The 125,381-nt window shown below is 33.9% G+C and overlaps 9 protein-coding genes and 2 long non-coding RNA genes across 14 annotated transcripts; 4 read left to right on the forward strand and 7 right to left on the reverse strand.

Moving 5' to 3' along the window:
- Positions 1-8,901: 8,901 nt before the first annotated feature.
- LOC145947487 (uncharacterized) lies at positions 8,902-11,690 on the reverse strand. The gene is made up of 5 exons (XM_083057268.1): positions 10,428-11,690; positions 10,011-10,197; positions 9,765-9,929; positions 9,534-9,683; positions 8,902-9,281 (listed from the first exon to the last, which is right to left on the reverse strand). Exons 1-5 carry the CDS (start codon positions 10,722-10,724, stop codon positions 9,061-9,063), a joined length of 1,020 nt encoding a protein of 339 aa, XP_082913394.1. The 5' UTR covers positions 10,725-11,690; the 3' UTR covers positions 8,902-9,060.
- Positions 11,691-20,706: 9,016 nt separating this feature from the next.
- LOC145947495 (uncharacterized) lies at positions 20,707-22,497 on the forward strand. The gene is made up of 3 exons (XM_083057276.1): positions 20,707-20,935; positions 21,350-21,756; positions 21,993-22,497. The coding sequence occupies exons 1-3, from the start codon at positions 20,879-20,881 to the stop codon at positions 22,162-22,164; spliced, it is 636 nt and encodes a 211-aa protein (XP_082913402.1). The 5' UTR covers positions 20,707-20,878; the 3' UTR covers positions 22,165-22,497.
- Positions 22,498-32,128: 9,631 nt separating this feature from the next.
- Positions 32,129-35,393, reverse strand: LOC145947486 (uncharacterized). The gene is made up of 2 exons (XM_083057267.1): positions 33,187-35,393; positions 32,129-32,283 (listed from the first exon to the last, which is right to left on the reverse strand). The coding sequence occupies exon 1, from the start codon at positions 35,172-35,174 to the stop codon at positions 34,743-34,745; it is 432 nt and encodes a 143-aa protein (XP_082913393.1). The 5' UTR covers positions 35,175-35,393; the 3' UTR covers positions 32,129-32,283; positions 33,187-34,742.
- A 444-nt stretch (positions 35,394-35,837) lies between these two features.
- Positions 35,838-105,986, reverse strand: LOC145947489 (uncharacterized). 3 transcript variants are annotated; one of them, XM_083057271.1, is made up of 5 exons: positions 105,816-105,986; positions 104,313-104,515; positions 100,867-101,112; positions 86,340-86,382; positions 35,838-36,508 (listed from the first exon to the last, which is right to left on the reverse strand). In XM_083057271.1, exon 5 carries the CDS (start codon positions 36,504-36,506, stop codon positions 35,859-35,861), a length of 648 nt encoding a protein of 215 aa, XP_082913397.1. In that variant the 5' UTR covers positions 36,507-36,508; positions 86,340-86,382; positions 100,867-101,112; positions 104,313-104,515; positions 105,816-105,986; the 3' UTR covers positions 35,838-35,858. The 3 variants fall into 3 exon arrangements, with proteins under 3 accessions (XP_082913397.1, XP_082913398.1, XP_082913399.1); XM_083057272.1 differs by lacking the exon at positions 35,838-36,508 and adding an exon at positions 78,217-78,465 and having other exon boundaries at positions 105,816-105,984; XM_083057273.1 differs by lacking the exon at positions 35,838-36,508 and adding an exon at positions 83,828-84,314 and having other exon boundaries at positions 105,816-105,983.
- On the reverse strand, positions 36,529-38,717 carry LOC145947488 (uncharacterized). Its single transcript, XM_083057270.1, has one exon. The coding sequence runs from the start codon at positions 38,633-38,635 to the stop codon at positions 36,650-36,652; it is 1,986 nt and encodes a 661-aa protein (XP_082913396.1). The 5' UTR covers positions 38,636-38,717; the 3' UTR covers positions 36,529-36,649.
- LOC145947493 (uncharacterized) lies at positions 43,915-45,264 on the reverse strand. The gene has a single exon (XM_083057275.1). It carries the CDS (start codon positions 45,190-45,192, stop codon positions 43,915-43,917), a length of 1,278 nt encoding a protein of 425 aa, XP_082913401.1. The 5' UTR covers positions 45,193-45,264.
- LOC145947494 (uncharacterized) lies at positions 62,391-62,702 on the forward strand. Its single transcript, XR_014427178.1, has 3 exons — positions 62,391-62,410; positions 62,483-62,526; positions 62,666-62,702. It is a non-coding gene; the product is annotated as an uncharacterized LOC145947494 (long non-coding RNA).
- LOC145947485 (uncharacterized) lies at positions 67,823-69,397 on the reverse strand. The gene has a single exon (XM_083057266.1). The coding sequence runs from the start codon at positions 69,395-69,397 to the stop codon at positions 67,823-67,825; it is 1,575 nt and encodes a 524-aa protein (XP_082913392.1).
- Positions 69,550-80,061, forward strand: LOC145947490 (uncharacterized). 2 transcript variants are annotated; one of them, XR_014427177.1, is made up of 4 exons: positions 69,550-69,596; positions 79,419-79,514; positions 79,606-79,683; positions 79,979-80,061. It is a non-coding gene; the product is annotated as an uncharacterized LOC145947490 (long non-coding RNA). The 2 variants fall into 2 exon arrangements; XR_014427176.1 differs by having other exon boundaries at positions 79,606-80,056.
- On the forward strand, positions 75,474-76,532 carry LOC145947496 (uncharacterized). The gene is made up of 4 exons (XM_083057278.1): positions 75,474-75,651; positions 75,723-75,952; positions 76,039-76,207; positions 76,303-76,532. The coding sequence occupies exons 1-4, from the start codon at positions 75,531-75,533 to the stop codon at positions 76,530-76,532; spliced, it is 750 nt and encodes a 249-aa protein (XP_082913404.1). The 5' UTR covers positions 75,474-75,530.
- A 12,428-nt stretch (positions 105,987-118,414) lies between the features above and the next one.
- Positions 118,415-123,084, reverse strand: LOC145947492 (uncharacterized). The gene is made up of 7 exons (XM_083057274.1): positions 122,866-123,084; positions 122,612-122,791; positions 122,392-122,520; positions 121,658-121,861; positions 120,924-121,159; positions 120,305-120,464; positions 118,415-119,937 (listed from the first exon to the last, which is right to left on the reverse strand). Exons 1-7 carry the CDS (start codon positions 123,065-123,067, stop codon positions 119,795-119,797), a joined length of 1,254 nt encoding a protein of 417 aa, XP_082913400.1. The 5' UTR covers positions 123,068-123,084; the 3' UTR covers positions 118,415-119,794.
- Positions 123,085-125,381: the final 2,297 nt, after the last annotated feature.

The raw sequence follows: 125,381 nt of genomic DNA on the forward strand, positions 1-125,381 counted from the left end.
ACGCCGTGCAATTCAGGAAAGTGGACCTTCTATTTATCAGTTTTGTAGGTTCTTACTCTGTCACTTGTCATTGCAAAACTGATCATTCCACGTAATCGGAACTAAAATTTTCTTAAACTACAGACTTCAAGCTTCATTTTCATTTTTTAAACACCTTGATATAATAATTATTAGCTGAGTTATAAGTTCTTAAACTTTCATTATTTTTTATTACTTTCCAAGTGTGCCGCTTTTTTTTTGGCCGAGTTTATACATGTATATATAACTCATGATTGACATGCAAAAGTCATTGTCATATAAGCGTGTAAACGAAAGACTTATTGTTCATAGTTAATTTCCCTATTTTTGCAATTTACAATGAGTTATATTAGAATCCCACCCTTTGCTTCATAAGGAAAGTCCCTTAAGGGTTTCTGGGCAAAAATCAAAATCATCTCGATATATTAGCACATAAATCGAAAAGTTAAGCACAGAGAACCCAAAAAAAATTTGTTTTGAATTCCATATTTTCAAAAAGAATTCTTTTTCCATCCCATTTCTGTTCTAAAAGCATTCTTAAGAATTCCAAAAGAATTCACTTTTATGTCACCAATTCTGAGCCCTTTTTCGAATACAAAAGGAAATCTTTTTATATTCTATAAGAATTCTATTTTATATTTTATAAAAATTTGAAATAGTATTTTAACAGAGCTCCATAAGAGGTCGCTTTATTTTCTTTCTGGATTTAAAAACTGTTCTTGGATAGATTGTAAAGGATTCTTTTGCGATGCTTCGAATAAAATATATTTTACGTTAAAAATATGTTTTATGGAAAAATGTATTTTATACGATAAATCTTTTTTTAATTCACGCTATATAGAAATATACTGCAACAAAAAATGACAATACGGAGAAATCTAGTAAAATATTTGTATTATAGTAACAAACTGATTTATCGTATAAAATACATTTTTCCATAAAATATATTTTTAATGCAAAATATATTTTAATTTATATTTCTTAATTTTAAAGAATAAATCATACTTTGATTTTTATTACAAATTAAATATTACTTTTATTAAAAGTATTATATGTTTGTACATTTTTGTACGTTTTTTATATTCTTTGTTTTCAAACCTAAATCACATTGTTTCCATTAATCGTTTTAATATCACAGATTGATTTACAATATAAAATAATGAGTATATACTTCTATCAAAACGACGTACACAAATTAGAATAATACATTAACAACAAAAAGTTCAAATACATTGAAAAGAACAATACATATATGGCAATGTTCAAAATATTATAAAACTAAACGTTAAATAAGAGTTAAGACACACACAAAATAATCTTGAAAATATTCTGTGATAAACTTTGAATCAAAAACAAAATGTATGAATCACTATATTATATTTTAATAAACTATGAAAAAAAAATAGTTTTTATACCGTTATTGAAAAAGTAAAAAAAATCAATTTTTACTTTTTAATCGGTCATTAGCGTGCTCCAGCCACTTCTTTATTATTATTTCAATATCGTTTTTAGGAACGCTTTTTATTTTCGAAATAGTTTTTGTAAGAGAAAATTTTCTAATTAGTCATATAGATATGACAAAAAAATTCAATATTAATATTTGATTACTGATTCAATAAAAAATGATGATTTGAAAAGAATGGATATTTTTTCAATTAATCGCTTATCACTGTGTAAAAGCTGATTGTGAGAATATGCAGACAAATTTGCATAGCGCATAAAAATACGCATAAAGAAATAGACCAATCCATTTCTTTATGTATATATATTATACTTATGTTATGTTATGCATATATGACAATTTATTTGGATATACCTTAAATATTACCTATAAAATATTAAACCGACAATAAGTTGGGAAATTAGTATCTCTCGAAATTTCCGCGTATTCTTTTGATCAGATCAGGAATACTTCAAGGCTACCTAATTTATATAAAATAGCGTAATGTGGTTCTTGCACATTTGCCTGGATCAGATCCTCCAATCATTTTCATTTCATGAATCTGTAAAAAACAGGCAAATACGATTATTATTATTATTATTATACTTTGAATATTGTATACATACAGGAAATGACAAATGACTTCCTTACGTATAATTTTTGTAGTTCCAAGGATGTGTAACGGTCGCTTTTCGCGAGCTCGGAATAACTCGGTCGGGATCAGGGCTCGTAAAAAGGGTGAGACAACGAACGTAACGGTTATTGGTAACAATAGTAATTTATTAATTTAGGTGTCGGTATGTACAAGTGTGCGTGTGTGTGCGTGTGTGGGTGTGTAACGCCGGTCGTTAAAGCCCGTGTATTATGCGGGTCTTTAAATCGCTTCGATTGTGTTTACGTCGCCCGCGAGACGCGGGGTCGGCGCGGCGAGCGGGGCGCTCGGTGTTGTCGCGGCGCGAGTCGGCGCGAGTAGAAAAACGCGTCAGCTGAGAGCGGCCGCTCTCTTCGATATATCGAAGAGAGCGCAATCGACCGGCGCGCGTATTTAGTCGGATTTCGCGGACCGTGATTTCGGCGTGGACGCGACGAATCGGCGTGTCACGGCCGTCCGTATGGGTGTCGGGGGGAGGAACGTACTGACGGTCGAGAACCCTCGACGGAGGCGGCGGAGCTCCACCCGCTGACGTCAGCGCGCTGTTTGCGGGGTGCGGTCGGAAACCCCGGACTCCCGAGAATAGCTCGGGGGAGACAGAGTACCCTCTACCTCGAAGTCGGGGAACGGTGGAGGCGGAAGCCGGTAGTTCGGAGCACGGAGATTATCTCCGCAGAGGCAGCGTACGCGTCTACCTCGGGCTCTTTTTTCCGGGCGGAAGGATTCTCCGATACGACGGAGTCGGAACGGTATCTGAGAGAGCTCTTATCGTGAGCTCTCTTTTTATATGGATCGAGTAACGGGATCGGAGGCTGGATCGAAGGAGGGGGAGTAGGGGTGGTACGACTCGGTTTATTTCGGCGCGCGTCGGGCGTTTTCGTGGAACCGTATTTAACGGTTGAATTAATTGTGGCGCTCAGCGCCTGCTGCCCTGCCCGGCCGGTGTTCGCCGGGCGCAGCCTTCCGACGGGTGGACGGTCGGGAACGATGCGGGGGGGCATCGTTACATCACCCCCCTCCTAGAAGTGCCTGAATTTTGAGGCACTACTTAGCGGATTCGGCGGTGGTAGCGAAGTTCGCCGCGTCGCGAGAACCGCAATATCCAATAGCCGTGTTCGGCTGACCGGAACTTGTAGCGGCGGGATACGTATACCGCGAAATGCGGTACTTCCACCACCATTCCAGGCGCGACCTGGTACGGAATCGGCGGCGGGGTTACGGGTCCGGTCGGCATTTGTAGCGTCGGCCGTGGCGTTACGGTCCTCTCCGGAGGGGCCGGCTGGCGGGCTGGTCGTTTCGGCAGCGGTGGTGGTTGCTGCAGCAGCATGTCCCGCTTTCGCTGGTTGGCTCTGTCGGAACGCTGCACAATCGTGCCCACGCGGGGCGGCCGGGAGGGTGCTGGTCTAGCAGGGGCGCTCGGCGGCGTGTCGGGGCCCTCGTCATCGGTCGAGTCGCCCAGGAGCTCGTTGATGGCTTGGAGAATATCTTTTTCCATGGTCGTTCTCGAAGGTTTCGAACCAAAGTGAGCTCATTATTTTCCGGAGTCGTCCTCATCCTGATTGTCGGGGTCGTCGGTGTTATTGTTTATTCTTTCCCCGTTTCCGTTAGCGGTGTTAGGTGTGTTATTGTGGCCTGGCTTTAAATCCTGGATGTGTACATGGCGGTACCATTTGCCGTGGACGCTTTTCAGGTCGACGATTACGGGTGAGACGATGCGTTGTACCGTGAGCGGGCCAACATATTTGGGCGCTAATTTGGCATTGAAGGCGTCGGCCTTTCGTGACAGCGGATGCTGTTTCTTCCAGACGATGTCGCCGAGTTTCGGTCGCCACGGTCGTCGTCGCAAATTGTAATATTTTTCCTGGCGTTGGAACGCCCTGGCTAAGTGCACTTGCACAAGTTGATAGGCGTCGCGGAGATGCTGAGCGACTATATCCGGCTCGTCGATGGCGGTCGGTCGTCGTTCGGTCGTTTCCGGACGTCGCAGTTCCCGGCCGTGATTTAAGTAGGCGGGCGTGTATCCCGTGGCGTCGTGGTACGCCGTGTTGTAGGCGAACTGCAATTCGGGGATCCGGGCATCCCAGTCTCGATGGTCTCGTCCGACATATTCCCCGACCATGGTTTTGATTACGCGGTTCGTTCGTTCCACCGGGTTGCAGTGAGGCGCGCGGACGGGTGAGGTGCGATGTTTGATCCCCAGGGCCGTTAGGCGAGCGGTGAGCTGACCGGAGATGAGCTGGGTGCCGTTGTCGGAGATAATGCGATCGGGTTGCCCGTGGCGCAGGATAATGCGGGTGGTCAGCGCGTCGGTGACGGCGGCGGCGGTCGCCTTGCGTAACGGCACGAGCTCGGTCCATTTCGTGAAGCGATCCTGCATCACAAAAAGCCAGGTGTGTCCGGCTCGTGATCTTGGTAGTGGGCCGACTAGGTCGATCGTGACTTGCTCCCACGGCTGCCGGACGTCTACGGCGTGCATATACCCGGCGGGTTTTTGTTGCAAGGCTTTGTGCGCCATGCAGGTTTCGCACTGTCGCACGAAGGTCGCGGCTTCTCGTAGCATCCCCGGCCAGTAATATTCCTCCGCGACACGAGCGACCGTCTTAGCTACCCCCAGGTGTCCCGCGGTGGGTGCGGTGTGTAGCTGCTGCAGCACGGCGCGCCGTCGGTTCTTCGGCACGCATTGCTTCCACTGTACCTCGGTGGGCTCGTCCTTGAAGTTCAGCGTGTGGAGAATGTGGCGGTAAAGGACTCCGTTGTCGATGCGGTAATCGGGGAGCGCGGAGGCCTGTCGCGTCACGGTGTCGTAAAGGCGGCGGTACCAGGGACATCGGATCGGGTGCGCGGCGCAGACCTCGGGGCATCTGGAGAGCGCATCGGCCACGCGATTGAGCTTTCCGCGACGGTATTTAACGTCGAACTCGTATTGCTGGAGTTCGAAAACCCAGCGTCCGAGGCGGCCGGTCGGGGAGTCCACGCGTTGGAGCCACTTGAGTGACTGGTGGTCGGTCACGACGGTAAAGGCGTAGCCCTCCAGATACCCTTTCATCCGCTGGATGCCCCACACGATGGCCAGGCATTCCAACTCCGTAGCGCTGTAATTTCTCTCCGCGCCGTTGAGGGTGCGGCTCGCGTACGCGATGACCCGTTCGCCTTCCTCGGAAAACTGCGTAAGGACCGCTCCGAGGCCGTGGTTACTGGCGTCGGTTTGCAGGTAGAAGCGGCGTGTGAAGTCGGGGCACGCGAGGATGGGGGCGGCGATTAGGCGATTTTTCAGCGCGAGAAACGCGGCGTCTTCTTCGTCCCCCCATTTCCATCGGGCGTTTTTCCGCGTTAATCGGGTGAGAGGCGCGGCGGTCGTGGAGAAATCCGGCACGAAACGGCGGTACCACGAGGCGACGCCCAGGAATTGCCGGATTTGCCGAATGTTCTGCGGTGCGGGCCAGTTCGCGACGGCGCTGACCTTTTCGGGGTCGGTTCGAATCCCGTGTCCATCGACTACGTGGCCGAGATATTTCAACTGGTCGACGCAGAATTTGCACTTCTCGGGGTTCAGCCGTAATCGCGCGTCGCGCAACCGGCGGAAAACCTCGGTGAGCAGCTCGAGATGTTCGTCGAAGGTGCGGCTGATGATGATAATGTCATCCAAGTACACGAATACGTGGGGCTCGAGTTCCGGTCCCAGAACCGTATCGAGCAGGCGTTGGAACGTAGCCGGCGCGGAATGCAAGCCGAACGGCATCACCCGGAACTGCATTAACCCCCTCCCGGGAATAGTGAACGCGGTAATCGGACGGCTCTCCGGCGCGAGCGGTACCTGCCAGTAGCCATTTTTGAGATCGAGCGTGGTGAGGTAACGGGCTCCTCGTAACTTGTCGAGGGTCGCGGTGATCTGCGGCAGGGGATACGCGTCCTTATCCGTGACGTCATTCACGCGTCGAAAGTCGATGCAAAACCGGTGTTTGCCATCCTTTTTCCGGACGACCACAATGGGTGAGCTCCACGCGCTTTTGGAGGGTTCGATAATCCCGGCCTCCTCCATCTTGGCCACTTCGGCGTCGATAACGGCCTGCATCGCGGGGTTACGAGGGCGGTATCGTTGCTTGATCGGCGTCGGATTTTTTAACCGGATGTGGTGCCGCGCGAGGGTCGTTGGCCCGCGGACGTCTTCAAATAACGCGAGTTCGTGCTGTAGTAAGGTCGTGAGGCGGCGGTCCTCGGCCGGCGTGCGGCTCGCGAGTCCGGTGGTCAAGCTGCACTGCGGGGTGTGCTGACACGGGTCGGCGCGCGGCGGGGTGATGGTGATCCCGAGCTTTCCCCATAGATCGATGCCGATCAGTAACTCGCTGTCGAGAGTCGGTAGGATGGCGAATTCGTGTCGGTAGGTGCGGCCTCGGACTTGCATCGGCAGTGTCACGTAGCCGGGTATTTCCGCGTATGTGCCATCGGCCAGTTGCACTTGCCCGGCGTTTGTGCCCTCTACGTAGCCCCAGGTCCGAACGGCTTCGGCCGTGGCGGTGTTGATGAACGAAATCTCGGCCCCCGAATCTAGCAGGGCCTTGAAGGGCCTCCCGTGTATGCGGACGGTTAGGTGGGGTCGCGGCGAGAAAGTTACGTCGCGATGCTGGTGTCGGGGCGAGTGCCGGTCCGCTCGGCCTCGGCCCCGTTGGCGTTTCCCGTTCGTGGTGGGTGGCACTGCGAGGTGAGTACCCCATCGCGTCCGCATTGCGAACAAAATTTCTTCGCGGGGCGCTTGCAATTAAACCGGGTGTGTCCGCGCTGCTTGCAGCGCCAACAACTTTCCTCGCGATTATATACGGCTGCTACGGAGGGCCGTTCGCTCGTCGGTTTCTCGCTCTTCCGCATCTGACTCCGTTCCTGCTCGATGTCTTCGTATTCCGCGGCGCGGTTATGTAGTTCCGACAGGTTCGCCACGTCGTCAATCCGCACGTAGAACTTGTACTCGGGATGCATATTCTCATAAATGCGTTCGAGCTGCTCGTCGCGAGAGAAACCGCCCGCGCGACGCATCAGCGTCATCATCACCGTGGCGTACGCAGCGAATTTTTCCCCCGATTTTTGCCGGCGTTCCAGAATTTCGCGGCGGAGCGTGGCTTTGTATCGTCGCGGTAAGAAGTGTGCGTTAAAATCGCGTTCGAAATCGTGCCATTCGAACCAGTTGTCGCGCGTATTGCGGTACCACAGCAGGACATCGCCGCGTAAGAGTTCGGGTAACGCTCTAAGTAGCTGTTGGCCGGTGTACCCGTAACCGGCGTTTAGTTCGCGGACGCGCTCAAGGAAGGCCACGGGGTCGCGTCCGTCGAAAGGGCATCCCCACTTCCGAATCTGGTTGATGACCTTCGCGTCATCGGACGGCAGGGGCCCCCTGCGGTCCCCCCCAGGCGGCGGTGTCGGGGGCCGCACATGGATGGCCGGCGGCGGGGTGAGGAGTTCAGCCCCGTCGTCTTCCGCAGTCGCGTATTCGGCAAAGTTTTCGTCGATGTGACGGCTCATGCGCCTACGGAGGTCATCGAGGGTGCCGGTTGCGTCGAGGCCGGCCGCGGTGACGATCGAAACTAATTGTTCCTTCGGTACTCGGTAAATCCACGCTTTCGGCATCGTGGCGTGACCGTGGGTTCGGTGTTCGTGACCGGGAGTAAGAAACAAAAAAAATTTTCGGACGAAACAACAACAAAAAAAAACAGCGCGAGCGCAATACAACCGCAAGGTTCGTGTCTCACAACGGACGGAACGGTCCCTGTTCGGGCGCCAAATGTAACGGTCGCTTTTCGCGAGCTCGGAATAACTCGGTCGGGATCAGGGCTCGTAAAAAGGGTGAGACAACGAACGTAACGGTTATTGGTAACAATAGTAATTTATTAATTTAGGTGTCGGTATGTACAAGTGTGCGTGTGTGTGCGTGTGTGGGTGTGTAACGCCGGTCGTTAAAGCCCGTGTATTATGCGGGTCTTTAAATCGCTTCGATTGTGTTTACGTCGCCCGCGAGACGCGGGGTCGGCGCGGCGAGCGGGGCGCTCGGTGTTGTCGCGGCGCGAGTCGGCGCGAGTAGAAAAACGCGTCAGCTGAGAGCGGCCGCTCTCTTCGATATATCGAAGAGAGCGCAATCGACCGGCGCGCGTATTTAGTCGGATTTCGCGGACCGTGATTTCGGCGTGGACGCGACGAATCGGCGTGTCACGGCCGTCCGTATGGGTGTCGGGGGGAGGAACGTACTGACGGTCGAGAACCCTCGACGGAGGCGGCGAAGCTCCACCCGCTGACGTCAGCGCGCTGTTTGCGGGGTGCGGTCGGAAACCCCGGACTCCCGAGAATAGCTCGGGGGAGACAGAGTACCCTCTACCTCGAAGTCGGGGAACGGTGGAGGCGGAAGCCGGTAGTTCGGAGCACGGAGATTATCTCCGCAGAGGCAGCGTACGCGTCTACCTCGGGCTCTTTTTTCCGGGCGGAAGGATTCTCCGATACGACGGAGTCGGAACGGTATCTGAGAGAGCTCTTATCGTGAGCTCTCTTTTTATATGGATCGAGTAACGGGATCGGAGGCTGGATCGAAGGAGGGGGAGTAGGGGTGGTACGACTCGGTTTATTTCGGCGCGCGTCGGGCGTTTTCGTGGAACCGTATTTAACGGTTGAATTAATTGTGGCGCTCAGCGCCTGCTGCCCTGCCCGGCCGGTGTTCGCCGGGCGCAGCCTTCCGACGGGTGGACGGTCGGGAACGATGCGGGGGGGCATCGTTACAGATGTAACAAAATTTTCTTGAAACTGACTTCGTCAAACTCTTGGACAGTCCTTAAAGGAAAGTTTGGCAAAAGATTTTCTCCTTCATCTAGTTGCATGTCTGTATGACGATCCTTACGCGCGCGCGCGCGCGCGCGTGTGTGTGTGTGTGTGTGTGTGTGTGTGTGTGTTTGTAGTCATGCGAGTATAGTATATCTCATAGAACACAATAGCATGCAATAGCAAAAAATCTCGTTATATTGTTATATATAAATAGAGCAATTTTCCATTTGCCCAATAGCATAAAGTTAAAAATTAATAACTTACAACGCGCGCGTGTACGATTGCGTTCTTGCACTTGGTGATTTTGTGCTAGGCGATCTTCCGCATTTTTGGCAAGAACAGGATTCGCGTTTGTTTCCAATTCAGCATTCGCAGCTGCAAGAACATTTCAATTTTCTAGATAAAAACTTGATATTTTATATGAACTTAAAACTACTTTTCCAAAATTTCATTATTTTCAAATACTTCTGTTGATACAAATGAGCTTCCACAGTCTAGAAATATATTAATTCATATAGTATTCATATTCATATTTATGCGAAAATCACGTGCAATTAAAAATAAATATAAATATATATATATATATATATATATATATGTATATATATGTATTGAACATATAATTACCTGACATATTTGTTTCATTTCTGTCTTGTGAATGTAACGATGGTGTATTTATCAACAAAGTTTGATGTTTATCCAAATTTTGTTGCTGATAATGAGATAGTGGTAGCCAAAATGAAGTTGTAGCACATTTTTCTTTACATCTTTCGGTTTCTGCAAAATACAAAATATTTCGTTAAATATATTTGATTTCCTGTATTTGAAAATAATTGTATCATACATTAACGACATTACCTTGCTCTTCTTCTGACGTGTCGTCCAAATATGCTGGCTTTTTCCTATGTCGTTTTTTTTCTGCTTGATTTAGAAAGAGAGCTTTTTCGCACATATTATCAGTATCATCATTTGTAGATGCGTTAATACAATGCTCTTCTATTTGATTAGCTATATGAATAGTCTCTGCAAAATAATTAATTTTTTATTAATGATTTGTATAGTTAGTTAATATTTTATAAATATTTAATATTGATAAAGACGAACCAAAAGGTCCTAAACGTTTAGGGCATTTGTACGTAAGCCAGTCAGATTCTGGTTGTAGATTATGCATTTTGTGCTTATTAAATTTAACGTTTTTTGGAGGCCAAAAAGTTTCATTTGATTCTACATTCATCCAATTTTCTGGTACGAGATTACAAAAGTCGTCAAAAAATACCACGTAATACCGCATCTGCAAATTTGTGAATCAATATCACCTCATAAATTATTTTGTAAAAGAGGCATAGCGTAAGTGATATTTTCGTATGTCACTAGAAATCCTTTGCGGCTTATGCATTGTGCAGGCCACATATGTACAGGTGACAGATTTTCGACTTTGTATATATTCAAGTTATTTGAAGAACACGGATAATTTAAAATATCGTTTTTCTGTAGAAATTGACGACTAAGAATAACAATCACATTTTCTATTAATCCAATATACTTGATCATCACGATAGTTGCATCAGTCAGGAAGCAACAGTTGTCCGGCCTCTTATTCGATAACTCAAAATTGCGGAATTGTAGAATTTTGTGCTCGCTGTGGCAACCCAAAGGAAGTTCTGTCACAATTGGATACTTGAGTAGAGGATACTTAACAATTTTTGGATTCTTCTTCTTTTGCAGATGCTGATCGCGATTGTGCCCTTCGCTCAATCGTTGATGAATTTGTTGCAAGGAATTTGCATGTTTTCGTAGCATTCGCTTTAATATTTGCATATGATTTTCAAAATCAAAAGCACTATATGAGTCTAATGGACCTTAATACATCTTTACATCTTCATTTAAATGAATAAGATAGTGAAAATCACTTGTAACATACTACTCTCCATACAATTTTTTAAATTCTTGTACGAAATAAATGAGCAATTCTTTAGTATAAGCGTTGTTTCTGTTACAGTCTCGAGAGTCGCACAATATTCGTATAGCACAATTTAAACTAATAAAGTGAATTAAATATTCTTCAGGAAGAAAATGTTGTAAGATAATCGGTCCAAGGTACAATAGGAAAAATTGAAATTCAGTGCCTTTCCAATGACATAACTCCTGCAAGTCTCGAGGTTTTCTATTAAAATCTGTTGGCACCCATTGTGCGACGACAACTATTGAATCTAATAATTTTTGTACAGCTTGAGAACTAAACTTTGGACGTCGACAATTATCTAACCAGCTCATTAACAGGGATTTCATGACACCCAACAATACCATGTGTAAAAAGTCCAACGGAAATTGTTTTACCATATCGATTGGTAACGATTCAAACGGCGAAACTGCAATATGGTGTTCTTTATTCATTCTACTTCTGAAAGTATCGTCTGTTCGTAGTGGTGCTGATTCGGTAAGAAAAACCATTCGATCTCTAAATTCTCCTTCTACAATACATTTGTCGCAACTGAAGTATCCATTAAACTGCTTGGTACATTTAACGTAAGATCGTGCAGGACTGTCGCAAATTATGCATCATAAATTAACCTGGAATCTTTTTCCATCTATGACAACTCCTTCATTTTGTATTCATTTATAAACGGTGTCAGGTAGTTGTGAACTGAAGATGGTATTTTATTACCATGATAAATTCCAATAACGAATGGCGTATTCAAAGAGCTGTGAACAAATTTTCCTAATATAGGACATAAACATGTTTTAGAAGATTTCGCTATGGGTAAACCATCGATATTTATATCAAACATCAATTCCGTTTTATCGATATAAGTCGAATCACATAGCTGGTTTTCGATGGTTGTTTTTAATCCATAATGAAGATATTCTTCAGGCGGACGAGGACTAATTTTTAAATTAGAAGTTCGAAGTGTTCGTAATAGAAATCGAGAGTCTTCAGTAGGGATGGGCGATGTTCAAAATAAAATCGATTTTAATAACATCAATTTAAAAAAAAAACCGATTCTGAAAATCGATTTTCTATATAAAACTATCGACGATTAATCGAATAAAAAAATTATTGGTGAGTATTATTGAATTTTTATGTTTTTTATATTTTATTTTATATTTTTATATTTTATTATTGAATGTTTTATTATTGAATTTTTTTTTCATATATACACTTGTTTTTTATTATTTAAGACTCCTAATACTCGATTGCCAAGTCCGTATTTGTACGACAGCGCCACATTTGGCAAAACTATAAACTATAAAGCGTGAAAATGACATAAATTATTCTTGCGACTTACAGCGTCATTTATCATTTTAGTGCAGTGTTTATATTTTTAAAATAATTGTTATAGTGTTAAAATATACCGAAGACTCTCATTTTGTTATAATTTAATATGTAAAAGCAAATATTTATTTCATTTCGATGCCTGTCAAACAGCGGGTTTTCGTCCTTGATTAGGCTCAATTCAATTCGACATATACAATGTTATTTATTGCTTACCCAAGCAAAAGGAGAGTTTTCGGTATATTTTACAAGTCGGTTCTATCGGTTACAAACCCTATTTTATTGAAAAACGTTTCTATTTTAGCGTAAGTCGCAAGAATTTTCATGGTATATTTTCTCGCTTCTGATGTCATCAATTCAAGATGGCTGCAGTCAGTATGCATAGGAGCCTTACCCAGCGAGAAATGATTGGTCGAATCGACGTCAATTCGACATCAAATCGATCAAATCGACATTGATTCGACGTCGAATCGATTCGACCACCATTTCTCACTGGGTTAATACATTCCAGTTGTGCCCAAAGTTCTTCTACCTGAAAAATTATTGTTATTATTAAGCCATTAATATATATACCTATATATACAGGGTGTCCCAGACTACCCGTATACCCTTTTTAAAATGAAAATAAATGGCTTTTATCAAAAATCGCGAACATTCTTTAAGTAAATCGGATATGCTCTATCGAATGGTGATATTTTTAACTTTTGATTCCGACCGGAAATACGCCATCCGAACCGGAAGTTGAATTTTTTGAGGGGAATATGCTACTTTTTATTACAGATTCGAATTGTACGTGAAAAAATAAGAAACTTTTGTATCAAACGTTTTTTCTGAAAGTGCCTCTGTCAATCTTAAAATTGACCTTGAAAGTAACTGTGATGAAATTATGAACTTCAAATGTTCCTGTGGCGTAACAATTTTAAGGTTGACAGAGGCACTTTCAGAAAAAACGTTTGATACAAAAGTTTCTTATTTTTTCACGTACAATTCGAATCTGTAATAAAAAGTACCATGTTCCCCTCAAAAAATTCAACTCTGGGTTTTTCTGCTTGGCACAGTGTAGAGAGGTGCCACTGATTTCATGAGCAATTTGAAGCCCTCGTTTTGCACTGTAGATAATGGCATTTTATTGACCGCGATCATGTACAAAATGGCATTTGTAATTTTGTCAGAAGTCTTACCTTCTGTTAAAATAAAACCACAAGTGTTTTGCCAAATAATCAAAAATTAAATTAAAAGATTTTTTTTACGGCATACATACCTAAGAACGATTTTGTATGCTCAAATACTTCATTGATTCTAGTCAACTTTCCCTGTAATCAAAAGTATTTGTTATTTTTGTTGTACTTTTGTTAAATTTATGAATCAGTCATTTTATGATTTGCTATAATGTTGTTTATTTACTTGTTATTATACACTTTTTTATTTTTTACTTGATATTTATATACTTTTTTATTATTTATATATTTATATTTATTTTTATTCTATTTTTTACTTGTTATTTATATATTTTTTTACCTGTGGTTTGAATTTTACTCGTTTCGGCTGTGGAGGATCATCAATGGAATCATTACTAGATCCGGAAGTTACGTTAGCTTTTCGCTTTAGTCTATCAGCTTGGGGGCAAAACAATGCGTGGCTTGCACTAAGGTGCTGAAACAAATTCGTTGTGTTCGCGCCATGTTTGTATACTTTATTGCAAATGTTACAGCGGGCTGTAACATTACTTTCGCTTTCAAAATATTGCCACGCTGCACTCGATTGTTTTGACCTTTTAAATATCAAATAATAGTCAAAACAATCTTTTAAAACGACCCCTAAAAAACTAAAAATTTGCAAGGAATACTAAAAACAACTTATTCAGATTTACTCTTTGTTACGCCCGAACTTTCTGGTGAGGCTTCAGTCGGCGTGATCTCCTCTTGGGCTACCACTTGAGGATCTCCAGCATCATCCTCTGTATTTTTGATCAATGTACTAAAAAAACAGATATTATAAATTCAATAAAGTACACAAGACCATAGATCGTGAACAATTTTTACACTCACTAATCCACATCATCAATGGATCGAAACAGTGTCGATTTCTTCGTCGTCATTAACGATCTTCCCACTTTCGCACAGATTGCGAACGTATTCGAATGCCTTATCGTTATCTAAAATTAAAAGTACGCATATAGGATATATGATAAGAATACAATAATAATTTAACATCGATCCGAAGATATGTATTTGCTTAAATAAATACGAAATATGTATACAATTAAAGAAATGTACTTTTCAATGAAATATATATGTAATATTGTAAATAATCTTCGTACATGAAAATAATTCTGTTTGTTGATTCTAAAATATATTGTGTGCGTCCTGGATTCTATGATATAAAAGTGTATTTGTGTAAGTGTAAAACATTATCGTCATGTTATTATCATTGGAAAACAAACAAAATTATAGATGTTGGAGGTTATGTGATACACTTAATCGAAAAAATATAAATTTTATAGTTAGTACTTACCGTTTCTGATATTCATCGCTGACTCGCATTAAACTATAAAACACGAAACACACAATTTTCGATTTTTATGAGACAAAATCGAAATATTGGCTGGGTTCCATAAAGAAAGCGCATATGTCATATGTGCGCATTATCTATAGTACACGTTACGGTTAGGTATACTCTAGATATATGCCCTTTACGGAACCCAGCCATCATATCCTTCCCTTTCCAACACGATATCCGGTGCGGTGCGCGGCCTACAACAGCCAATCAGAAACTATAATATCTTATCTTTTTGCGTCACTGGGTGCGTCACAGCCATTTCCCTGAAAAATGGAACGGCTGTGATTGGCCAGTCTAATTACAACTACGGATGTTATTAAACCAAATTTATAGACTACCGGATGGACCCAAACGGAGCACCACCTCATGATGCAGAATGAGGGGAGAAGGATACCGACCACATGCACTACCGCAGCGGAAGACGGAAGTACGGTCCGGCCAGCCTACCACGTCTTCCTTTAGAGGAAAATGTCCGCGACGGCATACCGGCGAGGGCACCCTCGAACAAATTACCAGCCTGTACCATTTCCGGCGAATCGAATACATCGGCTAGGGGAAAGCTAGGGAGATCCTAGAGACCGACCATCGATCCTATCATCGATGGAATGCGCGAGAGATCGGCGCGACACGCGAGATACCGAGGAGAGCGAGCCCCGACTCTTCACTGTTCGGCGAGCTATACCAGTGAGAGGGTGATCCCAGAGCCTACCCTGTAACCCCGACGAACGAGTTACCTCAGCGAGGGACATCAATACTTATTGTAAGCCGCCTCTCGGATAGCCGTAAGAGAAATAACTCGAACTGGGCTGCGTTCGTAAACGTTACCCGCAGGGTACAAATGTCTCTGAACTCGTTCAGAAAGTCAAAATACACATCAATGGTGGAAAAGCTACCTTTACCCACATGTGTTCAGAAAGTTCTTGAGGAATTACCCAGGGTGCTCCTTATGTACCCTGCTCGCGACTGAGGTAGAGTTTACCCGTCATGCGCAGAAACGCACTTTTCACATTTTACCACGGACTTTCCGTGCATTTTACACAATAATTCCGTACCTGAAATAAGTGAAACTATAATAGTGTACCAAATATGTCTAATATATCACAATCTCACGCTTCCTATAAAGTTATAGAAGGTGCTGATAGAAATCCAATTTTCAACGCAGAAATGTCGCAAGTTTTATTACGTGACAAAAAAAGTAAGTTACAAAATGTATGTTTAGAGATTCGATACATTTATATCGCCTTTTGTTGTCTCAATAGACACGACAAAGGGCGAATTATGCTTAATAAATGCTTAATATCTAGTTCCTTTGTAAAAATTGCTTTGTAGAAATTTTAAGTTCATTGTTAAAACGTCTACAAATAACATAACCTCTTTTAATTATATTTTACAGCAGGCAAAATTGATTATATCCCTTTAACGGAATATATTATTGAAACTTTGCTCAAACCGTATGGAATAGAAATTATGTTACGCGAAAAAGATGATACAGATAATTCATCTCGCTGTTCGACATCTACTAACTTAGAAGAAATTGAGAACATAATATCGATACCCTTAGAAGAGAGTAATGAAAGAGTTCTGGATAAAGGAATGAAAAACTTATGGACAGATAAAAGTAGAGCAATGCTGCTACATTTGTACAAAAAGTATCAAAATGATTTTAATTCCAATTACATTAAAAAGGATGATATCTGGACTAAAATTGCCTATGATATGAAATACGAAGGCTATAATTTTGTTGCGGCACAATGTAAAGAAAAAATGAAATACATGAAGAAAAAGTATTTAAAAAAAATAGATAATATGGGTCCTAAAAGTACTGGTGCAGCACCAGTAAAATGTGATAACTTTGAGGAACTCGATGAATTGTTTGGAAATAAACCCAATGTTATTCCTGTTGCAATAGCAAGTTCATCGAATGACAATATTAAGTTTGAAGGTATGATAAATATTACTATTTTATAAATGTATTTGGTTAAGAATTTGTTTACATTTATTATGAGTTACATTATTATTTTACAGTTACACAGAAAGATCTCAATGATGCGGAAGATAATGAAAAAAAAACAACGAAAGAGAGCGAGTACAATAACCCTCAATGATCTACAAGTTATACTTGAAGATAAAGAAAATGCAAAGAAGGCCAGGCACGAAGAAAAACAAGAACTTCTTCGACAAAGTATAAGTTCTTATGAACGCATGATGGAAAAATTACTGCATAAGCTATAAAGCTATGATAAGATTATTCAATATTGTTCCGTCCGGCTGCAATATATTTTATATAATGATAAGTATATCAGTATTAATTTAGATTATAAGAAGATTCGCATCCAAGAAAAATGAGATTGAATAGTTAATAATTTAAAAATTGTTTGATTTAATAAATTCAATATATTATTATTTTTCTTGAATGCGGAAAAAATTGTGATTTTTAATTTCTTTAAATCTGTGCCAAAGACGCGGTTACTGTATTAACTCTAAAAAAAATCGCCTAAAAATATCTAAATGAACAAGTATATTTAAAGTTGATATTATTATATAGTATATTATATTAAAAGTATAATATTTTTTTATTTTAACTGTATTAGGGCGATCCTATTTTTGAATATGTCATATTATAGAATATAGTTATAAAATATATATTATAGAATATATGTTATATTATAGAATATAGCACTGAGAACATATCACATTAGTCGACGATTATAATTTAATGCTCTGCATATTGCATCGCGACGTTCATTTCGAAGTCGTTTTTCATTTTCATTTTCATATAGAATTTGTCCCTGTGGATTTTCCACTATTTCCTCCATACCTTCTTGTACATATTCGCGTATCAAATCATCGCTAAAATCTAGACATATATTATGCAAAACACAGCATGCAAGTATCGTTTTGGGTATTAAATCGATTCTGCTCATGTCCAAATATTTTAAGCGTCTAAATCGACCAAATAAAAGAGCAAATGCTCTTTCAATTGTTTGTCTTGTCTGTGAAACTCGTGTATTAAAAATTTCCTGCTGTCTTGTTAAATTTCTTCGATTCATATATGGAGTAATACACCACTTTAAAGTAGGATAAGCTTTATCGGCTAAAATAAATTCATCATTTGGAAAATACTGTTCTGGATTTTGACGTATCGAATTATAAATGTCAGAATTTCTAAAAATCCTAGCATCGTGTACTGAACTAGCGTATCCTGAATAACTATCTAAGAATTTTAAATTAGCATCGCAAATTGCTTGCAGCGTTATGGCGTACTGCATTTTGCGATTTCGGTATGTTTCTGGATCCTTTGATGGCGCTTTAATTGGTACATATGGCCCATCGAGAGCACCTATGATACCATCAATTCCAGCCATAGCTTTAAATTTTTCTTTTACCAATGGAAGTTCCTGTTCTGTTGGCCAATGAATCACTTGAGGTGCCAAATCATTTAAAGCTGTCGTAATTCGAACAAAGCAGGAAAATAATGTAGATTTGCTTAAATCAAATCTTTCTCCAATTGATCTGTTGTTACATAAAAGAACATCAATTTTAAATTAAATTTTAACTTAATAAATATATATTTAATGATAGTTTAAATAAATATACGATTGATTTTGGTGTCTGAATTTTTTAGAGTAAAATTTTCTCTTCATCATAGTGTTACTTGCTTTTAGAGTACAGAAAGAGCAAACATTTACTTCTATTAAAAATCGGCGTTACATATATATATATGTAAAAATAAAAATGTCAGCATACCTATAAGAATCTGGCGTCGCTAATAGCCATATTGTTGCTAATAACTGTTTTTCAACTGGGACCATTGGTCTCCCAGTTCCAGTAGTATTAGTATTTTCTATTTGAGGACCAACAATAATGAGTAAACTTTGAAAAGTTTCACGCGTTATTCTAAAATTTGACTGAAATTGTTTGTTAGTGAAATGATGAATGGTTTCTTCCACATATCCTTGAATGCGTTTAGTCTTGTTTTTCTTTTTCTTTGAGCAAATAAGTGTCAATAAAATTTCAGTTTCACTATCAGATGACGATAAATCGGAATCAAATTCGTAATTGGACAAAAGTTTTTTTCCTATTGATATTGCCGTGCCAATAATTGCTTTTTCTCTGTCACTACTCATGCTTTCTTTCGTGTATAATACAGTTTGCTAAAAAAAACATTAAAATATTTTATTTCATATTTTTAAAAATATTCATTTATTTAAAATATGCAATATTTATAGTGAATAGTTCGAACATTGAATAATGAATGGTAAATATATAGTAATATTAGAAGTCGATAAGATTATTAATACTAATTGTTAATTTGTATAATTTTTTCATTTATTTCTAAATATTATATATCACTTCTTTAACGCAAATTAATTTTAATCTTGGTTTAACTTACTTTTTATCTTTTTCTAATTCTAAAAGTTAAAAAAAAATAAAAAGTAAATTAAACTGAGAAAGTTTAAAGTTCATCTACATTAAAATTCTACAAATAAACATAGTGATGAAGATAATTATTCAAAATAATATGATGATAATTACATTTGACAAATTTATATTACGCGATCGTTTTACGTCAAGATCGTTCATAAACTTTAGGTAGTCCTTGGAGATCGATGTGTCCCTACACATTCACCTGACTTGTCCCCGTAAAGTTAACCTATACCTCATAGGGTAAGGTTTACGAACGCACCCCTGGTTGGTGTCGTGCCGGGGGTGCCTTTCGGGTGTTTCGTTTACCGTGATTACCGACATTTCCCGTGTTACCGTGTCGTACTATTCGAGCGGGCCCGTGCTCTCTCTGAGTACCATTGCCACGGGGCCAGCCGATTTCGAGTTTCGCGAGACAAGCCCTCTCCGGGAGTTGCCGCCGACAGTCAAACTTATCGCCGACGAGAATAATCAAATCTCGCCCGTCACGTGTATTCCGCGGTATCGAGCGTTTCTTTGTTAAACTCAGATTTTATACGTTTTCTCTTTGTGTAACGTTTTTTGCCGCGAATCTATTGTGATTACGTTACGGAATTTGCGTGCAGCCGTTCTCCGCGAGTGTGATAATTCTTTCAAAGTTCGACTCGGCGGGAGAGTCGCGCAAGAGGATCACGAAATTGCCGTCTCATTCTCGCTTACTGTTTTTGGTATCGCATCACATCCCTTTCCATTTATTCTGAGTCTTTACTCCCGCCGCGGCTGTTTTATTAATTAGTATACTTTTAAATTATAGATCATTATAATATTCTCATGTAACTAGCTCGAAAGTCCTTGTCTGAAATATATATCTATTTGTCAATGTGCCTCTGTGTATGTTCTTTTGCCAAGCACCTCTCTCTAGACTCTACCATAGACCCCGAGTATTGAAGACCCGCGACCGTCTGTCAAACTCTACGAGTCACTAGCCGACCTAAAGTCCCGTTCATACCGTTACCGCGGCGCAGAACCTGCGCCTGGCGCCCACAAACTATTCGAGTACCGTTGTTACCGTTATCCGCGAGATTAATTATCTTTATACCAATTGCACGATTCCCCCTCTCCGGATCGGCGTTACGGGTAGGGAAAGACGTCGCAAATTTTGGCTGAAAAAAGAAAATTTATGTTAGCCGATACGCCTTATAGACTACCGGATGGACCCAAACGGACCCCCTCATGCTGCAGAATGAGGGGGGAAGGATACCGACCACATGCACTACCGCAGCAGAAGACGGAAGTACGGTCCGGCCAGCCTACCACGTCTTCCTTTAGAGGAAAATGTCCGCGACGGCATACCGGCGAGGGCACCCTCGAAGAAATTACCAGCCTGTACCATTCCCGGCGAATCGAATATATCGGCTAGGGGAAAGCTAGGGAGATCCTAGAGACCCACCATCGATCCTATCATCGATGGAATGCGCGAGAGATCGGCGCGACACGCGAGATACCGAGGAGAGCGAGCCCCGACTCTTCACTGTTCGGCGAGCTATACCAGTGAGAGGGTGATCCCAGAGCCTACCCTGTAACCCCGACGAACGAGTTACCTCAGCGAGGGACATCAATACTTATTGTAAGCCGCCTCTCGGATAGCCGTAAGAGTAATAACTCGAATTAGGGGTGCGTTCGTAAACCTTACCCTATGAGGTATAGGTTAACTTTACGGGGACTAGTCAGATGAATGTGTAGGGACACATCGATCTCCAAGGACTACCTAAAGTTTATGAACGATCTTGAGGTAAAACGATCGCGTAATATAAATTTGTCAAATGTAATTATCATCATATTATTTTGAATAATTATCTTCATCACTATGTTTATTTGTAGAATTCTAATGTAGATGAACTTTAAACATTCTCAGTTTAATTTACTTTTTATTTTTTTTAACTTTTAGAATTAGAAAAAGATAAAAAGTAAATTAAACCAAGATTAAAATTAATTTGCGTTAAAGAAGTGATATATAATATTTAGAAATAAATGAAAAAATCATACAAATTAACAATTAGTATTAATAATCTTATCGACTTCTAATATTACTATATATTTACCATTCATTATTCAATGTTCGAACTATTCACTATAAATATTGCATATTTTAAATAAATGAATATTTTTAAAAATATGAAATAAAATATTTTAATGTTTTTTTTAGCAAACTGTATTATACACGAAAGAAAGCATGAGTAGTGACAGAGACAAAGCAATTATTGGCACGGCAATATCAATAGGAAAAAAACTTTTGTCCAATTACGAATTTGATTCCGATTTATCGTCATCTGATAGTGAAACTGAAATTTTATTGACACTTATTTGCTCAAAGAAAAAGAAAAACAAGGCTAAACGCATTCAAGGATATGTGGAAGAAACCATTCATCATTTCACTAACAAACAATTTCAGTCAAATTTTAGAATAACGCGTGAAACTTTTCAAAGTTTACTCATTATTGTTGGTCCTCAAATAGAAAATACTAATACTACTGGAACTGGGAGACCAATGGTCCCAGTTGAAAAACAGTTATTAGCAACAATATGGCTATTAGCGACGCCAGATTCTTATAGGTATGCTGACATTTTTATTTTTACATATATATATATATGTAACGCCGATTTTTAATAGAAGTAAATGTTTGCTCTTTCTGTACTCTAAAAGCAAGTAACACTATGATGAAGAGAAAATTTTACTCTAAAAAATTCAGATACCAAAATCAATCGTATATTTATTTAAACTATCATTAAATATATATTTATTAAGTTAAAATTTAATTTAAAATTGATGTTCTTTTATGTAACAACAGATCAATTGGAGAAAGATTTGATTTAAGCAAATCTACATTATTTTCCTGCTTTGTTCGAATTACGACAGCTTTAAATGATTTGGCACCTCAAGTGATTCATTGGCCAACAGAACAGGAACTTCCATTGGTAAAAGAAAAATTTAAACTATGGCTGGAATTGATGGTATCATAGGTGCTCTCGATGGGCCATATGTACCAATTAAAGCGCCATCAAAGGATCCAGAAACATACCGAAATCGCAAAATGCAGTACGCCATAACGCTGCAAGCAATTTGCGATGCTAATTTAAAATTCTTAGATAGTTATTCAGGATACGCTAGTTCAGTACACGATGCTAGGATTTTTAGAAATTCTGACATTTATAATTCGATACGTCAAAATCCAGAAAAGTATTTTCCAAATGATGAATTTATTTTAGCCGATAAAGCTTATCCTACTTTAAAGTGGTGTATTACTCCATATATGAATCGAGGAAATTTAACAAGACAGCAGGAAATTTTTAATACACGAGTTTCACAGACAAGACAAACAATTGAAAGAGCATTTGCTCTTTTATTTGGTCGATTTAGACGCTTAAAATATTTGGACATGAGCAGAATCGATTTAATACCCAAAACGATACTTGCATGCTGTGTTTTGCATAATATATGTCTAGATTTTAGCGATGATTTGATACGCGAATATGTACAAGAAGGTATGGAGGAAATAGTGGAAAATCCACAGGGACAAATTCTATATGAAAATGAAAATGAAAAACGACTTCGAAATGAACGTCGCGATGCAATATGCAGAGCATTAAATCATAATCGTCGACTAATGTGATATGTTCTCAGTGCTATATTCTATAATATAACATATATTCTATAATATATATTTTATAACTATATTCTATAATATAACATATTCAAAAATAGGATCGCCCTAATACAGTTAAAATAAAAAAATATTATACTTTTAATATAATATACTATATAATAATATCAACTTTAAATATACTTGTTCATTTAGATATTTTTAGGCGATTTTTTTTAGAGTTAATACAGTAACCGCGTCTTTGGCACAGATTTAAAGAAATTAAAAATCACAATTTTTTCCGCATTCAAGAAAAATAATAATATATTGAATTTATTAAATCAAACAATTTTTAAATTATTAACTATTCAATCTCATTTTTCTTGGATGCGAATCTTCTTATAATCTAAATTAATACTGATATACTTATCATTATATAAAATATATTGCAGCCGGACGGAACAATATTGAATAATCTTATCACAGCTTTATAGCTTATGCAGTAATTTTTCCATCATGCGTTCATAAGAACTTATACTTTGTCGAAGAAGTTCTTGTTTTTCTTCGTGCCTGGCCTTCTTTGCATTTTCTTTATCTTCAAGTATAACTTGTAGATCATTGAGGGTTATTGTACTCGCTCTCTTTCGTTGTTTTTTTTTCATTATCTTCCGCATCATTGAGATCTTTCTGTATAACTGTAAAATAATAATGTAACTCATAATAAATGTAAACAAATTCTTAACCAAATACATTTATAAAATAGTAATATTTATCATACCTTCAAACTTAATATTGTCATTCGATGAACTTGCTATTGCAACAGGAATAACATTGGGTTTATTTCCAAACAATTCATCGAGTTCCTCAAAGTTATCACATTTTACTGGTGCTGCACCAGTACTTTTAGGACACATATTATCTATTTTTTTTAAATACTTTTTCTTCATGTATTTCATTTTTTCTTTACATTGTGCCGCAACAAAATTATAGCCTTCGTATTTCATATCATAGGCAATTTTAGTCCAGATATCATCCTTTTTAATGCAATTGGAATTAAAATCATTTTGATACTTTTTGTACAAATGTAGCAGCATTGCTCTACTTTTATCTGTCCATAAGTTTTTCATTCCTTTATCCAGAACTCTTTCATTACTCTCTTCTAAGGGTATCGATATTATGTTCTCAATTTCTTCTAAGTTAGTAGATGTCGAACAGCGAGATGAATTATCTGTATCATCTTTTTCGCGTAACATAATTTCTATTCCATACGGTTTGAGCAAAGTTTCAATAATATATTCCGTTAAAGGGATATAATCAATTTTGCCTGCTGTAAAATATAATTAAAAGAGGTTATGTTATTTGTAGACGTTTTAACAATGAACTTAAAATTTCTACAAAGCAATTTTTACAAAGGAACTAGATATTAAGCATAATTCGCCCTTTGTCGTGTCTATTGAGACAACAAAAGGCGATATAAATGTATCGAATCTCTAAACATACATTTTGTAACTTACTTTTTTTGTCACGTAATAAAACTTGCGACATTTCTGCGTTGAAAATTGGATTTCTATCAGCACCTTCTATAACTTTATAGGAAGCGTGAGATTGTGATATATTAGACATATTTGGTACACTATTATAGTTTCACTTATTTCAGGTACGGAATTATTGTGTAAAATGCACGGAAAGTCCGTGGTAAAATGTGAAAAGTGCGTTTCTGCGCATGAAGGGTAAACTCTACCTCAGTCGCGAGCAGGGTACATAAGGAGTACCCTGGGTAATTCCTCAAGAACTTTCTGAACACATGTGGGTAAAGGTAGCTTTTCCACCATTGATGTGTATTTTGACTTTCTGAACGAGTTCAGAGACATTTGTACCCTGCGGGTAACGTTTACGAACGCAGCCCTCTGGTTGGTGTCGTGCCGGGGGTGCCTTTCGGGTGTTTCGTTTACCGTGATTACCGACATTTCCCGTGTTACCGTGTCGTACCATTCGAGCGGGCCCGTGCTCTCTCTGAGTACCGTTGCCACGGGGCCAGCCGACTTCGAGTTTCGCGAGACAAGCCCTCTCCGGGAGTTGCCGCCGACAGTCAAACTTATCGCCGACGAGAATAATCAAATCTCGCCCGTCACGTGTATTCCGCGGTATCGAGCGATTCTTTGTTAAACTCAGATTTTATACGTTTTCTCTTTGTGTAACGTTTCTTGCCGCGAATCTATTGTGATTACGTTACGGAATTTGCGTGCAGCCGTTCTCCCCGAGTGTGATAATTCTTTCAAAGTTCGACTCGGCGGGAGAGTCGCGCAAGAGGATCACGAAATTGCCGTCTTATTCTCGCTTATCGTTTTTGGTATCGCATCACATTCCTTTGCATGTTTACGCGACCTTCGGAGATACCGTCAACGCAGGTGACCGAATTCGAATTCCCGACACACGTATCCAGCCGATTGTTGTTTCCGTTAGGGTAATGTTACCGCGAGAATAATAATAACCTTGTAACCTCGATTAAATTATCGATACTCCGAAGGTACCGAAGACAAGGTATCGATACCGTAAATTTGATTTTATTCTGAGTCTTTACTCCCGCTGCGGCTGTTTTATTAATTAGTATACTTTTAAATTATAGATCATTATAATATTCTCATGTAACTAGCTCGAAAGTCCTTGTCTGAAATATATATCTGTTTGTCAATGTGCCTCTGTGTATGTTCTTTTGCCAAGCACCTCTCTCTAGACTCTACCATAGACCCCGAGTATTGAAGACCCGCGACCGTCTGTCAAACTCTACGAGTCACTAGCCGACCTAAAGTCCCGTTCATATCGTTACCGCGGCGCAGAACCTGCGCCTGGCGCCCACAAACCATTCGAGTACCGTTATCCGCGAGATTAATTATCTTTATACCAATTGCACGATTCCCCCTCTCCGGATCGGCGTTACGGATAGGGAAAGACGTCGCAAATTTTGGATAGTCAGCATATTTTACAACATATAGGGTGCTTTCCAGCTATGTACACAGGCGACACTGTGTAACACAGTGTACGACTCGGTGCTTTCCAACTGCGACACAAGTCGACACTAGCGTACACAGCTAAAATGCTGTGTACGACTGTGTCGTCGCTCCATAGCTACCAACATTTTTACATTTGTTATCATTATTTTATTTTCTATGAATTGGTATCCGTAGGTGATCTCTGTATATATACTTAGCAGACAGATTTAAGATATTTCTTATTTTTATTTATTATGCAATCGTTAAAAAATTGTTTGGGCAAGTTTAGGAATATAGTCTCATATAGTTTAAGAAATAATTATTAATTATTTTATTTATAATTAATTTAAATTAATTGAGCGTATAGTTAGCAAATATAATTTTAAAAATTTTAATATTGCAATTGTTGAAAATTTATTTGGGCAAGTTTAGGAATATATACTACGTTTACGCGAGTGTTACTTCTGTAGTAACTTACTCAAAAATTATCGTAACTTGTACATTTGAGTAAGTTACTATAGAAGTAACACTCGCGTAAACGTAGTAATAGTCTCATAGTTTAAGAAATTATTTTATTTATAATTTTAAGAAAATTAATTAAGCGTATAGTTAGCAGACATAATTAACAAACTTTTAATATTGCAATCATTAAAAACTTATTTAGGCAAGTTTAGGAATATAGTCTTATAGTTTAAAAAATAATTATTTTATTTATAATTAATAAAAATTAATTAAGCATAGTTAGAAGGCATAATTAAAAAAAATTAATATTGTAATCGTTGAAAAATTGTTTAAGCAAATTTAAAAATATAGTCTCATGTTATATAATTTAAGAAATAATTATTTTATTTTATAATTAAAATTAATAGACCATATAGTTAGAAGATATTAGTTAAAAATTCTTAAATTGAATGGTTGCTTACGCGCGTTTTTTTTCTTTTAATCGCTCTTTGCACGTAACTAATTATGTAATTTGAATAATTATAGAAAAAAACTTAATTTTATTAATTTTTTATCTATCTATATATATAAGTTCCGTCCGTCTGTCTGTCTGACCGCGAACTACTTCCACATTTATGGACCGATTTTCTCGAAATTGGTACCAAAGTGTTGCAAATTTTTCGGGGATTGCTACTAATGTGGTTTTTTTAGTTTCTACCCACCCACGCACACCCACCCACGCATTCACGCATTTATTGACCGATTTTCACGAAATTGGTACCAAAATTTCGCAAATTTTTCGTAGATGACGACGATGTGTTTTTTTTAGTTTTATACCCCCACCCACGGACCCACCCACGCACCCACCCACGTATATTCACATATTCATTGACAGATTTTCACGAAATTGGTACCATAATTTTGCAAATTTTTCGAGGATCGTTAATTTGTGGTTTTTAAAGTTTTTTTTAAGTTTACACCCACCCACGCACACCCACCTACGCATTCACGCATTTATTGACCGATTTTCACGGAATTGGTACCAAAATTTCGCAAATTTTTCGGGGATGGCTACTATGTTGTTTTTTTTAACTTTTGCCCACCCACTCACTCATCCACGCACCCACGTATTCACATATTCATTGACAGATTTTTATATAATCTATATATAAAGTACCTTTGTGGTTTTTTTAAGTTTTATATCCCCACTCATCCACCCACGCAGCAATTCATCAATTCATATATTTGTTGACCGATTTTCTCGAAATTGGTGTATTAACATGTTCATTGACAGATTTTTATATAAGCTATATATATATATAAGTACCTTTGTGGTTTTTTTTTAAGTTTTATATCCCCACTCATCCATCCACGCAGCAATCCATCAATTTATATATTTGTTGACCGATTTTATCAAAATTGATATTAAATTTTTTTAAAATTTTTGGGGCTGACTACTGTTTTTTTTAAATTTTTATACTACGATCAACCCACCCACGCATCTACCCACGCATTCAAAAATATATTTACTGATTTTATAGAAATGCTATTCTTTTCCTCTTTTCATTGCATTAGATTGAAAAGCTTTAGATGCTCCTATTATTTCATTCACTAAACTGCCGTCAGGTGTATGACAGTGTGCTGCTTCGTAGATCTTCGATGCAGTTATTCTTCCATATCGTAGTTCAAACCATAACAGATCATCACTTTGATTTTGCGTTAAATTTTGTATTTCTTTACACATAGCTTCTGTCATACTGTTTTGTGCAAACACCAAAAATTCATCTGCTATGCTTTTATTTATTTCTAAAAAAGAAAGCATAAGTTGGTGCATAGACAAATGTCTAATATGACTATTTTGCAAATAAAACCAATGTCGACTAATTTGACAGTCTATTTGTTTCTCTTTAGCTATATCAACTACTGTTGTAAAAAATTTTAACTGCTTTTCTTCATCTTCTTTTATTCAAGCTTCAGAAATTTTATCTTTTTTTTTTCTTAACAATAAATCTGCTGTTGTAATGTATTGTCTCGGTGTTACAACTTTTGCTAAAGCTGACTTTTTCCAGTAGCATGTTATTTCAGTGGGTGAAGGTTCTTCTGAACGTCTATGTGTTCACATTAAAAATGCTATAGCATGCTTACAACCACCTGTTAATTAATAAATAATTATGTAAATTTATAATATAATAAAATTTATCGAACATTACAGCTTTGAATAAATGATTTTGATATTTTATAACACTTGAAAATATTAAAAATATAACAGTTGCATAAATAAACTCATCATTTTTACCTAGTGATGCAGCGCAGTCATCACATTCAACAGTGTTTATAACTTTATTTGTTCATTAATAATCATTGTGACTCGATATGGTCTATCTCGAACTTTGTGCTCAGAACAAATTTTAGCTTTTAAAATACAAATATCCTTATCCCTACGGAGAGAAACATAACCTATTGCAGAGTCTCCGTAGTTCTGTCTGGAGGAACTAGAAAAATAATAATAAATACAAATTTAGTTTGTAACGGCCGCTTTCGCGAGCGCGGATTAACGCAGCCGGGATCAGGGCTCGTGAAAGGGTTAAAGTCCAGAACGCCGTATTGAACACAGAAGAAATAAAGATTTATTGAATAACGCCTACCCGGAGTTACATGTGTATTGATGTATGTGATTATGCATATAAAGGTGTGTATGTGTGTGTGTGCGTCAATGCTGTTGATCGGCCGATTTCGCGTTATTTCAGTTACTAATAATAGATGCGGTTTCTTTTCGTCGCTATTTATGGAACGTACGTGACTTTAGGCGTCAGCTGTTGCCGAGGTTGTATGTGTCGGTGTGTACATGCGTTCGGTGTGCGTGTAACGGCGCGACAGTGTTGACGTCGGAAAGCGTGGCGCGCGGGCGGCGCGGTGCGGGCGGTCCGCGCGTCGAAAAGCGTGAGCGCGAGAACGGTCGCTCTCTTCGATATATCTCGAAGAGAGAACGGGCGACGCGTTCGGTTTATTTCCCGCGGAATTACGCGTCGTATCGCAGGTAATTACCCACGACGGTCTTCTAATCACGGGACGGCGTGTCACGGCCGTCCGTTACAAATAATTGGGAGTAGTGAGGACCACACTCGGCCACCGAGAAATCTCGGTGAAGGCGGCGGAGCTCCACCCGTTGTAGCCGGTGCGAGTGAGGGAGAGACGGAGTCCGGTTTCCGAGATAGGCTCGGAAGAGGCGGAGCACGCTTCCACCTCGAGAACCGGAAGTGCGGTCGGTATCGAAGGAAGCTCTTGGGATTTTCGGATCGGTTCAGGAGCTGGTATCGGAGTGTCTCCTCCGTTTTAGGTCTACCCTTTATATGGATAGATCCGGGCTTAGATTTTTGGTAGGAGTGGGAGAAGGATGATTTCGGAGGTTTTCGGCGCACGTCGGCAGTTTCCGGATTTTAATCCGTTTCGACGCCGAGAGTCGTTTTAACGGTTACGTGTGAGATTAAAAATGGGGCGCTTCGCGCCTGCTGCTTTGCCCGACCGGTGGTCGCCGGGCGCAGCCTTCCGACGGGTGGTCAGTCGGGAACGATGGGGGCGGCATCGTTACAAGTTTACTATTTATAAGCAAAATCAATATTTATAAAAAAAATTACAGTTACTAACATATACTTACAGATTTGCTTTTGCATTTCGAACCTCAGGATCATTGAATCTATCATCGTTTTTTATATAATTTAAAACCATGAAAATATCAATTTTTGGGATATTTCCAGAATCGGCTTTCACAAAACCGGGCTCCAGCTTCAAACTCATCACTTCTTATAAATATTGTCGTTGTAGAAACTGATATTTTCGAGCTAAAAACGCGTTTGCTACTTAATCGCTATATGTAACAAAATATGTTATGATCGTGACGTCATGCGGTAGTTAACCAATAGGGTGCCACGTTAGAGTGTTTGAAAAAAGTATGAAATTGTACGATTTTTAATAAATTATTACATAAATTTCAACAAACCAAAAATTAAATTATTAACATTTATAAATCATCTATTAACTGAAGATTGTATAAAAAAAATTTGAGGCTACTTTATTTTTTTTTTTTACTCAATTGAAGAAGAGAGAAAGAGAAATTTGATCAACGCGTTTTATTTTTGTACACAGAAGTTATAACAGATATGAATCATATAAATATATTGTTACAATTCGTGGCTGATGACGAGCTAAATATGAATATGAATATCAATATGAATATGAATATTGTACGAAATATTATCGATAATGTTATTCAACCCTTGCCTGAGAATAATCTACATGCTAGACAACGTCAAGCTGCAAAGACGCGAAATGCGGAATATTTTGAACTAACAATCCCGATGTACACGGACGATCAATTCGGTGAACATTTTCGAATGTCTCGAATAACTTTTGAGGTAAGTATCATTTCTTCCTTAATTTTATATATGTATATATATATATGTATATATATAAAATTAAGGGATATAATTGTATATAAAATACAAGTATATATGTATAAAATTATATATACTATGATATATATATATATCATGTGTGTATTATAACATTAACATTTTTATAAAATTTTATTTATAAAAATATTAATGTTAGATAAAGTAATATGAAAAATAATTGTATTTCTCTTTTTCCTGTTTAATATAATGTCCAACGTTAAAGGTAATGAAAACAGACGTATAAAGAAGTGTTACGTCCAGACTCAAGGAAGGAAGAGTCGAAAGGAAGGACGTAACTAAATTTATCTTTTCGAACGACGGCAGACTATCCGTCTGTTCGACCCGAACGAACGTCTGGGCCCAAATAGGTCAACGACCGCAAGGGTCGCTCTTACTCTATTTAAAGGGCCGTTCGCTCGGTGGTCCCTTTTTGGCAAGAGAATTTAATCTCTTTTACGCAGGATGGGACCTTGTGCGATCCTGGTTTACGGGAATAAGTGGGAACGGGTTATTAATAAATGAAAATCATTTATTTTGAAATTTATAAATTTATTCCTAATATAAAGACGAAAGAATTTATATACATAATAATATTATTGACGGACTTAGTTGCTAATGAAGAGTGAATGTATGTGTATGTGTCGCGGGTGATACATTAGTACGGAGGTCTTCAATCGGGGCAGAAAGGGGTAAGAGTTATTGTTTAAATTTTAGGGTCCCGATTGGTGGTTACAATAATTTAAATGGTAATAGGTATATAAAATTAGTGTCCATGTGTGTGCGTGTAAGAGAGACTTCTAGGTTATATGAGTTCGGTAATTATGGCGGTGGAGGGGGGATAGGTTCGTAGGAGAAGGTGTGCAGGGACGGCTAAAGGATATCTTCGCCCGGGAACATACCAGGGGATGATGTTATTCCTATCGGTGGTCTCTAGAAATTCGCGTAAGGCCTCGTGGTCTACGGGGCCTGGACCAATCGTGAAAGCTTCCTCAGGGACTTCTCGTATCCCTGGGAGCTGGTTTATCAGCCAAGCTCTGAATTGCTCGTATGAGAGCTTGGCAGGCGATTCTGATTCCTCGGAATCGTCGTCGCTGATATCTACTACCTCAAACCCTTCCGGATGTTCCCTATTTACAGAGGACGTTGGGGATGAGGGAGGAGAATCTTCAAGGGTGATTGTTGAGGGAGCCGGAGACGGAGATCTAGGTGGCTCAGGGCGTTCGGGAGAAGCAGGGGGAAGAAAGGGAGAAGGGCTCCGCGGAGAATCGGCGTCCTCAGAGGAAACAGAGGAGTGAGGGGAAGGGGCCCGCTGAGGTATAGCGGGTTCGGGAGAAAGAGGAGAAGGAGTTCGCGGGGAATCGAAAAATTCTGCAGAAGCAGAGGTAGCGGGAGACGGCGTCAGCGGGGTTTCTATATGTTCGGGTGAGGAAATAGGAGAGACCGTAGGGTGATATGTATTAGTTGTCTCTGTATGGATCGGTGTGTTAATTTTTTCTAGGGAGCCGAAGGTTTCGCCCGCAGCCAGACTCCGTGCCAACGCTTTCTTTAACCGCCTATTACGCCGGTTTCGCGCCAATTTAACAGCGGTTCGCGAGGGTCGTCTCCTTGGATTTTCCACTACGAGAGCGAATAATAAAGTAACCGGGCAAGAAGAGTTTTTACTGAAAAATAACTCTGGGAGTTCTTGTAAGAGAAAAAAAAATATATATATATATATATATTTATTTTTATATAATTTTGATATTTTAATTATTTAATAATTTAGTTAGTTATTGTATTACTTATTTGTTCATTCAAGAGAGAGAGAGAGAGAGAGAGAGATAGAGAGTGAGAGAGAGTAAATCACGGATTGCTCCGCTATCGCGGGAAATCCGGAGTGATTTCAAAAGATAAAGGGATGATAGAATTCACGGATTGCTCCGCTATTGCGGGAAATCCAGAGTGATTTCGAGAGAAAGAGGAGATGGAAGAAATCACGGATTGCTCCGCTATCGCGGGAAATCCGGAGTGATTTCAAAAGGTAAGGGGATGATAGAAATCACGGATTGCTCCGCTATCGCGGGAAATCCACAGTGATTTCGAGAGAGAGGGAGAAGATGGAAGAAATCACGGATTGCTCCGCTATCGCGGGAAATCCGGAGTGATTTCAAAAGGTAAGGGGATGATAGAAATCACGGATTGCTCCGCTATCGCGGGAAATCCAGAGTGATTTCGAGAGAAAGAGGAGATGGAAGAAATCACGGATTGCTCCGCTATCGCGGGAAATCCGGAGTGATTTCAAAAGGTAAGGGGATGATAGAAATCACGGATTGCTCCGCTATCGCGGGAAATCCACAGTGATTTCGAGAGAGAGAGAGAGATAAGGATGGGGGAAGAAAGGACAGTTTTTCGAAGTTAGAATTTAACAAGGATAATAAATTAATAAATTAAAAAGGAAAACAATTATAATTTAATTGAAGTCCCAGAATTATTTTAAGTATTATTAGTAAGGGTGGAGATGTAGCGTGCTTGATAACTTACTACTTATGGAGTGCGCAGGTAGGTGTTAATTATTCCAGGTGTGAATCTGGCTACGGACTCCTCCGTGAGGATGGTGTTCCACTCGCAGTTGTTCACTCGCGAAAATCGTCGTACTCGGTGAGCACTGGGCACACGATGATTTCACAAATGTCACTGCGAATGCTCACGAGTTCGAGATTCACTCGAAGGATGGTGATACAACTTTTCGTGATTGATCCGCGAGCGTAGGTTTGAGAAAAGATTGATATTCTCTGAGAGATGTCACGGGTATATATACCTTCTTGCTCCTCCTTCCCGTTAGTTTGTTAATATTTCCTGACGAATAGGGAATTTTTCAATAACGCCCTTTCAGTCCCGGAGGCGTCTCTTGACTTTAAAAGTTTATCGGGATTGGTCAGGGCTTTTGTTTAGGGCCCTAGGTTTTGACCAATGGAGAATTTGTTGAGGTTTATATTTTTATTATCCTCTCGAGATTTCGATATCGGCGGCGGTGTTTGTTGTTAGTTTTTCCTATATCGCGATATTTGTCGTTTGTTAGTGCCGCTTTTATCGGCGGGTTCTCGCTTTATTGCCCTCGCGTGTGGCTTAGAGCTTGTTTGCTGAGAGGCGATGCGTGTGGCATCTTTTTAATCTTTATATTTTTCGCCGCTTTCTCGCGAGAATACCCGCAGGTGTGCTATCTTATTTTGCACACTTTCGTTTTCATTATTTGTTTTCCCCTAATTTTACTAGGGAAGGATTTGCTTTCGGCGCGTTCTCGCCGTCTTTATGTTTTGCCGATATGTGATTTTAACTTATTATTCGCGAGGGTGTCGGCAAGAATCCGCTTTCGGCATCTTTCCGCCTGGTCTCTTTTATTTACCGATTTTGTAATATTTATCGGTCGCTCACGATATCTGCAGCTGTCCGTTTCGCTGGGCATGTTTTCGTTTTATTATATACGTGCCGCTTAGATTATTATTATCTTTTTTCTTCCTTTTTTATTTACCTAACAACAAACTTCGCCTTGGTCGTGGGAAAGAAAAGAATCGTGAAGTCCGCCGGACGTAACACCCCCCGCCTTAGACAAATGTTGGGGGTGTAAAAACACAACATTTGCAAAAAGAATCTGTGAGGAATAATTCGATTCTTTTCTTGCCACGACTTGCCGATTTGGTAGAAAGACTCACATTTAATTCTGTTTTTATTAAATGTGTTTCTTTGAGTTCCTAATTACTATTTAAATATTTTGTAGAAAAGGAGGAAAGAAAAGGCGACCACCATAACCCCTTCCTTTGTTCTTTCGTCCTTTCCTCGCTTTTTATACAATTTACTTATAGCTTATTTTTAATTGTACTTATTTATTTAAATTTAGTACCGCTAATACATGTAACGCTGGTGTGGAGCCCTTTTTCTATCGTATGAAAATTCTAATGAAAATAGAGGGATATATATATATAAAAATATATATATGTTATATATAAAGAAAAGAAAAGAATTAGGCACGTTTTTATCTGCCTGATTTTCGTCAGTAGTAAATGTCAGTTCTCTGGTGTCAAGTAGCAGGTCCCTTCCTTTTATTGCTCTTCTACCCCTCTGGGGATCACAGCTTGACCCCAGCCTTCGGCCAAGTATGTCTGGTCAACGTATAGATATTCTTCTATGCAGTCCCTGCAGTTTATCGCCGGTTTGATTGTTACTATTACTTTATTGCATTTAGTGCAATTTGTTTGGTCGCCAGCTGATATTTCGTGGACCAAATTATGCGGTGGTATTGTTGCATATTCTTGGTTTTCCTCGGCTGATATTTTATCATAGCATTCTTGACAAATTTTGCTGCAGTCAGTCGTATCTTGATAGATTTCACCCTCCATTAATGTAACACACCGGAGTTCTGTTAGATTTCGGTATGTTTCGGGGTGGTCTCCTGGTTTAACACCGTCGATTGGGCCTTGGCGTACTTCTTCCGGCATCTCGGGTGTCCATTGAAGATGGTGATATACTGGCATTGTTATACTGCAACCGATGATCAGGCAGTATGTTTTGACGATAATGATGTAATTAAGATAGAAAATGGTTCCACTTGTTTACAAAGTATTATTATTATGAGGTTAAGTATAAGGTATAAATTTGCGCATGTAATTAAAGAAGAAACACATATATTCATGATAAGTATACAAAAAAACTGAAATCTAAGAACGCAAATGTTGAAATATTACCAATAACGATTCAATATATATATATATGGTCTAATAGTAATTAATACAAAAAAAATAATATGATATGATAATGTGTAGCATCAATAATGACGCTATAATTATAATATGCAAAAGAAGTACATAATATAAAGAGGAAAGGTAGGGTGATATAGTGACTAATGATAATAGTAATTAATATTTGGGATATATGGGAGTACTTAAACGCTTGCGTAATTCTAACTAATACATAATTCAAAATTCAAACGAAGTAGTAGTAAGGTAAAGAAAATTTAGGGTCTATAGGAATACTTATTGTTAAACACTAGAGTAATTCTGAATTAATACACAATTCAGATTTCAAATGAATAGTGGAGTAATAAAAATTTAGAATATATAGAATTATTTAAATGCTACAATAACTCTAAGTTAATACATAATTCTGATTATATATATATATTTTTTTTTTTTTTTTTTTTTTTTTTTTTTTTTTTTTTTTTAGACTGAGGGTTCCACGTCGGCGGTGATTTTTGTGCAAAGTTCGGCGTGGCCAATCCGAATTAGCGCGTCCCTAAAGTTATATGCTCTATCGAACATTTTGGTGGTCTCCATATGGAGTTTCACCAGGGCCGCACCCTTTCTTAGAGGATGGACTATATTTATCCATCCATCTTGTCCCTCTAAAAGGAGTCGACACAGGTCTCGTGTCATTATTGGCCACGTTTGCCTACCATTAGGGGCTGCGGTGTGGGCTAATCCACATATTATGGCTTGCCAGGATACCCCCTTAAAACGGTCTTCTAGGTGATACACTTCGCTCATACGGCGCCACACTGTTCTTCCCCAGTCGCCGAGCATTATTTTGACCATCCAAGTGTTTTTATTTATGCTTTGTATAAACCCTCGCTTCCATCCTTTCTTGTCTTTAACCACGACCTCTAAGTCCTCCTTCATATGGTGAGGGTATACGAGCAATGAATTGGCTCTCCTATCCATCCGGAATTGGATTTCTTCTTCCATTTCCAGGAGTTCCCTTGCGCTATTTTTTAGTTGTACCCAAAACAGCAAGGGTGATTCCGCTCTTACCACGGTCACCTTCAGGCGACCGCGAGTCAAGAATTCAGTGTCGATGTAAGAGGTTTCCATTTCTGTATATAAAAAAAAAATTTTACTGTTTTTGGTGCATGGGGAGATCCAAAAAGGGGGTTTATTGTGTTGGCGGTATGCCTTGCTTGATATGTGAAGAAAACCGGGGGGGGGTTATTGTAATTGGCGGTATGCCTTGCTCGTTAAAATTTCGCTTCTTTAAGCTCCAAGGTATATGTAGTATCTTCCCGTGGGGGAAGGAGGGGGTAGGTAGCTGTTGGAGTTGTGTTGTTTTCTGTGTGGATGGTTTCAGGTGTCTCGTTATTTTGGGTATAGGGAACCGGCACGCTGGCTTTCGATTTTTTCGATTGCCTTGTTTTCAAATGTATTAGTAGATGTGTTAGGGAGTCCCATAGGGCTCCTAGCAGGTACAAGGACCACCCGTACACTGTGTGTAAGGCGTAGCCGTGTACTATTGTGTCTAGCGTCAGTTTTATGACTCTGATGCTCAGGTATATTCCGATTAGTCCAGCGCTGAGATTCCCGAAAAATAGAAATTTATTCCAGAATTTGTTCCATGTAGATATTGCTATTTTTTCTATGGTGTTTGTATCAAGTAAATTGGAGATTGATCCCCCTTCCAGGGATATGGTTTTTCCCATCACCCCTCTCGCTAGGGAGTTGAGGACGGCAGGTCGTTCGGCTGGAAACATTATATGATCTCGTAGGTCCTTTAAATCTGTTTCCGTGTATATACCGCTGGTGGCGAGCGATCCTGGGCTGATGTATTTCCATACAGGCTTAGTCAATGGTTTTATAGTGACCGGCGGTATGGTATCCACTGGTCTTGGCATAAATTTGTACCAAGAATCTCCTAGCTGATACATGGCGGGTGCTAATGTGTTGCAAGTGGTTTGCGTTCCTTGTTGCAATAATATGTGCGTTTGTGGAGTTAAATAATACGTTTGATTTTCCCGAAGCACGGGTAGTTGGTTGTAGCATCGGTTTGTTTGAGCGAGCTTGACTTCGACGGGTACGCATTTTACGATGTGAATAACCTCTCCAGCTAGTAGAGCCATATAGCCGGGCCCTTTCATTAGATGATATGCAAAAATATCTGGAGATTGTGTGGCTATGGCCAAAGCGTTTTGTAGCATTCGTTGCTCTAAATTACATTGTTGTAATAAAATGTCATGGTAAAGTTGATTAATTTGCGTGCGAATATGTTTTTCCACGTAAACAAACTTAGAATTCATGTACGTGAAGATATCGAGATTTGAAACGCGCGATTGTTTTTTGAAAACGACGGTTCCTCGTACAGTTTCGAAAATCATTAATTTAGGATGTTCGGTACGTATTATCGAATATCCGCAGACATCTTGTTTGCCTTTACTGGTTAGAGCGAATATTGTGTCTTGTGTGGTGAGAGAATATACTGTTTGGCCTTGCTCGTCGTCAATTATTTTGTAGGCGTACCCCTCGAATAATATTCCATAGTTATTAAATTTACAGGGACCTGCAGGTACGGTATTCCAATACGTGTCTCCTCCTTCGATGTCTATGCAATGTGTAGAGCCGAGTTGGCAAGTAATGCCGGATCTGAGTTGTACTTTATTAGTGTTGATGCGTACGTCGGCAGTGTAATCCTGTAATGTGATTTTTACAGTTCCGACTACAATGACATCCGACCATGTTCCGTAAGGATCTGAGTATGCTCCTCCGTGGCATTCGCCGTAGTTGTCTACTTGACCAGCTAACGTAATCGGTCTGGTTATTGTGCTATTGGATTTAAGTCCTGAGATAAGAGTGCGTCCTACTTGATAACTTCCGTAACTATGCATTCGCCTGCAAGCCTCGCGAGTTATTTCTTCTATATATGAATATTTTCCGTTATGTACATCCATTGTGTGAGAAAACATTCCGCATTTCTTGACTAATCGGTCGATTTCAACTTTGCACTGTATTACGTGCACTGCTTCGAATTCATTAATTTGTAACAGCTGTACGTAAACTTGATCCGGTTTAATTTCTTTACGAGGGATATCGCATTCTTCGATGTTTAACAATGATAGCGTGGTTAGGTTTGCGGAGGAAGATCCACAGTCATATCCTATTAGCCCATGTGTTGGATGCAGGTATACTGCTAGTATTATTAATATTGCGATTATTCGTCTGAATTTGCGATCCATCTGAAATATTAATTATTTTTGTAGGTGTGTGTATCTTTTTCCTCTTATAACCTTTATGTATTTCTACTTTATTTTTATTAATATTATATTTTGTATTTTTAATATATATATATATATTTAAAAAAAAAAAAACATTTATTTTTGTGGAAAATTAATCCTTTTTGTTGATTATTTAGTGGTTTTAATGTAGGAAATTCGCAATCGATTAGGATGCACGATTCGGCTATTTTTCTTTATTCTAATTTTTACATTATTTTTATTTAATATTTCCAGTACTTCATGAGGTCCTGTATAGTGATCCCCGAATTTTCCGGGTTTTGGCCCCTTTAAGAGAAATACATGGTCTCCTGGTTTAAAGGTTTGAGGGTTAATCTTTCTATCGTAATATTTCTTCGATCTGTGTTTTGCTTCGATAACGTTTTCACGAGCATTTCCTTGAATTGTATGAAGTTGTGTAACGAGGTTTACTAGATAATCGTTGTAATTCGCTAATTGGTCGCTTGGAGGTAAAAGCTCGTTCGAAGGAATTCTGGCTATTTTTCCGAAGACTAATTCGTACGGTGTATGTCTGGTTGCTTCGTGTACATTAGTATTATAATTGAACATTGCAAGGCTTATCCATCTATCCCACTGTTTTTGTTCGTTTGCGTATTGTTTTAAATATTCTCCTAATGCGTGATGCGATCTTTCCAAAGATCCGTTAGATTGTGGGTGGAAGGCAGTAGTACGAAATTTACGAATTTTAAATAATTTTGCGATTTTCCTCATTAAATCACTGATAAAATTTCTTCCTTGATCCGTTAATATTGCCTTTGGCGCTCCGAATATGCAGATGAAACGATCTACGAAAGCTTCTGCGATAATTTCGGAGGTTTGGTTTTGTAATGGTATACCCATACAGTATTTGGTCAGCTGATCTTGTAAGGTCAAAATGTATTCGCTGTTTCTTTCTGTCTTGGGTAAAGGTCCGACAATATCCATGGCTACCTTGTCGAAAGAAGAGCCTGGTGTGTCTGTGATTATCATAGGCTGTTTTGTTTTGACGCGTACTAATTTTCTCAGTTGGCACTGCAAACATTGTTGTATGTATCTTTGAACGTCTAGTTTTAAGTTTTCCCAATAGTAATTGTGTTTTATTCTATTGTATGTCTTAGTGACGCCGCGATGTCCTCCGGTCGGCGAACAGTGCATCTCACCAATTATAACGGATCGTAGATCTTTCGGTGGATATTTAATTTGTCCGTTGCAAATGATTATTTTGGTAGTGGAATTAATGAATCTTAATTGCAGTTGCGATTTGATATTATTCCATGGAACGTTGTTGATAATTTCTGTTTTTGCAATGCTGAGTGTTCCTAAATTTAAATTTTCAGTCAAATTTCGTAAGTCGTGTATGACCGCGATAATTTGGTTGAGAGTCGCTGTGGGGCCTTCTCGTTCCGTCTCACTGATGGGTAAGACTATATGGTAGTAGGTTTTGTATTTTATTGCTTTCGCTTTACCTAACTCCAGGGGTCCTATATTCGGGAGTTCGTTTCTTTCGAAGAGTTTTTCAGATCCTGAGTCTAAAGGTTTTCCGTAAATGTCGACAAAATACGCGACATTGTCTTTTCGCAGAAATAATAGTTCGCGAGAATCTATTACGTTGCTTTTAATTATTTTATTCTCAATGATAGTAGGTTTCATTTTTGTTTTTCTTGATTTTAAATTTTTATTGATAATTTCTTCTTCGTCGTCATCGCTTTCTTCCCTTTCTTTTCCATCTGTTTCTTTGTTATCCTGATCTTTGTCTGGCGGATCGTTTCCTTCTTCTATCTTTTCAGTATTGTTTTTGTTGTTATTATGATTTTCATTATTTTTCTTAATATTTCGTTTTGTCGCCTGACTTCTTGTTTGCGTTCTGTTTTGTTTTGGAGGATCATGTATTAGCGCTTTTTCGATAGTTTGTGACGCTGGAGGTTCGTTTAGTTCTTCGGGGGTAAAAGGTATAGGATCGGCATTATTATCAGGGGGTTCTTCTTCGAGTATCGGTCCTTCAATTTCTTCGGTATCTGACAGATATAGTTGAAAATCGTCGTCTTCTTCTTCTTCGTCATCGGTTTCTTCCAGCATTCTGGAAATTATTTCTGCATCTTCTGGATTATTTGGATTTAATGTTTTTCGTTCTTTTATTATTTTGCAATCAATTTCTTCAAGATCTACTGGGTTTCTTGATAATGCGTCCGCATTTACGTTAGTTTTTCCTGCCTTATAAACAACGTCGTAATCGTATTCCGCTAATTTTAATCTCCAGCGAAGTATTCTCATATTTGCGTCTTGCGCGTTTTTAAACCACATTAAAGGTTTATGATCTGTAACTAGGATGAATTTTCTTCCATATAAGTATGGTCTGAAGTGTTTAACGCAATATATTATGGCTAGTGCTTCCTTTTCGTAAGTGTCGTATTTCGTTTCGTCGTCCGTGAGTGTTCTGGAAGCGTATGCGATAGGTCTGTCCTTGTTTATTTCTCCTTGTGAGAGTATTCCTCCTACGGCTAAACCTGACGCATCCGTAGTTAAAATAAATGGTCGAGAGAAATCAGGGTATTGTAGTACTGGCTCTTCACATAATTTTTGTTTCAATATCTCGAAGGATTCTTCTTGAATTGATGTCCATTCGAAACGAGTGTCGTTTTTTAATAGATTTGTTAATGGTTTTGCTAGTTTAGAGAAATTTGGAATAAAGCGCCGGTAATATCCGGCAAGTCCCAAAAATTGCTTAATATTTCTTGGGGTTTTCGGTCGGGGAAATTTATGTACTGCCTCTAATTTTTTCGGATCTGGTTTTACTCCATCTCTGCCAATTACGTGTCCCAAATAAGTTACTTCGGTTTTTAAAAATTCACATTTATCAGGTTGTAGTTTTAAATTAGCTTCGCTAAGTCGTTCTATTAATGCGTTATATTTTCGTTCGTGTTCTTCTAAGGAAGTAGCATAAATAACAATGTCGTCCATATAAACAAATAATTCTTCGCCCTGTAATCCTGTTAATACTAAATCCATTAGGCGCTGAAATGTTGCAGGAGCGTTTTTTAATCCAAAAGGCATTCGATCGAATTCGTAGTGACCGAAGGGAGTAGTGAATGCAGTTTTGTGACTGTCAGCAGGATCCATTTTTATCTGATGAAACCCAGATGCTAAGTCGCATACAGAGAAATATTGCGCGCCCCCTAATTGATCTAATATATCTATGATGTTAGGTAATGGATATGCGTCCCCGATGGTCTTGTCGTTTAAAGCCCGAAAGTCGAGGACCATTCTCCAGCGCTTGTTTCCTTTGGAGTCCTCTTTCTTCGGCACGATCCATATGGGCGTATTGTATGGCGATTGTGAGGGTTTTACGATGCCTCCTTCTAACAGTTCCTCTACCTGCTTGTTTATTTCTTCCTTATGTAGTTGCGGGAATCTGTATTGACGAGTGTTAATTGGTCGATCATCTGTGGTTGGTATTTGATGTTGGAGTACATGAGTTGCAGTTAAATTTTCTCCGGGAATATGAAATTGGTTTTGACTGTTTGTTATTAATTTCTTTACACTTTCTTGTTCCTTTTCATTTAGATGTTCCAATCGTAATAATTCGGTAATTTGTATAAAGCGGTCTTTCTCCTTTTTCTCGGAAACCACCAGGCAATTATGCAAATCGTTGCTTGCATCGTTAATTTGTTGTTGTTTTCTTTTATGTTTAGATTTTCGTTTTCGCATAAATTTATCTATAATTTCTTGCGATTTATTTAATAAAGACGTCGAAACTTTCGAAGACGGTTTGGTTCTGTTTTTCATGCGTTTAGAGTTTTTAATGTTTAATTTTTCAATATTTAAATATTTTTGTGCCTTTTCAAGAAGGTCTTTTATAGTGACATGAGATGACTTTAATTTGTCATTGTGGTCTTCTGTGAATAATCCAACTTTCGGAAATTTGATATCTAGAATTGATAAGGAATTTTTCTCTCTTAAATTAGAACAAGATTGTGTCAAATCGCGTAGTGAGGTTTGGTAACTTCCCTCCTCGCAATTGACGGAGCTAGAATTTTCTGTCGAGGTTTGGAAATTTCCCTCCGAAATTCTAGAAATATCCCCTCCAGGAGAGGTTTGGTAACTTCCCTCTCCAAGGGATTTTGAATCATTTAAATTTTTGAGAGAGATTTGATAATTTTTCCCTTTACTAGAATTATTCAATTTTTCAAGAGAGGTTTGGTAACTTCCCTCTCCGTTAATTGTTGGATTATATGAAATTTCAGGAGAGGTTTGGTAACTTCCCTCTCCAAGAATTTTCGAATTATTAAAATTTTCAGGAGAGGTTTGGTAACTTCCCTCTCCAAGGATTTTCGAATTATTAAAATTTTCAGGAGAGGTTTGGTAACTTCCCTCTCCAAGGATTTTTGAATTATTAAAATTTTCAGGAGAATTTTTATTCCCCTTGTCAACATTAATTTTGTTTGTCCTTCGAGTTATTTCCGTAAATTTTCCTTCATCCTCGAAAATTTCTTCTTCGTCTTCGATATCAATATAAGTTTCGTTGGTGTTCATTGGTTCTTCGTTTATAGATGAAACTTCATCGTAATTGTTGACCGTCGGACAGTCGGATTTATGGTCGTCAAATAATTGATCCAACGGCTTTAAACGCAAAGTGGGTACGCGGACTTCCACTTCTTCGTCTAAAGTACTTATAACATTGAGATATGCTTTTCCGGAGATGTTCTCTACAATAGTGTCTCCTAAGTAAATTCCATGTTCTATTTTTAATTTTGGTATATATCCCACCTTTATTTCGGGGTTTTCTATTCTTACATAAAATAATGATTCGGATCTCGGAGACACTATTATAGATTCCGGTGAGAAAAACGGTATGTTAACTTCGGATACGGTCAGATATCCTTGAGCGTAATCTATTTTCGATGATGTTTGTTTAAAGAAATCATTTCCCAATATTCCGGATTGTGGAATCGGAAAGTCGCGAGATACTAAATGGAAAGATATCGGAATTCCAAGGAGATTTAAAGCGACTTCTCCGAGCGTATATACGGGATGATTATTTATACCATTTAATTTTAATATATTTGTATAGTTAATTTTTAGAGTTTTAGGTATAAAATTTTCCTTGATTATATTTGGTCCGGATCCCGTGTCTAATAGAAAGGTTATTTGCGATGGTATTTCGTTAATTTGGACCTGAACAGTAGGCACGCGACTATGTTTATCGAGGTTTACTGTTACGGGTCGTATGTCGATGGTTTGACGGCCTACTTGACTTCTTGAGATGTCGACGGGTGTGAAGTCTGTCCGGTCCCCCGTTGTGCACCCGACCCCGAGGGACCTGTGTAGTTTCCCTGATTATTTTCTTTTCGACGATTATTACTTGCGTTGCGTAACTGACAATTTTCAAGGAGATGGCCTTGTTCTTTACAATATCTGCAGAATGTATCGTTCTTCGTTGTCAGTTGTTGATTTATTTTAACACGACAATCCTTAGCGGAGTGTCCGAATTTATCGCAAAGTTGGCATGAAACTTTCGGTCTACTTTCCAAACTTCTTTCCTCGTTCTGTTTTTTCCAACAATTACTAGCCGAATGGCCAGGCCTTTCACACCATTGACAAGTAACCGTCGATTTATTAATTTGTTGTTGGGAAGTAGTTTGTCGGCATGATTTGGCGTCGTGGCCGGTTTTTGAACATAATTGACATATAGTAATTTTTTCTTGAATTACGTTTACTGACTGACGAGCGCGAGGATCGCGTTGGCGACATTTATCCGCACTGTGGCCGCGTTTTTTGCATATTTGGCAAATTAAAATCTCCGTTCCGTTATTCGTTTGAAAATCGTGCCCTTGTAAGGAAAATTGAACGAGCTTCCTACAACTACTTGCGGCATGTCCCTCTTTGAAACAGATCTGACAGATTTCCCGCACTTGATTAGTGTACGGTGATTGGCCTGTTTTAACGCCTTGGCCTTGGCGCAAACCTGTCATCTCTCGAAGCTCTCTTTCTATCCTTAGGGCGTCGGCGACAGTTTCTTGTACGTCTAAATCTCTAGTGATTCTTTGCTCTATTTCAGGCTTTAGCCCTCTAATAAAACACTTACACATGTCTTTTTCTACCGTTGTTTTTATATTTTGATTGGGTAAAATGTGACCGGAACTTCGATATGCTTCCAATATTTGTTTTCCAAGTAATTTAACTCTATTTGCGTAAGTGACGACATCCTCTTCATTCCTTTGATAAATACATCCTAGTTCTCCTTGTAACTGATATACATTTTTAGTGGGTCCATAAATTTTCTTTAAATAAGTAGTTAATTGCAATACAGTATCAAAATCTTCATCCCGAATTGTTCGACGCGCTTCTCCCACTATTCTAGTTCTTATAATTTTAGTAAATTGAGCCTCTGCTTCCTTAGGAAGCATGGCTTTCGCTTCCTCGCAACCCTCGATAAAATAATTTAGCGGAATGTTACTACCGTCAAAAAAGGGGACGGCGTCTACCGCGTATTTTAAGGTAGCAAAGGGGTTAGGTTGCGCCATGTTAAAAGAAAGTAAATTTTCGGGATCGCTTTCGATATCAAATTTTTCGATTTGATCTTTTATTGTTTCAGTAGTTATATCGGCGGAATCGTCGGAATCTGGCTCGGGCGATTCGGCTACTAAAGTATTTTCAGTTAAATCGAATTCTGAGGAAGGATCTTTTAACGAAAAATTTATTTGGCGAGATGTCGAAGTTGAAGGTACTAAAGGTGTGGATGTGTGAATTAATTCGGAATCAGATGGTTTAGATTTAGATTTGCGTGTTCTATGTGGTGTTGTTAATGCAGTTTTATATAGTTCTTCTATTTGATCTTTATCAGTTTGACCTCTTGTTCCTTTACTCATTACCGCTACCAGGAATCGCACATTTCTATCCCGGACGAGCCCCCAAATTTTATTTATGTTACGTCCAGACTCAAGGAAGGAAGAGTCGAAAGGAAGGACGTAACTAAATTTATCTTTTCGAACGACGGCAGACTATCCGTCTGTTCGACCCGAACGAACGTCTGGGCCCAAATAGGTCAACGACCGCAAGGGTCGCTCTTACTCTATTTAAAGGGCCGTTCGCTCGGTGGTCCCTTTTTGGCAAGAGAATTTAATCTCTTTTACGCAGGATGGGACCTTGTGCGATCCTGGTTTACGGGAATAAGTGGGAACGGGTTATTAATAAATGAAAATCATTTATTTTGAAATTTATAAATTTATTCCTAATATAAAGACGAAAGAATTTATATACATAATAATATTATTGACGGACTTAGTTGCTAATGAAGAGTGAATGTATGTGTATGTGTCGCGGGTGATACATTAGTACGGAGGTCTTCAATCGGGGCAGAAAGGGGTAAGAGTTATTGTTTAAATTTTAGGGTCCCGATTGGTGGTTACAATAATTTAAATGGTAATAGGTATATAAAATTAGTGTCCATGTGTGTGCGTGTAAGAGAGACTTCTAGGTTATATGAGTTCGGTAATTATGGCGGTGGAGGGGGGATAGGTTCGTAGGAGAAGGTGTGCAGGGACGGCTAAAGGATATCTTCGCCCGGGAACATACCAGGGGATGATGTTATTCCTATCGGTGGTCTCTAGAAATTCGCGTAAGGCCTCGTGGTCTACGGGGCCTGGACCAATCGTGAAAGCTTCCTCAGGGACTTCTCGTATCCCTGGGAGCTGGTTTATCAGCCAAGCTCTGAATTGCTCGTATGAGAGCTTGGCAGGCGATTCTGATTCCTCGGAATCGTCGTCGCTGATATCTACTACCTCAAACCCTTCCGGATGTTCCCTATTTACAGAGGACGTTGGGGATGAGGGAGGAGAATCTTCAAGGGTGATTGTTGAGGGAGCCGGAGACGGAGATCTAGGTGGCTCAGGGCGTTCGGGAGAAGCAGGGGGAAGAAAGGGAGAAGGGCTCCGCGGAGAATCGGCGTCCTCAGAGGAAACAGAGGAGTGAGGGGAAGGGGCCCGCTGAGGTATAGCGGGTTCGGGAGAAAGAGGAGAAGGAGTTCGCGGGGAATCGAAAAATTCTGCAGAAGCAGAGGTAGCGGGAGACGGCGTCAGCGGGGTTTCTATATGTTCGGGTGAGGAAATAGGAGAGACCGTAGGGTGATATGTATTAGTTGTCTCTGTATGGATCGGTGTGTTAATTTTTTCTAGGGAGCCGAAGGTTTCGCCCGCAGCCAGACTCCGTGCCAACGCTTTCTTTAACCGCCTATTACGCCGGTTTCGCGCCAATTTAACAGCGGTTCGCGAGGGTCGTCTCCTTGGATTTTCCACTACGAGAGCGAATAATAAAGTAACCGGGCAAGAAGAGTTTTTACTGAAAAATAACTCTGGGAGTTCTTGTAAGAGAAAAAAAAATATATATATATATATATATTTATTTTTATATAATTTTGATATTTTAATTATTTAATAATTTAGTTAGTTATTGTATTACTTATTTGTTCATTCAAGAGAGAGAGAGAGAGAGAGAGAGATAGAGAGTGAGAGAGAGTAAATCACGGATTGCTCCGCTATCGCGGGAAATCCGGAGTGATTTCAAAAGATAAAGGGATGATAGAATTCACGGATTGCTCCGCTATTGCGGGAAATCCAGAGTGATTTCGAGAGAAAGAGGAGATGGAAGAAATCACGGATTGCTCCGCTATCGCGGGAAATCCGGAGTGATTTCAAAAGGTAAGGGGATGATAGAAATCACGGATTGCTCCGCTATCGCGGGAAATCCACAGTGATTTCGAGAGAGAGGGAGAAGATGGAAGAAATCACGGATTGCTCCGCTATCGCGGGAAATCCGGAGTGATTTCAAAAGGTAAGGGGATGATAGAAATCACGGATTGCTCCGCTATCGCGGGAAATCCAGAGTGATTTCGAGAGAAAGAGGAGATGGAAGAAATCACGGATTGCTCCGCTATCGCGGGAAATCCGGAGTGATTTCAAAAGGTAAGGGGATGATAGAAATCACGGATTGCTCCGCTATCGCGGGAAATCCACAGTGATTTCGAGAGAGAGAGAGAGATAAGGATGGGGGAAGAAAGGACAGTTTTTCGAAGTTAGAATTTAACAAGGATAATAAATTAATAAATTAAAAAGGAAAACAATTATAATTTAATTGAAGTCCCAGAATTATTTTAAGTATTATTAGTAAGGGTGGAGATGTAGCGTGCTTGATAACTTACTACTTATGGAGTGCGCAGGTAGGTGTTAATTATTCCAGGTGTGAATCTGGCTACGGACTCCTCCGTGAGGATGGTGTTCCACTCGCAGTTGTTCACTCGCGAAAATCGTCGTACTCGGTGAGCACTGGGCACACGATGATTTCACAAATGTCACTGCGAATGCTCACGAGTTCGAGATTCACTCGAAGGATGGTGATACAACTTTTCGTGATTGATCCGCGAGCGTAGGTTTGAGAAAAGATTGATATTCTCTGAGAGATGTCACGGGTATATATACCTTCTTGCTCCTCCTTCCCGTTAGTTTGTTAATATTTCCTGACGAATAGGGAATTTTTCAATAACGCCCTTTCAGTCCCGGAGGCGTCTCTTGACTTTAAAAGTTTATCGGGATTGGTCAGGGCTTTTGTTTAGGGCCCTAGGTTTTGACCAATGGAGAATTTGTTGAGGTTTATATTTTTATTATCCTCTCGAGATTTCGATATCGGCGGCGGTGTTTGTTGTTAGTTTTTCCTATATCGCGATATTTGTCGTTTGTTAGTGCCGCTTTTATCGGCGGGTTCTCGCTTTATTGCCCTCGCGTGTGGCTTAGAGCTTGTTTGCTGAGAGGCGATGCGTGTGGCATCTTTTTAATCTTTATATTTTTCGCCGCTTTCTCGCGAGAATACCCGCAGGTGTGCTATCTTATTTTGCACACTTTCGTTTTCATTATTTGTTTTCCCCTAATTTTACTAGGGAAGGATTTGCTTTCGGCGCGTTCTCGCCGTCTTTATGTTTTGCCGATATGTGATTTTAACTTATTATTCGCGAGGGTGTCGGCAAGAATCCGCTTTCGGCATCTTTCCGCCTGGTCTCTTTTATTTACCGATTTTGTAATATTTATCGGTCGCTCACGATATCTGCAGCTGTCCGTTTCGCTGGGCATGTTTTCGTTTTATTATATACGTGCCGCTTAGATTATTATTATCTTTTTTCTTCCTTTTTTATTTACCTAACAACAAACTTCGCCTTGGTCGTGGGAAAGAAAAGAATCGTGAAGTCCGCCGGACGTAACAGAAGCATAACAGTAAAATAAAAGAATCGAAAGTGACTTCAAAAGGAAGACATATAATAAAACCCAAGAAATTGATTACAACTTCATCTGATGAAAAATTGAAAACTAAAAAAAGGATTTTAAAACGCAAATCTATAAATATGCATGATGAGTTGAACGATCTTCAGTCATGTGCATCACAACCAAATATCTTAAGAGATATCACTTCATCAAACAAAGTGCATACATCAAAACGTATTACATCAAAAACACCCCACGCAAGTAACGTTTTACCTCGTAGTATTAGCATGGATGATACTAATCTGTTACACAATAATCATTATTCAAAACAATCGATTAAATATGATGCCACTCATGCATTGACAAGAAATCTAACTGAAGTAGATTCAAATACATCATTTAACGATCACAATTCACAGCGATCAATCGAATATGATAAAACTGATTCATCATCAAAAAATTATAGTGGATCAGATTCAAATATGTCATGTAATGATCAGAATTTAAAGCAATCAGTTGAATATGATAAAACTGAATGATAGAAGCATTTCACATCCTTATTCGAGTTACAAAACCCATGAGAAAAATTTTGATGAGAATACAGAATCGGAATCTGGTAAATTTTTAAAACATATGTTTAATAAAAATTACTATAATTTTTTAAATATTGTAAATTAATTGGCTTTTAAATTATATGTATTATACTTACAGAAAAAAATCTCATAAAAGTATTCTACATCTTTTATTTAAAATGAAAAGATATAAGATTACATTTTTTACATTCTTTATTATTCTATATTTTTATACAATGTAAAAAGCATTATATTTTATTATAAAACAATTTTTTAAACTAATTTTATATTGTTTGCACTTTCAATACAAAAATTGCTAAAAAATATTTAAAATTTCTTTTGTCAGTTATAAAATTAGTAAAAAAAATAATGAAATAATCAGAACACCATTAGTAAAATTTAAATAAAAATAAATCAATTTGAAATAATATAATAATTTCAAGTACAACAATAATTAAAAGAAAAAATCGATTTAAAAAATTTTTTATATACACACTTTTTATTATACTAATAATATATATTTATGATAAAAGTTTTTTATGTATCATGTATTTTTTTCAGATGTAAATGAAAACAACAATTCTTTATCCTTATCAAATACTAATTTAGATTCGCAACCATTGGATTACGGTGATTATTTCTCAGAAAATGAAGAAATTTTGCGAGCTTAATAATTAATTGCTATTAATAATATGTATATAATTTATATTTAAAACTAAAATTTAATATTTTAAAATATATTAATTAAAATTGATATTTTTTTAAATATTACAGACAAACAAACGGAAATATCTCCAAAATCATCAAGTGCAGAAAGAAAAAAATTATTTCCTACAATAAAACATAGTATGTAATAATATCTTAATTTTAATTTTAGATTTTTGTTATGTCTTTAACATATTTTTTTAGTTGATTATAATCCTGGATACAATTTAAAAATAAGGAAAAAAAGTGAAGAAAACTCTCTTAAACGTAAAATGAAAAGAAATCTTGTTTGTATGTCATTTCCATATGTTTCCTAAATGATCTGATATTTTTATTATTTTTATAAAACAACTAATACTTTTCTTTTCTTGAAATAGTAAGAAATAATTCTGAATTAGAACTGGAAAAAGTTAAAAAACGGCAAAAAATTGAAACTGTTATTAAAGAAAATATAACTTCAAGCAAAGGTATATGTATATATGTATACAGTAACAAATTTTGTGAATTTATCTTTCTAATCTAATAATTAATAATTCTAATCTTTTTATAGAAAAAACTTCTACAGTGGATTACTTAAAATCGAAGATATGTACTTTGAATCGGAAATTAGATAACATTTTAGCCTTATTAAACGATGATCAAAACTTGACAGCGCCAAATATGTCATTTGATTTATTGCCAGATTTTCCATTGGATGATATAGACAATTTTAAGCGTTTTTGTAATGAATTACAAAATAATGATGAACTCCGAAAACAATTTATAAATTATTTTACGAAATAAATTAATATTAAAAATAATGTATTTTATATTCCTACAGCAAAAAAAAATTCGAACTATTGGTGGGCAAAATGCAGAAAAACATTTAATCAATAGTTTAGTAATAACTCTCACAAATAAACTTGCCAAAGGATTAACTTGGGATGGTCAACGTCAAACCGAAGGGATAAAGAACACAATATTTTCTGATATTATTATTGGTAATTTTTAAATTATTTTTTATATTATTTTAATTAAATATATATATTAAATATATTAAATTTTTTAAATTTAAATACATAATTTTTATAATTTTAAACTTTTTTCAGGAACAATTTTAAATATACATAATTCCTCGACATATAGTGAATTAAGTAGTAAATTTTCGGCATGGTTAAGAAGAGCTGGAGACAGATTTCGTTATCACTTAAAACTGGGACACGAAACATGATTATTTCACATTTTATGTTTAATATCCTAATATTTTAATCTTTCCCATCTTAATATCCTAATTTTTAATCTTATATTATCCTTACTATTATCTTATATGGACGCAGTTATGCTATACGAAACCAATCATAAATTTTTTCGATTTCAAGATTTTTATTACAAATTGTGCCTGAATGTATCAGGCACAATTTGCAATAGAAATCTCGAAATAAAAAAAATTGGTAGTTGGTTCCATATTTCATAACTGCGTCCATATAATCCTAATATTTAATCTTTTATTGTATTACTCATCTATTATGCCATACCTTATATTTTATTTTATTAAGCTATTTTATTTTGCAATAATAAAAATGTATATCAAAATATAAAAGATAATTTTAAAAAATTAAAAATTTGTTATATAATAAAGAATAATAATGTTATGTAATAGAAAATATAATAAACATGTTTCTTTTTAAATTGTTTTATATAAAAAAATTCATCTTCCAATTTTTAATTAAAATAATTTTTTTTATAAAATAAAGTTAACGAAAACATATCCAAGATATAGTTTTAAAAGACGACTATACCCAGATAGCACATGATATTCTCCGTATATTCTGAATTCATACGGAATCTCCCATACATATACGTAACATTATGAGAATATACTGATGATATCGTAAGCAGTATATTGTTACGTCCTCGGGACGGCTTTTGCGATATCTCGCAAAAAAGGGTTCACTCGCACTCACTCACTCACGCGCCCGAAATAAATAGACTCGCGTAATAAAACAAGGAACTTTAATATCACGACCTAATACAAAAAGACGATGAAATATAATAACGAATGCATATAATATGCGGAAAATGTGCTAAGGTCTCGGAAGCGTCCGCACGATGCGACGGCTAGACCAGATCTCAATATGGCGCCGGAAAACATCCGCACGCCGGTTGTTAATAAACAACCCTCTAGCGATGATGCTCGGGGGATGAAATGAAGGCGCTCAGGGGATGAAAACCAGGGACGTAACACTGCCCCCTTCTCCAAGATTGTCGTCCCGACAATCAGAGAGGGCTATCCAACGCTGTCGTAAAACTCCGATGTCGACTCCAGGATCCTGACGTTCCTTGTTCCATCCTGGGCTCCTGCCGCAGGTTCTCGAACCATCCGCCATTTCGGATCCAATCGCACATCCACGTCGATTCCAGGGCACCGACGAGCTTTCCTGCTCTACCCTGGACTCCTGTCACAGGTTACCGAGCGACTCCTGGTCCCAATCGACCGACAGCCAAATGTCGACTCCAGGGTTCCGGCGAACCATCCTGCTCTACCCTGGGCTGCTGCCTCAGGTTACCGAGCGATTCGCCGTTGGAATCCAATCGACCGATGTTCTTTCCGTCGCGTCCTGATCTCCCTGTGAACTCCAGAAAACTTCAGACAAGGGGGGGGGTATCATCCGTGGACCCATCGTTCCTCAAGGACTCCCCAAGTCCCTGCCTCGGCATTTGCCCTACGTCCCACGGGAAAAAAACCACGGATCAAAAAAACCGTGGGCGAAGCAGTCTTCTTAGAGTGAAACGAAGACGAAAACTTCCAAGCTTAATTATACTCTTGGAACAAGTATGTATAAAAGTTTAAGATGGTGAAACTCCATCATAATTAAATATAATAATTTTTCAAAATTTTTATAAATCGAAGCATTAAATGTAAAAATAATAATCCGAACGGGTAAAGTAAAGATATAACACGAAGATGGAATTACTATTAATAACAGAAATATACCACGTATATTACATTCTATTATATGCGATGCACCAGCGAAAGCATTTGTGTTGCAAATAAAAGAACATAATGGTTATTCCAGTTGTACAAAGTGCATAATTGAAAGCAGTTACATTAACGGTAAAATGTGTTTTCCTGAAACAAATGCACAATTACGAACAAATAAAGATTTCCGTTTAAGGAAGGACGAAAATTATCATATTGGGCATTCAGCTATTTTAAAGCTACCAGATTTTGATCTTGTGAACAATATACCTTTGGAATATATGCATCTTGTATGTTTAGGAGTCATGCGCAAATTATTATATATGTGGTTATTCGGAAAACTTGAAGTTCGTTTACAACACAGAAAAGTTGAGACAATATCATTGCAGCTGGAAAATGTATTAAAATATATATACCATGCGAATTTGTGCATAAATCAAGATCACTTGCCTTTGTCAAACTTGTGACGTGACGTTTTTACGCCCGTTACAGGGCCGGCACGGCCCGGCCGAGGAAGGGTCGAGAGAGGGCGAATTTTGGTCGGCGAGCGACGAACTTTTCTTCGTCGACTCGCCTTTAGTTATTTAAGTACCTTAGATTTACCGAGTTGAAGTGAGTGGTCGGAGAAGACCCAAATGTACCGAAGGGAGCAGCCATCGTGGGATGGCGAATCTGCAACGAGAATGGACGACCTGGGTGGAAGCGGTGCGTTCGGGGACGCCGGATAACGCACGGTCAAGTAAGGTCTTTATTGTAAAATAAATGAAATAGATAAGCAAGGGCCCGTTACTGCCGAATACGTTTTACAGCCTCGGATAGCGGAAGGAACTAAGCGGAGGAGCACATAAAAGGGTACCGATATCTCGAGACAGGGATGACTACTCCAATGGGGCCGCCGGCATCGTCCCGAAGAAATCGGAACCGTCAGAGACTGATCACCTCTCGGCGAGTCCCTCAGCAAGTCGACAAACATTAGAGAAGGAGAGAAGCAGTTATTCGGGACGTACAGCGAGCAGCCATATTATCCGCACCAACATTCCGAAACGTACCGAGAGCGGTTTCGAAATTACCGGGGCAATGAGGCCCGCAAGGATCGACTAGCGTCGAAATAGGATCAAGGATCGATTATCAGCTCGGTGCGCGCAGCGCCGCAGGAGCCGGCTACCGGCGTACCGCGGGCCCAGAGTCAGACACTATTCGACGGCGGCGTGCGAACCACGTGAGACACCGACGGACCGCAGTAAATTGTAAGACCACCACTTCGAAATCTCGGTAAGAGCGAACTCGGCGGGGACTCGCGTTTTAATAAAACGGATAAGATTGTTATCGATGTTGTAACGACGCCCCCGCGTCGTTCCCGACCGTCCATCCGTCGGAAGGCTGCGCCCGGCGAACACCGGCCGGGCAGGGCAGCAGGCGCTGAGCGCCACATTTAATTATTCAACCGTTAAACACGGTTCCCCGAAAACGCCCGACGCGCGCCGAAATAAGCCGAGGATTATCACTCCCACTCCCTCTCCTTCGATCCAGCCTCCGATCCCGTTACTCGATCCATATAAAAAGAGAGCTCGCGATAAGAGCTCTCTCAGATACCGTTCCGACTCCGTCGTATCGGAGAATCCTTCCGCCCGGAAAAAGAGCCCGAGGTAGACGCGTACGCTGCCTCTGCGGAGATAATCTCCGTGCTCCGAACTTCCGGCTTCCGCCTCCACCGTCCCCCGACTTCGAGGTAGAGGGTACTCTGTCTCCCCCGAGCTATTCTCGGGAGTCCGGGGTTCCGACCGCACCCCGCAAACAGCGCGCTGACGTCAGCGGGTGGAGCTCCGCCGCCTTCGTCGAGGGTTCTCGACCGTCAGTGCGTTCCTCCCCCCGCCACCCATACGGACGGCCGTGACACGCCGATTCGTCGCGTCCACGCCGAAATCACGGTACGCGAAATCCGGCCGACAAAGCGGCCGACTCATACGCGCGCCGTTCGATTGCGCTCTCTTCGATATATCGAAGAGAGCGGCCGCTCTCAGCTGACGCGTTTTTCTACTCGCGCCGACTCGCGCCGCGACAACACCGAGCGCCCCGCTCGCCGCACCGACCCCGCGTCTCGCGGGCGACGTAAACACTCCGAAGCGATTTAAAGACCCGCATAATACACGGGCTTTAACGACCGGCGTTACACACCCACACACGCACACACACGCACACTTGTACATACAGACACCTAAATTAATAAATTATATTTGTTACTAATAACCGTTACGTTCGTTGTCTCACCCTTTTTACGAGCCCTGATCCCGACCGAGTTATTCCGAGCTCGCGAAAAGCGACCGTTACAATGTTACTGTTTATTATTTTCGTTACCGAGCACTCGGGAGTGTCCAAAACGCGAGGCCCGTACCGAGATTCGCCATTAACGTAAGAACTGCGCAGCCTCTCTCTCCGTGGAGAGCCGTACCGAGTCGACAGTCCAGAATTTTGTATATAAATGTTAGTCTAATTAGTTATCGAGTTTCGTCCTTCTGATTGTCTCGTGTCGAGTATTTGAGTATTGTAATTTGGAGATGTTCTCCCTTCGCCTCCTCGATTGAAATGTAATACGGGATATGTTCCCCTCGGTAGCGATAAATATCGAACCACGATTGTTTTGTAAGACTTCGAGTGTCGAGGATCTACCGAGTCACGAGGCCGTAAATTAGTGATATGAAACATCCATCCATTTTCTTATATGAAATATAGTTATCTAAAATTTTAAGTATTTCGATTTGCTGATTTAATGACTCTCCTTCTCTCCGAAGCTCCGAATACGATTCCCCGCATTAAGAACCCCGCCCCTCTGCCAATTAGGAAACTGAGTTATCGAGCTTAAGCCGTCACTATTGTAGAACTAATTATCGTGTTATTTTGAGTGGTGAAAAGAGATTCTTTTTTATATGTTTATGGCTAAAATTTTCTCTTTTTCTTATTATATACACTATATATATAAAACAAAATAAATGAATAAGTACAGTATATGTTTTAAGTACAGTATGTGTATATACAGTATATGTCAGTTGGTTTACTCAAAATAGTGTGTATACAATAAGATGAAAAGAAAGAGAAAATTATAATAAAGAAGAGTGAGTGAGACAGAGAGCACTACCGTGATTGGTTACATACCTCGTTCGCGCATGTGCAGTTTATTTTCGTTCACGCAGAAATTGCCAGAGTTGCGCTATTGTATATACTGTGTCTCCGATGAGCTTTTTCGTCCACTGGCATACTTGTACATACGCTTAAGAATACGTATCCATACATTTATACACGCGTCTGCGTACATCCGCACGCATTTATATATGTGTCCACGCATACGCACGCACGCATTCGCACATATTTATACATGCGTGCACATACACCGACATACATACGTACCTACGCTTATACATATACAAGTACTGTGCAGTTTACATCTGTACATACATTACAATTTTAAATAAATACTTTGATTTACACACATTCACACCGTCGTTTCATATCTTATCCTTTCATGAACTCTGATGCTGAGCTATCTTGCGCTCGCGAAAGCGACCGTTACAAACTTCTAACGCTTCGAAAAGTGGTGTTCTCTTTTTTTAATCTGTGCTCTTTATCTTAAAACTGAATTATTTCAGAAACGCAACGCAAAAACATATTAGTCCTTAAAGCTGTATCTAGAATGTTTTTCGCAATTTCAAGTTCTTCTGTGCTCTTTTAGCGGTTATTCTTCATGTTCACAAAGCATCTCATTTATCCGCCCGCGGCGTTCGATCTCGAAGTATTGCGTGATTGTGCAAATCGCTAACCTGCATCTGTAATTATTGCAATTATCAATGACAGTTGAAAATTAGTGTGAGACAAAGACTGTTCGTGATCTTTATCAAATCTTCGTCGCACGATGTTAACATTCGGGTCGACTGTTTGAGAAACATTTTCGGTCGCATCACTCGAACCGTTGAAAATACAAAGAGCTTTGGAATGATAAGCTTAACCGCTTTATTCTGAATTTCGAATTCAATCTCTCGATAACAATTAGGAACAGTTTTAAGATCATCACGAGAAACTCATTGATGCTCTCACGGAAATGCTCTCGCGTTCACGCTGTTGTCGTAAGTAATTCTGAATGTTTCTTCTATAGTATTGTTAATTACATCGCATTATGTTCGGAATTTGCGTCAAAATCATTCAATTAGCGACATGATTTCGCTACTCAGGACCTCTGCTTCAATTGTCTTCATCACATGTTTTGATCACATCGACTCAGCGCATGTCGTACTATGAAAGAATGTTAAAAATGCAAAGGTCAGCATCACACATTGCTCCATCGAAAAGCTGCATCCACCTCCATTGCTACGACCACAAGTCTGGAGACTGTCTCGATTGCTTCGATATCCAGTGCGCGGATCGGGAGCTGCTTAATTTAAATGTCCGCAGGTTTTACTCGCAACGGCTTGTGTGGCGACGATTATCAAGAGTACGGTGACAACGTTCGTGCGCTGTTAAATCAAGGATTAAAAGACTCAGGTCAGAAGTTATTTGCAGTTGCTCCATCCTCAACGTATCTTCAATGTCGATCATCAACGTCAGCGCTCACAACGTCAGCTCTACTCGAGGCGTCGTTCCTCTGCAACTACGCCCACGTATCGATCGAATTTATTGTTTCTGCATTCGTCCTCCTAAGATCACTGGCCGTATTCCATCCATCCAATAGCAATTATATACTGGACTTATCTTGCCTGCCGTTAGCCGATCCGAATTTCACGATTCCTAATTCAATCGACAGAAGCGGACGTTTACGGATTTCTGTTAGTCGAATCCATCAAGCGAAGACCGTCAAAGGTGTCCATCGCTTAATGTCGACAACAAATGTCACTCTGGATAGTTTCTGGACCCATTCACACTAACACTTCAAAGTTTCAGCAAACTGTGCTCATCTTCCGCTTCAAAAGACGTAAATCTCAACGAAGAGCTTGAGTGGTTTTAGCTTTAGGAAGAAGTTGAGTGATTCGTCAGTTACTCAATCCAGAAAAACAAGATCATTTTCTAGCCATGCATTCTCGCGACAAGACCGGACGATACATCGTTCGTTTATTATTTTGGTCGGCTCACAAGCGTCAGGAGGACTCTCGTTCTTCAGCTGGTCGCCTACTTGAGCGAGTTCGCCAACAAATTTACCGCGATAAGTCCTTCGGTCGACTTTACACTGAATTCATGACAGAATACGCCGCTTTGGATCACATGATGTCAGTAGCTGCTTTTCACAGACATGGCGAGGTCTCAGTCTTTCTTCCACATCACGTCACAGTCCTCCGAGAATCTAGCGTCACAACTAAGCTGCAAGTCTGCGTGTTCAATGGTTCATCGCGTGCAACCAGTAGATTCTTTCCAATGGCTATCTTTATGCTAGGCCCTACAGCACGACTACTACAGCAAGACTTGAACACCGTCATTTTTACGTTGGCGAACGCATTTGTCTTCGCAATTGACATCGAAAAGATGTATTGACAGATTCTGATACACTCTGAAGACCGAAAGTAGCATTCAATTGGACACATTGTTTATTGGTCAATTAAACATACGACTTTCTGATTGGTTAATCCTGCTAATGACTCTAGGCATCGATCGATATGAGTGATAGCGTGTAATCGCATTATGTGCAAATAAACTTCTAAAAGAAATTTAATCCTTCCTTCACCTCACACTTCAAAGGTAAATGAATAGCGGTGAAATCAACGAAATTTCATCTTTGTATGCATTCTTGACGACATCGTGATTACTTATGAGAAGTTCAGCACACTCCTCACACAAGTGAAAGCGATCTTAAATTCGTGTCCGCTCTGCGCTCTTTCCGACGATTCTGTCGATGTCAATGCACTTACACCCGCTCATTTCTTCGTCAACAAGTCTTTGATTGTTATTCCAGAACTTTCGCTAACCGACGTTTCAACATTGTCACGCTGGCAACTTCTCCGTTGCTCGATTGCTTCTGGAATCGCTGGTCCATCGAATTACTTATAACGCCAGCAGATCAGAAATAAATGGCAATAACCCACTCTGTCCACTTACATCAGATTTTTTGCGCTAATACTCAACGAACGATTTCATTCGATGCAATTCACAAAAACATATATAAAATTATCATTGTCATTCATTCATTCATTCATTCATTTCGCTGGTTGTTCTATCATTTTTGATTTATCATTTATATTATTATTTCGCGTTCTACAAATTTAATTAGTTTTCAGCGACGTTAAGGGGATCCCTCAGCGAACGGCGAACTCCGCCGAAATAGTAGCGTCCTCATTTTAAAATTAAAAATATCGATATTTACGACTGACTCTTAGAGTAATTACTGACATTTTAAATTTCATATTATCAATCATCGCAGATCAAATATGTATTAGAAATGTATGTATATATTGCACACATTAAGTCACTTTTTGCTACATCCAATACTATTATAGGTTTGAACGCAAATATGTACTGCTGTTTTTTGCTCTACTATACCTACAACACACGCTCACATACGCATGAATCGTAATACAAACTATATTGTTATATTAGATTTCTAATCTAGATTTAGAAAATAACAGTGTTTTCTCGTGTACTTCAATCTCAGGAAACTTGTTTCTACGTTCATACAAAGTGTACACTTTTTATATGAAGCAGCTTTTATATAATATTATGATGAGTTGACAGCTCATCTGCAATTTGAGACGCCATATTAAGATAAAAATAGATAAGGAAAACTGTAATTTTGTAATTATTTCTCATTTTTCATATGAAACCGGAGTTTCTTGAGATCATTAATGTATATATTGCAATCATGGAGGAGCATTTTTAATTCTGTCAAATTAATGCGACTAGAAATACGAAAATAGTAATTTTGTCGATAATACAAACAGTTGAGGGATTCCCTTAATTACGTCCCTAAAATGGCGGTGATCAATATATTTTAATTATTTGCATAATTGCTGAGTGAAATCGCTGTCATTTTGATGTGCTTTATTTGTTTCGATCTATAAAACAATCTATAAATAAAGTTCTCATCAACTCAGTGCAACGTCGCGGTACATCGATCGCTAGTGTTGAGTGCTTTTTTATGCTTTTATTAACATATTCGCTCGTCTCATCACGTGTACCTCGCACCTTCGACCAGCGCTCGGCTCAGCTAATCGAAGCGTTTATCGTTGATCGTCTATTCTAACGGATTCGACATTATCATCTTTAAACATCTTTTTTAAAAGTCAGTCAGTTTTGGACTATTTATATGATCACATCGTTCTTTAATTTTCAAGCCAAGTTTTATCATAAATTAAGACTTATCCAAGTATAACAAATAAAGTATAAAACTTTTGTAACAAAAAGTGAAATTTTTTTCATTAATTAATTCTTCGAAAAGTAAAGTTTTTTTTATTATCTGTGTCCTTTATCTCAAAACTGAATATTTTAGAAAGCACAAAAGGATTAACATTAACATATAAATAAAGTTAGGTTATAAAAGCTAAAAATTTAGTTAAAGTTTATATTAAACCAAATTCTATAATTTTCTTCAAAACCAAATATTATTGCGATTACAAATAAAATTGTAATTAAATGTATACTTTTCAAAATATATTATTAAAATTGCAATATATCAATCAAACATTACACACTTACTAATTCTAATTACTTAACATAACTAACATGCATATATGAATATTTAAAATGGCAACGAAATGTCCAAGTTATTCCATTTGGTAACCTGGCTATATAGGGAACATTTTCCGTGATCAACTTTTTTCTTTCTACACTATCGAGATAACTCTCCTTACTCTTACTTTATTAGTACTTATATCTTTTTTCTCTTCTGTCATCTTTTACTAAACTATCCGATAATTTCCTTTTATTATTTATTGAATTATTAATCATCAATAATTTATATAGATTTGTAACTTTAAGGGGATATATCAATGCAAAATTTTCAAAAATTCGAATTTTTAGTTATTACTTATTATTTCGAAAGATACACATTTCAAAAATATTCTTTCAAAAATATCAGAAAAAAATCTGTAAAATTGGCTAAGCTTATCCTTTCCCATAAAGTTGTGTCTATAGCACTTGACGTGATGTTGACTGCGCTAAACAGTGGAATTATCCATAGCAACGAAAACTTAATGTAATCTTTCTGACACTTTCTTTTAATTCATTTTTAATATATATTTCGATTGGTAAACCTGTTTGTATTATATTGAGATCGTATACAAAGAGATGCGCGAAATATATTTACGTTTCGCCTCATGTTAATTATTCGAGTTTTTTTATTTCTGTTTTTTTGTGTTGTATTATTATGAATCAAAGAAATAAAAGGCATGTAGTCGGAAAAGAGGGTTGATAGGAAACAATGCAGGCCAAATCTGGTTAATCGATATCAAATAGAGAAAGAAAATCTAAATCTAAATATTAGCATTTCTTTTCATAAAAGCAGAACAGCATCGGCAATTATATAAAATTAGACCAAACAATTAGCTATAGAATTTTTAATTTCTAAACAGTTTTCGTAGCAATAAGTCAATTCGTCAAGTGTAAGGTGAAATTTTATGAAACTAATCGACGAGAAGTTGGATTTAAAATTGTGCTAAAATGCAACTCGTGCGAGCTAAAAAAAATTTCCTCGTGCCCAGCAATCAAAAATGCATATGAAATTCGTCGATTTATATTTACAATGGAATTATTGGGAATATCATTAGCTGAAGCAGAAAAGTTTTCTGCATGCATGGGCTTGTTGCGCCCGATTTTTTAATTATTTTGCGAATTATTTGCGATTATAATAAAGCAAATTTGCCAAGCTACAGAATGTATTAAAAATGTATTATTAATAAAAGCTGGCGAAGAAAAAAAAATAATTACCAAAAAATGTGGAAAAAATAATCAAATATTCCGTTTCCGACGATGGCTCTTGGCGTAAACGTGTTTTTAGCTCTTTACATGGTGTAGTAAGTATTATCGGCTACTACTCCAAAAAAATCCTCGATATTTATGTTAAATTAGCATACTGCAAGACATGTACACTGTGGAAAAAAAAGTTGTTACAGAAGAATATGAAATTTGGAAGGAGGATCACGCTGATAAATGCGACTCAAATCATAGCGGCACCGCAGGTGAAATGGAATCTGATGCCATCGTCGAAATGTTTAAGAGAGCTGAAAACTTACACAAAGCGAAATATGTAAATTACATAAGCGATGGTGATTCAACAACTTATAACAAAATTGTACAGTTTATTTCGCATAATGTTAACAAAAAAAGAATGTGTAAATCACATACAAAAACACATGGGTTCTAGATTGCGTAGCTGCAAAGAAAGAAAAAAGGGCCTCGGCGGAAAAGGTAAATCAACTGGTAAACGAATTGAAGAATTGACTACATATTATGGCCTTGCAATACGTCGCAATAGTAACTCTATACAAGATATGAAAAAGGCTATTTGGGTTTTTTCATAAGCTTCTTTTTTCAACATTCCATATAGATGTCTCAACACTCTCAGAACGATTTGGTCGTTTACTTAAGGGAACAAATACAAAATTGACATAGGTATACGGGATTTAATAAATTAAATCGGTTCATCAAAGTATACAAAGACACGTTACATAGATACTTCCATAAAAATGTCGTGTACAAAATATCGTGTACCGATTGTGACGCATCCTCTGTTGAACAAACTAAAGATTTTAAAAGATTTTTAAAAACCAAATTAAGTGAGCACCGAAATCATAAACACAAATACACATACGATACAGCAATGAGTGATTACTGATCACAGATTGCTTAATCAAGATTTTGTTAACCGGGATATTGTTGAGATATTGGATGAGGAACTCAATTTATAGAAAAGACTATTGTCAGAAATGTTTTATATTAAACGACAAAAAAACAGTATTAATTTATATATATTAATTTATATATATATATATATATACAATATATATATATATATATTCCGTTTCACTATTGTATATATATATATACAATAGTGAAACGGAATGTCTAGACCATATTTATGTCCCTATTATGAAAAGTTTACCAAAAATATAATAATGTTCGGTCACAAGGTTCCCCCCCCCCCCAATGTTTATTTAATGACAAACATCTAACTTGTTATATAATGTCAAAGTTATATTTTGAATTACTTGCGATGGATATTTTGACAAGTGCGGATCGGTCGCGTGCTCCCTCGTATGCCTTTGCGCTCTCTCGATGAGTACCTCTTGAGAATTAAGTTCACTCTTTTGTCTATCTCAGTTTTAGTTTTTTAACATTTGTTTTTATAGTGATTTGTGGTGCACATACGACACACATCCATTCTCTATACGGCTGTAACCGATCAGAGGCGCCTCGCAGAGAGAATGGTGTTTGGTGTTTCGTGGGATACCGCGTATTTCGGTCACACGATTGGCACTTGCTAATTATTGTATGTATCTGTTTCATGTAGTCACTGAGAATGACCCGAAGAGGGGTCGAAACGTTTGGTTTTTGAATTAATAAAATCTTTCTTGTGTTTAAGACAAATGTTTATTGTTCACGCTTTGACCCGTATCCGCTCTCTATAGCCGGTTTTTATTTTTATATTTTAACGTTATTAGAGTTTGTTTACTAATTTTTCTTTCATAAAATTTCTACCGAAAAAATTCTTCAGCATCAAAATTGTGCGAAGACTCTTGATGCTCGTGACAGCAAGCAAAAGCAAAAGGGATATTGTCTGAATACAAGCAGTATTTTTAATCAAAATAATAACGAGAGTTTCAACGCTATTATCATTTGGAAGTTTGCGCCGAAGACATCGTTTAACGGCTCTTTTACAATAAAAACTGCTGCTAACATTGCCACAATATTATTTAATGATGGACATACAAGATACAAGTCTGATGAATCTTCTGGAGATATTAGGCGTGAGGATAGGTGAAACTTTCCCCATGTTCCGATATTACTGCCAGTACTGAAAATATATAATATACGTAACGTAAACTATAGATTTTCAGTACGGGCAGTAATATCGGAGCATGCCCTTTGTATCAATATTGTATAATGGACACGAAACGTACCATTATGGCCGAGCGTCACGCGTGAGAAAACACGCACGAGGAGCGTTTGCAAGCTAAAAGAAGTAAAAACAACAATGCCTACGAAAACTCGAATGCTGAAAAGCTGCTATATGGTTCAGGAATAGCTGATTAGAAATAAGTTAATTAATTTTTTATTTTTGAATGAATGTGTGACTACTGAAACTTTAAACGCATTTTTCTCAAAAAGGACTTTTTTAACCGCATTCACAATAGATCTAAAAAATTCTGCATCCGATTACTATAATTAAGGTCGCAATAATATAAATTTATTCACAAAATCCATCTCTTTTACCCGATGTAGGATTTTTTTTATTACTCCCTTTTAATTTTTTTATCAATGAAAGGGCTTTATTTTTTCGTCTATTTTTTTCAAAGGTTTGCCATTTTGTCATTTTTTCATAATTTTATTTTTTTTCTACGTCAGGTAATAGTCGTTGGTATATAGTTCATAAATATTTTGGATTTTTATTTCAGATGAACTGTATGGCTGAAATGTTGTCAACGCGACCACCAACTTTTTTTTGGAACGCTGACTTTCGAGCTCTGGACAGTGAATATATGGGCTCTAAATTAATTAGAAAAGATTATTTCTATTTTTTTAATACATTTAATAAAATATTCAGAAAGTCACAGAAAGATTCATTGTACAGTTTCTTTGAAAAAAATTTCTAAAAACACCTTTACTTTTTGAGTGGTTAACCTGGTGTCCCCCTTAATAGTGAGAAAATATTTTTTATTTCTTATTTGTTGTAATTAATAACCATCGATAATTTCTTTTTATTATTTATTGAATCATTAATCAATAATGTATATAGATTTATATAGACTATATAGATTTGTAACTTTAATATAGTGAGAAAATATTATTTCTCATTTGCTTGTATTACTTTAAAGGCGCTCTATCACACAATTATGTTATTATCATAGCATCATTATAATGCATTACTATAGCAAAGTTTTCTTCCTTTATTACGATTACGTGTTTACCTTATCTATAATAGCCGTTTGAATATAAATTGTATCCAGGAAACCATGCCTGAAAGCCTGTCCAAGCAAAACAAGATCGCATTGTCAATATTTCTTTTATAAAATAAAATCTACAGAATATTTAATAATTATGCGCGAGGAATAGAGTGCAATTTAAAGATTGGAAACTCATAAAATCTCGTCAGCGTGAGTTAATGACTCAATTCTTCAAATTCCAAATGTGTAATTATGAAGCCAACATCTGATCAGGAATGGAATTACGTGCACAATCGAATTCGATCAGTCGACTTCTAATGCGTTTCTGCTCTACAGTTTTCTTAGTTCATGCTTATTTATCATTGGATTTTTGACAAAAAAACTGTAGAGCAGAAACGCATTAGAAGTCGACTGATCGAATTCGATTGTGCACGTAATTCCACTCCTAAACCTACAGAGCCGAAAACATTAAATATTAATAAGGCTGCTGTAACAGGAACTATTAAGGCCTGTGTCCACGATACTAGAAATCGGTCCGAGTTCTCGATTCAAGTTCTCGAATAGAAATAGTTGTACTTTGACGACTCTAGATGGCTTATAGTCGAATATGTAAAAAAATAAAGAAAAAATTATTAAAAGTTATAAAAATTACATTTCTATTATCCAATGTCACGTTCACCAACATTTATTAGCTATTTATAAAGTAATAATGTTGACAACAAGAAATTAAATTGATATAAACTTAGCAACTAGTATGGAAAAATGGGACGCGACGCATTTTTTCATCCGAGCTTTCTATTCGAGTTTTGCATCCAAGTTCGGTGTGTCCACGATCCGAGTTTTAGTAACTTTTTCTCGGTCCGAGAACTCGGACCGAATTCTCGGATCGTGGACACAGGATTTTACAGTTGGAATTGGTTTTATCCTTCTGGAGGAGAGCTATGTGCAGCCATGAATATTCCATGCATGTCCGATAAAACTTATATTAAATATCGAAAAAATTTAATCAATGGTTTTAAGAAAACAACCGTGGAAAATATAAAAATGACTAGCAAAGTTGAAAAGCAACTCGATCTCGAAAGAAAAGAAACAATAAACTGTATTCGGTATATAACTGTTATAGCGGACAATAATTGGATGAAGACATCAACGCCTACGATTCTCTTTTCGGCGTTGATGTTACAATTGGTTACTGCACAAAAAAGATTCCTTCGTCGGTGTCCGCAATAAATTTTGCACGATATGTAATGTAGTGTAGTGAAACAAAACTAAATCGAATCAAGAAACCATAAATGCTACAAAAATTTCGATCGTAACACAAGCTCCACAACATGGAGAGCGATACTATTATAAAAGGCTTTAAAAGTAACCTGGAAATGCATGGAATGATTTATAGAACTGCTATTAATGGTAATAGCAGCGTATATCAGACCATCGATGATAATAGAGACCATACCGCGAACAAATGGTGACCGTGCAAATATTGAATATATCAATTACTTGTTTCGCAATCTATGCAAAAAGTTAAGACCCAGTAAGCAAAATATTAGCAGTATGTCGGCAGATTGGCAGCAAATTCAATCAGAGTATTGCGGCAGATTGACATCAACTGCGTCCGCATTGAGCTTGTGTTTTGTCAGCAGATTCTGCTGACCGAAGCTCCGCCCACCGCCGCTCTTTGTTCGCTGACGCAACGGTCCATGACAAAAAGATTCCGCGAAATATTAATTATATGCTTTCGCGAGTAACTAAAATAATAAAGATAACATAAATTATTTATTCTTAAATTAATATTGCAAATATTGTAAATATAATTAAATGCTAACATAAAATAAATACGCCTGTTGCGTGTCCTACGTCATCCCGGACGTCACAGTATAACTAAAATTATCGCAAATAACATAAAATAATAAAATACGCCGGTCGCGTGTCCTACGTCTTCCCGGACGTTACAGAATAAACTAATATTATCGCGAATAACATAAAATAACAAAATACGCCGGTTGCGTGTCCTATGTCTTCCCGGACGTTACAGAATAAACTAATATTATCGCGAATAACTTAAGATAATAAAATACGCCGGTCGCGTGTCCTACGTCTTCCCGGTCGTTATGGCATAAACTAAAATATCGCCCGCTGTGCGGAATGATAATTGTTGAGCGCGTTATAATTAAATAACATGTACTCGTCAAGAGTAAACTCTTGTAAATAATATCTTTTTCGCGAAACGCGAGTCCTGCGTTTGCACGGTTAGCTAAAATAAAGTTATATTTTACTCGGTGCTCGGAAACTATCGGTTTTGCACCCGCTACTACTAGAGAACTGAATATCGTTTGGGATAAAGTCCCCTTAAATATAATAATATCGTGAATCGCGATTCCTACGGTCATTATATATGTAAAAACAAAATTAAATATTGCTCCTTGAGCCAGAACTAAAAGAAATACTTGTGGTTTCTCTGAAAGTGCACTAGGGTATAGCTTCTCAATATATAAGAAGTGTGGCGTATCTACACTTTCCGCTAGATTTGTTATTTTCCGCCTCGTTCGCGCTCTGGAATCTATTTGGATCGCGGAATAATCAATTACAGCCCATTATTACTAATTTCGCCGGTACCTTCCGCTACTCGTTTTCCATGTTGGTGCTTGTATATTCGGTTTGCTGCTTGTATATTCGGAGTCCCCGTGTGCTCCGCCGAAGATTGGGCTGAAATCCCCGGTTTCAAGGTTATGCGTCGCTCCGATGCCTAGGATGGAACCGTGTGCAGACGAGCGTTGAAGGCGGAAACGCTGTGCAAGGGCTTCGGTAACCAGTGATATCTCAGAACCGGAATCGACTATCGCGCGCACCTGATGCATGGTTCCTTGACGGTCCAAGACATTGACGCGTGCGGTTGCTAGGAGCACTGTAGCTTCCTTCGTGTTGTGGTTTTGCACGTGGAGAGACGAGACGGTAGCGGACGATTTGGTTTCAGGCGCGTACGCGTCATGCGTCGACGAGTGGTGCCGCGCGTTGCATGCGGCACAGGACTTCTTCGATTGGCAATCTGCGAGCTGATGTTTACCTAGGCAGTTGGGGCACAGATGATTGGATTCCACGAACGTCTTCTTTTCCGTCGGCTTCTTCCTTTGAAAGTCACTGCAGAACAGGATGTAGTGATCTCCTTGACAGAGAGGGCATCGACCTCCCTTCTTGATCGTCTTCTGCGTTACATGCGACCTTGCTGATTTCGTGGAAGCATTCGAGTTGCTTCCGGATGCCTCGCTCGACTCGCCCTTTGTAGGATGCAACGCTTCCAGTGTGCGCATTCGACACTCGAGAAATGTCTTAAGTGTCTCGTACGACGGAGGGTCGGATGTTTCGCCTATCGCAGTTTTCCAGTCCCGCCGCGAGCGCGAGTCGAGCATTTCGACTATGAGGTGCACGAGTAGATCCGTGCAATCCGTGATTGGGCGGTCGATGCTGCCTAGCGTTCCGACAGTATTCAACATCCCATGAAAAATACGTTTCAAGTCTCCAACTGATTCATTCTTCATTTTAGGTATTGCAAGGAAGGACGACAGACAGGACCTCACCAGAAGCCGTTTGTTTTCGTAGTGGTTGACCAACATGGACCACGCCCGGTCGAAATTTGCATCAGTCGTGAGTATGTTCCGGATCATCTTCTCGGCTACCCCTTTCACACTGGATCTCAGGTAAAATAGCTGCTCCACGCTGGACACAGCTGGGTCGGTTACCACGAGCGATCGGAAAAGGTCGCGAAACGCCGGCCACTCCTCATACTTGCCGGAGAATGTTGGAAGCTGAATGCGAGGGAGCGTCCGCCGCGGAGGAGGAGGTGGATCTGGTGTCTCCGGCGGCGCCATTGCACTCTTGAGTGAGCTCAAACAGTCAATGAGCGTGCCTCTTTGGACCGTAAATGCTTCTTCTACCAATCCGTAGTAGTCTGCTTTAATATAATCGCGCTTCGATACCAAATTCCAGTGAGTACTGCACAATTCCTCATGATTCTGTTCGAATTTGTTCCAATGCGCTTCCAAGGTTTGTAAGCGTGATTCGATCACTCCTACGGTGATTTTGGCAGTGCCTGACTTCTTCAAATATTCGTAGGCTCGGGCAATGCGACCATGGAGATCCTGTTGACTCCTCAACAAAGCGTCGGCATCCATACTCATGGTGGACCGGCGACGCGGCGGTGCAACCAACGGCGAAGCAACCGAACTGCAAGATGCACGCTCACGAGCACGTGAATGCACTGACTCCTATGAGAGCCCGTCGCGGAAGAGAACCGCTGGAGAATGGACACAACAAAAAAGATCCGGCTCGAAGGACCAGCAATGTTACATGAAGGGCAAGGTTGTTTGGACACCGCAAGTAAAGTATTGCACAATCTTGACACTACACGATATATTTCAGACAAAAAAGAAAGTACAAATATATATAATAAAAAAAGGACACAATTCATATTATTAATAACTCGCAAATGCACCCGCGGTAGTTCGAAGGAAGCACCTTCGATTGAATATGAATATAATACGGCGCGACGACTTTCGATAGCGAATACCAAAAGCAATCTGGCGCTGCTCTTTGCGCGCTCGTTGCTTTTATACGCGCGATTTTTCTAGACGTTTCTAGATAGGATTTAGCGCGATACGGTGAACGACGAGGTGACTTTTGGCATGTATTGTTGTTAAGATGCTAGATGTTTTGTTCGGTTTAATGACTCGAGTTGACAATTTTACTGTCGACAATTATTTACGACAGCCTTCCCAAGTAGAAATTCATCCAGTTTCTAGCCAATAACTGGCCAGGAATTCTGGTTACTAGCTAGTTTTTGGCCAGTCAAACTGGCCAGAAACTGACAGGTTTGGGCGACGCTTGGTTCGCCAATAACTAGACAGTAAAACAAATCAGTTTCTAACCAGTTTCTGATAATTTTTTGGCTAGTTTTTTATCAATTTCTAACCAGTTTCTGATAATTTTTTGGCTAGTTTTTTATCAGTTTCTGTCCAGTTTTCTCAGCAATCTTTGACTATTTTATAAGCAATTTTTTATCAGTTTGTGATCAATTTTTAACTAATTATAACTAGTTATTTTATCGTTTTCTAGATAGTTTCTGACTAATTCTAAGTAATAATTTATATTAAAATTTTATAATTTTTAATCTTTATTTTATTTTTTTTTTCATAAATATGATATTTAATGTATAACATATTATATTGTATGTAGTTATATCTCACATAGCAATTAAATGTTCAATTTAATCTATTAATTAAATTAATAAAATAAATTGTAAAAATAATTAAATTTATATAATTTATAAAATTTAAGATATAATTTATATGAGAATTAAATTCTGCTTTATGCTTTAAATAGAAAGTAAATGGATAATTTTTCATGTATATCCTATTGATTCTAATAAGTTTAATATTCTCATGTTAAACTTGTCAGATATCAAAAATTAAACTGAGAAAAATATACTTTTGATCTTTTATCCACGACTTGCAGACTTTATATCTATTTTTAACAGAAATTTGATTGCGAGAAAATACATCACATAGCGGTAGGTGAAGGAACTATTAAATAACTGCAAAATGCAGATTATTATAATGAAGAAAATAATCAAATTATAAATTATATTATTAATTATTATATTATTATTAAATTATAAATTAAATTAACTATAATTAACTATTATTTAACTATAATTAACTATTATTTTATATGTATATGTAATACAATATTAAATTCATCATTTGATTGCAATTAATATTCTTCGGCATGTAATAATGCTGAAGCATAAAATTCCTCGATTTCTTTGTCATTTTTGTTATTAATTATTGAAATTACAACAATTTTCTTATAAATGTCATACATACTACAAGAAATTAATGTGGAAGACACTTTTGGTGCTAATTTCCATTCATGTAAATTATTTGATATTAGTGGATATGTATACATAGGTCTTGTTTTCTGCCAAATATATCCTTTAATTTCGTAAGCATCGTCATCATTTTGTACTAAATCATTACATATAATGTCCGTTATTTGTATTATTAAATCATTTTTTAATAATACAATATTATTAGGTTTTTTTGTGCTTAATTTAAATCCTTTATAATTTACTTTAAGTATTATTGGCTTATTATTCAAACTATTTTTCTGTTTCAAAATTGAGATTTGATTAAAATTTGGATATGGTTTTGGGATATTATCAATTTCATAAAGACGTCGACATACTTGTGATAAAGGATGATTACCTGTTCGGATCATTTTTCTAATTTTACCTAACATATTTTCGTAAGGAAAAGCTGATATTTTATCTAATGTGCAATTAAAAAATTCTACATCATCAACAACATGAATTAAATTATGTACATTAATGCTAAGAGAAGTATTACCATAAAGAAGTGACATTATGTCAAAAAAATTATCTAAATATTTTCGAGCTTCATTAATAAATATATTAATAAAATGTGAACTGCATAATATTCTAAAAGCAGCATGTAATAAGCAATAGTGTTTATATATTTGAATATTCAGAATTTTCTTGAATAATACGGGACCAATATATAATAAAATAAATCTTAATTCTGAAGCTTTTAATTGAGCGACTGGTTTACGAGGCTTGCGTTGGAATTCACACGGTGTCCATTGTTTTATACAAACAATTCTTTTATCTAACACGCGACGATAAGATGGTTTCAATTTTGTGTCTGTATTACCAAAATACCAAATATCTAAATATAATTTTTTCATTATTCCTAAACAAGCCAAATGCATATATTCAAGTGGAAATAAATTTATCATGTTTATTGGTGGTTCAATGTTTAATAATGGTGACTGTCCTGTATGATGACATGATTGATGTTGATTACGAAATGATATGTTTGTTCTTTTCTCGCAATATTTATCGCGTGGATATACTATCTTTTTCTTTTTTTTTCCGGAAACACTAATACCATATATTTCACATCGTTCACAAGCACCATATCCACCATGCCCTATAGTTGATTTCAAAAATTTTCGTGCTGGTGTATCACAGATAAAACTGTGAATTTTTAAGTTAAATTTTTTTCCATTAATTATTAATTCTTTTGACAACAATACATTAATTTCTTGTATAAATTCTTTAAAAAATGCATTATTATTTGCAGGCTTGCTATTTCCATTATAAATTGCAACGCAGAACGGACTATACATATTAGATTCACAAATTACTTTGCATAAAATAGGCCAAAATTGTTTTGAACTAGAATTAAACAATGTCATTCCATCAATATTAAATTGTAAAAAGATATCTGACGAAGAATGAAAATCAGAAAGAAAATATTTAGAAAGCCATTTTTCTATCCCAAAATAAACAAATTCTCCGGCTGTTCCATCTATTCCGTTCATTAGTTGTATATTGTAAGAAGCCTGATTAGTATTTAAAAATGTCTTTGCACATTTGGGCAAATTAGGGTAACTATTACGACGTAAAATATTTAACAGTTCTTCTAAATTATTTTGATTTATATTACATTTTATAGCCCACTCACGTATATCGTTAATATCTTTTACTTTATAAAAATCTTCTTTTATTTTCTCCGCTTCATGGTATTTATCCGTAGGTGTCCGTGGTATTTGTTGTACGTGCATGTCATTATTGTTCGAATCAGAAATATCTAATATATACACTTCATTAAGTTCTTCATTTGCATTCGTATTTATATTGTCTTGTAAAATTTCTTCAGATTGGGAGATGATGTTACAATTCTTACTTTGTATTAATTGATTTTTACTTTCTTCTCTTTTTTTTATATCTATTGTATCATATTGTTTTTCACTATATTTTAAACGTTTATTCTGTACTAGAGAGAGAAAAGAAATATCATAATAAATTATAATGTACAAAAATATTTTAATTATAGTTTAGCATAACTTGTAAATAAAAAATTTATATTAATAATTATAATAATTAATTACAATTAAAATTAATAAATTAATTTTTTAATTAATTTAAATTAATTTAAGTAATTTAATTAATTAACTTTTTTAATATTAACTTTATATGTATACATATATATTATTAATATTATTATTAATTTATATTATTTTTAATTTATACAAATTAAAAATTAAATGTTAGAATATGCTTACATGTACTGTATAAGGTATGCATATCTTTTCTGACAGCTGCTTTTACACATTTATATTTTCTTTTTCGTTCTCTTGCTGCTAATAAATGCTTATCCATTTTTGAACGGTTTTTTTTTTTCGTTTAATTTGATTATTTTTTTCTTAAATTATTTAATAATTTCTTCTTTAATTATTTTTTTAGATATATATTCCTCGACGTATTCAAATTTTTGTTGATTAAGATACTAATCGATTTTTTAATCTGAAAATAAATAATATGCAACAAATATAATAATATGCAATAATAATAATAATATAATATGCAATGAATTATACTTACAAAGAAGTCTCGATAATTCTGTTTTTCTTCCAATATTTTTGAAAATTTAAAGAATTCTTCTGTGGTCTCAAAAGGTAATTTAATGTCCTTACGAATTGTATTTCTACTTGGAATATTTATATTATTTGTTAATATTTCATCCAATTTGTCATTTATATCTTTATATCTTTATATTCTATAGATACCTTCTTTTTATAAATATCCTTTGGAGTTTGCCTTTTTTCAAATGGTTTTATTCTTTTCCTACTTGTAGAAATTTCGTTGAAATTTTCATCATTCGATTCTACATTGTAAAATATTTACTTTATTATTCAATAAGCAATATAAAAATAACTAAGAGTTATAGTAGATCATTGATTTAATGCCAGAATAATATTATAAACATATATAACTTTATATATGTATACTAACCACTTTTCGATGAATTTACAGTTATACAGTTATTTCATTAACTTGTCCTAGGCAATCACTATCACAATCTGTTGTAAAAGCATAATTTTTTAAATGATCAAGTCGTTGCAGAACTTCTTCATACGAATCTGTTTTGTCCTTTAATTGTAATAATACATATGTTAACCATTTGCTGTCTGAATCTCCTTTTGCTTCTATAATGTCATGAAATTGTTGATATCTTTTGATTCTATATGGTATATGGTGATGGTAAGAAAGGAATTTTTAATGTTTCTTCTTATTCCTTATCGTAAAATATCCAATTGCTTGGAACACAATCAATCAATTTCTTCTTTTATCACTTGAATCACTAAATTCAATTAATGTATAATGTGAACATATATACAAAAACAAAAAAGACATCATAAAAAAAAAAGATAGTGTTAGCGGTCTCCGATGTAGCGGGATCCCCGGGAGATCACCCTATATGTATTATGTTGTTATTTTCGTGTCAGGTCATTGTCGTTTTCGTGTATATGCTTATCTGTCCGTTGCCTCGATTTTATTGTATACTTCTGACGAAGCGTCCCATGCCGTGATTGGCTTGATTTGAAAGGATAAGCGTTTTAGTCGAGTGTTTATAAACGGCGGTTCGAATAAAATATATATATATATATCTCCTATCGACATCATTAACCTCTCAGTCATTAACTTCTGTCAGTGAATATTACAAGGACGAAATATTTGAAATGAAAAGCTATACATTAATTGAATTTAGTGATTCAAGTGATAAAAGAAAGAAATCGATTGATTGTGTTCCAAGCAATTGGATATTTTACGATGAGGAAGAAGGAACATTAAAAACACCTTTTTTACCACCACCATATACAACTAAAAGATGTCAACAATTTCATGATATTGTTAAAACAAAAGGAGATCCAGACAGCAAATGGTTAACATGTACCATTACAATTAAAGGACAAGCAGATTCGTATGAAGAAGCTTTGCAACGATTAGATTATTTAAAAAATGACAATTATGCTTTCACAACAGATTGTGATAGTGATTGTCTAGGACGAGTTAATAAAATAACTGAACAAATTATATCTAAAAATAAAAAACAGAAACAAGAAATAGAAAACATTTTGAAGAATGCGTCATCATCTATCACCAGAGATATAGAATCAATAACAAATTCATCGGAAAGTGGTTAGTATATATAAAGTTATGTATGGTTATAAAATATTATTCTGGCATCAAATCAATAACATCTAATATGACTTTGAATTATTTGTATACTTTCTATTGAATAATAAAGTATAATAATTTACAATCTAGAATCAAATGATGAAAATTTCAAAAATAGAAAAAGAATTAAACCATTTGGAAAAAGGCAAACTGCAAAGGATATTTGTAAAAAGAATAAGGTATCTATTAAATCAATAGAAAATGTTTCCATGCCTATAATAATAAAAAAAAGCCCTTCTAATACGGATCCATCAACTACAAACAGCAATGCTGTTGATAATAATACAAAATTACAAGAAAATTTTACAACAACAGAGGAGAAAGTGGAATGTAAATATAATGAATAATAAGTAACAGGTTTTTACATATTTTTTTTTATTTTTAATGTTTTTTGATTGCAGATATGACATTGATTTTAAAAAAATTAAATAACTTAGAATATTGCATAAAAGCATTGCAAAAATCTAATAAAGATATAAATGACAAATTGGATGAAATATTAACAAATAATATTAATACTCCAAGTAGAAATGCAATTCGTAAGGACATTAAATTACCTTTTGAAACCATAGAAGAATTCTTTAAATTTTCAAAATTATTGGAAGAAAAAGAGGATTATCGAGATTTCTTTGTAAGTATAATTCATTGCGCATATTATATTATTATTATTATTATTATTACATATTATTATATTTGTTGCATATTATTTATTTTCAGGCTAAATCGATTAGTATCTTAATTAACAATAATTTGAATACATCGAGGAATATTGTAATCATATTACGAAAATATTTTACAAAGAATGTGATAACACAATTTACGGCTGTGAAGAAGATGAAAGACAAACATATTTTTATTAAGACATATTTCTGCAAAGAACTATTTGGTAAATAAATAACATTAATAATTGAAAACTTTTATAGATTAATATATATAATTCGTGAATATCGCATTCTCAATTTCATTTAATTTTATTTGTAGATATATTTGTTAACTACGCCGACTTTCATGTAACAGAAAGCTCTTTCCACAAAGCTCTTGGAAATGTTATTTCAAATGCTAAAGACTGGGATTTAAATAGAAAAATTATGAAATTAAACGAAGAGAGATTAGACGAAGAGAGATTAGACGAAGAAAAAGACAATGAAAATAAAGAAAGAAATGATGATACAACGGAACATAATGAAGAATTAATAATCACTTTAAAGTGATTAAATTATAAATTATATTATTATTAATTATATTAGTTATATTAATTATATTAAAATATAAATTAAATTAACTATAATTAACTATATTATTTTTACTATTAAATTAACTTTTACTATTAAATTTACTATTAAATTATAATGAAGAAAATAATTAAATTATAAATTATATTATTAATTATTATTATATATTATTATTATTAAATTATAAATTAAATTAACATTAAATTAATTAAATTAAATTGATTGCGTTATAATATAAAATAATAATTATTATTTATTATAATTGTTTCTAATATTATTGTTCCCTTAATATTTGAGACAAATAAATGCAATTATATATATGTATACAATTTTCAAAAATATGTATAACTTATTTACTCGGGGCAAACCTCTCTTTAGTACTTTTATGTCTTAAAAACCTATATGAGACGGAAGATTAATATTGAAAAAAAATCTAAACATCTATTACTTAAACTTATATTTTCTGCTTTTATCATTATAAATCTTTCTTATCAAAATTTATTATCATATTTTTTTCTTGTTTCTGATCAGGAAATGGCCAAGAAACACTGGCCAGTGTTTTCCAATTTTTTTCTGGACAGAAACTGCCCAACATTTACTTACTATTTTTATTTGCCAGTTTCTGGTCAGAAACTGATCAAGAAACACAGGTCATTATTTTTCGAGTTTTTACTGGACAGAAACTGCCTAATATTTATCTATCATTTTTCATATCTAATTTCTGATTAAAAACTAGCCAAAAAATTATGCCCAGTTTTTTCAGAGTTTTTGTTGGGCAGAAACTATCCAAAATTTACCAATCATTTTTCATGTTTAGTTTCTAACCAAGAACTAGCCAAGAAACTATGCTCAGTATTTTCAGAGTTTTTGTTGGGCAGAAACTATCCAAAATTTACCAATCATTTTTCATGTTTAGTTTCTAACCAAGAACTAGCCAAGAAACTATGCTCAGTATTTTCAGAGTTTTTTCTAAACAGAAATTGCCCAATATTTACCCATCATTTTTCAAGCCTAGTTTATGGTCAGTAATTGGCCATGAAACAATAGTCAGTATTTATTTGGTCAGTTTTTGAACAGTTACTGTCTAACTAATCCTAGCCAGTAAAAACTGACTGGTTTCTGGAAAGTGAAAAGTTTTTCCCGAAAATTTTTCTACTCGGGTTGAAGGTGACTGTCGAATCTAAACATGTGCGCAGGGCAATGCCGAATATTTTCATGTAACGATAATTGATTTTGTAATAATGCGCTCTCTTAGTTTCAAACATACAATCTGACAGCAATTTGCGAGCAGGACCTGCAGTTTCTTGCAATTTGAACATAAATATATTAATAAAATTGAATATTTTTTAATAAATATAACAGATGCATAAGATGTTATCAATTAATTATAATTTTCTTTTCATAAATATGACATTTAATGTATAACATATATGTTATATCGTAGTTATATCTCATATAACAAATGTTCAATTTAATTAAATTTTAATAATAAAATAAATTGTAAAAATAAATTAATTTTTAAAATTTAAGATATAATTATTTATATGAGAATTAAATTCTTGCTTTATGCTTTAAATGAATAGGAAATAAATCAATATAGGAAGTAAATGGATAATTTATCCTATTGATTCCAATCAGTCTAAAACTGATAGAAATGTACTTTTAATCCTTTAATAATAGGCCACGACTTTTGCAGACTTTATATGTATTTTTAACAGAAATTTGATTGCGAGAAAATACATCGCATAGCGATAAGCGAAGGAACTATTAAATAACTGCAAAATGCAGATTCTGTTGTCAATTTGTCATCAGATTGTGCGCACGCAAACCTTGCTCGATTTCTGCCGCCAATCTGACATCAAACTACGTTGCGCAGATTCCCAACAGATCCTGCTCGGTTTCTGCCGCCAATCTGCAATGATAATTTTATACAAATCCTACTTGGTTTATGGTGCTGACTTGCTACCAAATTATGTCAGCAGATTTTGTAACATTTCTGCCAACATTCTGCTATCATTATTTCATATAACAGATTTTGTATACAATCTGCAGTTTTTTTGCTAGCAAAAATATATAACAGACGTTTGGCAAAATCTGTTCAAACAGATATGGCTGTCTGGGGAATTGTAGTATAGAGACAACTCAGCAAGAAATGCATAGAAAGCGTGATTTTGTCCAGCTACGAAATGTTGTAAAAAAACAATGTTTTGAAGATACAACAAGAAGTGATAAAAGTAATTCATTTACGAAAATAAGAAGAGCAATCTGACCATTATAAGGTTAGAAAATTACAAAAAGACATATTAAATATTCCTAATCATATATTTGATAAAAATAAACAATATAAGAAACGCCGTCAAATATGTGATTATGATGAAACAAAAAACAATTATGTATTATTTCTCAAGTTGCAAAATATTTAGAAAAAGTATTATCGTAATGCAAAAACAGTGCTATTGTATATTTAAGCACTTATTCCGGTAGCTTGTTGCTAAAATTCACCAACAATCAGAGTCAACTCGATAAATTTCGCATTGTGTAATAGAAAATAAACATTTTGAGTTTGACATTGTCCGAACTAAATTACACGTTTCGTAAATGTGCGCGTTGCGACATATCATATTAGTGCGTTGTATTAATGCTCTGTAAGTTATGTGTACCGTGTAGTAAACGTGTGAGGAGAAAAAATGACAGCTCTCAAAAATTTAATATTTGAATGCGTAATTTTAGCCGCGAGTTTAGTGCTGATCATAAATGCTATTTCGTATTTATCGTAGCTGACGGAAAAAGGTCGCTTAATAATTACAATATTTCTACGAAATTAGCATGCTTGAGCCCCAATTTTTCACTCGGAATTTTATATAGATTGGGGCATTTCGGTGGTCTTGTTAAACATTGCCGCTGAAATAATACTTATGCGTGAAAGTTTCCAACACGATCATCGAAGGATACAGTTATTAGGTAATTATTTTATTCTATACTTTTGATGAGAAAATTGCAACCGTGATTATATTATAAAGTTAAATTTTCAATCGTTATTAATTATTCATAGCGAATAACACCCCTGTAAAACTGGCTTTCCTCACCCAAAGACGACAAGCGGAAGAAGAATCCAAGGCAGAATCTTCACGTAAGTTTACTCACAATAAAATTATATATTAATTATTTACAAAAAAATTGGAAATTCTTTATTCTCTCGTCGATTTCAAAATTTCAAAACAAATTTCAAAATTAACTTTAACAAATTGTTTAATTTAGCAGCACCAAGTTTTTTTTAATTTTTTAATTTGTAATAATTTTTAATTTTTGCAAAAATTTTTAATTTTTCTATTAATTTTTAATTTTTTTGTGTTTGAATTATCCTTTTTTTTATTATTACGATTCTACATGGGTTTGCAGTAGGTAATTTTTCATACAACTTTCAGCGTGAAGAGAAGTCTATATACGACTTTATATGGGTTTGCAACTTTAATTTTTCACTGATACAAGTTTCTACTTTTACATGGCGCAATTTTTTTGATATTATTATTTTTCTTGTGCGATTCTACATGGGTTTGCAGTGGGTAATTTTTCATTACTGGCGTGCCTATATTTGGCGTTTCTTTTTACCTTATTTTAAAGGTAAATTTTTAGAAATTATATACAATACATCGCCCCGGTCAGTCGACCGGGTCAATTTTCATATCAGCTTTTTAACTCTTGACTTTGAGGAGCTTAGGCTCCCCTCATGCGTTTAATTGCATATAGTGTTCAGAGATGGGTTGGGGGGGGGAGTGATTGTCCCCCGCTAATGAATTTATTTTTTATATTGCACCCCGGGGCCCTATCTCCCCAAGGAACATTAACTAATTTCAAAATTAACGACATACAATTAGGACATACGAAATTCATCGACAGTGTTAATTATATGCCGATGCGCTTATTCGAGTTACTGAAGGCTTTCGGACTGGAGGATAAATCGGATAAAAATATTTTTTTCTTATTTATTTATTAGCACCGTCGAAAATAAATCATATTTGGACCATTACACGCCCTGCGTTATTATTCTCCTGAAAATATGAAGGCAGAAGAACGCGAACTTCATACTCGTACAATTTAATAATATCTGAGAAATCCGTCATTCCTTATCACTTTTTCTACATAAAATCTTTAATTTTTCTACGATTGTACCATTACATATCTGATTACTTTTAAAAATGCATCTAACTCATACAGAGAGAATTACTATATTCTTATGATGCGAGGGTATAATGATAAAATGAGATTCTATCAAGACGTCGCGAATCTGTTTAGTAACACATATCCTCATCGCGATCCAATTTCTAAAGTTGCTGTCTATCGAATAGTTTCACGAAAGAACAAGTTCAGTTGCAGATGAAAGAAGATCCGGGAAATCAAAAACAGCAAGTAACGATGATGTAGCTTTGAAAGTTCTACAAAGTGTTATCGAAAATCCCCATAAGCCTCCTTCGAAAATAGCTCAGTGCAATATAAGCCGAAAATCGGTCGCAGACATTTTGAAGAAACATGATTACCTCCCGTATAAAATGAGACTCGTTCAAGAACTGTCTGAGAATGATTTTGACAGAAGAATTAAATTTTGCGAGGAAATGATGAGAACTACCAATTTTTTAATTGGATTTGTTTTTCTGACGAGGCCACCTTCGAGTTAAACGGATCTGTCAATCGTCAAAATTTAATATTGGGCTAACTATAATCCTCAATAGATGAGGGATTGTCACACTCAATATTCCCAGAAACTAAATGTTTGGGCTGAGATAATAGGTCATCATACATATTGTAGGGCCGTTTTTATTGAAGGGAATATAAATGCACACAATTACGTACACCTATTAAAAACCGAAGTCGTGCCACGTATGTCCAAAACATTACAGGAATTGCTTTTGAACATGTTTGGTTCCAGCAGGATGGGGCTCCAGCTCACTTTGCCGTAATGACTCGTGATTTTCTGAATGAAACATTTTCTAATAAATGAATTGGTAGAAGAGGTACAGTCAAGTGGCTACCTAGATCACCAAACCTAACCCCACTAGATTATTTTTATTGGGGATATTTGAAGAGCAAGATATACGAAACAAAACCTGCCAACATTGATGAATTACGAGCCAGAATATTAGACGTTTCGAATTTAATTGGACAGGAAATGCTAGAAAATGTACTGCAAAGAGTGCAAAGTATCTACATCCGTTTGGCACACTGTCAAGCAGTAAACAGACATCAATTTGAACACCTAATACATTAATTCTTTAATTACATCTGACACACACATACACACACACACACACACACACACACTCGTGCGCACAGAGAGGGTTTGGAGTCGTAAAATACCGAGGGACTGACGAACTTCGGGATCCTTATCTCTGGCTGTGCTGACACATACACATGCATGCGCGCCCGCACACACACACACGCACACGCACACATACATACACGAGATGTAAATCCGACTGGGCAACCTCCACGTGATACATCTTGGGTAATGCGAATGTCGGCGGTACTGTAACTTTTAAGTTTTATAATTCAAAATGTACTTAATAAAAAAATTTTTATTACAGCGTTTTGGAAACGTCTCGACTTCAATATATACAATAATCGCACAAAAGAAAGTCGAGAGTGAGATGGTAGATTGCAGATGCGAAATCTTTGCTGCGCGTGTCGAGTTGGAGCCGATGCACTGATTGTGAGATGTGTGAAGGGCTAAACTTCATGAGGCTTGTTTCGGAGTTGTAGCGCCATTGTACTGAACTGCACGAAAAAAGTTATTATTCCTGGATGTAGGAATTTTATATTCCAATTGATGATAATGGAACATGTAGTTTATGTTACACTAATTTTAAATTAATTAAAGATTTATTTATTTAAAAACACATTTAAACCATGAGTACAAAGAAATTTCTACTTTAAATAATAATACGTGGAAAACAAATTTTCAAAAAATTAATAATACCAGAGCAGAATGCCTATTATGCAATAAAATTGTATGTGTTGTTTTAAAAATTTCTCCGTATGCTCAACGATATAGTAACTCCCACGGTGGACTAAAATAAAACCGCCGAACGGATAATGAGGAACAAGGATTACAGCGAGAATTAAATTCCTACTTGGATCAACTGTCTAACTTGAACTGCCGAAATAATCAGTTATCGATCGGAGCGATGGACCCTGGCCGGACCGAAGAGAATGGCGACTTTTGCAGCGGAAATCCCAGCGGTGACACGGCGAAACTTCTAGATATTGATTAAAACAGAAACCTACGATGCAGTTTTGTGCATCAACCAATGCGAAACTATTTAGGAAAGGTATAACCAAAATCTAAACTTCTTTTATTTATATTTAATTAATCTTTTTCTTAAATTTATATTTTTGATTTATATTCTACATATATGCAATATATCCATATGGACAATATTAGGCCTCAAAGGGGAATGTAGAAGCTTGTGCAATCTTTCTCTTTCTCTCCTGAAAAACTAAAGTTCAAACATTTTTTTTAATTCAATGCAACATTATAAAATGTGAAATATGCATATTTTAAAGTATCAATTATTGCAAAAGCACTATTTGAGGAAGTTATAACAAAATCCTAATCTTCTTTTATTTAAATTTAATTAATCTTTTTTTAAATTGATCTTTTAATTAATTAAATAATTTTTTTAAATCTTTTTCCTAAATTGTATATATATTCTTGATTTATATTTTACATATATGCAAATTAAAAAAATGTGTGTATATGCATTGTGCGTACCATAGGAATATTGGGACTTATAATCAGAGGGACATGATTCACTAGAAACGGGTGAGAATCTGTCATATTTTGCCGATATTTTGCCTTCGTTAAGATATAACGAATCAGATCCTTTTTTTGATGACGTAGACAACCAGCAGTTCCGAGGATAGTTAAATTAATGAGTTCTTTTGGTCAAATAGAATATCGAGAAATCTTCCAAAATCGAGAATATATATATTTCTATAGATATCATTACATCTCTTTCCTTTTTCACAAAAATGATTTCCAATGCAAATCTCAAAATGTATAATACGGACTCTGCATCATTATCAGGTATACCGCTTCAACAGCTCGAAATAGTGACTTTTTTGAAAAATCTTTCTTATAGTTAATCTACTTGTATATACACACATTATTATTTAATAATTTAAAAAAAAGATATTTTAACGGAGTACTGCAGTGAAATTATTTAATAGTAATTTTAAATTCATTAAAAAAAGGTACTTTAAAAAGAGCACAAAAAATTTCTGAGGCATTGAAATACCATGAGCCATCATGTAAAGATATATTTTGTCCGGATGTCCTTGGAAGGAACAGGAAGAAGCGACTAACAATTGCGGGCTATTTTGCGTGGAATACATCCGCAATTTAAATATTACACTATTAGAAGATTTATTTATAAAAAGAGAAAAAAAAATCCACAAATATAATTCTAATTCTGGTCGAGAAATTCTATAAAAATTCTTTAGAAATACTTAAAAGTATTAAATTATTTAGAAATACTTAAGAGTATTAAATAAACTCAATATTAGAGATCATATTGAGAAATAATTAAAAGCCGTAACGAAAATATTGTATGTTGGTACATATGTATTAGAATCAGTTATATTCGCAATATATACAAAATTAACTTTAATTAGAAGAAAGCAGAAGCTTAACTCTTGTCGCAGAATGTTCTACAATTAAAGACAAATTAACTGCATTATGTGGCGAATTTAGACGTACAGCCTCATCTGAAAATTATTTTTTTGAGTCTACATATCATCATAATGCAACTTCATTTGAACCTTTGGTAATGAATACAGAAGGAAAAGTAGTAAATAAATTATCATTAATAACAGATAGATCCATAAAATCTTGGTCGTGCAATACTTCAATTGTAAAATTTACGATTCGCTTGTAATTGACCATTATCAGAAGTTCCTCGAAACTGTAAATAGATGTACTTTAAAGAATGCATCAAAATTGATGTGTGCAAAGTATTCATACATATACTATAAAAACTTCAAATGCGAAATTGGATCATATGCATAGCTGTCATATAGATTTAACATTTTGCAAAGGTATGTTTCTTTCAATTCAATTATTATATCGCCTCATTTTCCAAAAGTAAGATATATGAAGCGTTTAATTTATCAACTTACAGTTTTATTATCGAAAAACTGAATATTTAGACAAAGCATTAATTCATGCTGACATAAACACAATAAATAAAATTGTTACTTCTGCACAAGAAAAAGCAGATATATGTAAATATCAACAGACCAATACAATTTTGAGTAATAATGATATTATTTCTAAACATCATAAAGCATTTAAAGTCTCGACTAAACGCTCAGTAAACACACTACAACATATTTGCGAATCATGCGAAAGATTGTTATAAAAAAGATATTTCTAAAGTCAATAGTCTTCAAGAGCACAAATAGACATTCAAATTTGAAGAGATTTCATGACGTACGTACAACAATAAAAAGTTAATGCGTAATATATATGTAATTATTATGTAAGCAACTTTTGAAAGGGCTTAATTTCAATATATTGCATCTTAAATAATCTTCTTAGATGAAGTGCACGAAGTAATATTATCTCTTAATACATTAAAAAAAATTTTTATACGGAGAGTTAAAACGTATGAAACTGTTCTTAAAATAACAACTGTTATTAATAAGAAGTTGCCTCGAAAAGAAATGGTTAAAGCTAAAAAAAGTTAAAGGTAGCATATTTCATTTACCACTTTTGTTACAGGAAATATTGAATAAATTATATCTTATACTGATCCATTAAATAATAATTATAAATTATGTGTATTAGTTAGAAGTTAGAGGTATTTCGACAAAATCAAAAATTATTTGCGAAGGGACAATTAATGTTAAAAAAGTATTTGCCGTTTTAACGTAATTAAAGCACAACAATGATTTATTCTATCTTATATATTACATTGCCAAATGATCATAATAAATTATGTTTAGCAAAATTTAAAAAATTTAAATTTCCAATTGGAAGAAATAGAAAATAATATGGATGCGATAGTAGCAGATGAACCTCAATTATTAAATAATTTGATAAAAAAAGACGAAAAATCCTTTTTTTAAAAAGATATGTGAAGTCGATTGCTCGAATATCTCGAAGTTTATTGTTGTCACTTTTCCGCGATGCTCATTGGCTGTCAAGATTCGCGTTGTGCGTTATATTCGTAGCATCGAAAAACTGTTCGCGAGAATTAGCAGTTTGACAATTTGTTTAAAATTAAATCAAATAAAATAATATTAGTTTTAAATAATAGGTTATAATACTTTAAACTCAATTAATATTTTTGACAGTTATCAGCTGATTTCTGTCAATAAATATTAATCGCGGATAAAGTATTATAACATATTATTTCAAACATATTATTTTATTTTATTTTATTTTGAACAAACTGTTAAATTACTAACCCTCACGGTGACAGCCTCTCGATGTTACGAATGTAACGCACAATGCAAATCGAAACAGTCAATCAGTATCGCGGAAAAGATGCAACAATACTTGCGAGAATCGACTAAACATGCCTTTTTTAGAAAGGGATGTTATAATATTTTAAATTCGATTAATATTTTTGACAATTATCAGTTGATTTTTGTCAAAAAATATTAATCGCGAATAAGATATTATAACATATTATTTGAAACATATTATTATTTTAATATTTTCAACATATTATATACATTCCCATTACCGCTATAGAAATGTTATAAAATAAACAATTTCTTACTCACCGATACGTACAATAGCAGAGTGTAGTACACAGTACACATTGATCTGAAAATAAAATATTCAAATTATGTATATACATATGTGTGTATTATTTTAAAATTTAATTAGCTAATGAACGCTTTAACAGCTTGTCGTGAAAAAATATTAATCGAGTTTAAATAAACTTTACATTATTTTTCAAAAATATATATTTTTTTTAACATAAAACCGAAGAATTGCGTGCGCGCGTGTTGTTCTAGTGATAAAGAAGCTACATTGGAGGATCAACACAAGGCAACGTGTTTATCAGTAACAGGTTACTGACAAAGATTATGATTATTTCGAGCAATATACTATATATCCTTTATATGAAAAGAAAGCAAAATTACGACAATATTATATCAAATGTTAAAAATTAAGGATTTGCCTTTTTATACCTTTTATATCATTTATACCATTTATACCTTTTATACCATTTATACCATTTATATTATATGTATGTATATGTATCTATTTTATACTTAAAATAATTTTTAAAAAGAATTTCCCGTAAAAAATAATGTACCCCCAAAAAATGTAAAAATCAAAACTAAAATTAACCAACAACTAGCCAAGACATAGAAAATATTCAATTTCTAAAGCATTTTATAATTTTATAATAATATTTGTAATTTGAAATAATATTTGCAATTTGAAATTGTAATTTAAAATAATATTTCCCATAAAATCAATTTTGCTTATAAAAACCATTATGATAGATTCTTTTCAAAAAATTAAAATGCATTTTAAGGAAAAGAGGGAGAATTAACGAATATCACATGCCGATGAAAGAACTTTTAAACATGCGGTAAATAGATCGTAAAGTGTGTGATATTAGGGAATTTTAAGGCGAATTTTATATGTAATATAATTACATACGAACATGATTTGTTGACATTTGCTACGCGCAAAACGCTTTGCTTGTCCACGGATTTTTTCGCATGTTAAAACATTACAGGAATTACACTCATTGTCAGTACTCATTGTCAGTATGAAAAATCTATCTATAATATACGTAACGTAAACTATAAATTTTCACTACTGGCAGTTTATATCGGAATGCCCATATATGCATGTACAATAAATTGTAATCAATTAAAGAATCGTTTATGTTTATTTACTGAAAAAATAACTTTCCTGATTAATAAATCAAATTAATAAATTTGAAATTATAAATGTTATTAATTTAAAGCAAATTTCTTTACAACATATTTATTAATAACAATTAACAGTTATCATTAAAAATTAAAAATTAAATTAATTACCATAAAAAGCAATTTTGGGGTAAAAAGAGTGAATAAAAAAAATCTATTATATCTCCAATATAGCAATCATAATAATTGCTTTATTTTTATTAAAATTATTAAATTATATTTTTCGAACTCAAATTATTTTTCTATACTATTAATTTACTACACAAAATAATTTGCTGCTATGATTAAATTTGATAATAAAAGAGTTTGTTCCATGAGCATACTGACACAATTGCTTTCATATATAACTTTCTGTCGAATAAATATCATATATAACTTTCTGTCCAACAAATCTGCTTAATTACTAATATTAAATTTAACTCACAAATAGCTTTGGTGAATCAACAATTTAATTTTTATGTTAATCGATGAATTTTTGTATAGAGCTTGTTCTCAAAGTAGAAAAATTAACAATTAATGACAAAAAAGCTGAAGGATTTGAAGAATATAAATTGGTACAAAAAATAATTTGAATAAAAATTGTACTTTAAAGAAAAATAATATAAAAAGCATCCAAAAAATAATAAACAAACATAATATATATTTTTTCCTAATAGTTTAAAATAAATTTTTGATAATTTATTTTCTCTTCTTTTCAGAAACTTACTTACAATTACTGTAATTATTGTACAGATAAGAGTTATAATTTAAAAAGATTTATGGAGACCATAAAAAAGACATGCAATGAAAAATAAATTAAACTTAAAATATTTTTAAAAAAATATTTTTGTACAAAATATTGAAATACACACAGATGATATATTTAATTATTTATCTTTTATATTTTATAATATAAGGAGCAATAATATCCTAAATAATTATCTCAAATAATATCTCTAAAATATGTTTTAATTGGAACACTGTATTAATAGAATTATTTTTTTAAGGTAAACTTTCAAAATTTGAAAAACTACATTTATTTAATTCAAACAAAACACTATATTTCATTTTTACGTATATTAATTCTTCCAATTACATTCGACACATATTAAAATAGAACATTATCGAAAAATCAATAGTATTCTCAAGAGAGATTTTATTAGACAGATTTTATTTAATTTATACATTTGAAACAAAACCGTACTAATTTCTATTTACTTCTAAAAAATTTTATAATAATTTTATATTTAAAGCACATTTTTCTTTTTTCTATATATTAATAAATCTTTCCCATTGCTTATATACAAATGTTCTTTGTCATTATCGTAGTCAATTTAAGAGGATATAAAATATATAACAAATTAATATTATAACAATACAATTATCCTAATTGTTTAATAGCATAATATTATTTCTCCTTTTATCTTATTTTCTGATAAGAATTTGAATGATATTTTAGAATTATTTTCTTCTCACTTGAGAATTCTTCAGAGACATGCTAAAATTATTAACTATAATATATATTATCTCTGTACACCAAAATTTTATCAATATTAACATAAAATAACTTGATATTCTGATAAATAATATTTATCGAGTACTGACAGTATATACATAAAAATTACCAAAATCGTACAGAAATCATGAACATCATTCAGTATAATTTGCTAATATATTTGATTCTGCGATGAAGTTTTTTAACTAATTTTATTGCACTGTGATTTTCTATAGCCGCGCAAATAATTTAATTTTACTTCCCGCAAGTTCTACCAATAATCTTTGCGCCTAGAGTAAGTAAAAAACTTTTTTTATAAACATAATTTTATAGTTTGTATATAAATTTTATTGTAATTTATTGGTTACTCTTAAAAAGAACTTGAGTTTATTATTAATTGAAGTGTTTTATAAATGAATATTCAAAATGTTCGATAATGTTCCGGAAATGTCCAAAGTTAACCGAAGATATTATCACGACGCAAAGTTGAAACCGATTTTATATGATAAAATACAGCTTACAATTTTTAAAATTTTGTGTATCTGTTCATAAATAATATGAACGCAAAAAAATGGTAGTTTAAAGCAATTGAAAGGATGTTGTTCTTGTCTTATTCCATTCTGCAAAAAAAATCATAAAAATATACATGAAAAAATTTTCGTGGATGTCCCTTAAGACAAAACACGATAAAAATGGTTTCAACTCTACGACATGAATATAAGCTAACAAAATCAAACTTATAATGTTGTCAAGATTATTTGAATGTAAGTGTATATGGAATAAAATATTAAACCTTTGAATACGACGCGCCACTAGTGGCTTTCCTCTAAACAATGTTTTGGGTCAAGACGTCACTACAATGACTTCTCTCTAAACGATTGTTTGGGACAAAACGTCACTAAAGTGGCTTCTTTTTATTATATATAATGTCGCTAAATATCTTATTATTGGAAACTTTACGTAAATTTTTGCTGTTATTATTATTATTATTATTATTGTTTAGTATTATTGTTATTATAAGTATTATTGTTATTATTATATTACTTAATATGCAAGATGAAAAAGTTCTCTATCAATATCTTTTTCCATTTCTGATTTGTATCGCTTATAATTTTTTTAAAATTATATTTTGTCATCATAGAAATATTTTCATGTTTTATTTGTCTGCATTTGTTTTATCAACAAAAAAAAAAAAAAAATATTCAACGACAGTATTAAGTATGATCGCCAAGAGTTCACAATTAAGATATACTTCCATTTCTTAATACTATATTGTATAATAATATAGTAATAATATAGTTCTTAATACTGTATAGTATATTGATAAAATCTTTGAAGAAAATAATTATTTGTTTGTCGACATATCATTATCAGGTATATATTATTGCTTTTGAGTTTGTAGTTGTATTAGTAGTATTATTTTTAATTATTTTATTTCTTTTAATTTTGTAGACTTGTTCGTTCTAATATGGTTATACTAAGTGTAATAAAAGAAAAATTATTAAGCGATACAAAATCAAAAATAGTGGGAGATGTTGATAGAGAATGTTCGCATCTTGCATTAAATAATAGAAAAAATTTACATAAAGTACGAAGGCGAATATTGAATTCATCGGAATCGGAAAACGAAGTAGATAATTTAGATATTTAGAAGAAACAGAATGTGAGGAAATGAATAGATCACATACAAATTGCAATTAAGAATATTCAAATTTGATATGAATGGTTCTGGCATAAAATCTTATCTTTATTGGTTTTCCACTGCGTTAGATTATTTTCAATTATTTTTTTTCTGAAGAATTAGTCGCATTTATTGCAGTAAAAGCAAATATTTACTGTCACTATGCAATGAATAATAACATACGTTTTTTCTCAAATAGTTATGAAAAAGAAACTACAGTAAATAAAATTTTCTGTTTTTTTTTTTCATTAAATTACTGATGTCGCGAATAAAAAAATTACATTATACAGAATTCTAGTCAAAAGATAGATTGCGTACAGATATTTTTAATCAGATTATGTTTCGAGACAGATATATGTTTTTTTTTATTAAAAATGTTACACTTTAATGACATTACAACAGTTAGTTCTGATCGATTGATAAAAATACATGAAGTTGTTAATAAACTCCGCGTATCTTTTAAAAATTATTTGTTTCCATTTCGTAATTTATGTATAGATGAAAGTTTATTGTTATTTAAAGGAAGATTAAGTTTTAAGCAGTATATATTCCGTCTAAACAGATTCGGCATAAAATCTTTCGTTTTGTACGATTGTAAAAGTGGACATATTCAAGCTTTTATTATTTATACAGGCTATAATTCTAATGTAATTCTAATGTAATTTTAATGTACCAAATAAAAAAGCACTTGGAATATCAGGCAAAATTGTACTTACATTATTAGAGTCATATTTATGCAAAGGGCATATGTTATTTGTTGATAATTGGTATACTAATCCGACATTGTTTAATTTGCTTCATAAAAATAATACAAATGCTTGAGGTATAGTAAAACAACGACGGAAATATATGCCAAAATTGGAAGAAAAATTAAGAAAGAGTGAAATATATTTCCGCTCTACAAACAAGTTACTTGCAATCAAATGGCAAGATAAGCGAGAAGAATACATGTCTGTTATCGACTTATCATTACAATACATATTATCTACTTATCATTCAGCAGAGTTCGTACATATAACAAAAAGAGATTATCGAACAATACAAAAATATTGCAAAAATATTTCTTTGCAAACTTGCAACATTGCAGAAATGTTACAAAATGTTGCTGCAATAATTTTGTGGCGCAAAATTTGCAGAAATTGTAGTTTTATCAAAAGTAAAATTGTTGCTCAAATCTTTTGGCCCACGCCCAACGGGCTCTTTATTAACAGGGATTTAAATTTTTATCATTTGGGCCGTCGCGTCCAACTTCAAACGCTGATAAATTTCAGTAGACTACGATTTATAAAATAAGATGTGGTTTTGAAAAGTTTTTTTTACATACTTTAATTTTGTAAAATCAGTTTTTTGAGGAAGTAAAAATTTATTTAAGATTTTCAAAAAAACAAAATAGAAATCAATTTTTTCTCAAATTTAGACATCTTCGATTTCCTTCTAAAAATCTTTAAAAAAAGTAGAAATTTTCCCCTTTAAAACGAGTCCAGGATCAAGATGGGCAAGCGTTTAGTTTTCAAGATACAGTCCGTTTTAGGACCGAGCACATCACCTACGAGCAGTGGGTGTACGCTCGCGCTTGAACGAAAAATAGGAGTTCCCATTTTAAAAATTCGAGTTGACCTTCAAATGACCTCTAAACTTGATCTCAAGGTCAAGTTCAAGATAAACATCAAGTCCCTTTTTTTAAATCTACAACTTTTGTCTGGGGTGTTTTCCCCCTAGAACATGATTAAAGTTAGTTATTGATAGATTCTTCTGTTCTATACAATTTGATCCTTAAAGGTCATCTTAACCCATGACTTAAGTACCTTTCTGAACGTAAAATTTCCCGCTCTTTCCGAATCCGGGGTAAAAAATGGGGGTTTCTATTTAAAAAATTCCAGTTGACCTTCGAATGACCTCTAAACTTGATCTCAAGGTCAAGTTCTAGGTCACCATCAAGTCCCTTTTCTTTAACCCTACAACTTTTGCCTGGGGTGTTTTCTTCTTAGAATTCGATTATTCTGAGTTATTCAGGGGTTCCGGTCTTTTTTGAACACCCTGTATATATACACACACACACACGTTTTCTACATTATTGGAACATTTTAGTTTTTTTATTATTTACCTTTTTATTTTTTTTTATTTTTTACTATTCTTTATTTTACATGTAAAACCAACAAATTTTTTAATAAACGGATATGATATATGTATATACATATATATGTTTCTTAGTTTTACTACAAGATAAGGAAAGATAAAAAAGAATAAATAGAAATCTTCTATTGATGTGAAAAGTGCGTGTGTAGTGCATGAAGTTCGTCTGTATAGTAATTAATAAGAAATTCGTCATTCTTTTTTTACAGAAGTCTCATAGCAATAAAGTTTCCATAACAACAAAATAACACATATGAATATTTGTGCATCTAATGTTGACTCATTTTGGTGATGTGAACGTATACAGTTCCAATAAAAATATATTGTAAAAGAACGATTTCTAAGTTAACGTGTGTAACGCATATGAGCGAGAAGAGTACGTTCTTATCACAATTAATTTTTGATGTTTTTGATTGACTGTCTTGAATCTACGACGAGTTTTGTTGGTCAGCTGACGTGACGATACATATATATATATAATTAAATTTATAAAATTAAGTAATAAATATATTAAACGTGTATTTAAAAAATTGATTTTAATATTTGCAGTAATTGATCACATCTTGTGCACAAGTTAGACTACATAAGTATTCTTATTGGACAAACATCTGGTATTACTTATAAGTCGTATAATATTGTCAAAAAATAATTCAAAGCAAATTCAAGGTAAATATGTTGAATAAATATATTAATATATTATATTTATATAAAATAATTAATATATTATTAATATATTAATATAAAATATACTAATTCTTAAATTTAATAATACTAAAGATAAGAATAAAGTTCCGAAAACCGACTGCCTCCGATTTCGATAAAATTTTGTGAAAAGCTTCCTGTTAGCTTAAAATGGATGCCTGTAAAGGGAATTTTAGCGACTCCTATAAAAAAAGTCATTTTTTAACAAAAAATATAATCTAACTCAAACCTATGTCCCAGGGATGAATCAGAACTTTGCTTTATCTTGTAAACCACGTTTCGCGCTGAAAGCAGGGGGCGATGGGGATGAACCTCGCTTTGCGTGAAAAGTTGCAAACCCATGTCGAATTTCGCAAATATAGACCTCATTTCGCGCTGAAAGCAGAGAGTGATGAGGGTGGACCTTGTTTTGCTTGGAAAGTTGCAAACCCATGTGGAACCTCGCTTCACGTGCAAAAGTGTATGCATGGACACAGTGGATTCCGCCCCCCTGCGGGGGGCTCCACTACCAAAAAACTAGACACATAGGTTTGCGTTGAACCTCGCTTCGCGTGGAAATTTGCAAACCCATGTGAAACCTCGCTTCGCGTGGAAAAGTGTATGCGTGGACACAGTGGGTTCCGCCCCCCTGCGGGGGGCCCCACTACCAAAAAACTAGACACATAGGTCTGGGTGGAACCTCGCTTCGCGTGGAAGGATGATTTAATTGTTAATAACAATTTAATAAACCATAAACAAAACTTAAAACTTTTCGGAGTATATTCAGAACAGTAACCTTAACATATTTTGTCAAGGTCAAGACAATCTCTCTCTCCTATTTACCTTATTATATTTTTGGGTGGACTTCCGAATACCACGCCCGATTGCTATGAATTTTTGTAGAAACATTGTAAATGATGTCAAATGAATGTCCTTAAGTGGATTTTCACCGATACAAACATTTAATGCTAAAAATATTAAAATAATGTTCTGTATAAATTATTGTCTATTTACGATTTACAAATTACGAAAGACAATATGGCTGATCATTTGTGTGAGTTTCTGTGGAGGCGAGATGTAAAAAAACATAAATTAGATCCATTAAAAAAATTAATTGAAGACATTAAAGATGTATATTCTGGTTAAAAAAAGAATAATATAAATTGTTTCTTGTTGATGTTTTCGTTCTGATATTCTATTTTTGTATTTCTTAGGATTCTTTATATATGTATATTGTATATCTTAGGACGCTTTATATATATTTGGTATTAAATGTGTTATGTTATTTGAATATATCTTTCTTGATTGTCTATTGGAATTCACTGTGTTTAGGCATCCCAGGTGTCCCATTTTAAAGGACCCACTCAAATATCTCATTGTCAGAAACACTGCGTTAAATCGAAAAATGTTTCCTACAAAAGTTGTAGGGTTTCGAGGGGGACATAACATAGTAATATTCATTTGAACTTGGGCGGCATCTCCAAGGTCAAGTGAAGGTGAGAATTTGAAGGTGAGAAGGTGAATTTTGAAGAAAATAAAAAAATGCTTCAGATAAAAGTTGTTCAAATTAATTAGTAGAAAAAGATGTTATAATAAAAAATATGGGTTTCCATTTAAAAAATTTATTCTTACCTTTACTTGACCTTGGAGACGCCGCCCAAATCATATGAATATTACTATGTTATGTCCCCCTCGAAACCCTACAACTTTTGTAGGAAACATTTTTTTATTTAACGCAGTGTTTCTGAGATATTTGAGTGGGTCCTTTAAAATGGGACACCCGGTGTACTTTACAACGTGAAGCGAGGTCCACCCTGGCTACCGGCGGAAAGGGTGCGGGAGGGGGGCCGAAGGCCCCCTTGCACCCCCCCGTGTGTGTGTGTGTACCCATGTGAAAAGGCCCTATTCTATATAATTACCGACAATAATTTATATAGAAAGTTATTTTAATATTTTTAGCATTAAATGTTTGTATCGGTGAAAATCCGCTTAAGGACAATCATTTGACATCATTTACAGTTTCTACAAAAATTTATGGCAATCGGGCGTGGGTCGTATTCGGAAGTTTATCCATATTTTTTATTAATTTTTGTTAAAAATTTTTTGTTAAAAAATGACTTTTTTGTAGGAGTCGCCAAAATTCCCTTTACAAAGGCATCCATTTTAAGCTAAAAGGAAGCTTTTCACAAAATTTTATCTAAATCGGAGGTAGTCAGTTTTCAGAACTACACCCAAAGATAATATTATAATATAAATGTACAATATACAGGATGTTTCATTTTAACAAGCTAATATCTCGAAATAATAGAGTTTTAGAAAAAAAATGTTTTAGATAAAAATTGTAGGGATTTGAGAACGATATAAGATGGTGTTATTGGTGTGACCTTGCATAATCGTTTGAAGATTACGTAAAAATCATCTTCAATTTTTTAAATAAAACATACAACCTACTTTTCATTGTATAGCTTATCTTGAGAGCATTCCAAAACACTATAATAAAGTATTTTTTTTTACTATTTTTCGAATTACACAGGAGCTTGAAAGTTATAATATTTTGACGAAGAATACAAAATATCTTATAAATTATTTAGTTTTAGGTAATCTTATCTTAATATTTTTATGCATAGAATAATAACACGAATTCATTGGTGTAAAGAAAACATAGTTGCTTTTAAGAAAAAGTATAAAACTCGCAATATGCAGTCTTATATTTTTTCTTAAAAGTAATGTGTTTTCTGTACACCAATGGATTTATCTTATTATTCTATATAAAAGTATTAAGATAAGATTACTGAAAACTGAATGTTTCATAAGATATGTTGTATTCTTTGTCAAAATACTGTAACTTTGAAGCTCCTGTAACTCGAAAAATAGTAAAAAAAAATTTTTTTATTATAATGTTTTGGAAAGCTCACGAGATAAGCTACAAGTATATGTAATAAAAAATAGGAAGTTTCATTTAAAAAAATTGAAGGTGATCTTTATATGACCTTCAAACGACTATGCAAAGTCAAACTAATAACACCATCTTATCTATACCCCTTGAAACCCTATAACTTTTGTCTAAAACATTTTTTTAAAAACCTTATCATTTCGAGATATTAGCCTGTTCTAATTAAAAAATGGGATATCCTGTATATATACAATTATATGAATATTATTATACATGTGTGAACAAATATAATTCTTAAAAATTTACCTTTTTTTAAAAAAAATGTAAAAAAGGGCGCCAAGTGCAGTATTTATATTTATTATTAATAATTGTTTACAATACATAAACAACTCATGTAGACGTAATTTTAAAATCTACAGCACATTGTCATCTATCAAGCATCTGTCATCATTTTCACACAATAAAAAGGTTATTGAATTACGGTCGCGATTCATAAAATCGATACGCGAGTGTCACTGATGTCATCTCTTGTCAAACGGTTTAGTCGTAAATTTTTCCGACGTTTTTTAATGAAAAATTCTAACATCAATATTTTACATGATGATATCTCCGTTCATGATATTTATAGAGTAATAATAAAGATCATTTTATTATATAATTTAATCCCAAGTTTTTGATTAAACTTAACAAGAACTCAATCGGTTCAGCCGTTACTGAGGACCAATAATCTAAGGTGCTCTCAAATAAATGACTTGCGTAAAGATACACGGTCCGTCTCGTCGCTACGCCTGACTTGGTGCGAAACACTACTGTGTCTCTTGATTTATAATATTGTGCATTTATCTGTTTGTATGTTTTTATGAGCGGTTACTTATTTTTCAAGTGATGAGTGCTAATTAATACATACTATGTATATGTATAATTATTTTAGATAAATCAAAGGAACGGAAAGTTGATACTAAAGGATATATTTCTTTTCTTTTTTTGTCAATTCATATACATATATGTATATATATGTTTAAATCAACATATAATTAAATATTTGACACATAATTTTGTAAAAAAATTAATTTAAAAGGTTTAGGAAAAATAATGATCATTAAAAGAAGATACTTTTGGCAATTGTTGTTTATCTGTCCATATTTATTGTTTATTTATTAATTTTTAAAATAAAAATTAAATAATTTATTAATATTAATTATTTATTAATATTAATATTAATATTAATATTTATTTAATATTATTGATTATTTATCAATTTATTTATTAATTTATTAATATTAATTTATTTTTATAATATTTTATTTATTTTATTTTTATAATTATATATTGTACATCATTTTATGCAACCTATTTTAATGTTTGATATTTATATCTTGCATGTTAATTTATAGAACGTTGAATAATAAACAAGATGTTATTATTTCAAATAAAAATAATGAAATAGAGATGATAACTTTTGCGATAGATGAGATGTTAGAATCAATTAAACTTGAGGATTCCACTGTGTAAACTTTTCTATTTATTTTAATTCATATAATAAAAAATACACACGCATTTATATTTATTTATCTGCACATTTTACTTTTTAAAAAATAAATATTGTATCTCAGTAATTAATAAATTCTAATCCATTATTTATATAATGTATATAAGTGTGTGTGTGCGTACATATAGGAGGTGTCTCACAACCTCCGTACAATATTTTATTAGTGTGTTCTAGAGGTAAAAAATAGAATAAAAAATTCTAATACAAAAATGTTGAGACTGCAACAGTTTTTGAGTTATAAGCGATCAAAATTTGCCAATGATATACACGCACTGAATTACACATGTATACGCGTACCGATTTGTCATCTATTATTGGTTTTATTATTTTTAAAATAAAATAAGCTGTGCAGAAAAATCAATATCACACTACCTTGAAAAAATCAATAACAGATGACAGATCGATAGGCGTGTATGTTTAGTTACGGACGCGCGAGTTCTATGCTATATCATTGACAAATTTTGATGGTTTATAATTCAAAAACTATTGTAGCCTCAACATTTTTGTATTAGAATTTTTTATTCTATTTTACTTCTAGCATACGCTAATAAAATGTTGTACAAAGGTGAGATATCCTGTAAATATATGTATATATATATTTAAATTTCTTAATTTTCTGAAAAGTAAAAAGATGATTTTAAAATCTTTTTTAGAGAGGTTATTGATTTCATTGATGAGATTGATGGTCCGAAAATTGTTGGCAAACCACAACATTATCGATTGCTAAAATTTATTTTAAATAATAATAGTCGTCATCGAATTCAAATAGAGGTATAAAATGCTGAAATCGAGCGGATTCAGTTTCACATAAAACCAAATCGAGTAATTAATAAATTTTTTAAGAAAGATCTTATTTATCTTTAACACAACTATTAATATTTATATATTATTGTTTACTTTGAATATACTTAAATATACTTTTTATTCTTATTTAATTTAATATATGCAATAATAATAATAATTATACTTATTATTCCTTCAAATACTATTATTAATAATTTGGGTTCTTTTGACCTTAAAAAGATAATTCACGCAGTTCAACCTAAATTGATAGAAATATTCCGGATTACTTGAATTCATGTGTTCGTAAGTAATTCTAAATATATCATATATGATTTAATATTGTTATATACATATATAGTATGTTCTTATATTTATGTATGTTTTCTTCTATTACATTTTCTTAAAATAAATACTTTTAAATAAAATATTTTTCAGTTATACGAGGATATGTTAAAACAAGATTTAATACTTTCTCAAATAGTTTTAAAACTATTGGTACTGGATCAATTACAGATGGTCATTACAAATTAGAAATTCAAATTGCTGATTACGAAGCTAATGATAGTTTCGAGAAAGGAAAAAATATGGAAATAAAAGGATATGTGAAAAATTCAAGTAAATTATATTTAAAATCTTTAAATTTCGTAATAAAATATTATTGTATCATTTTTTATTGATTTTTATGAATTATGTATTTATTTTATAGATGATGTCTTTTATATATCTTGAAAAAGTATCTGATATTAAATTAATAGGAGACCAAATTTTATCATTAGCACAATTATTACAAGGTGCAAAACCTATTATAAAAAGATATTTTCCTAAAAAAGATGAAACTTCTGACTTGCCAATTAATAAAATTATTCGCAAATAATTAAAAAGTGTATTTGTCATGTTTTCAATGTGTTTTTCGTTTCTTATTTTTAGTTTATGAGTTATATGTATGCATATAATTAAAATATAAAGATAAGATATATATTATATAAATCAAGTTCATTATTCTAAGGTAATATAATGTAAAAGTAATAAAAATTGTAATATTAACACTATATTACTGTGTATTCACTTGAAAATTATAATAATAAACAATAATATTAAATAAATATGATAAGTATTTTAGTATTTGGATTGCATTATCTGTTTATTTTTATTAATGTAAATAATTAATTCTTATATATATATAAAAGATTATATATATATATATATATATATATATAATATATATATATACACTACCGTCAGAAAGTTTAAGACCAAAGTAATAAATAAAGAACCTCGAAAGTATAATTTATTTTTACACGTTAAAATATGATATTCCGCTGATTGTTTCTTTTTTTTATTAATAGCTAGAAGATCATGTTACAACACCATAAAAGTAAAAATAGCTTGCTTTATTTTTTAGAAAGAAATAATAAATAAAATTAACAAATTTTTTTGGTCTTAAACTTTCTGACGGTAGTGTATAAATGTGTGCGTGTGTGTGTGTGTGTGTGTGTGTGTGTGTGTGTGTGTGTGTGTGTGTGTGTGTGTGTGTGTGTGTGTGTGTGTGTGTGTGTAAGAGTTTTATAAGAGTATTAATGTTATATTATTGTAATTCTTTCTAGTTTATTGCATATAAATAAATAAAAATGTTATATTTAATTAGCTATTATTTTATATTACACAATTTTGATGAATTGCATAGTATAAAGAAACAATCACGCTAACATAATTAATTATTACTTGTAATATACTAAATAAATTTCAATATAAATATAAATATAAATAAATTATTTAGTGCAAAGCAACATACATCAGTCGCGCATTCGATTATCAATAACGCGCGTTCCGTGGCAGGGCTGTATATAAAGTGGCAGAGACTGTGTCTAGCTCAGCCGTAGCGAAAGGGTTAAATTTAATATTTTATTTTCCTAACTTGATGAGAAATATTTACTTTTAAAAATTAAAAAAATACATAAATATTTATCAATCGTTTCTCATTACAACGCAATGTACAATACTTGGGACATTGTCGTTTGCGAATGCAAAATCAATCCGTTCAAGCTATCAAACAAATCTCAGTATCAAACAAATCTCGTTTAAGATCCAAACTATTACTTCAACGTCCTTTTACATCCAACTTTATATATTCGACGTTAGATATATTTGCATGAAGGTACTCACCGTTGGCAGCTGTGTACCTCCAATTTTCGATGATCTCGTAACAGCACTATTATCACCACTATACTGTCATTACCATTTTCATATCTGAAGGATTTTATGTCTGTAATGGATAGGTATACTCCAAATTCTTTCTGAATTTGCATCATCTAGTTCGCATTTTACAGATTAACGTTGTTAATGTCGATTTGTCCTTTTCTAAAGGTAGGTTCAATTTTAGATACCAACGGTTTTTCTTCTTAAACTCTCCTACAATTTTGTAAAATAAGTATATTTTATTATTTACAGTATATACACACATATAAACAGGATGTCCCTAAACTGGCGATAAAGATTTTAATAACAAATTCTTTGTAATATTTCAAGACAAAAATTCTAATACGAAAATATCGGGGCTATAGTATTTTTCAAATAATAAAAGTTTAAAGATTACGAATGACGAGCTAGACTTTTGTGTGCTCAGAGATAGCAAACTGATCAGTGGTAAAAGTGCTTCCATGTCAAATAACTTTGTTTTTATTGATTATAATTTCATCGTGGAGACAGCTAAATATGACACATATCAATATCGATATATTAAACTATGGAATAAAAACGTTTTTAACTGTTCTTATGATTCATTACGGAGAAACAGAAATACATTTTTAATGAAATCTTGAATATTTTTACAATAATACTATTATCAAAAGCATCCGATTCATGGAATCGTAACTGGCAATAGTGAAATTATTGTAGAATTCATAATCTTTAAACTTTTCCTATTTGAAAAATGCTATATCCCGACATTTTCGTGTTAGAAATTTTGTCTTCAAAATATTACAAAAAATTTATAATTAAAATCTTTATCGCCAGTTTAGAGACACTCCGTATATGTATATGTATATATATATATATATATATATATATGTATATATATATTATATTTAACACATTATTAAAATATATAAATATTTAATATATTAAAATATAAAATTACTACAAATTATATTAGAAACTATAATCACAAAAATAAAGAAATATATTTTCTTATAATTATGAATATTACATTGTTTATTGAAATATGTGCGTGATATATGAATGTAAAATATATATAGCTATATATATATATATTATATGTATATGTATTTGAATTTAAAATTGAAAAAACATGACTTAATTATTTTAAAAATTAACTGTTTCGCAGATAAAAATAAATACTATTTTTCTATCTACTTATTATATTTTAATTCAATATGTTTATAAATATTTGTTATAGATAAAGATATCCTTTTATCTACAATAAATATTTATAACATTTTAAATTAAAATATAAGTACATAGAAAATGTTTATTTTTATATATATATTTTGCATAAACATAACATATACATTTATGTTATATTACATGACATATAGAAATATGTAATATATACATTTATTTTATATTGCATTACAGGAAAATATCTAATATATATACGTTTATATTACATTACATAATATGAAAACATATGTAATACATATGTCTATGTTATGTTACAGTAACATATCATTTGAAATATATTTAACATATAAATGATACATCTCAAACTTGCTGACATAGAGCCGTACCAGAACGTAACATTTACCTGTATAAGTAATATTACATGTAACATTCATGACAGTCGTGTAATATTACATACATGTCTATGTTACATGTTGTGGTTTGCTGGGATGCGAGTATCGACTTTACATGCCTTTTTTAGAAAAGGATTATTTTAATATATTAATATATTATATTTTAATAATGTTATTATATAATATAAACTACACAGCCAAAAAAGTTGTACACTTGAAAAGTAGTAAAAAATTGTAAAAGTTTAAAAATTTATAACTTAACTAATAATTATAATATCGAGGTGTTTAAAAAACAAAAATAAAGCTTGAAGTCTGTAGTTTGAGAAAATTGTAGTGCCATTACGTGGAATGATTAGTTTTACAATGGCGAATGACAGAGTGAGAACCTGCAAAACTGATAAAAAGTCCACTTTCCTGAATTGTACAGTGTGAATCAATTGATGTAGGTAGCTCAATGGGATAAAAAAATTGAAATTCAAACTTTTCTCTTTAGAATGTGCTTTTTTTTATCTTTTCTTTCTTTTATGCGGGGAAATCCTCATGGATACCCTCCGATTCCCGAGGAAATAGTGCCGAAACGGCGAAAACCCCGTGAATATCCTACTCGGACTTGTTTACGCGAGATGCCCGGCACGATTTGCATCGCTTCAGGACAAGCTTTATTTTCGTTTTTTAACACCTTGATATCATAATTATTAGCTGAGTATTTAATTCTTGAACTTTCACAGTTTTTTTACTACTTTTTTTAAACGTACCGTTTTTCTTGTTTGTATGGTCGAGTGTATATAGGACAAAGTATGCTAAATCGTACTCCCAAAAGTAAATATTAAAATTGCAATAAAACTATCAAAAAAGTGACAAAATTTTTTTATTTATTTGAAACTATGGTTTTTTGTCAACGATATACGCGAAACATTAACACAAATTTATCATTGTTTCATATCGTAAAATAAAAATTAAAAAAAAATATCTAATACGATTTACAATACGCCGATTTGCTGAATTGTACCCATGAATTTTTAAATCATACTTCTAACAATAAAATTAAAATATTCTAACAAAAATGAAGTTTTATTTTCTACGAAAGTTCTCAGTCTGCAACAAAACATATCTATAAGAAAATGTCATATTTATAATTATAAATTCTCTTAAAAAATTTAACAAAAATATTTTTTGTATCATACAAAAATATAAATAAGTATTACCTCAATATAATTGTAAAATTTGATAACATTTTCTTCAATTGTCTATCTAAATATAGAGTAAAAAAACTAATGCCTAAATAAAAAAATTAATTTAGTAAATCATAGCAGTACGATATAGGAAAAAGTTAGTGGTATGTTTTACCGAACTTGCCTTGTGAATAAAAATTTGTGAATAAAAAAATAATCTTGAAACTTTTTGCCGATTTTTCAACATTTCCATAATAGGATTAAATAAGATGAAAAAATGATTTAATAATAAGTTTAATTGCTTATCTTTCTCAATGTGATAGCTTAAGCACGGGGTGCCGAATATTACATGAAAATCACGCAAAATAAATTTATAAACTCAGTAACGGATCGCTTGAGAAGAAAACAAACATTGCGGCATTCGAGGGAGGCTAGCTGCAATACAACAGCGTTAACACATTAAAATATTTTAACTCTGATTACAAAATACAGTAGAGATACGATTTAACGAACGGTACGATTTAGCATATTTTCCCCTAATTAATAAGCATTATAATGATATATTATTGGCATAACTTTACTATTTTTATTAATTTCCAAATAGATATCGAAAAAAACCTCATGTAAAAGAAGTGATACCGATACAAGAACGATTGAAACATAGAATCTTACGAAATCTACTTACATTGGTGGTGTCACATTTGCTCTGTTTACATTATGTAGCATCAGATAGCATCCTTCTTCGTGCACCTGTCCAGTTTTAATCGCCTTGTTATAAGCATGCACACGCTGTCAAAATAAAGATCACTTCCAAGGGATGCAAAATCGACTACGTATCTCGAATCTGCGCACCAATATCGTGCCCCCTTTGGCCTTACAGTGCAAAATCTGCAATATATCATTAATATATATCATTAATATATATTAGATAATAAATTAGCCGGAAAAACCGAATTTTGCTTGGTACGATGCCAAGACTGAATTTCGGAATTACATTTTAAATATAAAATAGTCAATATAAATATTTAGAAATCAATTGGCTATAAGAGCCGTACGCGGATGTTGATGCGTCGATTCCAACGAAAATTAATTTTTCGTTGAGATTAAATATTTGTGCACGGGGCACGAATTTTGCTTGGTACACTGCCAAGACTTATTCGGAATAATCTCTTAGTGATAAAATAGTCAATTGAGATTTTCAATCAAAATTATGTAGGTGTATGGGAATTGTTAAGAAAATATTACGAGAATGAAATAAGAGTTATTTGCAAGCGACATGTTCAATGTTTTTTTTAATTACCGCAATTTAATGAAAAAGAATTTGAATAGCATAACAAAAAGACACAAAGAAGAGCATACTGAAATGTTAGAAAATTCAACGACAGATACTATAATTGAGTTTTTGCAATGCCGATGTCAAGTTCTAGAACGAGCATCTCTAAGCGATATTTCCAAAAAAAGCAAATCAAGGTTTAATAACAATGAGAAGAACGATGATAATCACATACAGTCGTTCGAATCAAGATTTCAATGCAAAATATTGTCAACAACGGTTCAGGAATGTCAATGTTACTTATATCAAGGACAACATTTGATTTATTTCTGTAATCAACTTTTAAATTTATCTGTTGAAAATAAAATCCAAACGGTCAAACCATTAAAATTGTGCATTAATTATCTTTCTGCAACGATTATTTCGTCGTAAAATGCAAATTAAGTTTGTGCCAAACATGCGAAGGCAGTCATAATACCTCATTATCATCAAACTAAGGAGACGGTGGGTTCAATTAAATCCGTTGAATAGCAGGTTCAATACCAGAACATTTGAAAATCAATTAAACAATTGTTTATCTTTTCTTATAGTTATATACGTTTCTCAGTATAAGAATCCGTTGACAATACATTATTAAAATTTCGGGAATTTAGAATAGCCTATCGAAGATTTGATAAACGATGTCAACCGAAAACACGAAGCCGAAAAATCATTTTGTAAATACGATAAGTCGAAATATCTCGGAACGGTTTGTTGTTAGATTTTGACCTTTTCGAGAGAACGAAGAAAGGCTTGGCGAATCGAGAGAAATAACGATGAAACGATTAACAATTTCGTTTAACTAACGCCTTTTTTATAAAAAAAGTAATTTTCTAGAGTTTATGCATACATAAGAAACAATAAAATATTACTCACTGGCTACCACGAGGCAAGACCGATCGACAGCTGAGACTAGGCGACTAGACGTTCTACGCACGGGATGCGAACTTCCCATCTATACAATACGACGCGCACGGAGCGACTGACTTCACTGACTGACTTTCTTGCTCGCTGCTCGCAGGCTCGCTTGCTATTTCGTTGTCTCGGCCGTTTCCGTAAACGCTCGGCCGCACTCACAATCAGCTGCCGCTAGCCCATGCTCAACTGTGTTGGACACATCGACATATAGAATGGCTGGCAGTAGAAGGGGAGCCGCACGAGTAGAGTGAGAGGCAAATAATATAAAGTTACGTTCCGTCTCTTTCTAATATAACCTGATTAGTTGGCGACATGACATCGACGGTTTTACGATGTTTTTATTTATAAATATTAAAGATTTGATAAATAGAATAAAAAACTTTATTTACAAGATTAAAATAATTAAACGATAATTAATAGTAAAACAATAAAACAAAAACAATAATATATAAATATATAATGTAAAATTAAAATAAATTAAATTAAAGTCAAAACAAAATTAATTATTTAAGAAATTAACAGATTAATTTGAAATAAATGTAAATAATTGCTGACAATTTATATAATAACTGATACACTGACATCCGCGTTCGGCTCTATAGCTAGTCTATATTCATATATATATTTGATATTGAGAGAATTCTTCATATTTAAATAAAATCAAAGAATACATTGAGAGATACATAATTTTATTTTATATGACATGTGCGCGTGCGTGTGCGTGTGCGTGTATGCGTCATGTGTCAGTTCGAAATATATATATATATATATATATATATTTGTATATATGTATATGTTTAAATCAACATAGGTATAATTAAATATTTGATACATAATTTTGTAAAAAAATTAATTTAAAATTAATTTAAAAGGTTTAGGAAAAATAATGATCATTAAAAGAAGATACTTTTGGCAATTGTTGTTTATCTGTCCATATTTATTGTTTATTTATTAATTTTTAAAATAAAAATTAAATAATTTATTAATATTAATTATTTATTAATATTAATATTAATATTAATATTTATTTAATATTATTGATTATTTATCAATTTATTTATTAATTTATTAATATTAATTTATTTTTATAATATTTTATTTATTTTATTTTTATAATTATATATTGTACATCATTTTATGCAACCTATTTTAATGTTTGATATTTATATCTTGCATGTTAATTTATAGAACGTTGAATAATAAACAAGATGTTATTATTTCAAATAAAAATAATGAAATAGAGATGATTACTTTTGCGATAGATGAGATGTTAGAATCAATTAAACTTGAGGATTCCACTGTGTAAACTTTTCTATTTATTTTAATTCATATAATAAAAAATACACACGCATTTATATTTATTTATCTGCACATTTTACTTTTTAAAAAATAAATATTGTATCTCAGTAGTTAATAAATTCTAATCCATTATTTATATAATGTATATAAGTGTGTGTGTGCGTACATATAGGAGGTGTCTCACAACCTCCGTACAATATTTTATTAGTGTGTTCTAGAGGTAAAAAATAGAATAAAAAATTCTAATACAAAAATGTTGAGGCTGCAAAAGTTGTTAAGTTATAAGCGATCAAAATTTGCCAATGATATACACGCACTGAATTACACATGTATACGCGTACCGATTTGTCATCTATTATTGGTTTTATTATTTTTAAAATAAAATAAGCTGTGCAGAAAAATCAATATCACACTACCTTGAAATAATCAATAACAGATGACAGATCGATAGGCGTGTATGTTTAGTTACGGACGCGCGAGTTCTATGCTATATCATTGACAAATTTTGATGGTTTATAATTCAAAAACTATTGTAGCCTCAACATTTTTGTATTAGAATTTTTTATTCTATTTTACTTCTAGCATACGCTAATAAAATGTTGTACAAAGGTGAGATATCCTGTAAATATATGTATATATATATTTAAATTTCTTAATTTTCTGAAAAGTAAAAAGATGATTTTAAAATCTTTTTTAGAGAGGTTATTGATTTCATTGATGAGATTGATGGTCCGAAAATTGTTGGCAAACCACAACATTATCGATTGCTAAAATTTATTTTGAATAATAATAGTCGTCATCGAATTCAAATAGAGGTATAAAATGCTGAAATCGAGCGGATTCAGTTTCACATAAAACCAAATCGAGTAATTAATAAATTTTTTAAGAAAGATCTTATTTATCTTTAACACAACTATTAATATTTATATATTATTGTTTACTTTGAATATACTTAAATATACTTTTTATTCTTATTTAATTTAATATATGCAATAATAATAATAATTATACTTATTATTCCTTCAAATACTATTATTAATAATTTGGGTTCTTTTGACCTTAAAAAGATAATTCACGCAGTTCAACCTAAATTGACAGAAATATTCCGAATTACTTGAATTCATGTGTTCGTAAGTAATTCTAAATATATTATATATGATTTAATATTGTCATATACATATATAGTATGTTCTTATATTTATGTATGTTTTCTTCTATTACATTTTCTTAAAATAAATACTTTTAAATAAAATATTTTTCAGTTATACGAGGATATGTTAAAACAAGATTTAATACTTTCTCAAATAGTTTTAAAATTATTGGAACTGGATCAATTACAGATGGTAATTACAAATTAGAGATTCAAATTGCTGATTTTGAAGCAAATGATGGTTTCGAGAAAGGAGAAAATGTGGAAATAAAAGGATATGTGAAAAATTCAAGTAAATTATATTAAAGATCTTTTAATTTCGTAATAGAATATTGTATCATTTTTTATTGATTTTTATGAATTATGTATTTATTTTACAGATGACATCTTTTATCTTGATGTGGAAAAAGTTTGTGACATTAAATTAATAGGAGACCAAACGTTATCATTGACACTATTATTGCAAGGTACAAAACCTATTATAAAAAGATCTTTTCCAAAAGAAGATGGAACTTCCGATTTGTCAACTAACAAGATTATTCGTAAATAATTTAAAAAGTATTCGTCATGTTTTCAGTGAGTTTTTTGTTTTTTATTTTTAGTTTATAAATAATTAATTCTTAATTTGGACTTTGTCTAAAAATGATATTTATTATTTAATTAACTCAACGGTCTTTGCGAAGCTATCGAATCTACTGGTGAGATTTTTAACTGTAACTTGTGTAATAACATATTTTGGTTTACTTGATGTTCTCTCGATATCTCTACAGCTAAACCCTATAAATTGTATAATTGTATATTGTATAATTTATATCGGCTAGCTTGTTATATATACTTCGCTTTCTGGCATCGATTTAATCAACATTAATTCTCAATTCTGATTACTTCACTTTTGACCTTTTTTGCATAATCCAAGTCTTCGTTTGTTGTGTGCAATTATTCGATAAATCATATATATGTATGTAAAACACTAAAAGAAAAGATAATGTATTTACATTAATTCATCGTTCATATAAGATTTAAGTAAAACATTTATTATTTGCTTATCAATATTCAGATATTACACATACATCTTTTTAATTTTTAATTTGTACCTATAATTATCTACAAATTATATTATACGGACTATGTAATATATGATGCAGTAATGTGAATAGTTGTGTATATAACGTAATTACATTAGCATAATTATTAAAATATAAATTATAATTGCTTGTAAAATGCTGTTTGTAAAATTTATGTTACGAAATCTCTCTCTATCTATCTCATCTGGGGTGCTTTCGCGAAATATCAAAATGATCCAGATTAAAATGATCCGTGTATTCCGTGCGTTGTGATTGGTCAAATCTGAAATTTCATTGAATAAAATTTCAATGAGATTGACTCTCATTGTAACTTTATTCAATGAAATTTCAGATTTGGCCATCACAACGCACGGATCATTTTAATCTGAATCATTTTGATCTTTTGCGAAAGTATCCCTGTTTATGATGCCTGTAATGTGTAACATTGCAATATAACGCTGGTATATGGACAGAATGTATCCAATTTAAAAAATTCGTAGACTGATATTTCACTTTAGCGTTAATTTTTCGTAAAAGAGCGATTCCGTTATTTATGATGTTGTTTATACATGATGCGCATACCTGATGCTTCGTTTTTACTGTAAATTTTAATGATAGTTTCTTTAATAATTTCGAGTGAATTTTTGTGAACGAAATGTTCTTCTTATTTAAGAGAAACTGTTATTAGCGATGCAATTTTTTTAACTCGACTCATTAAGTATGTTTAATTAAATATAAAATTAAAATTGTATTAATGCAACGCGTTTACTTGAATATGTAAATTAAAAATAAGATTTTATCTGCTGGCGTGTGAAAAGTATCATTTGCAAAACGCTTTTTTCTTTTAAAGGTTTAAATTCGAATCTACGAGCTATCAATGTCTCGAAATTTTTTAAAAGTATTAATATCAAATTAGTCAAAGAATTTGATATGAAAATTCAGTGTAGTTAGAAAGAATATGTTATATATTTATGAGTATTTACGCTTAATAAAAAGTCGATTGTAAAAAATAAATTAAAGATAGAGGTCGAATCGAGATTAAAATTGATTAAATCAAAAACAGGAAACAAATCTAAAAATTATATTTTATTAGTATAGTATTTCAATAATATTGTGTGTAACATTTTGAAATAACGTTTAAAATTAAATCATATTTCGAAACAATTAATACGTTCTACACTTACACATGTTATGGTATTGTAACGTATACTCTCAACAATTTATACAATACATATCGATTTTTATTTCGTACATTCTTTCAACATATAATCCAATTTTCATAGATTACGCACTATATGAAAAAAAATCTATCTTTATTGTATTTCAATATAGATTTAAATACTCTATTATATATATTTATATATTTTTTTCATGTTACATTCATTTTTTTTTTTATTTCAAAAAATAACTTTTTTTTTATATTTCCTTTTCTAATAGCGTTTTCGAATAATAAAGTAGATTTGATCGATCCGAGAGCGATTAATGACGTCATTAACCAATCATAACTATTTCTCTGAAGAATAAATGGCTGTGATTGGTTAATTACGTCATTAATCGATCTCAAGTCGATCAAACCTGCTTTATTGGAAAACGCTACAAAATAATCTTAAACTCGAATGAAAAATTATATTATTTTGATGTTACTGTAATTTATTATTTTATATATTTAAATGTATTACACGGAACAATGTATTGTAATGAATTAATAAAATAAAATATAAACTTTTCTCTTTCTTTTAAAAATAATGGTGAAATCTCGAATGTATCAAATTTATTGAGTTGTGCGGTAAGCTTCACGAAATGATGTGTTTTGTTATGTGATATGACAGCTTGTGTTATGTTGCGCGAGGTTAAAAAAAGTGTTGCGCTTTAAAACTTCTGCAAATTTATATAAAAGTAAGTAGAATATTAAATTTATACAAAAGTGTGTAAAATATTAAATTACAATTAAATTTTTTTTATTGTTAAATTAAAATTAATTTTTATTTCTATTGTTAACTAATAAAAAAATACAATTAACTTTTATATATTACAACTCATTTACTTTTATATAGTACAACTTTTTTCATGAAATACTTATAATTAATAAATACGTGTAGAAAATTAAATATTAATTAAGAATGCAGCATACAATTTCTATTATAAAATCTTTAATTATAATATTAAATTTCTTCATGCACAGGCAAGAACTATATTCATCACAATTGCAAAAAAGAAAAAAAGTATATCATGTATATCGTATCCGTTCTAATCTGACACGCGCCAGTATCAAGAAAGTATATAACATCTCGATCGATCTCGGTCGATTGCAATTATCAGCAATTTTTGCCCTCGGTGAGAGCAAGCGTATCTCGTTTCATCATATACACGAGTATAAATTTACGAAGTCGACGCGACTAAAGGCTCATTCAGACAGGACGCGTCAAGCGTCAAGCAGCGAGCAGCAACCAATAAGCGAGGCAATATTTTTTACGCCATTGCTAATATTACCTCGCTTATTGGTTGTTGAATGGTTGCTGCTCGCTGCTTGACGCTTGACGCGTCCTGTCTGAATGAGCCTTAAGCTCGACTCGGCTCGATTCATCTTGGCAGCGCGAGGCAAGTATACTATACATACAGATGTTCGGCTCAGTAGTAAACACGAAAAATAAAAAAAAGGTCAAATCCTTATTATTATCGTACGTCCCCCTTGATATCATACAATTTTTAATTGAAATATTTTTGATATCTTTTATATTTTTCGAGATATTTACTTGCGGAAATTAAAATGGGACACTGTATATACAAGGAGCAAAGAAAAAAATGGTAATGTGGCCTCTGCTGATATATTGGCTCCTCACTTATCAAATTAACTAATAACGCCAACCAAAATTTATTTTGCGTATTACGTAAAACTTAAAACAGTAGAAATTAAACACCCTTAAATGTTGATGTCTGACAATTCGTTTGTCATTAATAGAGACTTCTCATTACACGCAATAAATAAAATTTTCAACGTATCGAAAGTTTTTTTTATAAACTATTGAAAAATCGAGTTCTAGATAACTATGAGGTGTTAAAATTACAGAACAACATCCTGTCTTGAACATATTGAAAGTAATATCACGATATGTTTGCTTATAGATATGTTTATTTTATTATTTTATTAATTTAACAATTTAAAAATTTAATTTATTTTCTAAGAGAATAATTCTTTAGTCACTAAATGTTGATTTTGTACTGAGTTCAAGTATCATTTTTGATTCGTACATTTATGGTCACCAGGGTGCCATATTACCCGCACTTTTCTCATTTTGTTATATTGGGCTGCGTTCGGAAACAATACGCTGAGCATTCCGAGTGTCGTTCTATCTTTATTATTTGCGAAAGGTGAACAAAGATAAAACGACACTCGGAGTGCTTAAAATGTTGTTTCCGAACGCAGCCTTGGAGTGTTTCTGAAAAGTATGTTTTTTTAAAAATCTTTTAGTATTTCATTTAATCCAAAATATAATATCGTTGACCAATGAAATAAAAAACCCTATGACGTGTATTAATTGATTCCCAAAAGTCTTTTTTTAATTTTTTTATTACACCAAAACAAACTCGGAGGCTACATTATCACCTCTTCTCCTTTACAATTTTAATTTATTACCCCTCATAACTTTACAGGAAACGGTCGTAGAGAAAAATGTTTCATACATAGATTTTTTAACTTTAAGGGGGACATAAGATGGTATATCATTGGTTTGACCTTAGATAATTGTTTGATAATAAATTTTTTTCAATGCATAATTCTTGTAGCCTATTTCAAGAGCTTTCCAAAACATATAATAAAGTATATAAAGTATATTTAGTTTCATTATTCCGTGCATAAAAGTATTAAAGTAAGATTATCGAAAACTAGATATTTTACAAAATATTTTATATTTTATATCAAAAAATTATTAACTTCAAATCTTATAATACAAGAAGTACTTAAGAGAAAAATATTTTATTATAGTGTTTTGGAAAGCTCTTGAGATAAGCTACAAGAATATGCATTAAAAAATATACATTTCCATTAAGACATTGAAAGAGACTTTGTAATCTTCAAATGACTGTCCAAAGTCAAACCAATAACATTATCTTATGTTCTCCTCGAAGTTAAAAAACTTTTGTATGAAACATTTTTTCGTATCTTTCATACTTTTTGAAATATTTAAATGGATAAATTAAAATGATCCATCTTGTATATGTATACAGGATGTTTCATCTCTTACACCTCAAATAATTTTTTTATTTTTAATTGTACAACAAAATCTTTCAAATAAAAGTTGTTTGACTTGAAGGGGGACAGAAGATGTCGCTACTGATATTTTTTTAAAAGACTTCAATGTTAATTATGTTTTTTTAAATAAAATTACTATATTTTTTTTATATAAATTGATTCTACGTAACATTCTGTATAAAAAAGTTATAAGGGTAGAATGACTAAAAAATGTATAGTTTACGAGATATTTTATACTTTAATTTGACATAATCTTACGTAAATTATGAAATATCTCGTAAAATATTCATTTTGTTTGAATCGTTTTTCCGTATCTTTCATATTTTTTAAGATATTTTCCTGGGGTGATTAAAATGAAACACCCTGTATACAGGATATTCTAAAAGTCTGAAAACGATTGAATATTTCATAAACTATGCATGTTAGAACAAAATCTTTCAAACATAACTTGTAGTAGAGCTTTAAATGGCGCATTACATAATAATATTAGTATGACCTTGAATAGCACCATCAAGGTCACGTAAAAATTACTTTGAATTTTTTAAATGGAAACTCCCACTTTTTATTGCATATTCTTGTAGCTTATCTCGAGAGCTTTCTAAAATACTATAATAAAATATTTTTCTCTTAAGTACTTTTTAAGTTATATAACTTGAAGTTTACAGTATTTTGACATAAAATATAAAATATTTAGTTTTTGGTAATCTTACCTTAATACTTTTATGTACAGAATAATGAGATCAATCAATTGGTGTGAAGAAAACACATAAATGATTTTTTTTTAAATATGTTGCAAATTACAAATTTTTTCGAATTTTTTTATCAAAATTGAAACAAGAGATAGTTTTTATAAGTTTTATAACATATAATTACTTTAATTATGCTATAAAACTCATTAAAACCATATCTTGTTTTAATTTTGACAAAACAAGATTGAAACATTTTTTAATACATTACGTCCAATAGACTCATAACGGAGATTATAAATTTCCAATGAAATTGATCTAATATCTATACATATATTTAAACATATAAATGTTTACTTTTTACAATTTATTCACAAACATTTGATTAAGAAAGCGAAAGAAAAAGAAAGAAAGAGAGAGAGAGAGAGAGAGAGAGAGAAAGAACAAAAAGAAAAAAAAAGTGAAAAAAAGAAGAGTAAAAAAAAGAAAAAAGTAGAGACAAAAAAAGGTTTGTATATATTTTTTAAAATTATTTTAATACATCCAATTCTCTTTTTACATGATTTTTATATGCTTTTTTTTAAGTAATTCTTTTTACACGATTTTTTTAAATAATTAGATTTATTTAAATCTAATTAGTTAAATTTAATAATTTTTTTAAATAATTAGATTTCTTATTAAATTATTTTTAAAATTTTTTATGTATTTATATATACAAATTTTATAATATCGTAAAAGTAGAAAAAAAATTAAATTATTTCCATAATTAAATATTTTCTTTTTCAGGGATCCAACGGGATAATAAGCTAAAAGTGGAAAATAAGCTAAACATCCCACATAGAAATTGACATCCAGTTGATGTCCATTAAACCTCCAAAGCTCCATGGGACATCTATCTCCATGGTGGAAGTCAGATAGATGTCCATTAGAGGTCCATTAAACCGCCATAGCTCTATGGATTTCTACTTCCACGGTGGAAATCGGATAGACGTCCATTAGAGATCCATTAAACCTCCATAGCTCTATGGATTTTTACTTCCCCGGTGGAAATTGGACAGACGTCCATTAGAGATCCATTAAACCTCCATAGCTCTATGGATTTCTATTTCCACGATGGAAATCGGACAGACGTCCATTAGAGATCCATTAAACTTCCATAGCTCTATGGATTTCTACATCCACGGTGGAAATCGGATAGACGTCCATTAAACCTCCCTAGCTCTATGGATTTCTACTTCCACGGTGGAAATCGGACAGACGTCCATTAGAGATCCATTAAACCTCCATAGCTCTATGGATTTTTACTTCCACGGTGGAAATTGGACAGACGTCCATTAGAGATCCATTAAACTTCCATAGCTCTATGGATTTCTACATCCACGGTGGAAATCGGATAGACGTCCATTAGAAATCCATTAAACCGCCATAGCTCTATGGATTTCTACTTCCACGGTGGAAATCGGACAGACGTCCATTAGAGATCCATTAAACCTCCATAGCTCTATGGATTTTTACTTCCACGGTGGAAATTGGACAGACGTCCATTAGAGATCCATTAAACCTCCATAGCTCTATGGATTTCTACATCCACGGTGGAAATCGGATAGACGTCCATTAAACCTCCCTAGCTCTATGGATTTCTACTTCCACGGTGGAAATCGGACAGACGTCCATTAGAGATCCATTAAACCTCCATAGCTCTATGGATTTTTACTTCCACGGTGGAAATTGGACAGACGTCCATTAGAGATCCATTAAACTTCCATAGCTCTATGGATTTCTACATCCACGGTGGAAATCGGATAGACGTCCATTAGAAATCCATTAAACCGCCATAGCTCTATGGATTTCTACTTCCACGGTGGAAATCGGACAGACGTCCATTAGAGATCCATTAAACCTCCATAGCTCTATGGATTTTTACTTCCACGGTGGAAATTGGACAGACGTCCATTAGAGATCCATTTAACCTCCATAGCTCTATGGATTTCTATTTCCACGATGGAAATCGGACAGACGTCCATTAGAGATCCATTAAACTTCCATAGCTCTATGGATTTCTACATCCACGGTGGAAATCGGATAGACGTCCATTAGATATCCATTAAACCTCCCTAGCTCTATGGATTTCTACTTCCACGGTGGAAATCGGATAGACGTTCATTAGAGGTCCATTAAACCGCCATAGCTCTATGGATTTTTACTTCCACGGTGGAAATCGGACAGACGTCCATTAGAGGTCCATTAAACCGCCATAGCTCTATGGATTTCTACTTCCACGGTGGAAATCGGACAGACGTCCATTAGAGGTCCATTAAACCGCCATAGCTCTATGGATTTTTACTTCCACGGTGGAAATCGGACAGACGTCCATTAGAGGTCCATTAAACCGCCATAGCTCTATGGATTTCTACTTCCACGGTGGAAATCGGACAGACGTCCATTAAAGGTTCATTAAACTGCCATAGCTCTATGGATTTTTACTTCCACGGTGAAAATCGGATAGACGTCCATTAGAGGTCCATTAAACCGCCATAGCTCTATGGATTTTTACTTCCACGGTGGAAATCGGATAGACGTCCATTAGAGATCCATTAAACCGCCACAGCTCTATGGATTTTTACTTCCACGGTGGAAATTCGACAGACGTCCATCAAACATCCATCCTACCTCCATAATAAATATCCTCTACAAATCCCTTATATAGACGTCCATTAGACACTTATTATGGACATATATTAGATTTCCACATAAATAAATAATATTTAAGTAAATAAATAATATCAAAATTAATATTTGTTTTATCATTAATTAAAATTTTAAAAAATTAGAAATAAAAATATAATTTTTTAGCTAATTTTTAGAGCACATTTAAACATTTAAAATATACATTTTGTAATTTAATTTATAATTTAAATAATTTAAATTTTATATAATTATATATATTAATTGTATTAATTATTTTAAATTAATAATCAAAGTTTTTATTAGAATGAAAACTGATAATTCAATAAGAAAAAAATAATAAGCGTTCAATAAAAATCTGATAGATACTTGAAATGGACCTCTATTGGACGTTTTTAAAGATATTCATTAGATTTTGCGCAGATCATTAGTAGAGGGTTCACGGAGCATCTGTGGACGATTAATCGACGTTCCGTGGATTATTAATAAAGGGTTCACGGAGCCTCGGTGGATGAGTAATCGACGTTCCGTGGATCATTAATAGAGGGTTCACGGAGCCTCGGTGGACGATTAATTGACGTTCCGTGGATCATTAATAGAGGATTCACGGAGTCACGATGGACGACTAATGGAAGTTACGTGGGTGAATAATAGAGGATTTATAGAAGATGGATGGATGAAATATATAATATTGTAAATGAAAATAATATCAAATATTATAAAAAACATTATATTTATTGAGGATAAAATTACAAAACCACAAATAATTTGATGCTTAAGGTTCCTTGGTTCTTGCCGCGATCATGTTGGATTCTGACGTCAAAAGCGAGAAAATACACGCTGAAAATTTTTGCGTGCTATTTTTATATAAAAAGATATTTTGATGAATCACAACTTCAGATGGCTTTAGCACATTTTTAAAATACTCGGAAAATTATTCTTTTCCCTTTATAATCAATCAACAGCTGTAAAATAACAGTAATAAGAAGCCCAGTTCGTCTGGTCGTTGCACACGCGCAGTCATTCCGCATGACAACGTCTGATGTTTTAATTCTTTTACGGTTGTTGATTAATTGTCAAAGGAAAAAAATGGTTTTTGGAGTATTTTAAAAGTGTGCTAAAACCATCTGAAGTTGTGTTTCATCAAAATATCTTTTTATCTAAAAATGGCACGCAAAAATTTTCAGCGCGTATTTTCTCGTATCTAACATAATCTAACATGGTCGCGGTGAGGACCATGGAGCCTTAAAAGACAAGTATTCCTTTATATTTTGTAACTGATGATAATAACATATACATACACACACATATATATATATAGGTTGTTTACATGGATATCTGAAACATATATTTGAAATCTGTTAATATATTGGGTGCATCCAGAAGCACGACCGTTCACTGAGCGCTCAGTAAGCGGTCGTGCTTCTGGATGCACCCACTGTATCATCAAAATGGCTCAGACACGATGAACGGAATAAGGAACAGTGAATTGTGTAATCAATATATTGAATAAAGAGCGAGCGTTTCTTATTCTATGTTTCTTATTCTACACGCATTGAACTGTTCCTTATTCCGTTCATTGTGTCTGGCTCTTAATTCTATAGTACATATCAATGTTTGCGCCAAAAGTCCATCCTACATTAGTCGCAGTCGTAAGAATCGTAAGAAATTGACGAATCACAGTCTATTATTCTTCGATCGCAAGGAGAATAATAGACTGTGATTCGTCAATTTCTTACCATTTTTGCGACTGCCATTAATGTAGAATGAGCTAAATGCGCACAATGAGATTTTTCGTCCTAGATCGCAAGCGATCCAGTAAATTACTAGAATTGCAGTACGCTGAATTTTATAATTTATTAGAGCGCATGGCATCTAGCACGAAAGATCGCATCCAGAAAATTGATGACAATAAGTAATGTCTAAAACGGAATTAATCTATAGGCTTGTTAAAATGGCCATTGAAGCTTAATTTAAATGATATAGAGCGAATGTTAAAGGTAAGTGCATTCATTTATATAAAATATATCAAAATGATATATATAGTCTTCCTATATAGTAAGTGTAAAGTTAGCATATTGATAAAGAACTGTGTGATAAAGAGACATTATTGTACATTTTTTTTTCTTTTCCTCCAAGTAATTAACGTTGATTGAAAAAAAGAGGAGTTACGTGTAATCTTCTCTCAACATATACACATATACTCTTTTTCTTAAATCGAACATTGATTACTTGGTGGAAAAAAAGAAGAATATATAAATATACCTTTTTTATCGTACAGTTTCTCTATCAATTATACTTAACTTATTGACACTGGAGCTGGAACGCTCAGGTTAGATTAGATAGATCTCTTATTAAAATATATTTCTAAATATGTACTTTTAATTACTTATACATACTTTTAATTTCTATTATATTTAAATGTTATTTGACGTTATTTTCAATATTTTGTAAGTAAATTTTTTTTTTAAGATTGCCTCAGACTGGCGCGATATAAGTTATTGGAAACTTTATATATTAGCGCATCTCATCATTGGCAATACAAGAAAAGCTGAAAATAAAGCTACACGTAAAGCAGTAAAATATAGTATGTAAGTATGTCAAAAGTAATTATATATGTTATATGAGGAACTAATTATACGTAGATAGTTGAACGCGACTTACCAGTAAAACCTTACATATATAATAATAATAATAATGGTTAATATATACCTCTTCCATATTGTCCATACCTTTTGATATTATCCATACCTTTTAATATCTTTCCATTCTGATACCTTATTTCCTCATTGTTATACATCAAATTAATTCACAGAACCATTGTCTTCACCTTGTGCTTTTCGTTTCTCCTCATTTTGATGTCTCGCTTTTGAATGTCGGAACCACTCCATAATCCTCCGCTGAATTTTGCCATGGTCGGTATCTCGGACATTCTGAAGTACGCAGCCTAAAAACATTTTTTACATTTTTTTTTTTTATCTAAATACAGTGCGTCGTATTTCATTGAATAATAACTTCTTATATAATGTAAAAATTAGAAATAATATTTAGTTAAATTTTTATAAGATTGAAAAAAAACGATAACTTGTTATATCTCGAGAATTGGCATTAAATTTATTAGAAGTTTTGTAAATTTGAAACAGTTAATAATCACAAATATATATATTTTCATAGGAGTACATATTAAATAATGTATATATATTAAAATGACTACTTTCTTAATCTATTCTAATCTTTGTCAATATGTATATTTAAAAACATTTCTTAATGATTACTAAAGTTTTTGCGTATAAATACTTCTATGTAGTACTTACTAAAAATCACTTTCATTATTTCCAATTTACGTAGTGGTTCCTTTCCGCATCGACCCTCCCAATTATAATTCTCTGCCAATTTATTTGAAAATATTTTATATAATGCCCTCTTTACAGCATCAGTGACGTTGGTTCCTCCGATAGATTTGATGTATGCGCGCTGTAAATTGGTAAAGTATTTAATGTTATAATTTTTTATATTGAATATAAAAGTAATATATATTTTTCGCGAATCATCATCTTTGAAATTATATTTCTGTTATTAAAAACCTTAGCAATTTTTAATTTTTTAAACGAAAAAAAAGAAAAATTTTTTACTTTATTATTTTAAGTGAAATTATTCACATGCATAAAATGAAACAGTATAAAAAAAGTATTTGTGGTTTTCATTGCGAAATGTTTGCTTAAAATTGATTATACATATTGATATACTCATATACTTCATATACTTGATAATAATTGCGAAATACACACACACACACACACACACCACATCAATTATCAAAATATTATTTTACATGACAATAAGTTGGGTATTTTACATGACTATCTTTTTTCTTTGCTAAAATCCTTATATTATATTTAATACTAAAATGTAAAATTATATGTGTTAACTTACTATCGCAGCATTATGTTGAGAATCACGATGTTTCAAGATCTCCTCCATCTCCATTAATTGTTCTTTAGTTTCCAACGGAAATTTGGTCTCAACGTCTTCAAAAGAAATCTCCGTGTTCTTGTTCGCTTCTGTTTCCGTATTTGTCTTTTTAACTAAAATATCTAATAAGGAAAGTGCTTGCCTCATGTCATATTTTATGATCGCTATTTCTCTCGTTAATCTTTTCAAATAATCCACTGTAAATATAAATAGCATTATTTAATAAACAAATAAAATACATGCGTCGTATATGAATAACTTTATCATAACTTTAACATAAAAGTTTAAACATTATTACACGTTGCTTTGTAAAAAAAAAAAAAAAATGGAAATGTTTTCATTTCGGTATAAAATTTTGCTTTTTATCCAAAATAAGATAAAAAATTCTTGAACATTTTAAAATAATAATTTTTTTATTAACAAGTACTATATGTATATATTATAAAAGTGTTAATAATGATAAGTTCGAAATTAAAAAATTTTTTAAATTTGAAGAGTAAATGAAAGATTTATTATTTCTATTATTTATAAATATAGATAATATTTTTACGTATAAGTAAAGATTTCAGAAATAGTGAGTTGCAGTCGTAAAATTTTCATGTTATTATATGTTTAAAATAGACTTATATAATTTTTTTTAACACAAATTATTTTTATTACACAAAATGTATTATATCTAATGAACATTTACTTACCAATTGCATCTTGTGAAGATTGATGACTTAAATTATCATCTATTTTCTCTCTTTGTTGTGTCTCTTTACAGCTTCGACTAATTTCTTCTATTTTATCCACGTGCCGATTTGATATATTCTCTTCATTTTCCTCTTCTCTTACGTATACAACACTGTTGCGCGTTTTTTCACTTCTTGCGTTCGAAATATTATGATTATCCACATCTACGTACAAAGAAAATATATTTTATTTAGTAATTGAAATGAAAATTATTAGAATAAAAAAATGGAGAATTTGACAAATTATGTTCAAAGACATGATAAAGATTTTTAAAAATAAATTCTATGTATGTTTTTGGTCATAAAAGTTTTATGGAAAAAAAAAAAAAATTACTAATTAATATATATAGAAAATATTGCGCGCGCGCGCGCACACATGCATTACTAACTGTGCGCGTATGTGTGTGCAAAATGTATAATAAAAGATAAACGATAGATCAGTTTACATATATTTTGCGAAATATTGTTGGTAGATATTTTAATTTATTAATATTTTTATATTATTAATGTTATATTTATATATTTTTATTTTTTAATATTGTGTCGATATTAGATAATTGATATTAATATTAATATCTAAAAGTTATGTACAATTTTTTAAATTTACGTTTACAATAAATAAATATGAAATATGGACCAACATATATAATTATGCAATAATTATATTATTACAAAGAGATATAACGAATATATACCTTGCGAAAATGATTGAGAGTTCGAATTTGAGGCTTTTTGTTTTGTTTTCTTTGATTCGCTGTTTCTTTTCGCAGATTTCCCAGAATATGTAAGGGATGAACTTTCATTTGTATCGTGCAATCGCTGACCTTTTAATACAAAATAAAACAATGAATGTAAAAAATGTAAAATTCGTCTATGTATCATAAATAGATATAATAGATTTGTTTGTGTACTTACGTTTTGGAGGAGAGGGAGGAGATGGTAAATTTACGTCTGTGTCTGATTCATCTTCACTTTCAGACGAGGATAAAACTCTTTTCGCTGTAATTCTTCTATTAGCAATCGCTTCCTTGTCGGTATCCAAGTCTGACGTATAGGTTGCCTTTTTTGCTTTTTCATCGGCCTTTTGAAAGGACGCTGTAAATATTTTAAATATTAGCAAATATTATTACGAAAAAGAAAAAGAAAATTAAAAACGATTTTATACTTACGATACTCGCCAAAAATTCGTTGAATTTTAACAGAAGACCAATCAGAAGTTGGCGTTTCCTGTTTTTCAATCGCCTTCCGAATTCTTGAATCTGTCTTATAATGTAAAGGATATTTGCACAAATCCTCACTCTGTTGCCACATTTTCGGTATTACTTGGATACCGTCAGAGAATTCCGCGACAATAAATCCTTGATTCGACATTTTTCTGAAATTCTGAAATTTATTTTTAGTGCAGTGTTATAAATACCCCCCCCCACACCACACACACACACACACACACACACACACACACACACACACAAGCACGTATACGCACACGCACACGCACAAGATATCTGTTCAAATATTTGCACAAGAAATCTATTTTGATATCTTTTATTATGTATGTACATATAAAATATTTTCTTAGAAAAGTTTACGAAGCGTAATTATATATATAACAAATTATAAATGTGCGGTGCTTATTAGCGGTATTATTGCAAAAATTCTTTCATTATCCTTTTCTGCGTATGGTAATTTTATAAATTTGTGATTAATTTTATGCAAAGGCCAAACTTGAAGATCAGATAATTTACTGACTTTAAATATACCCAAATGGACAGAATTGCATGGATAATGATAAAGTTCCTCAACAACTTTAAATTTACGACCTATTGCAACGTAATTGCCTTCACGCGATGTAGCGATATTTTCTAAACAGACGATATCATTTTCTATGAGACAACAATTATCAGCAGAAGATTTAATTGAAATAATAAAATGAGGAAATTCAATCTTTGAAAATTGTGGACTAAAGCAACCCGATATCAATGGTCCTTTTTCGTGTGGAGCTTTTACATTAATTTTTGAAACATTTATATTGTCAGAATTTATTTTACAAAAACTCATCTCGGCATAACGATTGCTAATTTGCTGTAATGGTTTATCCGATTTTCTTAAAATTGATTTCAATTCTTTCATGAAATTTTCAAATGGAAAAGCACTAAAAGTATCTAATGGTCCAAATTGTCTTACGCATTCAGTTATATGTAAAAGACCGTGAATATTATGGGATGCAAATTCAGGTCCGTAGATTTTAATAAAGCATTCAATAAAATGTTTCATTAATTTATCCGCATATTCAATAAATTCGACTGTATTTTTCTGACATAAAATGCGAACAGCAACGTGCAAAGTGAGAAAATTGGAGAAGATATCAGAATTCAATTCTTTTTTTAATATAACAGGACCGGTATATAACAGAAATTGTCTCAATTCGGTTGCTTTCCACTGTGCAATATCTTCTATTTCTCGTGGCCTTCTTGCAAATTCTTTAGGAATAAAATGTCTAATGTTAAGAAGAGATTTGGAAACATTTTTTATTTTACACGAGGTTAAATATCTAGTTTTAAGTGGCCCACTTATCCATAATTTTATTAACTTTTTAACAACGCCAATACATATCATATGCATGTAATCTAATGGTATATGAGATACAATGCCAAAATTTGAAATATTTAATAAAATAGAATGACCAAGATGGTGTTCTTCTTGAATTTGATTAGAAAAGCTATCGTCTGTTCTCATTTGATAATCAAAATTAGGAAAACAAACTCTATTAGCGATAAAATCGCCTTCAATTGTACATTTTGAGCAACTGAAATAACCCGTATGTCCCTTAGTAAGGGTAATGAAAGATTTTGCAGGGGCATCACATATGATAGAGTGTATTAATACTGAAAATGTTGTCTCGTTATAAGTTACCCCTTTATTAATTAAATTATTGATATCATTTACAAACGGTTGTAGGAATTCATTCGCATCCGCTGGTTTAGTTTTACCGAAATAACAACCGATAAGAATTACTTTCTCGTGCGGCATAATTCGACCTAAAATGGGCCACAATTGATTTGAGTTTGATCGCGATATGGGTAGACCATCGATACCAATTTGAATCTGAATAGGAGATGAAACCGGCGTATTCTTGCTTCTAGATAAGAATCGGAGAATGCCATATTCAATACCAAAATGACAATATTGTCCGGGAAACATTTCAGTAATAACGGAAGATTGTGGTGTACGTAATAATGTTTTAGCACATTTTGGAAAATTGGAAAAAATTGGATGTACTGTTTTCAAACCGGACAATAAGTGCGACAAAGCTACATGAGAAATACGATGCGTGATAGCCCATTGTACTAAAAATGTCTTAAAATCATCATTTTCTTTCTCTGAATTATTAATATCCTCTCTTATATTGTCCTTTATTATTATATTATCTTCTGGATGTAAAGATACATTATTTTTTAAAAAATCAGATGCGGAAATATTCGTTAAATCGGAACATGGTAAATTTATTGCTTCATCTTATTTCTCAATTTCGAAAATAACACGATTAAAATTGACACTCTTGTCATGATGATCATTATCCGAGACAGAATTATTTAAAATTACGCACGAATTGGTTCTAGATTCATTAAATAGGGCAAATAATTCGTCACTCTCTTCTCGAATTAATTTCCGGCGATATCTTGTT

Source organism: Prenolepis imparis, unplaced genomic scaffold, assembly GCF_030444845.1.
Source record: "Prenolepis imparis isolate NDT839.2.m4 unplaced genomic scaffold, iyPreImpa1.0 SCAF_92, whole genome shotgun sequence".
NCBI lineage: Eukaryota > Metazoa > Arthropoda > Insecta > Hymenoptera > Formicidae > Prenolepis > Prenolepis imparis.

Coding starts and splice junctions, on each gene's coding strand:
- LOC145947485 (XM_083057266.1), bottom strand. CDS start 69,397: ATGAGTATGGATGCCGACGCTTTGTTGAGGAGTCAACAGGATCTCCAT.
- LOC145947493 (XM_083057275.1), bottom strand. CDS start 45,192: ATGGCGCAACCTAACCCCTTTGCTACCTTAAAATACGCGGTAGACGCC.
- LOC145947489 (XM_083057271.1), bottom strand. CDS start 36,506: ATGGAAACCTCTTACATCGACACTGAATTCTTGACTCGCGGTCGCCTG.
- LOC145947492 (XM_083057274.1), bottom strand. CDS start 123,067: ATGTCGAATCAAGGATTTATTGTCGCGGAATTCTCTGACGGTATCCAA. Junction 122,792..122,865: donor ACGAATTTTTGGCGAGTATC/GTAAGTATAAAA, acceptor AAATATTTACAG/CGTCCTTTCAAAAGGCCGAT. Junction 121,160..121,657: donor ATCTTCACAAGATGCAATTG/GTAAGTAAATGT, acceptor TTATATTTACAG/TGGATTATTTGAAAAGATTA.
- LOC145947496 (XM_083057278.1), top strand. CDS start 75,531: ATGCCTATAATAATAAAAAAAAGCCCTTCTAATACGGATCCATCAACT. Junction 75,652..75,722: donor AACAGAGGAGAAAGTGGAAT/GTAAATATAATG, acceptor TTTTGATTGCAG/ATATGACATTGATTTTAAAA. Junction 76,208..76,302: donor TTTCTGCAAAGAACTATTTG/GTAAATAAATAA, acceptor TTTTATTTGTAG/ATATATTTGTTAACTACGCC.
- LOC145947488 (XM_083057270.1), bottom strand. CDS start 38,635: ATGGATCGCAAATTCAGACGAATAATCGCAATATTAATAATACTAGCA.
- LOC145947486 (XM_083057267.1), bottom strand. CDS start 35,174: ATGCCAGTATATCACCATCTTCAATGGACACCCGAGATGCCGGAAGAA.
- LOC145947487 (XM_083057268.1), bottom strand. CDS start 10,724: ATGCAAATATTAAAGCGAATGCTACGAAAACATGCAAATTCCTTGCAA. Junction 9,930..10,010: donor TAAACGTTTAGGACCTTTTG/GTTCGTCTTTAT, acceptor ATTATTTTGCAG/AGACTATTCATATAGCTAAT. Junction 9,684..9,764: donor CACGTCAGAAGAAGAGCAAG/GTAATGTCGTTA, acceptor TGTATTTTGCAG/AAACCGAAAGATGTAAAGAA.
- LOC145947495 (XM_083057276.1), top strand. CDS start 20,879: ATGTGTAGGGACACATCGATCTCCAAGGACTACCTAAAGTTTATGAAC. Junction 20,936..21,349: donor AGTTTATGAACGATCTTGAG/GTAAAACGATCG, acceptor TGTTTTTTTTAG/CAAACTGTATTATACACGAA. Junction 21,757..21,992: donor GCGACGCCAGATTCTTATAG/GTATGCTGACAT, acceptor ATGTAACAACAG/ATCAATTGGAGAAAGATTTG.